Consider the following 133,246-nt stretch of genomic DNA (forward strand, 5'->3'; position numbering starts at 1 on the left):
AACAGAATAGAAGTTCGGGGCGCACAAACTGCTTTCAAAATGGCCAAAACCGATTTAAGATGAACTTGGTTGGATGTAGTATCAGACTCAACTGATTTAGGTCAAACCAATTTATGGAACTTCTGTCCCAGATCCCTTCCCAGTTCAAGTTAACTCAGTTTTCCAGCATCCCAGGATGCTTTGCTCTCATACAGCCTGCCTTTCCCAATTGAAAACTGAAAAACAGTTCAGTTGGTTATCAGTTCAACTTCTGCAGCTTAGAGGAAGCTGCCTAGAATTAACTGATTCTGCCTTGGGCTTTTTGACTGTCTGTACTTAGCCCAAGTGCCTGGGGGGAAAGCTGAAGCAACAGCAGATATGGACTAAGAATGTAGTAGCACTGGATGTACTTTATACTCTAGAGTAAAACTGAGCATTTAAAAAAAAAATTGAAATGGCAAAGGAACAAATAGTTTAAAAGCACAAAGCCCTCACCAAAGTCATCCCTTGTTACACAAGCTTTATGATTTGGAAGGGGTGAATTTCACTCTTTTCAACATTTAGTAAAGATATAGCTTGACTCAACAAATGAGCTCCTGGTTTGCATCAGTTCATATTGGCTTACAGTAGTAACCAGTTTATTTCTTACCCCAGGGATAAGAGCCAGCACAATCCAGATTAAATTGTTATAACTAGAATTAAATGTCACACCAATTCCCATAGCTGTCCTTAGGGGTGTGCAAAGCCTGGAGCATATCAGCCTGTGCAGGGTTGTGGGGGTGGCGAGCGGCCAGAGCAGGGGGTGTTTGAAGAGGGGATGGCAAGCGGCGGGAGCACGGAGCCAGCCATGTGCGGCGGCCGCAGTGGCATCTGTACGGCACTGTCCGCAGGGCCCCCCAAAGCAGTCGCCCCAATTCCCCCCCCTCCCCAGGGACAGCCCTGCCAATTCCAGCCACAAAGAACATTTCTGACATCAGTTACACCCATGTAACCTCACAGGTGAGGATGTACAGGCATAACTGACAGCTGACTTTGAAGCTTGTTTCTTATCTCACTTATACTGATGTACATGGGGAGGTGTTATGAACCCCAGTGAAATAGCCCTGTAATGCAAAGGAACCAAACTGCACCACAGCTTATTAGTTATCTCCTCTAATTTCAGCCAAGTACAAAAGCAAGCCAGAGAGAAACAATTGTAAACATATTTAAAGGGATGCATGTAGATGGAAATCTATTTTTAAAATGTTTTTTGTGAACTGGTGCAACTGTTGTGCCAATAACTCAGAGAACCATCATCCAAAGTCCTGGTAACACACAGGTGAGGATGGCACCCATGAGGAAACAGAGACTGGAGTAGGGCTTTGCTCATACCTGAGCTAGGCAAACCCAGGTGCCAGTCACTCCGCTGTGCAGGCAACCCCTTTCAGAAAACCAGCAGCAGTGGCAGACAGCCCAACGCCCCAGCTTTGCCTCCCCTTGCTATTAAGGGAGAAGAACAAGGCTCACACTTTCCCCCATATAAAACTCTGTAAAGCAGGCCTCTCTCTAGCTACTGAAAAAACATACTGAGATGAAGTATAATGCATACACGCAATTAGTCTTTCCCACATTTTAACTGGAAAATAAAAACCTATTCTACAAGCTTCTCTTTGAGTTACGTGAGCATTTTAACAACAGCAGTTGTGCACAGATATATAATTCTTTTCATACAAAAACATTACTATCTGTATCATGCAAAGATTTTCAAGTGTTAAATAAAGTTATGATTAGGCTCCAGGAAATACCTTGGAAGGCACCTTCCAAAGAAAAGCGACAACTTTGGTTTATAAAATAAATATTCTGATGAATAAAAACCTGTCTATAGTTGCAACTGCAGTCTTATATCATAGGTCTGTCCCAACTTGGATTAAAGCCAACTTCCAGTTAAAAGAATATTAATTCCTTTGTTAGTGGTGGGTCACTCCTTCCCTTAGCAACACCACAAGTGATTTCATTAACATGTGGTAAGGTACCAGTCTGGACAAGGGAGCTACAGTCTTCACATTTAACACTATTGCCCTCAAGTTCATTTAGCTCTGCTAAAATAACTGAATTGTCCGTGTTCACATTTGTCATAAAAAGCTCACGTGCAGATTGAAAAAACAACAAACTGCTAACCTTTTTCTAGTTAAGGTCTAAAACATGAAGGAAAAGAACTTCAAACCCTGCCCATAAGCTGCTGAAAGGCCCACCAGATAACTACACAGATGGACCACTTCTTAGCCTGCTCTAGCGTAATAAGAAGTGGACATAGTCCTGAAAATATTAAGACCGGGGGGGGAGGGGGGTGCAGGGGAGGCAGAAGGAGAGGGAGAGGGAGGGGAGAAATGTTGTTTCTGCCCAAACATCACCTTTTAAAAGGTGGACTGTCATGGGTGAGTCAGTAGAACAGCTGCTCAGTGTCCCTGTCACAAATGGAGACAAATATAGGATAAGCACAATTAAGTTCCAGAAACTTGTGGTCTAGTGTGCACAACTTTCAGGATTTGCAGGAAAGAAGGTACAAACCAAATCCATGGTTAAGAAAGTACTGTTTGTGTTTGGAGGTGGCCTGGGGGAATGATACATACAAATGTACTGGTATTATATGATTGAGTCTTTTGATTAAAAAAATTAAAATAAAAAAGGAACTCTAGTGATAAGCTAATCCTTAAAAATATGTAAGTGGCTTTGTGTTATCAAAGAAACACAGATCAAACATCCACTTATCACAAAACTATGCTTGTATTCTAAGTAGAGAGAGTTAAACGCAGATGGGGAAAACTCTATCAACCAGCAAATAGTTTCAATGAGACCACTCACATAAGAAAAGATTGCAGGATCAAGCCTCTTATGTTTTTAATTATACCAAGACACCAGCCAGGGAAATCGGTAGTAGTCTGAAAATGTATGTTGACACTTTTGCCTCCTGGTTCGTTAGAAATCAGAAACAAGGTAATTAATAAAATCTCACAAATCAGATGTCCTTAAATATAAGAGCACAGTACAAACCTATCCTTTAGTTAGAATGCAATGAATTACTTATATGAACTATTGTTACTATTACTGCTCTAGACAAAGTGACTCCATCTGTAACGTCCATTTGAGATAGTTGATCTGAAGGACAATGCCACAGGATAATCTTTTGATGCAGCATTTGTTTTGTATAACTGAACAGTTATCTGAAAGGAGAAAACCATTATATCTTGTCACATTGTTCCATAAGACGTGATCATGCTTTGATATAACCTGGTAAGTTATTTTTATCCCTCTCTACCTTCTTGCTGGAACACAAGAACTGTTAGCAAGTTAGACCACTGTGGCATGAGAAGGTAAACAGTGTAGCCTTAAAGAACAGAATTTTTAAAATATAGCAGGAGATCAGAAAACTACTGAAACCTATTTACACAATACATTTGTGCAGTATTGCATTTCAAAACTGTTAAACTGGTGTGTTACAAAACTGAAAAAATGTATTGTACTGACAGGAATATGATGGTGCTGCATACACAGTAGTTTTCAAGCAGTAGGTACTTTGCAAAAGGATTGGTAATTGTTGATACCAGATTATTTTAAGTTAAAGAAAGGGAAATAGTCCCATGCTAAAAACAGTAACATTTTATTTCACCAGTGGCCAGAGTTACAAAAAGTCCTGCGTAAGTAGAACTCAAGAAATGGCACATGAATATAAGAAACCAAAATGAAAAGAAACAGGTTCTTCTAACTGACTGCGATGCTAGATAATTTTTGTCTTTGGTAAGTGGCAGCACTATCTTCTTGTGTTTTAGTTAACTTATTCACAAAACAAAGTCCTGCATTCGATGTGCTTCTACAAAACAGCTGACCAATTACTACTATAAAGCAAACTTCAGAGTTGCATGCTCTCAGATGGTCTCCATATTTTAAACATGGACACACCTCACGCACAGGAAAAACTTACATTGTTTTCAAAGGTACACAAAAATGTTAGTGATGTCTCCTTTAAAAGAAACAGTTTAGTGCAATACAATATATTGAAACATCTGAACCCTGCAAAATGGCAGAAATGAAATCTACAAGAGAAATTTCCAGGTGAAAAACCTGCTGTGTACAGAATGTCCTTGTTTAATCATGAAGAGCTTTGCCCATTTAATTCAATGCAATGTTTGACAGCATTTAATTTCAAGCATAAACAATTCACCGTGACTCAGATTAAATAAAAAAAGTGCTGGCAATTAGCAAATTAAGTCTTTTGTCTTGCTAACTAACTTTCATGCTAGTAGTGACAAGTTATGTGTAGACTAAAAGAAAGAAAACAGGGAACAGATTTGGAGGAGACTCCTAAAAGGAGGAAGGTAGACAGAAAACACCTTTGAAATGAATTGCATGGAATGAATCCCTGGCCTGGCTGATGTTGTTCACCAGAATGTGGAGCACATTTAATGTATGAATCTATTTCTTTTGACATCAATTTTGAAAAATTTCCAAGAGAACAAAAATGAACAACCCCCAAAACAAGAGAGACAGACTCTGATTACAGACTCCTCTGACTCAACCAGTTCACAAGTTTAATTTTTGTACTAAGAAAATTTCTCAGACAGAACAAATCATTGGTATCAAATACTTGAAAACTGATTAGCATTTAAGGTTTTGGTTCCACTGACAGAAAGAAATCCAACTACTGAATAACGAGGTGGAATAGCATTAAAAAGGTCTACAAAAATGTATGACTAGAATAATGAGAAGCTGATACTTGTCTGAAAAAATAGGGTCTCATATGTGAACCTTTGTCCTGGAGCTATACATCTTAATTATACTGCCATTGCGACTGTTACTTTCCATTTAAAGACATTTACTGTCAAAGAGTAAGCAGAACATGCTGACAGTTTTTTCTATTTCATGCTACTTAATTAACTACTACTTATCTCTGGTGAACACCCTAAGATGTCAAAGAATAATAAACAGTGAGAAAAGGCAGTATGTGCAGCTTTCTCTTCACAAGAAATTAAAACATTTCTTCAGCTAAAAGAAAGAAACAGTATGACCTCAGACATAGCAATATGTTAGTATTAGTAGTTGGCTTAGTGATTTTGGGAAGGGACTGGGAATCAGGGAAGCTAGGTTTGTACCCTTTCCTCTGCTCCTGGATTAGTAAAGTGACAGCTTCTCTATGCCTTCACTTTAACTTCTGTGAAATGAAGAAAACTTTACATCACTCACCCAGACATGGAGCTTAGAAATGTCAAGAGAAGAAGAGCTAGCTGTTACAGAACTCAGTTCAAATGTCCAACGCAGTCCATGAACTTTGAACTTTCTATCCATAAACTATCCTTACAAGAACAAAAATCACAAAGATGCACAACCAAAAAACTAAGCAATACCATTCAGAAAAAAAATAATTACCTTTAAAGGAAAAAAATGTGGTGACTCTCTAGATGCACAAGAAATAATATGAGCACACAGGAATTAACCTTCCTGAGGTTGATTGTGTCATATTAAATATTAATTAACAGGAGTACTTAATCACATTAGAGTACTTATCCCTGTACAGCCAAATGTCATTCTGAATTACAGCATCTCACAAAAATGTCTATATCTAAATTAAAACGGATTAACAGAGAGAACAGCATTCATACATACAGCCAAAACTGTTTTGCCAATTCAAGCCATGGCATTAACTGACCATCAAAACTCCAAAGTCAATCATTCCTCCTCTGGTACACTGATCTAAAACAAGATGCGACAGAACCAGCAGGCAGATTTGAACAACACTTCATTGTAAGTTCCCATGAAAAGTTTCCAGGGAAAAGAATTAACTAAATTTGAAACTATTTTGTTTGGTACAGGGTCAATCTAGCAGGAACTTGCAGTTTATAGCTCCATAGCTTCAGTGGCACTCTCACTGTTTAAATGTCATGAAGCTAAAGACTTCAAGAGCTCAACATATTTCTCATTAACCTAAAGCACAGATTTAAACTAGCAAGAAAGTTCTATATATCCTGGAAATGGTCTAGAACAGAGTTCAGCAAAGTAGGCCTACGGGTGGGATCTGGCCTGCAGTGATGGGACTTTGGCAACAGTTGCTTTCTCTGGGCTGCCACTGGCAGCAGCTGGGTCTTAGCTGCTCTCCCTGCCTGCCTCTGACCCAAATTGGGTCCACCCAACCCACAGCCTTAAAAGGTTGCGGATTGCTGGGTCTGGAATAACTGTTGGCATTGTACATGCTCAACTAAAAGAAAACATCAACACTGTGACAGGTCAGTCACCAGCAGCATCCAAAATGCAGAATACTATAATTATTTCTTAAAGATTGTGCATCCGTGGGGTTTGTAAAACCTTCACTTACATGAGTCACAAAAGGACCATAGCACCACTATGATACCTATAAATCAAAGGATTCCCTGTAGCACTTGCAGAAAGCCCGTTAAATTAGAAAAACTCCTGAAGTCTGCTTCTAAAGCTTTAAAAGCTTCTTTTTAAATAAATAAATAAAGCAGCCTTGAGCACAACTGACTCTGTATCGAAAGTAGCTGCATTGCTTCTCAAATTCAAAGTGACAGCCTGCCTATCAACATACTACTCATTGGACTTGTAAAAACACCGCAGTTTTCTAGGGAGCCCTGACTCTAAGCAATCCTCAAGTTGCCTTTTGCTTTCATTCAGTCAGAAATTGGCAGACTGACTCCCAGGGAATTCATTCTTTTTTAGCTGCAGGCCAACTGATGTTAGTGGGAAAAGAGCATTTTTAGTGAACTCAAAATATTGTGAGCACGATGCACACTGAGCATGGTTAAAAGGAGGCATTAGAATAGTTTCCTTCCCTTTTCTGTCCAACGATTCATCTCACCTTCATTTGTAGGGCCAGAGACTGAGGAAATTCCCCCAAAAGTGGAGTTGTAGACAAACAAATTTGGTGACTTCAGTGAGCAACTCTGGAATGCCAGTTTACAGGAAGCTTCTGATTTTGATCACACTTTCATGATTAATTTCAAGGGTTTTTGGAGGGCAAAGGCTTTGTCTTCAGATAGCTTTGTACAGAGGTGAACAATTATATTGCACAGAGGTTACATTCAATTAGAACATGTCGGAAGCAGACTCAATTAATCGAATCCGCTGCAAGTCTGATGCAAGTCTAATTAGCATTCTCCAGCAGCCTCTGTGTCACATGTATTCAGTGTCCCCACTTTCCAAATTGCTGGTGGGGGTGCTTTAACTAAAGCTCGTTGAACAAGCTTTAGTTAAAGCACCCTTACCACCATTTTAAAGTGCGGGATGCTGAATATATGTGATGCTGCAGGCGTCCTGCCCTTCCACCCCAGACAATGTGTACAGTCACCCTTAGAGACTAACTCTGCACTGAAGATACTGATGGTATCTTCATAGCTTCCTTGTTAAATCTAGCTAATGTACCAGCTGAACAACATGCTTAACCACCTATTTAACTTCATTAAATCAGGGACATTTAGAAATGTGCTTAAAGTGTTAAGTGTTGTTGAGTCGGGGACTAAATCTGAATAAGGTAAGTGTATCCAATAGGTTAATTCCCTTAATAATTTGACAATGGAGTCTTTTAAAACTTTTTATTTGACAACAATGAAAAGGAACAGGAAGGAGAATATACCAAGTTATACACAAGGTTAGCAGACTAGAAACAGTTCCAACACAAATTACAAGAAATCAAAATTAAAACCCATCTCCATGGAATCTTCTGAGAAGTTAATTTCTCCTCTTCTCCACAGATATAAAATAGTCAAACTGATTTAAACCAGTAATTTGCCAACATTATAAACAATGCAACTTGTTAGGGATTGCCAATATGTTCCTCTAAAATGACAAATGTGATGTAGCCCATCTCAGCAGTGACCCAAACTTAACTATCATATGAATGCAGCTTAGTGACTTATGCTAAACCAGCCAAGGGCTCAGCTTCTATTGGAAGGAATCCAAATGACAGAACCCAACACAACTGGCACAAATGTTGCAATCCGTTAGCAGTTTCAGTAGAAAAGGCAAGTACAGAATGGGCCAGGAGTTCTCATATCCCAGGACAGTCCTAACTGAATAGGGTTGAGGACTGCAATTGCCCATGCTAGAACATGATCTGCACACAGAGGAATAAGATCTCCAGGATCAATCTGGCACCCATCAGAATTCAATTCAAAGAAATTCTTAAATAAATTAAAAGGCATACACTATTAGTTGACATCAAAGTAGCTCATAAAACATATATATTCTCTTAGAATATCACCTAAAAATGTTTTGAAACTCAGAAGAAAGAAGCATGATTATGCCAATCTGTGAAACACTTTAAGGCATCTTTAATATTGCAACTAAAATGTTATTTATGTTCCTTTTTTCCTGGTTATTTTATAAGAGAAAAAAAAATTACGGAATAATGTGGAAATTTTAATGACCATTGATTGCTGAAGTCCCCATACAGAAAATACACTGATGGTAATAAGATTATTTCAATGAACAGTTACTTGTGTAAATGTTTTCAGGATGGAGCCCTGAAGTTGCTACTTCCTTCAAAACTGTGTTGTTTAATTATCTTTTGATCAACTCCCCTTCATACTCAATAATAAATTATCCTCAATGTCAACCAGCTTCAAAGATTGCTAAAACGCACTGGAATACATCAATTCGCAAGTGCACATCCAGAAAAAGCAGATGAAGAGCTGTTAGAAAAACCACAGCATCTGTGCAACAACCAAGAAAACATGCATAATAACTAAATGCTAACAACTGCCAGCTTGGCACAGATAGCAATAGATTAATACACTCAACATTGACACTTAAGGGGGTTTTGAATACAAAAAATGTATTTTGGTCAGCCAAGCCCGCTTTGCACTTTATAGCACCTTAGACACAAGGATCTAAAAGTGCTTCATTAAAAACATTAAGGGTGAAATCAACAGGAGTTTTGCCATCAACTTCAAAGGAGGCAGGATTTTGCCCTACATTTTTATTATACTTTGAGGTAGGTAGGTAGGTAGGTAGGAGAATATACTGAGATCTCATCCCACCCAGATAAATGCTCTCACCTTTATTAGTGGAAGGTGACAGCTGTTTTGCAGTGAACAAAAACTCTGTGCAACATGTGAGGACAAAAAGAAATATATCCAATTAGAGCTGAAGTTATGTACGCTGAAAGTTATAAATGAAAATAAAATAAAATATTAAAGACCAACAAAAACATCCATGCTTTTTTAAAAGATACTAAGGAAGTTGTTAAAAATATTATCCAAGAAACAGCATAAACTACAGCAGCGTAAAGACTCCCTTACACGTTAGGATGGAGCACTGAACCTAACAGAGACAAACAGCATCTTCTACTGAGTTAAAAGAGAACACTTAACCTGAGCATCCAGGGATTCATTGAAAATTTCCTAGCGAGTATTAACCGCAATAGACTCCTCTACCTTGCAAAATCTACCAAAAAAACCCAGTTAGTATAGGATAGTATGGCTTACCCACCCCCCACCTTTTTAAAAGAAATTTAAATAAATTAAATAAATTAGTAACAAGTAGTCACATTAAACTAAGGACTACAATATGCACATTTCAGCATGTGTACACCCTGTCACTTTCCCCCATGCAGAATATATGAGTTAACTGTAAATTCTTAGGAAGATGCTAGAAGCTGGCATGTATAGTTCAGTAGTTACACTGGGTAAGACAAAAAAGGAAGTTATCCATCCTCATTATTCATGGAATAACACTGGGAAACTTCTGTTTCTGTCCATTCTCCCCTCCTCCTCCACCCCCATCCTTATTCTTTTTCTTCAGGCCAGCATCCTGCAAAGGGAGGAGGCATGGATAAGGAAGGCTAAACTTGTGACAAAACTGATTTCTGCACAAGTACAGAAGGAAGCATGAAATCAACCACTCACTAAGTCTGGGGTCTGCCTGAAAGCAAACAAACTGACCTGGGAAGGACAGAGGAATAAAAAGAGCAGTCTATGCAGTCTCCCTTCCTTGAACTTTTAGACTAACTTCAGGGTTTATGAATTAATTTCCAAATGAAGACATTTCTAGGGACTTAAGTTTTTAAGTACTAGGAACAGGACTAAATGGAATGGTCTAATTAGATATTAAACTCCAGATTAATAAGTAGTGGGATAGTCCAGTCACTATAGTTATACTCCTTCCATCATATTTTACTTCTTATTCAATAGCTTCTCCATTTACATGTTCTTAATTAAATTTACTGAACAAAAGTGAATCTCTATTCAGTATCTGCATTTATGGACATTTATATTCTCCTTTTATAAACAACAAGCAAGCAGAACAAGCCACCAGTCAGTACTAGTTACTGTGTAAGAACATGACACTTTCATATTAAAAGTCAGAAAAGCCAGAACATATTCATGGAGTTCGTACACTTGTCCTGTTCTTCAAACTGTGTCATTTACTCAAGAATATGTATTTTTCAAGAAAATATGATTGTCCATAAAAGGCAAAATGCAAGATTCACTTTCTTCAAGATCATGGTCAACTTTTCCTCTCTGGTTTGCAGGCACTGTTCATAAAGCAACTTGGAAAAAACTTAAGAAAAGGATACTCAAAGAAGCTGGGGGACAGATATACCATCTGAAAATAGTGACTACATTTCAGGTCAACTCTGTCCCTTTAAAATGAAGGATTTAGCCATTTAACACATTTTCTATTATGGTTCTGGTTTTTCTGCAAAGGCAAATGGATCACTCAGCTTTATCACAAAAAGCATTCTCTCTCTCCCCAACAGTGTCTGCAACCACTGTGGATTATTGTTCAAAAAGTCACATAGACATTGATTTCATATGAGACATATGATTTCGTAGGTGGCACCCTCCATGAAGAAAGAAGTACTCCTATTGACTTCAAAAATCACATTCAAATATTTGCAGAACTAGGACAGAAAATGGGGTTCTTTAAACTTATTGCTTTATCAAGCACTTTGAAATCCTTGAATGAAGCATGCTATCTACGTGCAAAGTCCTATCAGTACTGTCAGACTCCATTTAAAAAAAAATTAGAAATTTCTCACATTTTTCCAGTTTATCTCACACCAATTCTTACAAAAATAAATATTCAGGAGAACAAAACAGACATTTCCCCCACAGTTTTAGCAAACAAGTTTTTTTGTTGTTGTTAAAATCTGCAATATTTTTCAAAAATATCAAAACACCAAGAGAAACTGAGGGCATGACTTAGGGCCCTGTTAGATACATTATAATTCATTCTAGCTTCATTCTTTTGGTAGTTTTTGGCAGAGACTTGAAAGAGGACAGCTTCTTGCCGTTCATCAGTCCTTCTCAACCAATTTCAGTTGATGCTGTTTATTTAGAATTTTCCTCCTTGGAAGACATCATCAGCATTTTAAATCAGGCATCACCAATCTTTTTTTCTACTATGCTTCCGGTTTCAAAACATTTAGCCCAGTAACGCTTTCCCAAAGCTGGTGTACAACTGTATATATGCTATGCATTCAAATTACCAGACTACGGTCTTACATTTAACATACAAATAGCTCTGTAAATTATTTACAGTTTTATGACTAAATCAGATTCCAGGTAACCAATGTTCTTAAGGCAAATTCATTTATATGACTGGCTGTTTGGTCTCTTTCTCTTTTCCTAAAAACAAAACAAAAATATTTGACTGGCCAAGAATATCACATCTGAAATTTAGTCTCTCCCTTCTATTAATGGGAATCGCTTGTAGGTATGAAGAGAAGCACTAACCCCTTATGACCCTTCCTTAAAACGAGGGGGGAAAAGATTTACAAATGCACAATTAATATGGTTTACCATCTGGCATTCTTGTGCAAGTCAATAAAAGCAATAAGGTGCATACTAAAAACTGAAGGTTGCAGTGCCATTTAAGAAAGTATTTTTTGTATATATGTGAGAAATGGATTTGAGAACTTGGGCAAAGCATCAGTTTAAAGCTGCACAGCCCTTTTAGAACTAGACTTAAATTTGTTGTAAGATCTGAATAGTCCAAAGGTATGTTTTGTAACAAGTGATACTGCTTAATATAAAAATGCAGCAAAGAGTTTATTTTCTATGCACATGTTCAATTATACTAGAACCTTTCCATTGCACCATATTGCTGTGTAAGATGCCACTGACTATTAAAAGGAATTTTACACATCTCACCAATTCTTATCTGTGAATAAAAACTGGCTTTTAAAAAATAATACCTTTTACTATACAATTGTATACCTAAGTGCAATCACAGTGCAATCCCTTCTGTCAACATACAGCCAACCAATCCAAGCATATTTTGATAAAGTAGTTACAACTCATACAGCAGACATGCTTAGTGCCTTTCTTTCACAAGTCCCATACATCACTTTGTTCTTGCTGTTTTCAGTGGTCAGTGTATGGAAGTAGTTAACTATTGGGGTTTGGAGTGTTTGTGAACAAAGCAGACTCTATACTGAATGCAGAGATCATCTTTGGGAGAGATGAAACGTGGGTATTTATCGATTAGCTTTGTATTTAGAAGCATCCCTGGGTTCACTGCTAGGATTGCTCCAGTCATCAGCTTCAGGTGTGGTCTTATAGTGTCGCCATGCTGACTTATTAAAAACTGGAAGTCTTTCAAATGATTCACTTGAAAGAGCCTGAAAAAGAAAAGCAATGGTAAGAGACCATTGTTAAATAATGACAAACAAGTGGTGATGATAAATAACAATTTTAAGAATATTCATTCCTGTATGCAACTAAAAGTATCAATTATATACTTTACATGTTCTCACATATTATTTTAAAAGCTGTTTTGATTATACTGATGGTGCGTAGAGGATCCTTGTTCAAAACAGATTATAATGCATTAAAAATCCAAAGAAAATGTAATCCATTTAGAAACACTGCCTCAGTTCCAAAAAACTACACAAAGAGAACAAAGAGATGAAGTATTTTAATTAAAATGTTTCAGGGAAGCTTTTCTTACCCCGCCCCCACGCCTCTTCTCCCCCTCTGAAATGCACACGTGTTAACTCCCCAAGAAACAGCTGGGGCATTAAGGATTTAGGTGTGGAAAGGTTCCTGTGGGAAGCCATGCATCATGGGAAGGATCCAGACGGGCTGTAAAAGGTAAGCCCTGTCTTCTTCTTTGGCGATCCCTCACAGTCGAGGATGATTGTCTTTCATGATTGTCTTATCTGTGTGTCCAAAGATGGCTGATGAGGCCTATCTGGGATCAACAGACTCTACTGCAGCTCAGACACACATTTCCATGTGGGGTAGCACTGGATTCTTGATTTGGTCTGTGACATTCCATTTCTGTCATTCCCACTTTTCCACCTCCTGTTGTTGTTGCTGTGAGGTTTCAAAGCACTCAGATCCCTGCAGCAGACTCGTCTTCCACTTGGGGTGATCCTGGGCGATAGTCTTCCATGAGTTGACATCGATGTTGCATTTTTTAAGTTGACCTTGAAATGTCCCTGAAGCACTTTCTCTGTCCTCCTCTTGAGCATATGCCTTGGCTGAGCTGGGAGAATAAAACTTATTTGGGAGTCTGGAGTCGGACATCTGGATGACATGGCCAGCCCGACAAAGTTGATGTTGGATGATCATTGCTTCAATACTCATAGTATTTGCTTGCAGAAGGACACTGACATTAGCACATCCTGTCTTCCCGCTGGATTCAGAGGATCTTCTGCAGGCAGCATTGATGGTACTTCTCCAACAACTTTAGATATTCCTGTGCACTGTCCATGTCTCAGCTCCATACAGCAAGATGGAAATCACAACTACTTGATAAACCATGAACTTGGTTTCAGATGTGATATCGCGATCTTCAAACACCTGTTTCTTCAGGTGTCCAAAGGCTGCACTTAGACATTTGAGGTGATATTTGATTTCTTTGTGGATGTCAGCCTTCTGCAAGAGATGGCTTCCAAGGTAGGGGAAATATTCAACGTTTTCCAAAGTCCCAACATGAATCTGGATTACCGGAGCTGGGGACTGTTCACATTAAGAGCTTGTTGGTGGAGGACCTTAAGTCTTCTGAATATTAAGTGTCAGTCCCATTTTCTTGTATGCCTCAGGAAAGACACTGGTGATTGCCTGAAGGTCTGCATCTGAGTGAGCACATGCTACAGCATCATCAATGTACTGGAGCTCAATGATTGAGGTTGGGGTGGTCCTGATTCTGGCTCTGTTGGCTGAGGTTAAACAGCTTACCATCCATTTGGTAGTTTAGCTCCACTCTGACTGGAAATTTGTTGCTGGCCAGATGTAGCATTGCAGCAAGGAACATTGAAATGAGTATTGGAGCGATGACGCAACCTTGCTTAACTTCCATTTTAATATCAAAGTGATCTGTGTCAGATCCAGCACTGGGAACCACCACTCTCATATCGTGTCATGGAGCAGGCAGAGAATGGTGACAAGTTTTGGTGAGCATTTGTACTTCAGAAAGATCCCTACATCTTGGCTGAATTGAAAGCTTTTGTTAGGTCAAAGATGGCCATGTAGAGAGGCTTACATTGTTCCTAGTATTTCTCCTGCAGCTGGTAAGCTGTGAAGACCATGTCAGTTGTGCCTCTTGATGCCCTAAACCCACATTAAGATTCCGGAAGCAGCTCTTCAGCAAGTGGAAGAAGATAGTCCAGAAGGGTTCTCACAATTATCTTTCCTGTGCCGGACAGCAAGGCGATCGCTCTGTAGTTTCCATAGTCAAACCTGTCTTCTTTCTTGAAGATCATCACAATCATGGCATCCCTGAGGTCATCTGCGATTTCCTCATCATTCTAGATCCTTAAGATGAGGGCATGAAGCTATGATGTGAGCTCCTCTCCTCCCTGTTTGAAGATTTCAGTGGGGATTCCATCTGCTCCAGATGCCTTTTTGTTCTTCATATGCTTGATGGCTTTCCTCACCTTGTCAAGGGTTGGAGGGATTCCAAGATCATTTCTGACTGGGTGTTGCGGGATGCAGTTGAGAACACTTTCAGCCTCGATTGAGAAGGACTTCAAAATGTTCCTTCCAACAGGCATTGATGGCTCCCCGTTTCCTTGATCAGGTCTCCTCTATCCTTAGGTCTCAAGGGGGTTGGTCCCCGAGTGCTTGGACCACAGATGGCTTTGGTGGCACTGAAGAAACCATGCACATCAACAAAATGTTAAATATCCTTAGCCTTGTCATCCCACCACTGGCTCTTCACTTCACATGTCCTCCTTTTAACCTCTCCCTTAGCTGCATGGAGATTCAATTTCTTTTGCTTGGACTTGTAGCCCAATAAGCCCTGTACCCCATACTGGAATTGAGGACTACCATGGTTTAGCATTTTGCCTACATTTTCTGTTTACTGAATAACTTGTGTCTGGAAGCAAGGTCAAACAAATGCTGACACTACCCTGCTTCTGGGCAGGTCAGCAAGTTAGTTTACTGGCATATACATCTCCTCTTTGAATCAGATCTTATCACAACACTCCAATGCCTTTCCCAGCTTTTACTGTAAAGCCTTGGGGCAAGCCAGAAGATAGTGCAAATGGAGCTATTCACTGATAATGTCTTAGACCAGTTCTCTGTGACCCGCACTGGCTTCCAGTTAGCTTTTGATGGAATTCCAACAGTCAGTTTAGGTCCATAAACACACCCATCCCAAACAGTGTGGGATCTGGTTGTCTGAGATGTGTGTCTCCCCCTGTAACACACTACTGCACTTGGGTTCAGAGACATTTGAGCTGGACTTCCTCAAAATGAACAAGGCAGCACTATGGTAGTATTGCCTGTGAAGAGTCCTCATTTTTGGAACTCACCTATCTTTCCTTTTTCTACAAGATATTTTGGTCTTCTGGAAATGTGTCAAAGTCCAGCCTTTTTTTTTTTCTCTCTTCTGTTAGGGCTATGGAGAAATGGGTGGACTGAGGAAGATATGTCCTTTGTTAATGATTATGTTGCAATTTCTGGTTTACAGCAGGGGTGTCAAAGATCTAGGTAACAGAGCAGTTTCACCTGGCCTGTCATGCCACTAGAGAGACTATGAATTTAGGCACAGAGCTCCCAATTGTAGAAGCCTGTCAGTAGGGAGAAGGGGGGGGGGCATAAACAACAGCTGTATTAACTACTGTGCTGCTGCCAGGTCCATATGTAGCTTGGAGGCCCAGGCAAGTTTGACACCTATGGTTTATAGGATAAGTTTCCACAACACTGAATGGGAACCACTTTAGACATCTAGATAAATAAAATCAACAGGCAGCCAAGAGAAGTACAACATTTGAGATCTGAACAAAATTTGAGTTTTGAAGTCATTCATTTTAATGCAGCAGTACAGAAAAAGCAGCCAAGAGCTTTCCCAAAGGAGCCAAGAGCTTTCCAAAATCAAACCCAGATATTTTATTCAATATTTTGCAGACAATAACTGTCTAGCCTTCATTGACTAGGAGCAGAAAATGTCCTCAAAAGGGAGGGCCCCAGCTGTGAATGAAATAAAAAATTGGAAATGGACGTGAAGAAAGATAGGAAAAAAGAATCTGGTGCACTTCAATCTAAAGTATGCAGAATAACTACATCCAGTCAAATCCAGCTCTCATTTGTAGTAATGAGCATCAGAAACCAAAAGGACAAAGAAAAGAATTCACAAAAGCAAGAACACACAAGGTAAAAACCTAATCACTTCAATATGGAATAAAAATGTTGAACAGGGTTTAAAAATAACGAAAACTAATGCAATATCAATGCCTATGGTTAAAAATGGCTTCATTTAAAGTCAGGATTCGCATGTAAGATTTCATAGACATTAAGGCTGGAAGAGACCTCAGAAGATCATCGAGTCCAGCCCCCTGCCTGAGGGGCAGGAAGTCAGCAGGGGTCATAGGATCCCAGCAAGATAAACATCCAAATGTCTCCTGAAGTTGTTCAAAGTAGGTGCTTGAACAACCTCCGGCAGTAGACTATTCCAGACCTTGGGGGTTTGGACAGTAAAGAAGTTCTTCCTTATGTCCAGCCTGAAACGGTCACGGAGGAGTTTGTGACCGTTCGATCTTGTCATCCCTTGGGGCGCTCTGGTGATTTAAAATAAAGTATACCAATACATGTGAGAAACAAAACCTTGTATGTCTGGAAACAAAATTTCTTGAAAAAGGACAGTTAAATTAATTCCTTTTTTCCAGCAGAGAACTTTACTGCTAGCATATAAAGATATCACTCGGAGCTTTACTACGTTATAATGGAGTCAAAAATATTACCTTCAAATAAATTACAGCATCAGTACCCACGCCTTCCATTGAGTAGAGTTTGAGGTCACCTTGAAAGTACCTAGCATAAAGACGAGAGATTGGCAAACCATAGCCAAATCCAGCCTAAGAAACATAAAATAGAGGAAAACTGATGTGGTAAGGAAGTTTAAAATCAACACGCTATTACATACAAGTTGTTACTGAACAAAGTTATTAAATTTCCCTCGCTTTTCCCTTCAAACCTGGCTTTGTTCCTCAGCCTACATAATTTGTTGCAGGAAAAATCTGAATGCCCTTTTGCCTATAATAGGATTTACTAACTTAAATATAGAAGAGGTTAAAAAAAAGTCAACAGCAGCAGCACATCTTGGAAACATACAAAAATAGGAAGAAAATCTTGCTACAGTGTCTTTAGTAGGCCATCACGTGCATTGTTAGCCTTTTGAGGATGCTGTTAGACTAAGCAGTCCCCAGCCATTAAAATGGGATGATTCTCTGAATGACTCTCTCAGGATGGCAGGAAGTGGTGCAATATTCCATTCATTGTTCAATGGTACCAAGTATCTGACAGCAGTCTATTACCTGGGATTTTATTCTCAGCAGTTTCTATGCTTAGGAGATTGTGGAAAAAGCAAGGGCTCTGCAACCTTCAGCTAGTCTACACTGCTAAATCAATGACTGCTGATGGCATACTGCAACAGAAAACGGAAGAGAGTTGTAAGGAAAATAACTGCAACTTTCTTCATGCACAAAGTAATACTAGGCAAACAGCCCTTACTATGGCTATCCACCCCTCAAATAACTGTCACTGCAGCACAATGGCTCTTCTGTTGAATGTTCAGGTTTTGTTACAGGCCAAATAACTTGCCAAGGCATAGATGTCTGTCATAATATAATAAAGAACACTTTTCTTGCGATCTCCCAGTTGGTCTCATAAAAGGTATCATTTTGGAACCAGGAGTTCTAGTTTTTTGTCAGTCATAATATGCACTCATTTTCAGTCTATGACCCATATAACCCGAAAGACAAGCCAACGTAGCCTTGCCCCTCTTATGGCCCAAGCCTATGTGAAATTAGGGTTAGCATTGGTTGTGGACACATGTAACAACTGAACTGGTCCCATATGTCATTGATCTGGAACCAGTTCCCATTGTTGCCAGCCAGACATGTCCAATGTACAATACCCTTAATTTCAAGTGGGATAGTTACCATTTGGGCATTAAATTTCTGGGGCTCCAACACCAGGGAGTAGGATTGACCACCCAGCACAGCATGCCTTGCAGTGGGGGCAGAAGGGAGCGCTTGCACCCACATGTTGGGAGTCCCAGGGATGGCTGACCTGTGGCTTGGGGTGTTTTCAATTTTCTGCTTTCCCATCTCTCCTAAACACGAGTTCTATAAAATTCAGTAAAATTGACCAAACTCTCCCGTGTCCTCACCTGAGGGGAAGGAAAGAGTGCTTGGCCCCACGTTTTTAGGTTGGGGGGCGTGATGAGGGGCTGCAGTTAAGTAGGGAATGAGGACAGTGCTAGTTGTTAGAGAGTTGTTATTGAAAACATTACAAGGGACCTCACTGATGGAATGCGTCAGTGACGTGCGGGGACAGGGGAGGGCATCCGATTGCAGCAGTTGGAACAGAGAAAAAGGGGAAGAGGGCGCTGGGACCACTATACACTTTCAAACCATGCCAGGTGGCTTTAAAACAGTTTAATGGACTAGATCATCTGTCTGTTTCAGATTTAAACCAGTCTAAATTCTGTGTGTCCATACACATGAAAGGTATACTTCTCTTTTGCTGTAGAGAGTGGAGCACATTTTACCTACAGATCCTTCAGCCTCCTCAGCATATGCTGAGCTGAGGAAGGAATGTACTTGATTCATTCATTTGAATTTATTTAAGTCATCTGAATTCACTTATTCATTTGTATCCTTCTGCATCAACCAAAGCTATCCACGGACAGGAAAGTAGGTTGCAGCAGACTTAAAGGCATGGCTGTCATGGGTTTGAAAAACAATAAGCATCAAGAAGCTACCAAAGGTGTCTATGACTCAACAGAGCAAGAACAGGGTGTTGTCTGTTTTTATAAAGACCTATAATACTTCTAGCCCTGGTAGCCTGGCACATATCAGACCCTTGTATGAACTGGCATAGCTCCACTGAAGTCAATGGCAATATACTGTATTTATATTCATGGAAGATATGGCCCTAAATTTCAAGCATACAGTGGGATGCTGTGGTGTCATAGGGTTTAGCAGGGTGAATTCATGACTTACATAAGTGAAACACGACTTCAGCATTCATGAATTATGCACCTATTGCAAATTGATTCTGACAAAATCTTTATACCACATATCTCATAATATATTCTCTTACAGCGTGTGTGTGTGTGTGTGTGTGTGTGTGTGTGTGTGTGTGTGTGTATTACCCCTCTCATTTCTTTTTCAGAAGTGTCCACCCACAACACCACAATGTTTTCCAGGGATATTACCTTGGTTTTTTCCTGATGATTAACATTAGAGACCTAAAACAACTCACAGCATTACACCATTTAATGTAAGTAGAAGGAAACTGGGCACAGAGATATGCAAGCTATGTGGTTTTTCTATTCACATTGCCTGTCATATACTTAGTTACCTAAAATTGAGGTTTCCACTGTGAAGACAGTGATTTACTTGTGCTCTCTTAATATTAACACAGCATATGCTAAGCTCAATTCTTAAAGACTCCCATTGGCTCAGGATATAGGTATGTTCCACTTGCACATTATTTGTGAATCTTTAGGGGCAAGTTCTTTCCAAGACAACCAATTAGCTTTTCTTAGAACTACTAAAAAGCCAAATCTTTCCTGGAGAGAGGACAGTAATTACTTTACAGAAATTAAAAAGCATGTTAATGGGAAGGCTAACACAATGGAAACTGTGCACCCCCAGAGATGGATTAAGGCTAGATAGGCTCCATAACAATATCAAGTTGCGCCTCCTCACACACTGTACACTGCAAAGACTTTCCCTCTGGATCTGAGCCTTTGCATGTCTCAGCAACTGACCACTTCGATGACCACTATGATGGACAGAGGGTGACACCATAAGGATCACTGTCAGTGTTATGCTTGATCAACACCAGAAAACAGTCTAGACGGGAATCACGCTGGCATTCCAAACAATAAAGCTTTCTAACACTAATTTTTCATTATACATTAGATTGTGCACTGTAAAAAGGAGAAATGTATTCCATACTAAGTACATGGGGCTAGCAACATCAGTTAGATCCAATTTAAAGTATATTTCCTTTACTAAGGAAATGTTACCTTGTATGTATGCATCAAACAATTTAAATATGTGATTAATTGATTTCTTTAAAGATCTTACTAACTGTAATTTAACATACAGCGTGTGTCAGTGAATTCAACTATTGTTTGCCCATTATACACATGCAGCATGGGTAAACCCAAGACCTTGCCAGGATCAGAATGCTGCCATGGAAACAAGGTTTTTCCACTGACTTAATATTGTTGCAAATATAATTTAAAGAGAAAATGTCCAGCAATATAAACATCAAAATCAAGGAATGTTTCATGCCTTAAGTGCAGCATCAGTAAAAAAAAATAGAGGAAAAAGCCAAAATGTGAAGTGATTCTTATTTTCTAAGTGATTAAATGGCAAGGTCCAAAACACATTGTATTAACTAGAACATGATTATCGCAAAGTCATTAGAACTGCAGACATGCCTTCTAATTCATGGGTTATGGCTGTTTAGAAGTTCTGGTCTCTGGTTTTGATTGAGTAAAACCTTCTTCCTAAGGTAAAAGGCTGAATGATTTTGTAAAAATCTGAACTTCTTCACCGGATTTTTCTGAACCATTTTATAAATAATTAATAAAATAGAATATAAAATACTAACATAGAATGGTTGATCAGCAGTAAGTCCTCAGCACCTAGAGGTGCAAGAAAACCATTTTGCCAATTGAGAGAGAAACAGAAGGATGTATCAATGAGGTATGAAGGGGAAGATGGAATAGTGTGCGAGTTACAGGAGGTTTTCTCCATCCCAAACCCCCAAATCACAGAAAGCATCAGAGAGAAAAGAGCATAAAACTTGATCCAACAAAGCTCCAATCCCACAAACTCTAGCACATGTGACTGACAATAAGAATGCATACCAGTGTTTGCAGGGCTTGGGTAAGGTCTAAGTGAGCAATTAGGGTGTCCAAGTAATGAAATGTCAGACATTAGATGGAACAAACCTACACATAATTAGGAAAGAAGAGGGCAGTTTTGACTGGACTCACAGATTGGCAGGAAGCTACTAAAAGAGGCAAAGAATAATTTGCTCCTAATGCTTGAATCTTCTGAAAAGGAATTTAGAAAAATCATGAAGAGATAAATTGTAATTGTGAAGCAAAGATGATTTAGATATGAACATAAGGGATTTGTTTTTAATCAGGTCTGTTGTAGAGCTGAGCTCTGGCAATTTTCTGTTCGAGTTAAAAGGCAGATGTCTAGGAAAAGGTGATGCAGAAAGAAGACTGATGTCAAGAAGGACTCCAAAATTCCTGGCTTTGGGAACAAGTTTCAGATTGGAATTAAGGAGACAGTTCCATACAACTGCATCTAGGCAAAAAGATGTTGTACAAACGCATGCATTTGAAGCATTCATTACTAAGAAGTTAAGCTGTTGAACAAAGTTCTAAAAGAGTCAAGAGAAGTAGACAACGGTTACAAACAGATCAGAGCGCACATGAACATACACGTAGAGACGGTTTATATTTCGACACAGACAACCAAAGCTGAAGCAAATCAAAACACCCTAAAAGCAACAGCTATATGAACAGAAGACTGAAGTAGAGCCTCTAGCTCCTCCATTCATGTAACTATTTTGGGTAGTTTCTACATATACTGTGTGTCTGAATGATTTTCTGTGTCAGAACTAGAGCATGACAGCTTTTCAGAACAGGTATCATATCTTATTTACAGAAGATGAATACACCTTAACCCTAACAAAACCATCTGAAATTTTATGAAAAGCTAAGAGGATTTTTAACTGAAGAGTCTGAGTGAAAAGTGCCCAAGACACTGACTTTTATTTGACATGCACTGGGATACAGGCTGCGGTAGAAACTGTACAGAAAAAAAAAATGAGAAGATGGACATCCACAATAAGAGGCATTAATCAATTTTTTTTTTGGAATAATACTAGTTAGATCACTTTCACCAAGACAAAACTATGGGAAGGGAATAATCCTGTCAGACAAATAAATCAAGAGTTAACTGGTGATATCACCCATCAATTTTTTTTTTTTTTTTGGTTTTACCATTTCCCAGGGAAGCATCTACACCTGTATGAAAGTCATTTTTAAGAGTTTGATACATTGATGCATTGCTCCAGAAGTGCTATAATATTGATAAATGAAGCTTAACTGATAGGCTAAACTGATAGGCTGACAGTCTCATGCTAACTAAAAATGTTTCCATTAATTTTTTATTTTAATATTGTATACAGAGGGTCCCATTTCCAAGAACACCCATGCATAAGCAATTTGTTACTTAAAGTAAGCTGCCAAAAAAGTACACACGCAAAGTGTTCTTACACAATTTGCCTGCATGGAATTACTAACGATATCCAATTTCCTCAATGGGAAAAAAGATTTCTAGAAAGTTATATTGTAGAGAATGGGATCTCTCTAGAAGCAAGACTGCAGGTATGTGATTGCGCTCATGCTCCACAGAGAAAAGGGATGAACCGGAATCTGTAATGCTTACCAAAGGTACTGCTCGTGTTGGCTCCAAACTAGGCCTTGGCGCTGTTGAGTACATGTAGTTAAATAACCTGTCTATTTTTCTCAAAGGGACACCGCCACCTTGATCACTTATCTGTGGAATAAAGTCAAAGTTTTACTTAAACACTAAGTATTATCTCAAAAATAAAGTTTACAATATCAAAATACATAACAAGAGATATTTAAATGATAGTTAAATGTATGAATATTACTATAAATGGAACAAGTGTCAAAACTTATCAGGAGGATACAATTTAGGTCCTATAAAATTGAAGACAAATATATTGAAAACAATGCTAATGAGCAGTTTTACAAAAAATGATTCAGTATTTAAAGAATCATTAGGAATTTACCTTTATGGATAAATCTTCTTTCCCCAAAGTGACTAACGTTTTAATTGATGGATAGGTTTCTCTTTTACCTTGATGCAACTCCACTGTAGCTCGCATTGAGTTCTAAAGTTCAAAGGAAAAAATATTAAATGTTTCATATTCTGATATACTCTTTACCTCTCAACTTTACCATAATACTTTTTGCACTAATGCTAAAGTCAGATATATTTCCTTTGATTTTTTCTGGAAAATGTTTTTAAGTTGTCTTAAACAGGATATAGAAAAGATGAACTCAAGGTGAACTTTAAAGCAAATTAACTGTCATTTAAATCAATGCATTTCTTCACCACATTTTAGTGTCAATAATGTAATACTTTTATTGGTTATAAAACCAAGTAGAATGAAGAAATTTTGTTCTACCTGAAATAAAAAAATTATATACAACACTAAGACTATCCATTTCCACAGTGCAGAAAATCGGCAATTGTGCTAATCAAACATATGAAATTATTTTGAAAACTATATACATTTGAAAACTACATAAAGTGCAACAGAATCTAGTAAAGCCTTGATTCACAGAGATGCAGGTTCCCTGCCAAAGCCATTACACATTTCATCACTTAAAATGCCCTTAATACTTAATTAAGGAAGTTTATACTCATAGGACATCACATACATTTGCAGGTGCTGCTGTACTTTTCATATTGGTCAACATCTAAATAATCCCCCCCAAATTCTCACCTTTTCTATGCTAGTCAAGACCAAGCATCATAAATAAGAGCCCAAAGGTACATATTATATATATATATTTACAAGAGTTATGAGAAAGTAATTTTAATTATATAGCATGCAATACAACTGCTACCCTAATCAGTAGAGATACCTTGAACAACTCAAACAGCATATGAAACAGATGTGAGGGCACATAGACTACTTGAATAGGCTTGTCTGAAGCTTTAGCTAGAAAGAAAACAAAGCATCAATTAATGGGCAAAATTTTTCAAGAATGTTCCACAATCCACTCCATCTACTGGTGTGATCCAAATTTGTAACAAAGATATGTTATCTCTCTCTGTGTGATACTTGCAAAGATGCTTCAAAATGAAACATATGTCAGCCATACGGAAGTACAATAAGATATGGAGAACCTCTCTATTTTGGAGAACGCTCAGAAAAGCTAAAGTGGCTGTTAACAGTGATATCTGATTCCACACAAAGCAGTTTTCACTCAACATTGATAATGAAACAAATGCTACAATACATAGGAGTTCTTCTGTATACGCTGTTGGAGTTTAAACTCCCGAATTTCTTAACTATTCTTGAAGGGAAGATGATTAGAAAGTGAGTAAAAACAAGACCCCCATCTATATAAAATATTACAATTCTGTAATTCTGCCATAATTTAAATTTTATCTGAAAAACTGAAAGCTAGTTACTTTTTATTAGGACTCATGGTAGAGGAGGTATCTTTTGTTAGGCCAACAAGATTTCTGCCAAAATATATATTTTGCAGAAGTCTAGTTGGTCTAATAAAAAAATATCACCTCTACCATGAGTCCTGATTCCTTTTGCCTCTAAACCAACATGGCTACAACCTGGATACCTTACTTTTTATTAAGCTTATGTAAAAAAAAAAATCCAGCATTTCTTACATCATTTAAAATAAAACAAACTACATTATTACCATTGAATTCTTCAACTTCCAAATCTGGTGCAACCATATAGTATTGCTCACACAACATCTTAGCTGTTTCATAAGCATCTATGAAAGAACAACAACAAAAACGTACTTAACACAGAATTATGCAAAAAGGCCAGAAAAGTTCACCTTACACCTCCTGTAAAAAAAAAAAAGCTGCATGCAGAAAGCTGACTTTCAGGCACTGGTTTAACAAATGTGAAATCAATGTACATTTTAATGTTATCCATATCACAAGCGTATGGTGAACAAAGGAGATTATCAATGGAAAAAGAAACAAAATCACTATCAAAGTTACCTAAGTGAAAGAAGAAAACAGCCAGGGTATTATCTTGGTGAGGGTCAACTACAAACCACCCAACAAACAAGAGAAGGTGGTAAAGCTTTATTTATTTATTTTTAACTGTAATTAAACATCCAAACCAGAGGACCTGGTGCCTCTGATCTGGATGTTTAATTGCATTTAAATATAAAATGCAATTTGGAGAATTTTAATTATTGGAATATTTGTTGTGAAGATAACTCAGAGCAAATACTCCAGCAAGCTCTTAGATTGTGTTGGGACAGATGAGAGAGAAACCAATGGAGGGGCAGCTTCCTTTGTTTCTTCTTATTAATACAGAATACTTGGGTGGAGAATCTGAAGATGTCAGGCAACTTGAATGACAGTGATTATGAAATAAATTATTGAGCCTAAAAAAATGGAAGAAAAAACAGAAAGAGAAAACACTGAACCTCACAAAAGGAGATTTTAACAGAGTACTGGTAGGCAAGTCTAGGAAAAGGAAGTGTGTGTATGTGTCTGTGTGTGTATATATATTTGGGATTGCGGGGGGCGGGAAATGAGAGTTGGCTGTTTCTTAGGCAGATTATATTAAGGTAACACGAGAATGCTATGAGAGAAAGGCTTTCCCCCTGGCACAAATGTAACACCTGTTCATGGACACCAATTTCTACAACTTTCCTGTAAACTAAGAAAAACTGTGCTATTTTATTGCTTTGCATTAATTGCACGTGTATATGCACCTACCGATTTCAAATTAGAAGGAGGTATCAAGTCGGGTTCCCCAAGAGTCTGTCCAGGTCCAGTACTGTTCATTACTTTAATTTGGGACTTCAAGGACGTAACTGAGCATATGCTTACTATATTTTTGGATGACACCACATATGGGTGAGAGATTAAACACTTTTAGAAAGACAATATTAAGATTCAAAAGAGCCTTAATAAATCGGAAAAGTGGTCCGAAGGAAGGAACAAATCAGAAGTACAAATATAAACTAGGGAATGACTGACTAGATTGCAGTACTGCAGAAAGTAATCTGGGGTTACAGTGTGCCATAAACCAACAATGTAAATATATTGTAAAAGAAAATGTTAATAGCACAATAGGGTGCATTAACAGAAGTGCTGTAAGGAAATCACAAAAAGAAACATTTCCACCGTGTTCAGTTAGCCAGTTACTCAACTAGAGTACTGAGTCTATGTTGGTGCCACACACTAGCAAAGATGGAGACAATCTGGAAAGAGTCCAGAAGACAACCCCAAAAATTAGAGGTCTAGATAACATGACATATGAAAAATGTTTCAAAAGATTGTGATTAGCCAACTGAGGGGCTAATCTGGTTAACAGTCTTTCAACAGAAAAAGAAATTGGTATAAAGAGGACAGTGATCAGTTGTCCTCTGCATCCATGGGAGACAAGACAAGAAGTAATGAGCTTAAATATGAGCAAAGTAATGAGCTTGGACAAATAACTAGGGAGGAGTATAAGACTATTGCTCAGGCATGCAGGGATGAAGTCAGGAAGGGCAAAGCGCAACTGGAGTTGCAACTAGCAAGGGATGTGAAGGGTAACAAGAAGAGTTTCTAGAAGTATGTCAGTAGCAAGAAGAGGACCAGGGAAAGTTTGGGTTCCTTACTGAATGTGGGAGGCAACTCTCTGACAGAGGATTCATGGATTCATAGATTGTAAGGCCCGAAGGGACCTTGGAAGATCATTGGGTCTAGCCCTCTGCACCAGGCAGGAAAATAACTTGGGGGTCAGGTGACCCCAGGAAGGTGACTGTCCAGTCTCCTCTTGAAGATTTCCAGGGTAAGTGATTGCACCACCTCTGGAGGGAGCTTATTCCACAGTCTGGACACCCTGAATGCGAAGAACTTTTTTCTAATGTTGAGCCTGAATTGATCTTCTAGGAGTTTGTGGCCATTACTCCTGGTTTTCCCCTCAGGTGCCCTGGTGAACAGTTGCTCACTGAGCCCTCGATGTACTCCCCTAGTGTAGCAGTAAGCTGCTACCAGGTCCCCTCTCAGCTGCCTTTTCCTCAAGCTGAAGAGTCCCAGATCCCTCAGCCTTTCCTTGTATGGCTTGCCTTTTAAGACTCTGATCATACTGATGGCTCTTCTTTGGACTCTCTCAAGCTTGTCCATGTCCCTGTTAAAGTGTGGTGCCCAGAACTGGATGCAGTACTCCAGATGTAGTCTCACCAATGCTGAGTAGAGAGGAAGAATCACCTCCTTGGATTTGCTGGAGATGCATCAATTGATGCATGCCGGAGTATTATTTGCCTACTGGCTACAGCATCGCACTGCTGGTTCATATTCATACTATGGTTTATTATTACCCCCAGGTTCCTTTCATTCGTGGTGTTAGTGAGTTTGGTGCCGCCAAGCCTGTAGGTGCATCGGGGGTTGCTCATCCTGAGGTGCAGCACTTTACATTTCTTGATGTGGAACTTCATGAGGTTCTGATCTGCCCAACTTGCTAGCCTATCTAGGTCCACCTGTAACTGTAGCCTATCTTCAAGTGTGACCACGCTTCCCCATAACTTGGTGTCATGTGCGAACTTGGCCAGTGAGCTCTTTGCCCCCACATCCAAATTGTTAATATAGATGTTGAAAAGTACTGGACAGAGCACCAACCCCTGTGGGACACCGCTAAACACGTCACACCATGGTGACAGATCTGTTCACTACGACTCTCTGGGTCCTATCCTGCAGCCAGTTTTTCACCCACCTGACCGTCTTGGAGTTAACCCCACAATCCTCCAATTTTCTCGCGAGACATCATGGAATATTAGATCAAAGGCCTATTGAAAATCTAGGTATACAATGTCAACCTGCTCTTTCGTGTCCAGATGGCGAGTTACCTGATCATAGAAGGAGATGAGGTTGGTAAGGCGAGACCTGCCCACGATAAAGTCATGCCTGCTGTCATTCAGAATCTTACCTTCTGCAAGCTTATCGCAGATAGATTCCTTGATGGACTTTTCTAGGATTTTCCCTAGGATGGAAGTTAGACTGAATGGCCTATAGTTACCCGGGTCCTCCCTCCTGCCCTTCTTGTGGTTGGGTACAACACTGGCCCTCTTCCACTCCTCAGGGACTTCTCCAGAGCACCACGAGTTGTGGAAGAGTTTCACCAAGGGTTCTGCAAGGACTTCAGCCAGCTCCTTCAGCACTCTCAGATGAAGATTATACAAGTCAGCAGGACCGGATATGTCTATTTTTATTAACTGGTCATATACCAATTCTACGGCAATAGTAGGAAGGCAATTATTCCTACCGTGCTCATCCTCTACTCTACCTGATGTGGTTTTCACCATGGTCTGGTGAAAGACTGAGACAAAGTAGTCATTCAGAAGTTCCTGGGTGCCAGTAACCAGCTCTCCTGAGTTGTTAAGCAATGGCCCCACATTCCCATTTGTTTTCCTCCTGTTCCCTATGCACCTAAAGAAGGACTTATTGTTGTCCTTGATTCCTGTTGCTAATCTAAGTTTGGTCGCTGCTTTAGCCTTTATCTGTTCCCTGCAAATGCAGGATGTTGTGGAATAGTCCTCCTTGGGGCCTGCCCCGAGCTTCCATTGTGTATATAAGCCTCTTTTTCTTCTTTTTTAAGAGGACCATGATTTCCCAGTTTAGCCAAGAGGCCTTCCCACCCTTCTGTTACCTTTTCTCTGCATAGGAACGGGCTTCCTTTGTGCTTCAAAGATTGTGTCCTTAAGGAACAACCACTCTTTGCACACACCTTTTGTCTTCAGTTCCCGGTCCTGTAGCACTTGCCCTACTAGTGGCCTAAGCTTGTTGAAATTTGCATTTTTGAAGTCCAAGACTTCAATCCTGCTATCCAATTTCTCTGCCTTATGTCAGACAGTGAACATGATGGTTCACTATCATGTTCACTATCGCTATCGCCCAGACTTCCCTGTATATTTAAGTTGGTCACCAGGTCATCTCCTTTGGCCAGGACCAAGTCTAGCAGAGCATCACATCTGGTTGGATCATGTACCTCATGAGTCAAGAAAAGCTCCTTGACACAGGTCAGGAAGGATTGTGACCACTGCAGAATGCAGAAAAGGCTGAAGTGCTCAATGCCTTCTTTGTCTCAGTCTTCACAGGCAAGGCCAGCTCTCAGACTACTGCACCGGGCAGCACAGTTTGAGGAGGTGAGCAGCCAAGCGTGGCAAAAAAGCAGGTTAGGGACTATCTAGAAAAGCTGGATGTGTACAAATCCAGGGAACTGGAAGGGATGCACCCAAGGGTGCTGAAGGAGTTGGCTGATGAGATTGCAGAGCCACTGGCCATCATCTTTGAAAACTCACGGTGATCGGGAGACATCCTGGATGATTGGAAAAGGGAAAACATAGTGCCTGTATTTAAGACAGGAAAAAGGAGGATCCAGGGAACTACAGACCAGTCAGCCTCACCTCCGTTCCTAGAAAAATCATGGAGCAGGTCTTCAAGGAATCCATTTCTAAGTACTTGGAGGAGAAGAAGGTCATTAGAAACAGTCAGAATGGATTCACCAGAGGCAAGTCATGCCTGACCAACCTGATTGCCTTCTATGATGAGATGACTGGCTCTTTGGATGCGAGGAGGCCAGTGAATGTGGTATACCTTGATTTTAGCAAGGCTTCTGATACAGTCTCCCGCAACATTCTTGCAGGCAAGCTAAGCAAGTACAGGCTGGATGAACGGACTGTAAGGTGGACAGAAAACTGGCTGGAGCATTGGGCTCAAAGGATAGTAATCAATGGCCCAATGTTTTTATCACTGACCTGGAAGATAGCATGGAGTGCACCGTCAGCAAGTTTACAGATGACACCAAGCTGGGGGGAGCAGTAGATACACTGGAGGGTAGGGCTGGGATTCAGAGTGACCGAGACAAATTGGAGGATTGGGCCAAAAGAAATCCTCATGAGGTTCAACAAGGATGGGTGCAGAGTCCTGCACTTAGGACAGAACAATCCCATGCACCAGTACAGGCTGGGGGCTGACTGGCTGGGCAACAGCTCTGCATAAGAGGACCTGGGAGTATAAAACAGCAGTGTGCCCTTGTTGCAAAGAAGGCTAACAGCATACTGGGCTGCACTGGTAGGTGCCAGCAGGTCAAAGCAAGTGATCATTCATGAGGCCACATTTGGAGTACTGTGTGCAGTTTTGGAGCCCCCACTACAGAAAGGATGTGGACAAATTGGAGAGAGTCCAGCAGAGGGCAACAAAAATGGTGAGAGGGCTGGGGTACATGACTTATAAGGAGAGGCTGAGGGAACTGGGCATATTTAGTCTAGAGAAGAGGAGACAGAGGGGATTTAATAGCAGCCTTCAACTACCTGAAGGGTGGTCCCAAAAAGGATGGAGCTAGACTGTTTTTAGTGGTGGCAAATGACAGAACAAGGAGCAACGATCTCAAGTTACAGCAACGGAAGTTTAGATTAGATACTAGGAAGAATTTTCTCACTAGGAGGGTAGTAAAGCACTGTAACAGATTAGCGAGAGAGGTTGTGGACTCTCCATCCTTGGAGGTTTTTAAGATCTGACTAGACAAAGCTTTGACTGGGATGATCTAGTTAGGGATGGTCCTGCTTTGAGCAGGTGGTTGGACTAGATATCCTCCTGAGGTCCTTTCCAGCCCTAATTTCTATGATTCTATGATTCTAAATTACAATAAGGGATAGTTAGGTTAGATATTAAGAAGAACTCTTGCTATATAGATGGTTAAGCTTTGGAAGAGATTACTTAGGTTGCAGAATGTCCATCATTGTAAGTTTGTCAAGCCTAGGTTAGACAGACATTCGACTGTTTTTTCTGATAACAGGAGTGGCCAACCCGCTGCTGAGCCAGTCTGTGTGTGAGAGACACGTGGGCTGACTGGAGAGGAGAAAGGCAGCAAAGTGGCAGATAGGGCAGGGAGCAGAAAGTGGAGCAGCAGACTGGTCAGGGAACATAGGTCAGGGAGCAGAAAACAGAGCAACAGAGCAAGGGGACTGAAGTGGCACTCAGGGATGATGCAGGGCTAAGTTGTTGCATGTCTACCAAGAAGTTTACCCCCAACTGTTTTAGAAAGTCATGATCCTGCTAAAACTGGGGTTTGGACTAACTCAGGGGATGTCAACCTGGGGTACTTGCACCCCCAGGGGTACTTGAGAAGGCCTAAGGGGTACACACGGGCGGGCAGGGTTGGAGCATTGCCACATGCGATTCCACACTGCCGTGCAGGTGCTGCCCACCCGGCTGGATGTGGGGAACAGGGGAAGCTTCCGCCACTCTACATCTGGCCACACGCCACCCTCTCCCCCCACCCTCCCAGCCGCAGACCGCCACCCCCCTCCTCCCCCACATCCGGCCGCCAGGGGTACACTGCTCCATGTCCAACCACCGGGGGTACACTGACCCAAAAAAGTTGAAAACCCCTGTACTAACTAAACCTCTTGACATTCTGTTCAGCCCTCTTTTTCTATGATTCTACATGGGTTGTTCAAGTATAGCATATCTTTGTTTGAACAAGAAGTGTATTCTTGCCCTGAAGATTTGTAGCAGTCTTGCTAATAAGTATGACCGTGAACAGCAAGGCAGGATAAACTTCTAGGAAAAGAGTCAAAGGCTGGGCTATAATGTCTGGTGCCTCTGGTGTGGTTTGTACAAAAACGAAGTGGGTGAATGTAAGCTAGAAGTACGTAGATAGCGGGCGTAGTGAATATAACTGGGTCTTAGCCATCACAATCTGACAGTTTTTCCTGTTGGCTCCACACTACTTGGTCAACTATAACAGAACTACTCAAGTGAATAATGGTTGTTGGATCCAAAATGGCCAATATTTGATGTTTTACTGAAAAATAGAGTAGCTGACATTTTAGGATTCACTTTAACAATATATCATTAATTTGTATGATTTGGGAAAGGAAAACAAAAGTAGAGACACATCAAGAATCTCTTCCAATTCCATTTTTTTTTTTTTTTTTTTGCTCTGGCAACCTATGCCATTATACCACCTATGGGAAAAAAATCAGCTAACTGGAGTAAACACCTATCTATCTTAAAAGCACACTAGAATGTAATAGTACTTTGTAAAAAGCAGTAATTGTTATTCTGAAAAATGAAGGGTTTTTTGGTTGTTTTTTTTTTTTTTATAATGACTATACATACCAGCAAAATTTATGCTTATGACCTCCTAAATGAAAAACCAAAAAAGTATTTAAGGGATTAGAACAAACATTGCTGGCAATATCAAACTGGCCACATCTTATTTATTTTGAGGTTACTAGAACCATTTGATTTTGCCCAAATATCATACAGTTTTTTTAAATAACCCCCAAACTGACTAACATAATTCTTCATTCGGACAAGGCTAGCTTGGGATTTTCACTTATTCCAAAAGGTAAACTGGGCAATGAAAACATTTAAGCCATTTTTTTTAAATTTTCAAATGCTTCTAACCCACTAGGTAAAATTTACCACATGGTTAAACTGGTAACAACAGGTAAAATAAATGTAGCACATTAGTTGAATACAGTTCCGGGTATAACAATTTCTAGGCAATTAATAATATTCTTTTATATCCTAGAAGGCCCTCCATTAGCTTCTTTTCTATATCTTATACCTCTTCAACAGCATTGTGGTCACACAACTTAAAACCAATTAACTCTGAGTTAAACTGGGAAAAGGAGAGTTTAAAAGAGAACAGCATAAATAAATGTTTCCTCTCAAGGCCATAAAATGCCTTCTGCGTACAAAAATTCCTAGTTCCTGTCAGCCTAAGAGCAAGCAGGAAAAATAGCCATAACACCACAACTTTTAATTCTAATGTACCATCATCCTGGCACAGTTCATTAATTATAGCTTTAGATCAGGGTTCAGTTACAAAAAAATATGTACATATTAACATTGTCTGCATATGAAATGTTTACATGTACATATACAATATGCACGCAAATGCTTCATGAGAACAACAGTATATGACTAGACAAAGTTATAAAAAGACACCATATATTTGTAAGGCCCAAGACAAAGCTGAAAGCATTCAAGGGTAGGTCTACACAACACAGTACAGTGTCACATAGAAATAACTGCTTATGTACAGAGACCAGAATACCCACACCAGGAAAGTGCTCTATTCAGGCTAAATAGCCCTGGCAGAATGCCATGCTGAGGCAGTTACATTACAAAGCTGTCATGGGTAGCTCTTCATAGAACTGCACTATACTATGTAGATGCATCCAAATTATCTGATGATTGTGCCCACATTATAACCTTGTTTTACTGACTTTTTTTAAAATTCAAGTAGGCCTCCAAGGTATTCTTACAAGAACAGTCTCCATACAACCAATTATTTGTTCTAGCAGTGATGTCAAGTACAGAGGATTACTTGAAGAGTACATATTCAAACAAAGTTCTTAAGAATAACAATTACATTTTAACAACTTTGTCAGTTATAAAGGAAAGATGGTAAGGATGACTAGATATACGAGGGAGAGCAACAAATACGCTACTTTGTATAAAGAAGACAGATTCCAGTTATAATTTTGTCTTTCTATTTATATTTAACAGGCTACTAGCTTTAGAATTGTAGATTGGATGGAGACTAGAAATCCTTGATATTTTTGGCCTTACCATATTTTTATGCATACACTAGCCCCCCAAGCACTGTTTCTGAAAGGCAGAATGTTTGTGTGGGGAGGAATCTTTTCTTAAAAATACTGGTAAGCTCCAGGGGAGAAAGCAGGGGGGAAAGGGGGCAGTGGGGTGGTGAGACTGGGAATGTCCACAGCCAGCCAGGAACTAGGAAGCCTCAGGGGTAGCACTACAGTATTACTCTCACTTTCTCCTGAAAGAGGCAGAAACTGCTATAACCATATTTCCTTGCTTATTACATGCACCCAAATTTTCAGCAACTGGATTCTGGGGAAAAGGTGCATGTTGCATTAAAAAATGTACATGGCTGAGGAACTATTTTAAATGCACCCTTAAACTATAAGGAGTAATAAACAGAGATAACCCATCTATTGCCTTTTATCTAAATACTGTACACAGACATGCATATGTGTGTTGGGGTTCTGAAACAAACAGAAATATTACATTAATTTCCTTACCTTGAACTACATCAGCAACATTACAATTAGGATCGATACTACCAATATGTTTGGGATGAGCAGGATTAATGTCTCCACCAAAAAGTAGTGCTAACGGAAAAGAAGTTAGCAGTTAATTGATTAGGTATTATATTTGAGATAGTACAGAAAAAACAAAAACTAAGACATTTGACAGAAAGGAGATGTTACTTGTTGTTAGCACATTTCATATAAGGGTCTTTTTCGCTTATGTACATTTTGTTTATTTTTTAGTCTGTCGTGACTTAAAAATGAATATTCGATTCATCTCACCCCTTCAGCCTTACTATCCATTAACCATAATAGTCATTATTCATATTTTAAAAAATTAAAGTGACTGAACATAAAACTGGTAGTAGCATACCCTGGTAAAACTTCTGTACATGATATGAATCCTTGTTTCCAACATCATGAATGACAAAATATTGGACAGAAATTTAAACTTTAGAACCAACAGTACAAAGATACACTATATAAAACCACAAGATTGACCCTAACTGGATGTGGTTCATAATCAATACTGTTCCAGCTACTGGTTACTTGGATCTGCACAAGTAACTCCTTTTAAACTATCATGAATACTAAAGTAGGATTTTTATAGCAGCAGTACAAACCTATGAAAGATCTATGCAAAGTCAAAATGACTCAAACACTTATTACTTAAAGGAGGAATAAAAATTGAACATTATAAATACATCCTTTCTTTAGAAAACAAGTGAAACTAGTCAAATAACTGCAAGATACATTATAATATGCTGAAAAACACTTAGCTATTAAAATATGTATAGTGAACAAACATTAAGCCAAAACATTATAAAACTGAAGAGGTGGTAAACTGTTTTTTTATGACATTTGCAAAGTATTTTAACAGAGAGGCAAGCATAAAGATGCAGTTACTTTATCAATATCCAAAAATAGCTCATACCACTTTTTAAGTTGTATCTAATGGCACGACAAAAAACCCCACACTATCACACTGACAAAACAGAGCACACAGTTTCATCACAAATCTAAAATTTGGAAGAAAGACCTAATGTTCTGCTTAGTGGATCATATTTCTGTAGTTTTTGGAGGTTTCAAGGTGGTTAGTACAATAGAACTTATACCATCTTAACTTACTCAATAATAATACTCAAAGCAAGTCACTGGAGTGAGAAATACCAAACCAGTGCTGTATCTTTGGGTTTAAAGGCAATAACTAATTCCCCTTCCAAGGTAAAAAAAATAAATAATAAGTACTTACTGTGCTGGTTAATAAGCATGCGGAACGAGATGCGGTTGGTATAGAACCTATCTAGAAAATACTGGATATTACTACTAACAAACGGATCAAAGCCATACTTTTCCTTGTATTCAATCACTCCTTGTGCCATGGTTGGAACCACATCATTGTGCCTGTTTCTGACTTTTACTAAAACCTCTAGAAAACTGAAGAAAACACAAAATTAGAAAGCAGAATGTTAAAGTAAAAAGAATCTCATGCTCCTTCTCTCCCCTCAAATATTCACTCACAATATAAAACTTTTATATGGTAATCCATATCCCTTAAGATTACTAGAGAAAAAAGCCAAAATATATTCCTTATCTACCACTATACATGCTTTTCAAAAGGGAAATAAATTGAGTGTAACTGAATGTTCATGCTAGCGTAACAAACGTACAATGGTCCCTTACTATTTTTTTTAACCTTTTTTTTTTGGTGGTGCATAATGTATTTTCTCCAAATCTCTCATCATCTTTAATCCAAAACAGCAGATGACTTATTTTTCCTTCCATCCCACCTGGAATTTGAATCTCAGATATATTCTATGTGGGATAACATGCTGGTGTGGAACACACAGGAAACAAACAATGTTTCAAAATATCCAAACATTTTGTTTAAACACAAATGAGGCAATACAGCCTTTCTGTAAAACCTACTAGCATTGTGAAAAGTGTGCCCAGAGTCTATTTTCGAAGTAGGTACCAAATGGTAGGTACTTACTCATGATACTTAAAAATACTACATAACAAAATTGTGGATGTGCATAATTAAATCAGTTTCTTTTTATGCCACCAGATGGCGGAACACATATAATGGCACTTTCTCTTTTTTTTTTCTTAAGGAATTGTCCCTTTTAGAGCTCAAGAAATCTTAAGATCCTACTTTCAGTTATTGCCTTTAATTATACTGATATGGGGTCATAGTAGGTGTGGAGTCTAAATGGGAAGAGAATTTTTGGGGGGGTTTTTTGTTGTTAAACTTAACCCAAGCCTATGATCTTCAAAAAGACACATCTCAAAGAAATTACACAAAACAGGAAGGAGTGTTTAAACTACAAAATGCTGACATGCACAATTCTAGTTTTACATAGGAACTAAAACAGCTTTTTACTATCTCTAAACATTAAAAGTTTGTAATTTTTCTCCTACTGATGTTAATGAGAGTCAACACCATAGCAGTGATTTTTCCTCTGGTTTCAAAATCAAACTGAAACAAAATACAACAATTCTAAAAAAACAATAAAGATAGGATATGTTAGCTGGCTGAGTACGTACTGGCAAAACGAAGGGGTCTCTTTACCTGCAAACTGAAATAAACTGTCAGTGAGGTTATAAGAACTTAAAAGTATTTAAAGAAATTTACAAGTATTTGATAAATGGATTGAATAATTGACTAAAAGAACATAAGCACTGCCTCCAGAAGAAACACATAATAATATATTAGATTTTGTGAAGATACAGAATGGTAAACTGAGTAATTAGTCACTAGTATCTGCTACTTCTGCTTTAAAACCTTAGTTTTATTGGAAATATCATCCGTCAAGTTGAAGCTTTATGTACTCCAAAAATGTTTTCATGAACTGTCACTACCATCACTGGATTTCAAAGTTTTAAACAGTCCAGTGAAAAGCCTAAACAATAGTTTGGAACAAGAGCAGTACATCAAAATTGTTTCCTTTATCTCATGCTGCTTCTCAAGTAAAAGGAAATGAGCAGCTTCATTAGTTTCTCAGAACCCCTGTATATTTTCCATCTGATCACGTGCTTCAGGCCTACAATATTCATGGGGAAGTAAAACACACTGCTCCTAATGATATATTATTTTTTCCTTAAAAATGCTTATTTCCTCCTACACTGCTGACTGTGGTGGAATGTTGCTCATGAAATACTGTATTCACCACCTTCTATGTAATATTTAAAATGTCTCACATGTTCTTTCAAAATCATCTCTTACTTTGAAGTATAATCCCTTGTGGCTACTTCCTTTATCTTCAAAGTTGCTTTACTTCATATTTGAAGGTACTCCTTTCTATGAAAAACATTATGTTTTTGGGGTTTTTTTAAACAAGTCAATAAACTGAAAGCAAATAGGTATGTTTGAGACTAAAATCTGTCCTTAATGTTGCCATTTGGAGACATTTTCTGAGTGACTGACTTCTGATCTTTTCATTTTATCCAGGTTGAGGAAGAATATAAACAAATTCAAAATACACTAAAATAAGATCAGAATGAAAAAAGTTATTTATTAGACTTCTTTGAGACACACTGTACTCATGCCCACTTTTCATGTGCATGAACCACAAACACTTGAGCTCGTAGACTTTGCCTTAGCAGTATTTACAGAGCTTACCATTCTTTCCTGCCTAGGCAGGGGGTTGGACTCGATGATCTGTTGAGGTCCCTTCCGACCCCAGCATCTATGAATCTACCATAGCTCCTCCCTTCCTTGTGCTACATGCCAAGTATAACAGGTGGGCTGTGCTTCCTGCTCCTCAGTTCAGTATCAACCAGTGTCATATTGTATCAGACTCCAAGAAGAACAGGAAGAAGGGTAGGATTCATGTGCCTATGGACAGTATAACCTGAACTTCTGTCATAGATAAATAATCCATCTTTTCCTTCAAATGATTACCTGTATGCACCTCTCAACTGTGGCAACTCCAAAGCAGTGCTTACATTCCTCAAGTAGGTCACAAGATCCTAAGTGAGCAACAGCTGAAGGAGCACCTTACTAAATGCAGTATCTGCCTGGAAGATTTCTTCAATGGCACAGTATTTGATAAGTTATGTATTGAGTTCTGGGGGCTGCCCTGTAGATATCATTATGTAGAGATACTACAGCAGTTGCCCAGATCCTGGTGGAATGACTACCCATAGTAGTATCACCCAAGAAGTTTTCCAGTATAAACAAATTCTGATAGCCCAGCAAACAATATTTGGGTTAATATTGATGCATCCCTGGAGCACTTAACTGGGGAAACAGCCATAGTGATTTCCTTTGTAGTTAGGCAGTCTCTTCACACTGAGTTACCAACACATTTGTATGAACAGGGATTAAGGAAAAATACCGGCAAGCTGATTAGCTGACCAAGGTGAAGCCACTTCAGCTAGGAACTTGGGATAGGTTCTTAAGGATACAGTATGAGGAGCCACTATGAGGGCTTGCATCTTACCCTCCTTGCTGAAGTAACTGACATCACAAAAGTGGATATTATGGGAGGGTGAAGAAAGGAGATGCTGCCATGGGTTAATACAGCAAATCCCCTTCAAGGCATGAAAACCAAATAGGCCTCTCTGTGGAATGTCATCTTCCAAAAGCGAAAGACCTTGGTAAGGCCCTTAAGGAATCTCAGGACTACTGGGAGGTGGAAAAGCACATGCTGGCCATCATCCAGGAAGAAGTGAACCAAAATAGTGGCCATGCACACTTTACTGAACTAATTGCAAAGTCCATATTTAAATTTCAATAGGTAGCTAGAGTAGGACTCAACAGGAGAGATTTCTCATCTGGCATCAATTCAAGAGTCCACTTCACCAGATCACTATGTCTAGTCTTATTCTGCTGCAAATAAGGTTGTCTCTTGTCCGCATTGCAACTCTCCCTCTGGTGGTCACCTGGCATTCAGGATGTGAGAAACAGGGAGTGTAGGCTTCAGTGAAGCACTCTTCTGTTCTGGGTGAGCAGATCCAGGGATAGAGGCAGAGCGTTGAGGTGGTCTTGGTACCAGAACTGTCTCAGGTATGTGGGGGCTGGAAAGATCATTTGGGCTACATGCTGCCTTACCTTGCCAAACACTTGGAGAACTAAAGACATGAGCAAGAAGGAATACAGGATTCCTGGCCAAGAAATGAAGAAACCATATGAAAGGGTGCCAGGACAGAGAAATTCCCTGGAGAGGGATTGGTACTTCTTGCTGATCTCCAAGGTGAACAGATCTATTGACCTCCAGAAATTGCAGTCTTCACAGATAAACTGGAGAAGCAAGTCTTTAAACTTCTGCTCAGCATGTAGGGAGAAGAATCTGCTAAGACTGTCCATTTGGTGTTCTGGAAGCCTAGAGGTATATTTCTGCAGGAGTAGTTGATGGCAAATACACCAGTGCCAGGCATGAACTAATTTTCTACTGGTCTCCTTCTGAAGCCCTGGGGGAAACCTCTTTTTCAAGTCAGCCTTTGAACTATAATCCATTGTAAGCCTCTCCTAAATGAAGGAGATAGGCTGTCTCACTGATTAACTGGTGTTGGAGGATAAAGAACATGCAGCATAATCTGAATCACATGATTGGCGGCAAATCCTTTGGACAGAGATGGTGTCCAATCTCATTCTTTTTCCCAACTTGGGTTATAATTTACCTGCATATGCAACATTGTACAGGAATATGGGACTCTTAAATAGTTTAAGCATTTGGAGTGCTTGGTGGATATGGCCATTGCACTATTTGCGGAACAGTCAAATCCCAGATATTGGGAAGAAACCATAGTGAGTAGTCTAGGACTTCTGTGCTCTCAATCACAAAAAGAAAGGGGAGAAAGCCTGGGAAAGAAGCCAGAGGGGTAAAACATTTCTAAGATGGCGGCACCACATGGCACCAGACAAAATAAATTGGGAGGATAAGGGAGAGGAAAGCAGTTAAGCCTGAACAGGAGCCAAAGCCCAAACTTAAAAGTGAAAAGTAAAATAAAATAATGCTGAGAGAAAAGGATTTGTGTAGATATCTTTTAGTGGGTGATCTTTTATTGCATTGTTGGAATAGGCTTAGGAAGCCTGCGTTCAAATGATCATCCAAGTGTATTCCAAGTGTGAAGGTGGTCCAATAAAAGGTATCAACCACAAAAATTCTTGCCTCTTGCGTATTTCCTAGGCCATCATTGTTATAGCATCATTCCAACACTATAAAATAACATGTTTTGTTGGTTGTAGTGAAGGCAATGAAAAAAAAGGAGTAAAAATATAGAAGCTCCTTCAAAAGTTTATTAATTTTATTCTTATTGTGGCGTATAGAGTGCTGCATCTTGAGCTGCAGCTGCCGAGAGGACCTGAGGAATAAAAAGTATACATGGCCCTTTCTTCACTCAGTACAAAATATGAGACAGGACAGAGCCTTGATGTACTCCACACTAGTCACTAATGCAGAAAGTTTCTGAACCTGAGTGCTTGTGGCATACACACAAGCAAAGATGCACATATGAAAAATCATTCAAAGGAGAAAGTAAAAAAATCACCAATATTCTGAATTACTTATTAGTAACTGATTTTTCAAAAGACTGGGTATTAATAAATCATGTACCTAGCTACACAGATCAAGAACATTTAGAAACCTGTTTGGGTCTAATCAGAGAACTTGGTCCTTTAAATCATAACCCCCTCTTCAAAAACAACAGCTAGCAGAAAACAAGCTGAAATGAACGACAAGTATAGGGCTGAGTAGCCAACAGGTTTGGAGAGCTTTAAAAAACTTTAATCTTTGCCAAATAACTTAAAAAAAAAAAATATATATATATATATCCATGATCCTTGAGTCTTTCACTCAAAGAATTAAAATGAGAAGAAAAGACTGGCAGAAAGAAAGTCAAGAGCGACTCACTTAAAATGAAATCTGCACATAAGTTTAGTCAGAAATGCAGAATGATGTTTGAGAACCACTCAAAAACCAAAAACTTAACGCGAAGGTGTGCATCTTGCTCACCTTTTTAGAGGAAGATATTGCTATTAGATATGTCAATTTAAAGTGCAGCTGCAGTCTGCAAAGGAGCAAGGTAAAATGCTACTTTCTTACTTCAATATATTACTTCAAAACCAAAACAGATGAGGAAGAATCAGCAGTGTTTTGTTCCTAAGCGTTCATCTTTGCCAAGCTGTCTACCAAGCAGTGGACTAAAACTCTGGTAAAGATGCTGATTAGGTTTTGTCACATTTATGTTGTTTGAATAGTCCTGGGATGACTGACAGCCAATAACATATTTTGAAGTCTATCTGGGACTTTTAATTGGATGGGCTCTCTCTAACTGCAGCTTAGTAAAGATTTAAACAAACAAAAAACAATGATCTACAGAACTGTTAAAAGTTTAGGCCTCTACCAGAGAGCGAGTTTGTCCTTCTAACTGTGGGCAGAGCATATGATAATAGCAGTAAGAAAATGAAAGTAAGTTTGACTTTCAGTGGAAGTTCATCCCTTTTCACCTGATCTGAATTTGGCCCTTGAAGCCTTTCACCTCAAAGTCACTAAGTTTCACGTCAACTGAAACAGGTAGCAAAGGATATAATTCTAACCACAACCCAATCTGAAGACAAAATTCCCACAGACTTCAATGTGAACAGGATTTTATTCAAATGTTTTTTGCAGCATGATAAAATTGGTTACATTACATTAAATTACTGTTTCAGAATCAAGACTTTATATGATGAACAAACTAAAGCTGAAGTTGTTTATGAGGGAAACCTGTAACAGAACACCAAAGGCTAATCTGACTGTGCCAGCACTTCATTTTCAACACTGTACTCAAAAGCATTGAAAACTTCACTAAAAAAATCTACTAAGACTGAATCAATCAATGCATATTAAATATAAAGAGTTTTAAGCTTCATGATCTGCCTTGAAAAAATCTGGAGTACATGAAGTAGGTATCTTTTTGGTCCAGAGAATCAGAAGTCTCATTGCTAAATTAGTCACAAAGAAGATGCAATAAGATGCTTGACCCCACCTGCAAGCAAGCTGTAATTATGATCATGTTAGAGGGCATTATGGAGGGACAAAAAGATTGTTTTGTCCCCTCAATCATGTTAACTGGGCTTCTTAATTGGGGTGGGCTAAGCTGCAAGCTAGCATGGCTTCAGATGTTAGCTCACAGCAGTGGTCACCAAGCAATGGATCTCAATCCACCGGTAGATCTCAGAGCCTCTTGGAGTCGATCCAAGGCTGGGGTGCATGCTTGAGTGCATCCACGCATTCTCTCCAGCCCAGCAGGTCAGTCCATGGGGGAGGGAAGGGGTGGGAGCTAAATCGAGGACCCCGCAGTGAGGGACAGTGCTGCAGAGGCAGGAGCAGGGGTAAGTTGAGCGGGGCCCCAGCTGGGTGGGACTTACCTGCTGGGGAGGTGCACCCCCAAATAATTTTTCTTCCTCTACCTCAATCTGCTCCCCCCCTTTCCTCTCCGCAGACTTACCTGCTGGGCGTTTTGGGAGGGGGGGGGCAGTGGCACACAGTAGATCTTGGGTTGTTTTTAAATGCTAAAGGTGATCTCCTACTTTAAAAGGTTGGAGACCACTCACTTACAGCAAAACAAGGTGCTTCAATTGTGCTAATCGAAATTGAGCAAGAAAAAACATCTTTTTTTTCAGCTTGCATAAAGCAGAGCATGCATATATATATATGCAGGACCATAAAGTATTTTATGAAAACTTTTACCATATAGTTTAATGCCCTGCCATCTTTTTTATTGGAAATTGCCATAATTAAACTAACTTTCAAAGTTTCAAAATCAATCTGGCAAAGTAGCCAATTAAAAATTAAAATGCATAGGAAAAAAAATAGTTATAAACAGTCATCTAATGAAACACTGCTGTTCCAGAATCGAAGGCAATCAGAAAAATAGAACTATTAGCAAAGGTATTCTCAGATTCTACATTCTTGCCTTCGGCACCCTATGCACACACAGGGCAATGGAGTAGGGACCAACCTTTTTGGCAGGCAGGGCATAAGTTAGCCCCATACACTCTTTAAGTGCCACTCCTATTCCCTTCCTCTGCCCAACTGGCTGCTATGCTCTCTCTTCTCTATCCTGTGCTGCTACAAAATCCACTATTCTGCTTTCCACTCTCTACCCTGTGTTCATTCTCTGCCTGATTTGCTGCTCTGTTTTCTGCTCCCTGTCCTGTGTGCCCGTATGTTGACTGTCCCCACTTGGGGCACATGTGCCATAGGTTGGCCACCCCTGCAGTAAGGGAACTGCTAACATTTAGCTCTGCATCTGTCATTTACACAAACTCTTCTGAGTCCACTTTGTCTGGCATAAACCTCAGAAATTCTGTGATGGCAACTTCACAAATTATTATACTTCTATAAGAAGAAAAACAGTTAAACTTTCTCCTTGAAACAAATAATACTGTTCAAAATTCTATAGTTAAACTTTAGTAATAAATGGAATCTATTTGAACTTTCACTCTGGTATAGCTACTAGTAAGAAAAAAAGTGACTGGCAATTTGTACACTTATTTTTAGTGTCATTTTCAAGTTGTACATATTGTTCAAAATATTAATGCATTCATATTATACATTAAACAGTATAATAGAGTATTGAGCTCAAGAGAAGGAAAAAGCTACTATTTTTTAGTATTAAGCATTTGATATATAAGTATTGATTTTTACATATCCTTTCTCCTTAAATGCCTTTAATGAAGCACTTTATATAGTGTTGAAAATTAGGAGGTTATAATATACAATCTAGATGGTTCAAATACACAGATTTTCTATTGAAATCTCTGTCTGAGTGACAAATTTGATTTTACCTACCCAAATTCCATCTTACAAGTGAGATTACTTCTATGATATTACAGTGCACAAAAATCCTGGCTTGTAACAGATCATTTTCTAATGGGGTTTTTAAAATAAATTACTACTTACTCATCAAGAACATGAGGGTCCTCAGGGCTTTTATTTTCATATTCTAGAAGTTCAAGAAAACTCTGCATGTACCTGAAATATAAAGAAAGAACTAAGGTAACATTTTAAGAAAAAAGTAAGTAATTTAAAAGCCTAAGTCATTCTTGAAAATGTTACCTTAAAGCTGCAATTTTGTTTGTGGGGGGAGAGGATGTTAAGGGGGGGGGGGGGGGGGGGGAGGAAGAGACCGCAAAACATGTGTAGTACACAGAAAGAGCTTCCTGTAAAGACTACAACAACATAAAACATTCCAATCAAAGCAGCAAAAAACATTCGGCAATGGATGCGTTTCCTGTTCTTTCACCAGTGAAACTATTGAACAACTTCCATGTATTGACCCCATTACCCATAGTTGCTAGGGTCTCAGTGTTTGCACAAGGGTTGCAAGCAGATGTTCATTTCTACTGAAAGAAATAGCTTGCAGTAGAAAAACAGGCTGGGAGCTAGACTGGACATATGTTCCTCTATCCCCACAGTTGGAGAGTTTCACAGGCATGCCCTTGAGCCAGGGGCACTAGAGAGCTACTCCCTAGGCCACAGCGGCCCTTATGGAATCACATGAAATGGATAGCCTGTCTGTCCTCTCCCCTGCCTGGGAAGGGGGCTGACTGTCAAGTGAAAGTTGGCAACTGCTGAAAAGCAGCAGCTACCACAGACAGCCCCAAGAGGGTACCGGCCCTTGGAGAATGCCTCCCCCACCAGCATCCCACCAATCAACTGATTGGTAGGAGGGGGAGATTTTCCCATGGTGGGAACCCTTCAGTTCTGCTCCTAGGAGAATAGGAGTGACCCAGAGCGGTGCAAGGGAGAAGTGGGAAGGGCAGCACTCAGCTGCAGGCTGTCTTGCCCCGTGCTGCTCTGGGCTGACCCAGAGTAGTGCAGGGTGAGGTGGAGGCATTTCACTGCAGTGCATGGTGCCTGAGCCTTGTTGCTGCAGCAGAGCTGCCTGCCTTATAATGCACTGCTTTGGGTCAGCTGAACAGCACCTGTGGCAAGGGGAAGCCTGAGGGGCCAGAAGTCAGGAGCCAAGCTGGGGAAAACCTCCTGCATGCCTCACCCCCAGCTCTTCTGACTTCCCTTTGCCCCCCTCTCCCCCAACTCAGCTGAGCAACAGTGGTGTGATTTAAAAGTCAGAGGGGCTAAGAACCAGGCATGCAGAGGCTTTCCCCAACCTAGTTCCCAGCTTCCAGCTCTCCCTTGGCACCCGGCTGAGTGGTAAGGTGGTGATTTAAAAGCCAACAGCTGGAAGTGGGGCTCCAGAGACCCGCTCCCAGCTGCTGACTTTTAAACTACCACTTAGCTGGGCATCATGGGAAGGGCTGGGTCAGAGAGACTTTCCTGGAGTCCCCAACTCCCAGCTGCTGGCTTTAAAATTGCTGTTCTACTGCTCAGCTGGGCAGCAAGGAGAAGTTGGTGGGAGCCAGTAAAGCCACCTGCTTTCCTGAAATTGAAGACTGCTAGGTCTGGGGAACAGGGAGGGAGCAGTTCTTGTCATGGCATGGTCCGGATCCATTTGGTGCGTTTTGGCCCAAATGGACCCAGACTATGCCATGACAAACCTGCCAACATATCTCTACCACCCCCACAATTACTACTACACCCCACAACAGAACCATCACCATTCCCAGATCTTACAGCTGCACCTCCAGAAATGTAATATCTCTCATCAAATGCACCAAATGCGCTGATGGAAAATACGTAGGAGAAACCAAACAACAACTGCGCGCCAGAATGAGCGCACACTGGAAGTCTATTAAAGACAAGAAAACCCAATTACCGGTGGGGGCACATTTCTCAAGAAAACCACTCTCTCTCTCCAATCTCTCAGTTCTAATCCTCAAAGGGAATTTACAAAACACTTTTCACAGACAAACCTATGAACTTCACTTCATCAACCTCTTGGATACAAAAAATCATGGACTAAATATAGACATTGGATTTATGACGCATTATAACCTGCCTGATATCTAATTCCCCAGGTACCTTTCCACTATTTACCTGATACATTCATCCCCCTTCCGCCCCCAAGCCCATCTCTCACCCACTGACTCCTCAATTTACATATTCACTGACTGGCTTTCTTATATGCAGACAAGCCTCTGGCTTCTTTACTATTCATTAGATCCAGGAAGAGCACAGACCAACTGCAGAGGCTTCCTCAGCCTGCCGAAGGGTTTTTAAACCCGAAAGCTTGCTAAGAAATTTTTTTTCCAGCTATTTAGTTGGTCTAATAAAAGATATCAGATTTACCCAAAGAACCTTGTCTGTCTCAGTACTGTTAGGATTCAGCAGTTCTAAGCATGACCAGAAGCAAATACTCAAGTGCCTCCAGTGCTAGGTGGCAGCAGAACAGGGATTTTAAGGATGCACATTTTGGATTCTGTGGCCTTCAGTGACAGACAGCAATGCTTAGATGCACAAATCTTTTTGTGTGTCCAGCCTGAAATATCTCCTACTTACAACTATCTATGTCTTAATGCAAAGAGACATTGCAAATTCTGATGCCTGTGCCTAAGTAGCAAAAAGTAACTGAGGAGTGACTAAGGTTACTCTGCCCTTTCCGCTCACAGTTGGAAGCAAGAGTACACACAATGCACAGGCATGGCCCAGTCAGGAATCTATGCTCAGTACAGTAGGCTAAGGCCCAGCAGGACTGGAACATACTATATTTACTCAAATATAAGATGAGCTTTCCACCCCAATTACATGGGGAAAAAAGTTCCTTATCTTACACTTGCATACAAGGAAACCTTATTAAGTCCACCGTCTATCATTAAACTGCTCCCAAAAGTAATAATGGTATTCAACTATAAAGATGAAAAAATACAGCTAACACTGAGCATGTCTATAAAACACATGGTCCACATTGGGCAAACATATGTATGGAAACCGACTACAAAGATAGGTTAGTATAGTCCATCTGAATAAGATACGATACATGGTAGTGCCCACTGTGTTCAGTACATACCCTTCAGTATCAACTCTTGTTCAAAGTCATGGTGAGCCACTACCCTGAACACATTTTAAGTTCCTCTTCACTCCCACAGCTGAGCCGTGCCTTTCTTTCCCATTTCCAATCATTCACGTTTCTTCACCAGCCTTAAAAGTCTGGCAAACATCACCAAAAAGGGCCCAGTTTACCCAGAATCCTCTCAGCCTGCCACATATGATTAGTGTGGCTCCACCCTCCATGAGGTAGTGCCAGACAAGGTTGTCTTATGCCTCATGTACATATAAATTTTTGGAGGATCCCAAGGTTCATAACAAGAGCACCTAGGTCCAGTCATAAGTAGGGGACTAATTTGCACATCAGTCCTTGGTGGGGTGCTTTCCTGAGTACACACTGAGCAGCGCTGAGCTATGGGATTACTATGGCTTGAATCACTGTTGACTCTGCTGGGTCCCAGCCCAATGAACTATATGATAAATCATCATGAACCTTTTGGCTTTGGATTAATATCATGCATAGTTTGTACTATATATAAGTAGGGACCTACTGAATTCTAGGCAGCTGCCCACCCGTTTTGCAGGCATAATGCAGGGCCCAGAGGGCAGAACGCAGGGCTCAGCAGCCATTTCATGGATGGACTGGGGCAGGGCCCCTCCATGCCTCTGGCCAAGCGACCTCAGTGGACCCATCCCTCACTACTGATTGGCTATGAGGGCTACCTGTCATACAGCCCTGCCCCACACTGCTGATTGACTGCAGGGGCTGTCTCATGTGACCCTGACCCCTTGCCACTCATTGGGGGAGAGGGGCAGGGACACATAACAGGTAGCCCTCACTTCCAATCAGCACTGAGGGGCAGGGGCAACAGCCATATTGCCAACAGCCCTTCCCCCACTTGTACCCCGACTCCATCCCCTGGAGGGCTACCATAGCACCCTGACGACAGCTGGCTCCCTCTGGGGAGCCAGCATTTTATTTTCAGTAACTTTTCTTTATTTTTCTCCCTGCAGATTTTTGGGGCAATGCCAGATTTTGTAAAATCCGCAAAATCATGATTTCAGTAGGTCTCTACATATAAGTAGGTAAAAAAAGTGTTGCTTAAACGTGTGTTTCTGGAATACCTATGCTAAAATTTGCAGCAGTTTTTTTTAAAAAGGTAAACTGCATCCATTTTGGATGAACTAAGACTATGGGTACCCATAGTACAAAGTTGGTGTTTTCTAATTTTTTCCTCACTTCCATGGGTTTAGGAAATAATCTGAGAGCATAATCTAAGAGTAAGTGGAGGGAGGGAAATGGGCTGCAGAGGAAAAAGGGTGGGAGGGCAAAGGATAAGTTCAGCTGCAACTTGTTCATGCCATATTGAGTTTAAATCACTTAAGACAGTCAGTAGTATCTGATCTGAGTACTTCTACATAATTTTGCTTATTAATTATTCTTCAACATGGACAGCATGTAGAATTGTATCTTGTGAAAAACAGGAAAACTAGGACTTAAATACAAATAATAAGACAGTTTTCAGACACTTCTCAAAACTAAATGGTTATGGAACAGATACTAGGACCTGGCATTAGCTCAAATACCTATCAGCTGAAAAGATGAACATATGAAATCAGTTGTGGAAACTGCAGGATTTTTCACGGTTTCCATGGAACCTACCAAATCCAAGCTGTCATTTTAAATCTTTAAAAGCACAAGCTCTAAAAATGGATTATGCTTTGCCAGTTGTCATTTAAAAAAAAAATGATAGCGAGAAAAGTGAGAAAATTACAAGTATTTAAACCTAGTTTAGGGACTTATTCCTTATGGCAAAGTACAGACTTTGGGGACAGTGTGGGGGGGTACATAGATTCAAAATGGCTGCCTGGTATCAGGTGAGTCAGAATGGGGGGGGGGAGGTATATGGGGGATCACGGGTCCCCCAGAAGATGGGGGCGAAGACACAACCCGTAGGTGTCATCGTTGCTCCCAAGGGGTGGGGGGGCATTGTTGCTCCCCACGGGTGGGATTGGGGGAGCAGGCACAACCCATGGGTGGGGTGGGGAGATGAGCATGACCTGTGAAAGGTGAGAGGGCAGGCACGACCTGTTGGTAGGGTTGGGGGGGACAGACATGGCCCGCAAGAGGTGGGGTGGGGTCCCCCCCAGCAAAGCTAAACCTCCATCCCTCCCTCCCCCGACCGGAACTTACTTGCTCAGCTCTGGCAGCAGCAAACGCTGATAAAAGCAGCTGCACCCAGCACAGCTTTTGTGGGATTGGGGTTGAGAGAGGGATGGGAGCAACAGGCCAGGGGGCAAAAAAATAGCCCAGTGCAGAGGAAGTGGGGAGTGAAAAGAGCTGGGTTTTCCCAGCCCCGGGAAGTGGACAGAACTTCCATGCACAGATTTGACCTAAATCAAATTAATATGACACTACATAAATCCGGATTTATCTTAAACTGGGTTCTGCAATGTTTAGACCAGTTTGTGTACATGGAACTTCTGTTCAGTTACAGGTTTAGACTGACTGCCAGTCACTGAGACCGGGCCTGTAAGTGAAAGGTCAGCACTGGGACATGCTAAGTTTAAACTGGGCAGCCATTTTGGAACCAATTTAACCTCTCAAATGTCTGTACTTAGCCTATGAGTCTTTACTGCTATACTTTATTAAGTGTAAAGCTATAAGCCTTTTTTTTTTTTTTATAAAGAGAAAAGACAGGTCCTGTTACAACTATTGATTTAGCATTATAAAAATTTTTCATTATGATTACTTATGAACCTACTTTCTGGGTACCTAATAAACAAAGTGTGTTTATCTATTCAAATTGTATTAGTTTAGTGTCATACAGCAGAAAATAAGGCTGGAAGGCAGGTATAATAGGTCAACTGAAGAAATAATTATGTTATGTTATAAAACACAAAAATTGGTTCAAATTACAACTGAACTATATTTTTTCTCTATATAAATACCTTGTAAATAAAACAGTATTTGAATGGAAAAAACTACAACTGATTTTTAATGCACTTCTTACTTACCAACTCTGAACTAGCCCAACCGAGGGCCTGTTTAGCAAGTTATCAGGTAACAAATTAACTTCTCTCATGGTGTTAGCTAGTCGCACAGGAAGTTCCTTCCGTAGGAACATATATGATGTCTTCTCACAGGCATTATCACGTCCTGTAAAGGGGGTGGAAATACAGAATTTTATTACTGTTGACTTGAATTTAGATTTTCCAGTTCTAGAATGAAATAAAATTTATTTTAGAAATGAAGAAATGTAAGCACCAGTAAGTAGCCCTACCACCTCCCCTTTTCACTTTCAAAATACTCATTTATCTTTGCTTCTACATGTTAAGGCCCTTACCAAAGCCCTTTTTATATTTTCCAGCTTGATTTGCCTCTTAATTCCTGCCTCCCTTTTATTTCCCCAGGTTCTACAGACCTTAGTTCCTTTTCTCTAATTCTCTACCCTTCCTCTTCTCTTAAGATATGACTCCTACATATTTAATGTCTCCAGGCCTGCAAATTCATTCCTCTTAGTCCCCACTGCGAAAGCCGCACATGATGGGGCAGGCAGCCCAGCCCCATCTCTCTTGCTCTCCCACCCCACCCACCACAAGCCCACACCCTCCCAGAGCTCCCACCCAATCGCATACCCCAATACCCCTCCACACCCACACCGCCCGCCACACACACACCACCACTCCCCAACCACATTGGCCGACGTACACCCCCTTACCACCCAACAGGACTGTATTTTGAGCTATTAGGCAATTGCTGCTAGATACACTATGCAAGCACACATAAATCAAGACAAAAATATTTTAAAATAAAATTAAAATAAGTTATAGTAGACGTTTTATTTTTTAGTATATGATTTGGGGAGGGGGTTTCAGTTTCAAGATAGCAGCACCCTCCCTCACAAAAGGAGTATTTTGGGGGCAAGGGCAGGGACTTCTGGTGACAAAGGTCAGAGGTTAGAAGTGGGACTTCTGGTCCCAAGATGGTGACCAGGGGCTGGGACACCCGTCAAGGGGCAGGGCTACCCTTGCGGCCCACTACAGCTCGCCAAAACTTGTTAAGCGCCCATGCACCCAAAATAATTGCCCGCCCCTGGCCTAGCAGCACCTGGTATCATAGTTACTTCTAGAAATTTCACAAGATCAGTACCTATATTTTTAATGTACTTTACCCTTTTTTCTGTTAATCAGATTTCTTTCCCATATTCCTAATTACCACATTAATACAAGAGTACCTCTGCTTCTCTGACATGTAGATCTCAGATGCTTCCACTTATGACCATCTAGGACATGTTACAAGCTATTTTTCTACAATGCTCAGCTACACACTTCTATCAATTATATATTGATATAATTTCAGTTATATCAGCTCATATCAGTTATATGATCCAGACAACAATGATGTTAAACAAGTCTCTCCTGTAAAACAGGAAAACTATCAATTGTAACCGCATTTTATACTTCACATAAATTATAGTAGGGTTGAAGTGTTGTAGTCATGACAGTTCATGCATCATACAAATGATAAGGATTTCTGCAATACCTTTTATTGGACCAACTGTGTAGTTGGAAGAGCTCTCAGACAAGCTTTTAGGCATCAAGTGCCCTTCCTCTCCCCGGTGCCCATAAGTCTGTCCTACAGCTCCCCCAACTATATAGCTGGCTCAATAAAAGATATCTCCAAAATCCTTGCCTCTCATACAATTAAGAAATATTAAGATGTTGACCAAGAAGACGGGAATGTGCAAACAAACTAAAAAAAAGGAGGTAATGAGGTAAAAGTGAATGCGCAGGAACAGGATAAAGACAGGATAACAACTGGCTGATGTTTCATGCCACAGTTTACTAACCCAGCAATTGCTTGGTCCTAATTCAGCAGCAGGGAAAAAGGGGAGAGCCAGAGCAACAGTATTTATATCAGTTCTGGGACCAAATCAGAGCATACTTCAGAGATTAGTTTTCTCAGAACCTCACTCCAGTTTTAAAAGTTTCAACTATGACTCCTATTTTCAAGACAGGGCTTTATCTAACACTATTTTCCCTACCTTTCCAAGACTGTATTAGCAGTTGGGTTTAACATGCAACTCTATCATATTAGTTTGGAAAAAACACTATATGTGCTGCAGCTACTGCCACTTTATCTCATCCATCATGGCAACAATATCTAAGAAACCACTAGTACCATATATACTCAAATATAAGATGACCCCCCAATAACTGGATTCTATATATGGAAAAATTGTAAATTCTAATATTATAAAAGTCATAATCTGTCTGTCTGACCATAATGCTTTATTCGCATTCTGACTGGCTGGCTGAAACAACCAGTGTGACTACTGCACTGGAACAGGAAGTGGTGGTGCAGTGGAGTGCCACCATGATGGCGGGGACCCAGGGGATGGAGGGGGTGGCAGTCATGGAGCAGGATGGTGGGGCCTGCAGGCAACAATGATGGAGCAGAGTGGGGGGACGAGGCCTACAGAGCTGGCCTTGCCCCCCTCCCCTTGCTCCTTGGACGTGGCAGTGGTGGTGCAGGGGGGAGCAGGGTTGGGACACCGCAGGAGCAGGGGTGAGGCCACCAACACTGGCCTCAGCCCACCTCTCCCCCCTTCTGTCATCACCGCTTGCAGGGCCGACGCAGGCCGATGTGGCAGTGGTTGGGGGAGGAGCAAACCCAATGCCGGGGGGGGGGAAAAGGAGTGGGCCCGAGGCGGGTGGGAGAAGCCAGCCCAGACCGGGGGGGGGGGGGATGGGGGGACACAGGGCTCCATCCCCACATGCTCCCCCCGCCCGTATGGGGAGAGCCTGGTGGCCTGCCTGCCAATTTAGGTCTCTGTACTCCTTCTGCAGGTCCTTGTGGAAGATTCACCCCCACACAGCCTGACACTTCATCTCCTTTTAGGAGTACTGTGACCCCCGCTGCCTGGTTGTCACTGGCACCTGAATGGAAAGAGGGGCTGTGTTGCCACCTCTTCTAGGAACAGTAACAACCAACAGGTATCTAGGATGCCCCAACAAGAATCATGCTGTAAGGAGGCAGAAATTGGAACAGAGACAGCCAGGGCAAAGCCTACAGCCTTCTTTATTGTCTGTAGTGCAGTAGCACTAGTAGAGGTCACAACCTGGTATCAGGGTCTGCTGGTACCCAGCAATATGTATCCTATAAAATGCTTTCAGTTTAGCATCTGATGAAGTAAGATGCTGCTCACAAAAGTGAACACATCTCTGATTTAGTTAGTTTAGACAAGGGGTGGGCAAAATGCGGCCTGAGGGCTGGATGTGGCCCACCAGGCCATTCTGTCTGGCCCGCAGGGCCCCTAAAAAATTTAGAAACTTAATATTAATCTGCCCTGGGCTGCCTGTCATGTGGCCCTCAATGGCTTGCCGAAACTCAGTAAGCAGCCCTCTGCCCACCCCTGGTTTAGACAATGCAAATCTACCCTGCCTTCTACTGTATTTTCTTGCCAATGCCCTGGTATCAGCAGAGTTTAAGGGAAGTGTTTAATTTCCATAAATTTATTCTACAGAGGAACTACCATCTCCTTCCTCCCTCACATGCTCCCCACAGAGATGAGCTTTTATAACCCTATTTCCCTCAAAAGGTTAACAGCTTTATTTATCCCTTTTGATCTCTTCAACTCATCTTCATCTTTCTCAGCAGTGTTCTCTCCTTCCCTCCCCTTTGCCCTATCCTTTATATTTTAATGATTTTATTCCTTTCTAATCATTACCCACTATACTCTATGGGCGCAGCTCCATGAACGGGAATGTGCATTTCCCCAAGGACAAATAGCAGCGGCATATATTTGTGTCACTGCTACTTGACCCTGGGCATGCCTCTGCATGAGTGCTCTGGCATGAGGCAAATTGTCCCAGGTGGGGAAGGAGAGGCTGGGGCCAGCACCTGGGCTGGCCCTAGAAGCTTTACCTAGGGTCCTGGGTGCTCCCTGACCTCCAGCAGCAGTGATATGGGCACGTGCAGCCTGGCCAGCAGCTGAAGCATAGCTCTGCCCAGTCAGGCTCCTGTTTTGGGCAGTACATGCTGAAACTACATGTGCCATGCTGCCTTTCCCCCCCCCACAGTGGTTGTTTTTTTGTTTAGATACTGGGATTTCCTGGGATTTAATTTTGCTGCTGTGCTGTAAATATCAAGTGCAACAAACAGATCCACACACGCCACATGTTTCACAGTGCCTCAAAAGACTTTGAGGCACTGTAAACCACACACTCCTGCTCATGTGGACATGGACTGTGTATCCATTCATAGCATCTGATGAAATCTGGTACCTCTCAACAAGCTAGGCTATAAGGTGCTGCCTTGCCTTGACTCCTGCCTAACACCGCTAACTACCTCTCTTTGCAGAGAATCTGAAGTGGCTTGGGAGAGGCCTTAGTTTAGGACAATTATTTTCAATCAGGGTGCCTTGAGATACAAGACAATTCTATCATTCTTAGGGCCCTGCTGCACATTCAAATTAAAGTTGGATAGAAACCAGCTATAGAGCTATTACACTTTCACACACACTAACTTTATAGCTGGTTGGCTCTTTTTATAACAGGATAAGTCATTTTTATTGTGTGATAATTACTTTGCACTTGTGGCTGGTCTAAATCTACTGCATGATTAACTAATGAACTGCATAACAGATGTTACATGACCAAACATGATTCATGAGATAAAGTCCAGATGAGCATGCACATGTGGTTTGTGGCGCTGCAAACCACATGTACTGCATGTACTGCTGGCATTTTCCAAGGAGGTGTCTTAAGTCTATAAAGGTTAAAGACTCTGGCTTAGATGGCAGTGCTCTGGCCAAGGATAAATGAATACAAATTGGCAAAAGGGTCTTCTTTTATTTTACAAGTCTTTCAGTGGAGATTATAAACTCCCACACTATTAAAAATTGCTTCTCGTGTTTATACAAAGCAATAATCTTAGAACTCATATTTTTCTTTTTGTTTGTTTTACTGATGAGGGCTTTTCAGATCAGGATCTATAATCTGTGGACATCTAATTGCATTCAATTTAGTCTTTTTTTTACATACAGACCATTTGTTTTCACAATATGGGCAGGGGAAGGAGAGATTAACAACATGGCTTTTTTCCCCCCTCAAAATCTAGGTTAAGTAGAATCTGCTGCACTTTCATAATTTGAAGTATATATCTAGGGTCTCCTAGAGAAAAAAAATATTATAAGAAATGATTTATAGTCATTTTCTCTAATATTAGGAGCCTTCTCACTAGTACTTCTGTTGTTGAAGCATTCCCTTAACAACTGTCTTTTTCCAATACTCATTCCTATAGTACTAGCACTTCTGTTCTAGAAATGCTGCTATGATTATACAATCAGCATTCTGATACAAGGATTACAACTTAGATTCACTTAAAACCATACATACAAGCTTCTACTGGATAAAAAAACTAATATAAATTCTTCTCAACACTATTTCTACTTCAGCATTAGTTAAAATCCTATTTGGGGGATTAATACAGAGACTCTAGACCGGGGTGGCCAACCCATAGCGCCGGAGTCCAAACTGAGTAATGTGTTCGCCGTGAGCAGTCGCATCACATTACATGACATAACAGCTATGGAAGCTGGTCATTGTGTGCTCGTGCAAAGATTCAAGGAGACTCAAACTTCTGAAGAGCCGCAGGTTGGCCACCCCTGCTCTAGACCATCAAAACTATTATTTGCAACGATACTTTAATACATATTGTCACACCATTTTCCTTTGTTAAGTTTTATTACAATAACCTGGCAGACCTAAATCTAAGTCCATCTTCTAAGTAGGTTAGCTCCTCAGTAATTCTTCCAAAGTAACAGTAACTCTTAAAACCAAGCCTGTTTCTTATTCTCAACTAATATCTTTATTTAGCTGAATATCCTCTCCTACATTTCTTCCAGTATAAAAACATATGTAATCTCCCATGCCTTTTAGCTGGGCATCAAGTATGGGGGTTCCTCTCTGACCTCGCCATTGCTTTTGGGAAGAAACAGTTCTGTTAGTAGGGTCGGTCCACCAGGAGGTCTCACCTGCCATATCTTTGATGAAAAATAATTTTAATTGGGAAGATGTTCGGTCCCATCCCTCCTGGCACCTCCCTTTGGTGATCCTAACTGTTCTTCCTGTTTGGGGCTCCACCTCCCCTATATCTCACCTAACGCCAACCAAAGATGTTGTCACTTGTATTGTCAGAGTTGATATACTGTATGCTTTGGTGCTCCGGCTCTCTGAATTTATGGCCGTAGGATTGGGACGGTGTTTTTAACCCAAGTGCTCCCTACTGCCCCATTAGCCTCGTCTACGCGTCGCTCTGATCTGGTGCCGTTCTGTCCCCCAGCGTGTCACTCTCTCTTCAGGCTTGGCACTTGCCGTGGGTCAGTTGTGTATGGATTCGTGACCTACTTGGTCCTGCTGGGCTCCATAGATTCAGAGATGTTAGGATCGGAAGGGACCTCAATAGATCATCGAGTCCGACCCCCTGCATAAGCAGGAAAGAGTGCTGGGTCTAGATGACCCCAGCTAGATGCTTATCTAACCTCCTCTTGAAGACCCCCAGGGTAGGGGAGAGCACTACCGCCCTTGGGAGCCCGTTCCAGATCTTGGCCACTAACTATGAAGAAGTTCTTCCTAATGTCCAGTCTAAATCTGCTCTCTGCTAGCTTGTGGCCATTATTTCTTGTAACCCCCGGGGGCGCCCAGGTGAATAAAAACTCACCAATTCCCTTCTGTGCCCCCGTGATGAACTTATAGGCAGCCACAAGGTCGCCTCTCAACCTTCTCTTGCGGAGGCTGAAAAGGTCCAGTTTCTCTAGTCTCTCCTCGTAGGGCTTGGTCTGCAGGCCCTTAACCATACGAGTGGCCCTTCTCTGGACCCTCTCCAGGTTATCCGCATCCCTCTTGAAGTGCGGCGCCCAGAATTGCACGCAGTACTCCAACTGAGGTCTGACCAGCGCCCGATAGAGGGGAAGTATCACCTCTTTGGATCTATCCGTCACGCATCTGCTGATGCACGATAAAGTGCCATTGGCTTTTCTGATAGCTTCGTCACACTGCCGACTCATGTTCATCTTAGAGTGCACTAGGACTCCAAGATCCCTTTCCACTTCCGTGCCACCCAGCAGGTCATTCCCTAGGCTGTAGGTGTGCTGGACATTTTTCTTCCCTAGGTGCAGCACTTTGCATTTCTCCGTTGAACTGCATTCTGTTGTTTTCTGCCCACTTGTCCAACCTGTCCAGGTCTGCTTGCAGCTGTTTCCTGCCCTCCGGCATGTCCAGTCCACGCTGTGGTCATCCATTATCCACAGAGACTCTATAGGTAAGTCCTCAGGCTCTCTCTGGCCCTAACTTCTCATAGAAACCCCTTCCTAGGGCAGCCACCAGGTCCCCTCACTGGGACTAGGTTTCTGCTCTGGCCCCTCCACACCGGTTGGAGACCTCACTTAAGGTCTCTCCTGCTGGTCTTCCACCGGGTCTTTTATCCTGGCTCCAGGGGCTTGGAAGACTAATCTGTCCCGGCACGCCACCATAAAGCATGCCCACGCCGACAGGAGAGCCAGTCTCGGCTCCTTCTGGCTTGGCTGTTTTGTTTTTCCTTTTCTTTTTCCTGCGGCAGCTCCTCCTGCTGCAGTTTCACTTTCGCCACGCTCTGCTTCCGGTGCGGCGTCCTGCCGTCTCTGCTCCTCACCCGGCAGAGGTAAATTTTTTTCACACCATAAGAGAAAAATAATCAACCGGGGAATATAATGAAAGAAGTATTTTAAAGAAATAATTAATCAACAATTAAGAAACCCAAACAATCTTTGTTTCTGAACTTTACAATAGTTCTCTCAGGCCTTGGAACAACTGAAATCAATGAGGTAACACAAGAAATAAGTAACAGTGTAAGGTGTTTATGTTCATGTCAGGCACTGGACTTTTATAAACAGCCACTGACTTATCACATAATATCTAAACTGGAAATTTGTGGTTCCCATTATACATGGAAACTGCCATCCATAACCACTGTCCAAATCAATGATCTAGAATAAATATAAATAAACAATCAACAAATCCATGAGGACCAGTTCTGCACTTAGCAGCAAAAGAGAAATTTAATTTAAACTGCAGAAGTAAGGACATAATAGTACTGTATTTAACCAATCCTAATTTTTAAAATGATGGAAAAGTGAGTTTTTAGCAGTCTAATTTAGAAAAACTAAAACACACCTCAATTTGTAATTTCAACTAGAAAATGTAATTGACTAAAATTGACTGAATGTCATTTTGTACTCAATATTCAGACTTTAAAAAAAATCACTTAAAGTTTTAAGTTACAAGTCTGACATTAACCTTTCTTTTCCTATAAATTCAAATGTATTTAGCTTGTACTAGAAAAAGAGGTGGGGAGGAAAGAAAGGGAGGAACAACAAAGACAGATGCACTACAAACACACCTTTATTCTCATCACACACTCTATGAATAAGGGTGAGATGCAGAGATCTACTAGTTCTAATATCCTAGGGATTTAATCTTTTCAGTTCAGAAACTATGGATATTACTTTCTTTGTGACCGACCACACTGTTGCCCCTGTATAAACACATCCTATTCTGTGAATGCAAAGAAAACTATACCAAGACATTTAATGTGATTTTATTTAACCTACAAAAAATTAAAAATTCTAGCACTCTGCTTTCATTTATTGTATTTCACTTTGTATCTAAAATCAACTGGACACAAGTCAGAATTTAAAAATTAACCATCAAGTAAATATGAAATTTCATCATTTTCACCATATTAATGTGTGAATATATTAAGCTTTATAATTATTTATACATATATATTACGTGCCTCATAGTTAGAAAAAAAATGGATACAGCCTTTGAACTAAATTTGATAAGTAGGTGCAATTCAACAGGTTACCATGGAATGAGAATCCAATTAAAAAGAAAAGAACTAAAAAGTATGATTATGAAACCAGATTAAAGTGGATTATTTAAAATCAAGGTTTCTTGTTTGCTTTTTTTAAAAATCAATTATATTTGGTAATCTAAAGCTACTTTACTTTAAAAATAAATACATTTTGCTTTCTGAAATACATACAGAAGGGTGAAAAACAAAAATAATTCACCTCGAAAAGTATTACAGATTATTTTTGCCCATTTGCAGACTTGCTCTTAGAAAGTGAACAGTTTATATTTTTCAAAAACCAATTTAGGGCAAGTACCAGGAAACAAGTTCTGAAATAAAAACCCTGACATTCACACAAAAAAATCAAGGTAATAAAGCTACATGACAAAGGAAAAATTGCAGTGGTTAGTCTGTGACAAAGCTGACTGGTTTATTTCTACAGTTTAAAAACCGTCCGTTGGCCAAAAATGTTCCTTCCCTTTTAGTTTCATTTTTAGAGTGAATGTTGAAACATTTGCCCCTTTACTGTAGAAACAGTTTATGTTCTGTTTTTGAAGCCAAGGTTCAGTTAACATTGTAAAGGCAGTCTTTTATAGCACTCTAATGCAGTGCTAAATGGGAGGTGGGGGGAAAGCCAGGGAAGAAAATGAGTTCCTCACCTGCCAAAAGGTTGACTCCATAGCAACAGGTACACCAAAACCTTGTGCCATAGGTACTAAAGCCTGTATAGAAAACCATTTCTAAGTGGCACCCTTCCAGAGAAGGTTATTTTACCATTCTGCAGGAATCAACTAATTTTCTTATTATACACCACCTACTGAGTGGTCAGAAATAGAGAGAAATAAGTTCCTACTGAGAAATTGGGGCAGTGGGATGCCTACAGGTATAAAGACTGAACTAGTGATCAACATTACCCAAAAGTAACCAGCACTGTTTCTAACTGACAATTGTGGAAATTATTTAGTAGTAGTAGGCAACTGTTGATCCTTCTGGATCATGGTGTATCTGTGAGAGGTCACCCAGACCTTTAATACAGATGCATAGGCAGGAATATGGAGGAGTGGAGGCTGCCCAGACCTTCTATCTCCATCAGACTATTGACCATTGAGACAAAATCCAAAGCCAGCATGAATCCAGACATTTGGTGCCTCAATGGCTGTAGTTATGCACACATCCAGAAATTGAAGCCAGGTAACTGACATGGCAGATAAGGATTCTACCACTGAACCACAACAGCAGGTGGGAAATTATTTAGTAATAAAATAGTATATTAGAGGAGAGTCAGAAAGTTTTATTATAGATATAAAACAGATCATATGGTCGAAGAATTAAAAAGTAGGGCTGTGCGAAATTTCTGCAGCTGTTTCGTTTCAGACCATTTCGGAGACCAAAACATCAAATCTGCAATTAAACGAAACCATCCGAAATGTTTTAGAAATGTTTTGGAGGACCCCCAGGAAGAGTCCAGCACAGCCCTGCAGTCCTCCTTTTAAAGTGCCGGGAGGCTGGGGCTGGGCTGGGGTTGGGGCCAGGCAGGGCAGCCATGGGGGCTCCTCCTGCAGCTTCCCCCAATAGGGCAGAGACAGGCACAGCCAGAGGAGCTTCAGGAGAAGCCCCCATGGCTGCCCTGCCCAGCCCCAATCTCCCAGCACTTTAAAAAAATAAACAAAAAGGCCCCATGCTCACTGGCTGCAGCAGCAGCGATCAGGGCCTCTGAGGGCTGGTGGCAGAGCATCCCCCCCTCCCCAGCACAGAGCAGTGGGGGGCAGCGGGGATCGCCCCCCCCACTTGGCACCCGTGCGGCAGCTGCCCCATGACATGGGTGCAGCACGGCTCAGAAGGGCGCTGCGTGCTGTCTGGGAGCTGGGGCGGCTCCATCTGTCAGCTGGAGCGTGGCACCGCTCAGCCCTAGCAGCCCCAGCTCCCAGACAGTGTGCAGTGTCCTGCCAAGCCATGGTGCACACACGCCATGGGGCAGCCGCTGCGCGGGTGCCAAGCAGGGGGGACAATCCCCACTGCCCCCCACTACATGGGGGGCTCTGCCACGACCCCTCAGAGGTCCTGATCACTGCTATTGCAGCCAGTGAGTTCAGGGCTTTTGGGGATTTTTTTAAGTGCCAGGATGCTGGGGCTGGGTGGGGGATGGGGCGAGACAGGGCAGCCATGGGATGGCTTTTCCCGTGGCTCCCCCTGCCCTGGGAGAGGCAAGCACAGGAAGAGGAGTTGCGTGAGAACCTGCAGCCACCTGGCTGTGCCTGCCTCTCCCCAGCCGATCCGAATCAGGGCCGAAACAGCATCGAAACTCCAAAACAGATTTGGCTGAAATCAAAACGGAACAGTGATATGAAACACCAAAACAAATCACTGTCCTCCGAAACAGCTGAATCCAAAACCGAAACAAAACATAGCCATTTCGGACAGCCCTATTAAAAAGCCTAGTTCGGTTCAATATGTAAGCTGTGCAGCTCAAGCCACATATGAACTTTCATATCCTTAAAGGCATGCCCTTAAATAAGTATTCACTTAAGTCCCAGAAAGTTTTAGTTCTTCAAATGCCAGATAATAATTAATTAATAATCCTCAAAACAAATTACTTTTCTCATTTTTTCATTAAATGATTTCAGTGGTGAATATATTATAAAGAAGTGCAACATATGGAACATCATAAATACTTAGCCTGAATGCCATACTTAACTCTCTATTATGATGTATAGCCTTGATAAAAGGAAATCCATTTAAAGCATTCAGAAATCCAAATACAAAGTTATTTCTATAGAATCAATGCTATTCCTCTCAAAAAGTTTGCCAAATGAAGTCCTTTCCTCCTTCCAACTTCCTAGTTGCAAATATATCCTTTCTGTTTCTAAATGTTTCCTACAAAGGAATCTTTTGGAACAAGAATTATATTCTAAATGAACAGTTTTTTAAAACTACCTTTTATTAGAATCCATTGTTCTTTATTAAATATTTCCCCCCCAAAAAACCCAGTTTTTTTTAGTTCCCACTTTTAACTAAAAATATACTATTCTACTGGATTCACATAGTGTGCATGATTTTAATCAAGTCATTTTTCAGATAAGCAAAAAGCATTCACTTGAGATAACTCCGTAAAAAATTACCCACAGACACTTGAAAGCAATCGAGGTACTACAGACTTTATCCAACAGGATGTATTTTAGTTGAGTCGTTAGGACTGACTCACTGATGAGTCGTCCCCCATCACCATACTTCCCACCCTTCCCTAGGAGTAGAATATTCCACAATAATTGCTAAACAACCCAGTTAACTTCAAGTCTGTGTTTTACTTGTAATGAGCTATCAGTATTTCACTCTAGTCAAGAAAGAGACTGCAAATGTCTTTTGGGACCATGACCAACACAACTGTCTGTAAAATTAAAGAGTGCTACAAGGTATGTTACAAACGCTACAAATCATGTTCAGTCAGCCCAGAAAATGTTAAAAGCATTGCAATGCATATAATAACTAAGATTTGCAATTTGAAAAACCCTCAAGTACACTATAACTAGCACAATCAAGGTCACACTTTTTAAGGCAGTCCATTATAATCAGTTGAACAGCACACTGTTCAAAAGCTTTTCACAGATAATGTACGTTGGCAGGATAGTACCCAATCAGGCTCTAACACAAGAATTTGATGCTTACTTTTTTGCTCATTTAAGGCATGTCAGTCAATGGGTCATTATAGCCTATTTGTATCAGAAATTGTTTTAGGGCCCATCCTGCAAATACTTAAGCATCTTTTTTTATTTTTTTTTACTCATGGGTTTTCTCCACTTCAACTACAAGTGTGCATATTTTGCAAGTTATATTAGTCAAATAATGATATTAAATTGTTGCTTTCTGAAAAATACAGTGAAGATTTAAGACCAAAGGCCTACCTTGTCACATACACGTATTACATTAAAAAATTAATATTTGACTTCTTCACATAGGCATCTAACTGGGTTTTCCATTTGTAACCACCTGAAAGCTACAGCTGAGTTTCTTCCCGATTGTCTTATAAACGGGGACAAAGAAGCCTTATTCCACAATGACACATCAGGCTTGGCCCCAACCCACAGATTGCTGAGCATGACTCTTGGCCATCCACCAAAAGCCATCTCCCCCACAGTAGAAAAACATTACTGGTAATTGAGCTAACATTAATAGCAATTCAAATTAAAATCTGCACACACAGGTGCAAGAAGTATGCTGTCTCACTGGTTGCTCACTGGCTTCTCCCTGCCAGCCCTAGCCCCAGCCCGCTCTCCCTCTCAGCATCCACACACTGTCACTGAGACACGGACCTATTTGTTTCCTCAGAAGAATCGTGGGACAGTGCCCACCAAGTAAACTATTAGTCTCACTTAAGTAGACAGGATACTGAGACGGTAACGACTAATTGCTTGGTATAACTAAAAACATAACAGGGACAGGAGCGAAGGTTAAACATTTGTAGCTAGTGCACCAAGAGGCAACACTGAGCAGAACATGCTCAACACCACCCCTGAATGAGTCCAAGGAGCCAGTGGACACTGCCCACTGAAACTCTCCTCAGAGATAAGATTGAACCAGGGACAGGAAAGCAGCCCTGCAGTCCTTGGGGAATCTCCTGGCCACAGCCTCTTTCCTGGCGAGATATAATGGCTAGCTTGGCCAGGGCCAGACGAAGGTTGACTAGGAGGCCCTGAAACTTGGTGGGGCTGCAGATGGGGAATGCATAAATTAACAGGCGAGGAAAATTGTGCAGCCAGAACCTCAGCAAGAGGTTCTGGAGGAAGCAGTCAAGGGGGAAGCTCCAAAGCCCTCAAGCACTGGTCTTTTGGACTGAAGTTCAGGGGCCTATACCCAGCCTTGAACTCACTACCTTTTGTCTGGTAGTTCAGAACCCAAGGCCCTGGGCCACAGGACAAGTCACTGCATACATGCCTATTTAATGTGCCACATGGTCATGGGCCTTGGCTCATCATGGAAAATTATATGCCTCCCTTAAGGAGAGAGGCCGCTGAAGATGCATCAACTGAATGCTCGGTACAACAAAAAAGAAAACAGGAATGGGAATGAGGTCACAGGTTATTATCAAGGAATTCCAAAGGGGACACTGAGCAGATCACATGGGCCCATTGCCCCCTGAATGAGTTGAGGTAGTCTGGGGACGCTGACCAGTGAAACTCCACCCAGAGACATAAGCTCGCCCAGAGATGTGAGCAGAGAAGTACCAGGAAGACAGCTCCACACTCACCTGGCTTCCCCTTGGCCAGAGCCCCCTTTCTGGTCTTACAGATAGCCAGCTTAGCCACAGCCAGGAGCGCACTGGAAAATGAAGTGCACTGGAACAGTATGTCTGGTTGGGGTGAATCATGTCTGCCTGCATTATCTTCAGGTGCAGCACAATGGCTTTTGCTATGACCTTATACTCCGTACAGAGAAGCAAAACTGGGCGCCAGTTCCTCAGGTTGCAGGGGTCCCCCATTTTGGACAGCTGGGTCAGGACAGCCCTCCTGCATGACAGGGGGAGCTCCTCATCCCCTTCAGACTCAGCCCAGACCCTGGCAAGGTCCAGGCTGAGGACATCCCAGATGTCACGGTAAAACTCCACGGTCAATTTGTCAATGCCTGGTGTTTTGTTGGGGGGCATCAGATGGAGGGTGTCCAAGAGCTCATCCAGGGTGAGAGGACCCTCAAGCCAATCCCAGTCACCTGCACAGTCCCTTCCACAGACCTGGCAGGCACTGGTGTTGGTTGGATACGAGCTCTTCATAGAAAAATCTTCATGCTTTCTTGCAGCTCGTTGGAGTCCATGCCTCTACCAGAAGGCAAGTGATATACTTTTTCGTACCCCTCCTCTTCTCCAGGGTGTAGAAAAAGCAGGAGCCACAGTCTCTCTCCTGCAGGATCCGGACATGCAAGCGGATGAACATGCCATAGGAGCAGTGGTCGTCCAGAGCTCAGAGCTCTTCCCGCCTCTCCCAACACTCTCCGCAGAGTTGTCCGGGGGCATGTGGGGGGGGGGGAGGGGGGGCGCAGCTCCCGCCACTACACTCACCCTGGGAGGGCATGGGGGCATGTGCCCCAGGATCTGCATGGGGCGAGGTGAGCTGCTGCTGTGGGCTGAGGCCAGGGCTATGCTGGGCTCTTCCCAGCAGCGGCTGGACCAAGCTGTGCTCAGGGTGGGCAGTGGTGGCACTGGAAGGGGGGGTTATGGGAAGGGGATGCAGCCATCCCAAAATTCGCTGTAGCCCCTCCAACCCCCAACTCCTAGAGCTGTACACCTTTTCTAGGGAGGAGGTGGGATTCCTGCTGCAGCTCAGGAGGTGGTAGATACAACATCAATGTCAGCACCCCACTGCCCCCTCACTTTTGGACATAACCATTTCTCTGCACACAGACAACAGGGTAGACCGGCACTCCCAAAGCTAAGACATTTTTCAGATTAGGTATTTTAAGAATTCTAACAAGTAAACAGAAACAATTTAAGAGCCAACTTCTAACAGAAACTTAAAATTCTAAAAAAGTCTTCCAACAAGATTTATATTAAAAATTTTCAGAAACATCAGTTTTATACAAAATTTTAAGTGCCATTTCTGAGTTACTCAAATTCAAGATCTGTCATTAAAAGATAGGTTTCGAGACTGAGCATTGGCAATGCAAAATATTAAACATGTCTGTACAAATCCCTGCATGACTGATTAAGGAGCCTGAAGCCAAAAGCAGTGCACTAGGATACATTCTGAGGAATTAACAATTTATTTCCAAAACTAACACAACGACGGAAAGGTACAGGTAGAACATAAAGCTATGTTATGAATTGTGCTTCCATTATTAAAATTCTATCATTCTGGGGACTTAATGTACTCCATTAAGTTTCCTCCTGAGCAATTTTTTTTTAAACAAACAAACAAACAAACAAACATCAGTATTTACCACAAAGAAGAAATTCAAGAGTGAGATTTTGGGGAGGCAGAGATTAGTGCCTGATTTCTCTCTCAACACTCATGTGAACAGACTTCCTTCTGACTGTGGCCCTGAACCTGGGTTTGAGCCAGAGTGAGACCCAAGCAGCCTCCTGCCCCAACTCCACTTGCCTTCTGCAGCTTCTGCCCCCTTCCTCCACTCCTACCCCTCCCCTTACTGTCAGGTACAGCTCAGCTCCAGCTCAGGCTCTGGCTGGATTCCCTCCTGGATGCAGAGCACATGGAAATTGTGTTTCATGCCCAGTCAATCAGAAGTACTGACACTGCTGCATGGGCCAGAAAAGGCTGAGCTTCCATGTATTGTGCTCTGGGAGAGCCTGAGAGAGCAGCATCTGACAGTAACCATGCACTTCAGTCATTACATTTGCCTGTCATAAGACATCACATGGAAAGATCAAGTATTTCTGAGGGGGTGAGTGTAGTTACTTGCAGAAGTGGACAAGAAACAGTTGCCTAATTTGACTAACAGATCAAGATCAGAGCCAAATGAGACAAAAATGTTAGACAAATGCTTGTATTTGATTTTTATCTGTAGTAGGAAGATTTTTTAAAAAGCACAATCAGAATCTCACTTGGTGGCTTCGTTACTTTACATCCCACTAAACTCCATTCAGATGTCATTAAGATTTAGACTTTATTCATATGAGGTTGAAAGTACAATGGATCTTGAATTAATTGACCTTGAAATTTTTAGACAGAAAAAATACAACTATCACAACAAAATTACTGAATGCAATGAACTCCATTAGTTTCTAAAGCCTCTGGAATTCAAAGTGTCCTTTCTTTTCACTAACTTTTTCAGCTGCAGCAGTGACACACACAAATATTGCTGGTACCAAGAAACGACAGTTCAATTCTGTATGTTAAAGTGAATTACGAAACCGACCACTAGTGCAGGGGTGGGCAAAATGCGGCCCATGGGCCAGATGTGGCCCGCCAGACCATTCTATCTGGCCCACAGGGCCCCTAAAAAATTTAGAAAATTAATATTTATCTGCCCCTGGCTGCCTGTCATGCAGCCCTCGATGGCTTGCCAAAACTCGGTAAGTGGCCCTCCACCTGAAATAATTGCCCAATCCTGCACTAGTGGATAAAAACAACGTTTCAGTATTCACAAAACTGGATACAATCTTGGGGGGGGGTCTAAACATTCAGGAAGGTCACCAAGATAGATTTCACCACATTTATTTAGAAACTGTTAAATTATGTTTGCTAGATTTTTAAATGCTTGTACTGTCTGCATATAAAAGATGACAAAACATCTTGTCATATCTAGTAATCAAATAAATATAATTTTAGTTTAGTTTAAAATAATGAATTATGTGCACTCAAGTAAACAGAATAAAACCCTGAAATAATACCAGTTAGGTTTCCTGAAGCAGCAGTTCTTTGTACAGGACTGACTTTGCCACAAATCTACCACAGTTCACTCCATGTATATGCATGCCAGGTAAGTGAAAGATTCACTTTACTGCATAAGCAACCTTACAAATTCCAAATTGTTAGCTATAGCTTACATTGTAATAAACATCATAAACCATTTACAGGCATTGCAGCTCTCATCTCCACTGTTTGTCTAAGGCAGAGCTTTCCAAACTTTTCATGTTGGTGACACACTTTGTAGACATGCATCATTTCGCGACACAGTAATTCAGTTCCGGGGGAGGGACCAAGGGAAGCAGACGTGAGTAAGGGAGCTCCGCGGTGCCCTTCCGCAAAATTTTCTGCATTTCACGCGACACACCTACACACTGCCGCCGACACACTAATGTGTCGCGGCACACAGTTTGGAAAGCTCTGGTCTAAGGGGTGGTCAACCTGTAACATAAGTGCCACAGGCAGCCACAGATCAGGGAGGGGACAGGCAGCAAAGCAGCAGATAGGGCAGAGTGAAGCAGAAGGTCAAGCAGGGAGCACCAGGAAAGAAGCAGAAAGTAGAGGAGCAGATTAAGCAGAGGACAGGGATTTAAGTGGGACTAGGAGAGGTTGGGGATTAGTCTGTGGCATGCCTGCAAAAACTCTTGGCTCGCACTGGTCTATTTAATAACTTGCATTTATCACCGGTAACTCACACTAACTGTAACTATATATATCCTTTGTAAATAATTTTATTTACAACTGAGAATGAACACCTCACTAGATAGCAGCTGTACAACTTGTATAGATGTCAGTTTTTGCTTCAAGATGGAAAGGGAATGGTTACTACATGATGAGGATTGTAAATAACTGGTCTCCTTTGTAAACTCCATTTAAGTATGGCAGAAACAGTGAAAAGCAAGTAGTTGTCAAAACCTTGTTAAAATTATAAGAACACTTGTAAACGGACTGAAGCTCATCAGTTTCATGGCTGTCTTGCATCACTTTCAAGGCTTCTAAGAGCAGCCACAAAACTAAGGCCCTCCTTGTCAAGGCTTCTAATATTTTCAGGGCTGCTACAGCCCTGGGTACAGCCAAAAACTGAATCAGTTCCCCTGTTCTCGAATGTTTTCATAGTTGCTATGAACCTGACTAGCCCCCTTCCTTTTCAAGGCTTATATAAACAGGACCAATGAAGCTATATATTAATAAGCATTCTTTACCCTGAAGTTTGAGTAAGTGCAATCCAGGCAAGTTGCAAAGCCTGATTCCATTCCCAAGTCTATGTACTTAGATGAAATATGTGGTATAGCCATGTCAATCCAGGCAAAAACTAGCAAAATCAGTTTTAACAAAAGCTTAATACATGATAAATCGAGGAAAATATTCATAAAGAATGTGATAACTATAATCAAAACTTTTGTCACTTTGTAGTCATAGTATACTTCCCTTGCTAAGAAGATCCCAATGCAAGATGTCAATCATTGCTCGTTTTTGAGTCTGATCTGCCAAGCAGCTGGGAAAAAAAAAAAGCTGTACATGATTGCAGCAGATATTTCATAGAACTATATGAACTAGTAGAGTTGCTACAAAGAAAACAAAACTATAAAAATTATTATAAATGAGCAAACACAAATATTTAACATTTGTTCTAGTAACAACAGTTTTCAGGAGGTTCTTAAAATGGGTATAAACATTAAATAAACCATGGTAATTGAGTTTCTAGCTCAGGTTCATGCCTCTTATATCTCTAGTCCCCGCTTTTCTCCCAATTATCAATCCTAGTGTCCTTAACCCAGTCAGTTTCTCCTGTTTCATCAACTCTAAATCCCAATCTCTGCCTACCCCACTATGTAGTCCCTATTAACCTCACCCCCACATCAGCCTGAAACTTCAGTCTCCCAGCTCCTTTTTCAGCCTACCTCCATACAGAGAATTGTTGTCCCTTCTGCATTCAAATTAAGGCACTTCCTCCTCCAGCACAGAATAGCAGGGGGAAAAAACCCAGACCAGGCACACACATTGACATGCACAACCCTATCAATTCAGCACAATAAATTCATCATGTTGGGAAACAAGGATCTCTCTACATGGAAAAATTGATCAGCAGGGCTATAGTGGAATAACCAAATTATCCTTGGAAAGAGGCACTTTCTTTCCAAAATCCATCCTCCATGTTGTACAGCTGTACAGTTATTCTACTGCAGCCAAGCTAAGCAGTTTCCCCATGCAGACAAGTCTCAGGTACAGAAGCAGCAGAGACATTCTCTAAAGCAGTGTTTCTCAAGCTGAGGGACGCATCCCACTGGTGAGACATGAAGGTCATCTAGGTGGGACTCAAAGTTTCGAAAGTACAGTAATACCTCAATGAAGCCTCTGGGACCGAAGCTCCTTTATAACAAAGTCTGCCAGCAATGAGATCCCTGCAGGCTGGCAGTTCCAGGTTGGAGGAAGCTGGGAGGAACTGGAAGGAAGGTGGTGAGACAGCAGACACCACATGCATGTACACAACTACAGCACATGCACAGGGAGTAGAACAGAGCCTCAGGTGGCTTGTTCGGGGGGGGGGAGGGGTTGGCTCCTCACTGCCACATAGACTTCCAAGTGGCAGCGGGGACCTGATCTGTAGGCAGGGCAGGGGTGCTGCCCTCACTGCAGCTCCAGGTGAAGAAGTTGTGTTACCAAGGTAGCACAGAGCTCACAGCGGCACGGAGGTCTCCGCGCGGCCCTGTTGTGCTGGGTCATGCCTGCCAGGCTGCAGAGGCTCAGGGGTAGGGAAGCAGGGCAGCAGGGCCGTGCAGAAAACCTGCTCCCAGCTGCTTGCCTTGCGCTGCCCTAGCAATGCACCTCTTATGCATGGGGCCGCAGTGAGGGATGTGATGCAGGGCTGTGCCCCTCAAATAACAGCAAAGCGAACAGCTGCCATTCCCTGGCACTCTGCTTCCCTGACCCGGCTGCCTCTGCAACCTGGTGGGCATGATCTGACGCGGCTGGGAAGATCATGCCCACCGGGCTGTAGAGGCACCCAAGGGAGGGAAGCAGTATATCAGGGAAAGGCGGCGCAGCCTAGCATCACAGCCCTGGGCACAGGAAGCGCTTCACAGGGGCAGTGCGGGGCGTGCGGCAGTGAGAAGATCCCTGCGCAGCTCCTCTACTCCCTGCAGTGCCGGGTCACAGGGGAGGGAAGCTGGGTGTCAGCTGTTCTTTGTAGGGAGTAGAGGCTTTCTCCGAGGTGCTGCAGGAAGCGGAGGAGCCGCATGGGGATTTTCTTGCTGCCCTGGTGAAGCGCCTCCTGCTCACAGGGCTGTAGCAAGGGCAGTGGCACGGGGTTGCACCCTTTAAAGCGGCAGCAGGCACAGGGGGCGCGTCACCAGAGCACCAGGGGCGGAGTAGGGGAGAGCAGCTCACAACAACAAGATCCCCACTGTTCCCAGCCATGCCAGATCATGCCCACCAGGTGGCGGGGGCCCCAGGGCAGGGAAGCAAGAGGTCGTTGACCAGCCACCGGGGGACCCCCGCCGCCCCCGCTCGTTGTTTCTCATGGTGGGACCAGGGTTTTTGGGACCAATGGTTGGTGGGACGTAGGGTGCAAAAGTTTGAGAACCACTGCTCTAAAGTTCTTTACTGTTTCTTCTGTAGCAGCAGAAGTTTACAGTCAAGTCATATAACATGCTCCCTAAAGAGAAAAGCAGACTAAAACCATTATAACATAATAACTGATTCATGCCACCAGTGCCATTGCCAAACAAGAAAGACAAGACCACCATAAAAACCTCTATATTATTCACTAAGCAATGCAATGCTATATGCAAGTTGTTTTGCAGAGTTTCCAGGAAATAATTTTGTAACCTAGAGCATGTAATTTGATTTTTCTTCTCTTCCCTCATTGCAAGTGATCATAAGACTCAGATTCACAGACGTTTAGGGCTGGAAGGGACCTCATGAGATCGCTGGGTCCAGCCCCCCTGCTCTGGGCAGGAAAGACTGCTGGGGTTAAATAACCCCAGCAAGGTGTGGGTCCAGTCCCCTTTTAAAGATCTCCAGGGTAGGTGCCTGCACCACCCCTGCTAGAAGCCTATTCCAGAGTTGGGTCACATGAACCATGAAGAAGTTTTTCCTTATATCCAGTCTGAAACCTTCTTCTAGGAGTTTATGGCCATTGCTCCTGGTTTTCCCCTGGGGCGCTTTGCAGAATAGTTGTTCACCTAGCCCCTGATGCTCTCCCCTGATATATTTGTAAGCTACCACCAAATCCCCCCAAAGACTTTGCTTTTCTAGGCTGAACAGTCCTGTCAGCCTTTCCTCATATTGCTCGCTCCTCAGGCCTCTAATCATACAAGTGGCTCTTCTCTGGCCTCTCTCAAGCTTCTCCACATCCTTCTTGAAGTGTGGTGCCCAAAACTGGATGCAGTACTGCAGCCTCACCAATGCCAAGTAGAGCGGGAGAATAACTTCCTTAGTTTTGCTTGAGATACATTGGTTGATATATGCCAGCATATTGTTTGCTCTGCTAACTGTAGCATCACACTGGTGGCTCATATGTATTTTATGGTCAATTATGATCCCCCCTCAAGTCCCTTTTGGACATGGTGCTAGCTAGCATAGCACCACTGAGCCTGTAAGGTTGTTGTGGATTTTTCCTCCCCAGATGGAGCACTTTACACTTATCAGTCTTGAACAGCCTCTGTGTGACAGGTCATCACTCTGGGCCACCCTCAATGTGGCCCGCACACCTGTTCCTGGGGCAACTGCCCGCCTACTCACCTGCCATGCCTTGTTCTTGATTAATTAATTAGTATTAATTAGCAGGAGGCTGCCCTTATACTGCCCCGCCGCTAGGGGCCGCTGTCTGCAGCTCCGTTTCCTCCCCTACACCGCACTCCACACCTCACCGATGGAATCGTCGTTGTCTCACTTCTCTCACTATTTTGGCCCCTTCCTGTTCTCCCTGGGCCTTCCTTCTCCATGCCCACCCTTGGACTTCCTAATAATGCTGCCCCCCTATCTGGGGCTCGCTGTGTCCAACCTGGGCTTCCCAATTATGCTGCCCACTATCTGGGGCTCACCATGCCCACACTTGGGCTTCCTAATTGTGCTGCCCCCCTATCTGGGCTCGCCATGCCCAACTTGGGCTTCCTAATAATGTTGCCCCCCTGTCTGGGGCTCGCCGTGCCCACACTTGGGCTTCCTCGTAATGCCACCCCCTATCTGGGGCTCGCCGTGCCCACACTTGGGCTTCCTCGTAATGCCACCCCCTATCTGGGGCTCGCCGTGCCCAACTTGGGCTTCCTCGTAATGCTACCCCCTGTCTGGGGCTCACTGTGCCCACACTTGGGCTTCCTAATTCTGCTGCCCCCCTACCTGGGGCTCGCCATGCCCAACTTGGGCTTCCTAATTCTGCTGCCCCCCGTATCTGCGGCTCGCCGTGCCCAACTTGGGCTTCCTAATTATGCTGCCCCCCTATCTGCAGCTCGCCATGCCCACACTTGGGCTTCCTCGTAATGCTGCCCCCCTATCTGGGGCTCACCGTGCCCACACTTGGGCTTCCTCGTAATGCTGCCCCCTATCTGGGGCTCACAGTGCCCAACTTGGGCTTCTCAATAGCGCTCCCCTCTCCGGGGCTCGACACACCCGCACTGGGGCTTCTCAATAGCGCTCCCCCCTCCGGGGCTCGACACGCCCACACTGGGGCTTCTCAATAGCGCTCCCCCCTCCGGGGCTCGACACGCCCACACTGGGGCTTCTCAATAGCGCTCCCCCCTCCGGGGCTCAACACGCCCACACTGGGGCTTCTCAATAGCGCTCCCCCCTCCGGGGCTCGACACGCCCACACTGGGGCTTCTCAATAGCGCTCCCCCCTCCGGGGCTCGACACGCCCACACTGGGGCTTCTCAATAGCGCTCCCCCCTCCGGGGCTCGACACGCCCACACTGGGGCTGGGGTCCATGCACCCCGTATGCTGCGCCCTCACTGGCGCTGGGGTCCTCAGACTCTGCTGTGAATCCCCTATGAGGCCTCCTCCAACCCCTAATAGCCTCACCCAAACCACCGGTGATAACAACAACAAAGCAAAACACAAGCCCCTAGGCTATAACATAACTTAGAGCCGCTCGGCTAAAACAACATTGCTCAACTCAGGTCAAGCTACACCTGCAGTTTGGCTTCTCCTCGCATCCTGCCTTAGGGAGCTCCTGCCTCTCTGGCTGCTGGCAGTGAACTGTCCCTGCTCTCAGCTCCTTGGGTTTATAAAGGGAGCCAGGCCTGGCCCCTTCTGGTCAGCTGACCTTCTTTGGTTGCCCTGGCAACCCCCAGCTGGGCTCCTTATTCCTTGCTAGGGCTCTTTCCCCAGCAGTTTCTCCTCTTTAGGAACAGGGCACCCCAGTGCCCTGTGACACTCTGGTTCTGGTCCGCCCATCTAACTAATCTGTCTAGGTCTGCCTGGATCATCAGCCTACCCTGATGCATGGCCGGTCTTCCCCACAGCTTAGCGTCATTGGTGAATTTCGCCAGTGTGCTTATCACCTCCACGTCCAGATCACTGATAAAGATATTGAAAAGCACTGATCCCGGGATTGCCACCTCACCAATCTTAAAAAGGCTTTCACCCAGCAAGGACACTCCCCCAGAGAGGTAGATCGCACATTTGAAAGAGCCACCTGGATACCACATGAAGAACGGCTGCAGTACAGAAGAAAAACACCCACAAATCGCACACCGCTGGTTATGACCTATCACCCATCCCTTGAACCTGTACGGAAAATCCTCAAAAAATCGCAACCCATATTAGAAAAAGACCCTATTCTTAAAAAGATCTTCCCAGAGCCACCCATCCTAGCCTTTAAACAAGCACCAAACCTCGCCAACCTCATCACCAGAAGCAAACTTCCTCAAGCCCAGAACATGCCAAAAGGATCCAGTCCATGCCATGACAAGAAATGCAAAACCTGCCAACACATCTCCACCACCCCCACTATTACTACACCCCACAATAGAGCCATCAGCATTCCTGGATCTTACAGCTGCACCTCCAGAAATGTAATATACCTCATCCAGTGCACCAAATGCCCTGATGGAAGATATGTAGGAGAGACCAAACAACAACTGCACACCAGAATGAATGCACACCGGAAATCCATCAAAGACAGAAATACCCAATTACCGATGGGGGCACATTTCTCACAGGAGGGCCACTCTCTCTCCAATCTCTCAGTCCTGATCCTCAAGGGAAACTTACACAACACTTTCCAGAGACGAGCCTATGAGCTCCATTTCATCAACCTCCTGGATACTAGAGATCATGGACTAAACATAGACATTGGATTTTTCATATATTATGCCTGGCAACTGACTCCCCAGCCCAGCCCCTGGCTTCTTTGCTTTTCACTCCATCCAGGAAGAGCACACACCAACTGCTGAAGCTTCCTTAGCCTGACAAAGGGTTTTTGAACCCGAAAGCTTGCTTAATAACTTTTCTCCAACTATTTGGGTTGGTCTAATAAAAGATATCAAATTCACCCAAGGAACCTTGTCTGCCCTGATCCAAGTACCGAACCCCGGGTGATCCCACTGGCTACCTTCCACCAGGTCGACACTGATTCGTCTATTAGTACTTTCTGGGTCTGACTCAGTATTACATTAATGAAACTTACTTTTGCTTCCTTGACAAGCATACTATTTAAGTCATCTTGCTTTCTATATCCAGCTTTGCTATTAATAAAAATAATAACCTGCCCTACTATCAGCAGCCCCTTGATACAAGGATGATATCCTTCTGGTAAATAGGGAAATCATCAGCGAGTCTAGGGAAACCGATCTTAGATCTGCATGTTCTCAATTCCAGCCCCCACCCCTCTCCCCTAGTTTCCCGATCTCCTCTCAATTCCTACTGCCGCTTTTCCTGTGATTTTCTGCTGTCTTTCTCTGCTTTCCTGCTGCCCCTGCCACCTTTCAGTCTCTCCTGCTGCTTTTTCTGTGATTTTCTGCTGTCCGTCTCTCTGGTTTCAGGCTTCCCCCTCCCCTGCAGCTTCCCAGACTTCTCTAGCTGCCCCGGAGCCACCCTCTGGCTCCCCCACACCCAGAGCCCCTCTTTAACACCCACACTTTCCCTTAGTCCCACTTTCCCTCTCCAGCACCTACCTTTTCAGCTCCCCGGTAGCTCTGGCTCCAGTCCCAGACTCTGTGCCAGCATGGTTCCCTGTTCTGCAGGTTTTGGGCGTTGTCTTTTAATCAATTAAGATCAATTAACCTAAAGTTACCCCCAAGCCTCAGTTCTTCAGCCCAGGCCCCTGCAGTCTACTGGTTCTAATCCCAGTCTTGGTAACTTTAAATCCTTACACTTTTACTTTCTTACCTTAACTTTTCCCCAGGTATCCCAAGTACACCAAGCATATACATACATACACAATCACAACACCTAACTTAGGAACTCACCTGTGTGTATGTGTAGGTGGGTGGTATGTGTGTGAATTAGTGAATACACATATATACACATATATAGATATCATTGTGTGTGGGGGGGGAGGTATATGAATTAGTAATCTACGTATGTGTATTGGATGTGCAGGTGTTGGTAACTGGTAATTGATTCTGTCTAAATTTGGTGTGTGTGTAGCATGTATAGGCTTAAACTGGTGATAGGTGTGCATGAACCTAGACTAAATATTTTGAACATGTGTGTATCTGTACTGCTAGTGTGAGTGTGTATTTACCTAGTGAGTGTATGTGTGCTTAATTGATTTTTATGTGTGCATGTGCAATTATACACCACGCCCTCCTGTCTAACAGCACAATATTGAGATCCTGAGCGTTGGCCTGACCCCTCAGGGCAACAGGATCACAACTGTTTTACTTTGACTCCCTCATCTACCTACCTCCATAATTAGGCAAGTTTTTCCAAAATGATCAATGTCTTTTCATATATCATGATGCCATTGGAGACTACTCTGCACTCGATTCTGTCTAGTGTTGATCTTAGGGTTATATTTCTTCAGATTAGCCTTCAAGGTGTTCTTGAATCTCATCTTCTGTCCACATTTAGTGATGATCATCAGGGAGTTGGCAGTACAGGACCTGTTTTGCAAGCCAGGTGGCAGGCAACTTTATGACATGTCCTATCCAATGAAGCTGATGCCATACAAGTATGGCTGCACTGCTGGTGTTGTTTGCTTGAGTCAGAGGGCTGGTGTTCATTCCTCTGTCCTTCCAGTACATACAGAGGATTTTTCAAAGATATCACTGATAATAATGTTCCAAAGCTTTCAGGTGTTTCTGATATGTTGTCCAAGCTTCACACTCATACAACCTGCACATGGTAGACAACAAGTTTGGTTTGGGTCTTGATGTCATGATCATTGAAGAAATGATTTCAGACATCCAAAGGCAGCACTTGCAGATTTTATCTGGTAGTGAATATCGTCATTTATGTTTATTTCTTGGGAAAAATGTCTAACTCACTCATCATTCTCCAGGGACCCTCTAATTGTAATGTGTTGAGGACCAGCTGGGTGGTTTGGGGTGACTTCATAAAGTATTTTGGTTTTTGTGAAGTTGACTGTGAGTCCAGAGAAACTATCTAGAGTGACCTGGAGCTTTTCAGTTGAGTGGGCCCATTCAACAAAATCATCAACATAGGAAAGATCAGTAACAGGAGTTGCTTATCTTGGATATAGAATGTAACCAGTACAATGTACACAAGGAGTGCAGAGAAAGCTTTTTTTAACAATATGCTAGGGCCCAAGAGATACTAGACATTTTGCTGGGGTTTTTTGTTTTGTTTTTTAATTAGGGAGTCTAATTTTCTGGACATTGCATAAATATAGCCAGTTAATGACAATTTAGTAAGTGAAAAATGAAATCAAAGCAGTAATCAAGAAAAGCTTGAACACAATGTAAAACCACCAACAACATGATGGGGAAACACTAAGGGATTCTGCTCCTTTACGTGCCACAATAACAAAATGAGCAGCTGAATTTAAGCAATGGAGAACTGACACTGGTCAGGATGCCCAAGAGACCACCACACCAAAACAAATCGATGAAGTCCGTAAGATAGCCATAAGTGTCAGGTACACAGGGACAGTAGGCATCATCACTAAAGTCAGTGCATGCCATCCTCAATGAGGACTTGGTAAGAAAGAGCTCAGCAGGGTAGATGGTCAAAATGTTGACTGCTGATTGGGACAGAGTACAACGTGCCATTCCCAAGGATCTTCAGGAATCAGAAATTGATGGAAAATGAATAAGATTGCCCCTCAGGATGAAGCATGGATTCATCACACTGATCTTGAGATTAAACAGCAGAGTATGCTATGGAAGCACTCTTTGCCTCCCACGAAGTTCAAGAGGGTGGCATCAATCAGTAAAGCCAACACCATATTTTCTGGGATGATCATGACCAGGTAGCTCTCCAAAAGGCAAGGCTAACCCACACATCCCAGGATTCAATGACCAAAGGAACTAAAATGTGGCTCTGAACTGCTTCCCAGCCAGCCTATTCATCAGCTTTGGCTTCCTCGGACTTTTTCCTGTGCACCAAGTTTAAAGAAGACCTTCCGCTGAAGAGTAATAATAATGATAATTAATTTATTATTATTATATGAAGATTGCAGTTTCTGAACATGCAGGAAAAAAGTTCTAACAAGATGAAGAAATCCAAGCTAAAGATAGACCAAGCATATGGATGTCAAGGGAGACTACACCAAGAAAAACAAACTAAAACTGGACCTCCTTTGTCAGGCTAGAAACTTTCTGAACATGCTTTCTATAGTTAAATTTAAAAAAATGCAAATCGCCAAGACACAAGACTAATCTGTATTCCTTTCGTATCTTAGGGTCCAGACAAATAGCAATACCCCCAGTTTCCCTAATATCTTAAGCACCCATGGTTACTCTGGTTTAATTGGTCTTCAGGGACGTAATGATTTAAAACACATAATACAGATTTTGTAAAGGCACTTGTGAACCATAGTAATTTATAAAAGCATGGCAGTCACAAAACTAAGCAAAAATCAAAGACAAGCAGACAAGACACTACCCCAATTTTCTTAGTCCTCCCAAGAACCATCTGAGTCTTAGCGTTCTGCAAGGAATTCAGGGTCCTTCTGCAACCCGAACTTTCTGCTCACTCTTCTCTCTCTGATAATGTTTTTTTTTCTAAAACCTTTTCTCTCCCTGTTCCTTCCCTGTGCTCCCTACCAACCCTCTGTAGGTTGCTGGCTTAGAGACATGAACAATTTATGAACAGCACCTCCACTGCAGTAAGTTAATTCAATTTTTATACTTCTTTTCAGGGAAATATATTGTCTGCTTTTTGGCATAAAATGGAAGATTTGGTTCATGCTGAGATTCTAATCAGAGCTAGAGTTCATGGTCTGTCAATTGTGACAGTTTGGAAACCTGCTTGAAAACTTCCCAGCTAAAAAATGAAGAATGCAACTGCTCAGTTACTAAAAATAACTACAAAAAGGAAAAATATATTACACAATCTTCTGCTTTGGCTTCAAAATTGCTTTCAAAATTAGTGTGTGGAAACCAACACCCAGAGTCCACCAACAGTGTCTACGTAAGGACTAGAAATTGATGGAAAGAATGTACATCTGCTTACAAGCCAGGGAGCTTCAGTGGATTTCCAGATCCAGGGGGTTTTGCACGTACCCATGCTGGGGTTGGATACCACCACCGGTTTTCCTCGTTGCCCTGGCTGCTGTGTAGGCACAGCTTCCAGCCACCCAGCCCCACGCTGGAATGCCGCCAAAGTCACCAGCCTAAGTTGGACTGGAGCCAGACTGTGGCTCACAACAGTGGCTGCCTGTTGCTCCACAATGCAAAGGGCTGCCCAGGCTGTTAGTTCCTGATAGTATACTATGGAGAAATCTCTTAATGCAGATCAAGCTTATGAACAAAACTTCCTACAATTAACTGCATCTATTTAGAAATAATGCAGATGCCCATATTGCACATTTCCCTTCACTCCTATCCATATCACATGTACCAATATGTCAATTATTTTATCATAAAAAAGCTTTTTATAATTAACAACACTTTACACATACATATGGCTATTTTAGCTGCATAACATGTATAGGTATTTGTTAAGTATGACACCCAGAAGGCAAAATTAAATGCACATACAAAAAATAGGGAATATCTGGCTAGGCAGCAACATAGCAGACAAGAATCCTTAGGCTGACAGAAGCTTCCAGTAGCCCAATGTCTCAATTACTAACGTGTAAAAGGAAAACATGGGTGGTGGGGGGAAGGGACTGCCTCAGGCAATTCTGATTTATAAGAAGGCTGTAGAAAGCTGGCTATATCCCATGTTGACAGGTAAAATAAATATCTGGTAATGTTACCAGAACCAGTACTTACAACTAAGTTGCACAAATTTATACTGTGTGCAGTGAGACACAAATAGCAGTTTCTCAAAAAAGGATTTAAGGGCAACAGCAATTCAATATGAACTTGTAGTACAGGGGTCGGCAAAGGCAGACAGTAGGGCAGCCGAGAGGGGCCCAATCTTCCTTACTGGCAGTGGGTGCATCTGTGCCTCCAGAGTGGACAGCAGGGGAAGGCTTGGGGGTGCACTTACACTGCCTTGTCCTTTCCTTGCCATGTGCCCTAAGGCACACATGCATCCGCTGCTGCCACACAGCTGGGGCTCCAGACCCCAGTGCACCTGTTTGCAGCCTGCCCACTGCCTGGTGCAGCTGCCCAGAGCCCAAACCAGCTGTGGCAACCAGCCAGGAGACTGCAAACAGCTGCACCAGGCTCTGGCTGGACTCTGTGGCCGCAGAGGCTGCACACACATATCAGAGCACACAGCCAGGAGGGGGCCTGGGGCAGTGCAACCCTGGCCTCTCCCCCACCATCTGCCCCGAGGTGCGAATGCAGCCACCATCACCGCACAGCCCGGCTGGAGCCCAGAGCAGCTGTTTGCAGTCTCCCAGCTGCCTGCCACACCTGGTCCAGGCACTGGACAGCTGCAGCAGGCAGCCAGGAGGCTGCGAACAGCTGCACCAGGGTCCAGAGCTTCAGCACTAGCTCTGTGCCAGCAGCGGTTGCATGCATGCGTCAGGGTGCTTGTTGGGGGAGGGGCCAGGATTGCACTGCTCCTGTCCCCTTCCTGGCTGTGCACCCCAAGGTACACATGTAGCCACCATTGCCACAAAGCCCAGCGCAGCTATCTGGAACCTCCTGGTTGCCTGCCACAGCTGGCTGGGGCTCTGGGCAGCTGCTGCCCACCAAAGAGCCTGGGATGCTTGCAGCAAGGCTGGCAGCCTTCCAACCACCTGCTGCAAGCAGCCCAAACTCTGTGGCCAGAGGCAGCTGCCCAAGCTGAGCCAACTATGGCATGCCAAGCAAGATGGCCTTGCATGTCATGCTCTAGCATGTGTGCCAGAAGTTGCCAACACCTGTATTAGTGGAACACTAGAGCAAAATGGGTTAATATAATCTTATAAACAGGACTGTAAAAAAGTGATTTTACCTCTGTATTTGATGACATCAGGGAGACCAACAGCAAAATACTGCATACAAGTCTGCTGTCCACATTTTACAAAGGATGTTGAAAAGTTGGAGAAGTACAGAAGAATGCACCAAAATGATGCAAGGGCTGGCAAAAACACTTAAAATGAGATTTGAAGAGTTTAATCTCATTAGTTTATCGAATAATAACTTCTGAAGTAACATGATTAAAGTGTTTAAGTACCTTCACAATGAAAAATACTCAGTAACAAAGGGCTCTAATTTAACAGGGAAAGGCATAACAAGAAACTATTGCTTGAAAACAGAAGCAAGACAGTCAAATTAAAAATTAAGCATTTTTTTGAAACAATGAAGTTCATTAAACACTCAAACTAACAAGGCAAGTAGTAGTCCATTTCCTGATGTCTTCAAGTTCAGACTAAATGTTTTTCCAGAAGACATTTTTTTTTAATTAAGCAAATGTTATTAGGCTCAATACAGGGATAACTCTGTAAAAATGTAAGGCTGATCGTAAATGAGAGGTCCAACCACATAACGGCCACTTCTGGCCTTAAATTTTCTGAAAGGCTTCCACGTAGAACATATAATCTCCATATAGACATATAATCTCCATATTAAAGATGTATACAGGAAGATAACCAAAACCTACGCGCCCAGAAAAACATGCAGCTTGCTTGGAGCTGATGCTACCATTTGTTCTGCCATCTGTAGACCCAGTGCTCTACATTTTCCAACTGCTAAAAAGTTAGTCTACATAAGTATATAAGGAATGTTCAGTTCTAATCCAGTTACATTGGTGCTACCAGAAGGGGACCCATAGACACAGACATGTAGAGATGTTTCTACAACAGGGGTACTGTTGGCAGGCCAAATGGGGTCCATTTAGACTTGGAAACCAGCCCACAGGGCTTCCCACAGGTTGGGAAATTTAGCAGCAGGGGAGCAGTGGCAGTACTGCCACCACTCCCCACTGCCAAAATCTCAAGCCCCATGGGACAAATTGGAGCTGGACCACAACCCTCCCCCACATGGCCAGACCACAGCTGGACCATACCCCATTCCCATCTGGGCAGCTGGACTGGAGCTGGGCTGTACTCACCTTCTCCTTGTGGGGCCAGGACATGCCCCCTTCCCCTCCACAGCTGGTTTGAGGCCAGGCCATGACTCCTCCCCATGCCCCCTACCCACAGGGGCCAGGCCATGCTCCCTTCCCTCCACCCAGCCAAGCTGAGGCTGGGTCATACCCACTTCTTCAAGCAGGGCCAGGACCCATCCACTCCCGCCGCAGGGCTGGACTGGGCCTGAGTCATGGCCCCTCCCCACAGGGCCAGCCCAAGGCCCCTTCCATGTTCCACTGCATGGCTGAATCAGGATCAGGCAGCTCCCCTCCCCTCTCAGCACAACCAGATGGGGCACTGGTGAATCCAGCCCACAGAGGGATTGGGCACTGCCCATCTGGCCCACCAGCCAAAAAAGGTTGAGCACCACTGTTCTACAATAACATGCGACCACATGCAGATACCCCACCAGTATAAATACCTGCAGCTGGTTTATCAGCTCCAAAAGAACCTTATAGATGACTTGGCTATTTTTTGGCTTGCCATGCTTCTGATATGGGCACCCAGTATTCACCTCCCCCAACATACTGTAAGGCAGCAGATCCAAAACTGCAGTTCATAGAAAGCTGCAGGGTACACTGTGATGATTCTCCTAGGACTCACCTGCTCCAATTCAGAAAGATTACTAAAATACTAGGTATGTTTCTCAATATTATTACAGTTGTTTTTATGGAAAAGTAATTGTTACAGAGACATCCAGCCATGAATGGGAAGGGGAAACTGGTTGACAAGATAATCTCATGCAAATGTCACCTCTAAGGAAGTTTGAAAAAGTCTGAGAATCTACAAACCAGGGCCTTATAGCATACATAGCAGGTCCTCTCAAATACTATCTGTCTCTGTTTTTATTACTTGCATTACAGAGATATGTCCTAATTCATTAATATCATGTTCCTATAACCTTACTGCTACACACACTAGTAAAACAAAGATCAAGTTCTGCAGTTAAGGACAGTAACTATTTGAATTATTTTTTGTTCAAGCAGGCCCTGTAGCAAAATGAGGGAGAAGACTCAACGCTACTTTTTAAGTAAAAAGTTAAGGCCTTTCAGTTAACCAGGATCCCTGATCATGATTTTCTCCAATTTAAAAAAATCCCCAATTTTCAGTTAAAAAAAAGTAACCCCAAATCCACATTTTTCTGTGATTTAAATGAAACACCCCAAATATAGGGATATATCCCTAGCCCGATCCCTGGTCATGATATCCAGTATACAGAGCCATCTAGCTGGATTTAAATTTCATGTTATGCTTACAGAGGCCATCGCATATATTGTATAAACACTGAATTAAATTCAGATGCTATATATACTAATGAATACTTTGGTTAACTGGCCAAGGCAATTCTTTGCTAACCTAATAGCTGCAAAGCATGTAATGCAGGTTTTTGATTTTTTGCTTACAAAAAATCTCAAATGTATTTTATTGGCTGAGCTGTACAATAGCTGAGATAAATAGTATTGTTTTTGTTGTTGTTTTTTTAAACTGATTGCAACAGACATTTATATATGAACAATGAGCACCCTATTTGGCCTCTGACCTCTCTCTCTTATTCCAGCCAAGTTTCATTTTAGCTTCAACTAAGCCTCCACCCTCAAAGCTGCAACACATAGTTGTCAACACAATTCTTCAACCACAATTTAGGCTACAAACACCTTGTGTACATTAAAAGAAAAACTTCACTATTAGAACAGTGACACAGTAAAACTGACTACCTATGGAAGTTGCAGACTCTTCATCCTTGGAGGTGTTCAAGACTAGACTGGACATGCATTGGTCAGGGATGATCTAGGAGTACCTATGCCTACATTCTATTATGGGCATTTCCCATGCTTCTTGGCTTTGCTGGTTGCCACGTGGGGCCAGGATGAAATTTTTTCCGACCTGTAGCTACATGTGTCAGGGTTTTTTTTAAGCCATCCTCAGAAGTATTGGGTGTTGGCTGCAACCAAGGCTGGATAGCTTGACTCTGGTGCGCCAATGCTAGGACTTAGACCCGGAAGTTCCTGCTTCTCTGCTTAGGGTCTGACTGACGACCATATTTGGGATCAGGAAGGAATTCATCCCCATGATCAGATTGGCATAGACTGTGGGGATTTTGCTTTCCTCTGTAGCAGAATGGTGTAGCCCTCTTCCGTGGATATCTCAAGTATATTTTAACAAAATTTGTAGAGGCATAACATTAGCCACCAGAGTCCCCCTACTTTATCTGTTGCAAGCTAGGGTTGTGAGGGTTGACTGCATCATTATGCTAATAGATTAGACAATGAATTTGTATAGGATGATTTGAAAAGGGATGATCCTGTCTCAGGCAGGGAGTTGGACTAGATGACCTCTGGAGGTGTCTCCAATGCTGATGTAGTTCCACCCATGTAAGCCCCTCATTTAGGCAGACTGCGTCAGAACAAGCTGAGCTTACACTAGAGTAATTTATAGTGGACTATTTTACCAAACTAGATTTACAACTTTGAAAACCCTGTCTGAAAACTAGTGCAGCATATCTAAACTAGAATGCTGTACGCATGAACAAGTTTTAGTCAACCTTTTAGATATCCATGTCCCCTACTGTGGGAACAATCACTGATGCCTGAACGCGTAATGGTATGTTCACACTTGGAGGCATATTTCAGACTAGCTATTTTCCAAACATAGACAAATCACCTTATTTCTAAGTGTATAAATGCACCCACAATTATTTCAATCTATACAAACTAGAAGCCCAGATAACGCTGAAGTAAAAATGTACGTATTAATATAGTTAAAGCCAGATATACCAGCCTCATTTGGCAATAAGAAAATTACCTGATGTCTGAGCTGGGCAATTAATATTTCTAGTCTACCTCAACCACAGCTGTGCTATTAGCATCCCTGAAGCTTACTAAGTCCTGGCATTTTCAAGACTAGCAGCAGATGAAGGAAAGGATCTATGAGCAACAACTTAGGAACTTTATTAAAGTAAAAAACAGCTGAGCACAGGTACTGTAGCAGAAAGCCCCCTTTTCCTCTTGCCTGCATTTGCTCTCCCCTCTTTGGATATGTTTCTCTTTTTCTACCTTTTCTTCCTTCCTCTCTCTTTCACTTTAAGATAAGGAATTGTGTTTTAAAATGTATGTGTGCGCATTTTGTATCTCCCCTTGTAGTTTGGTATTTTTATCTATTTGTGTGCCATGGCATTTGTAGCTTATATTTTATACTCCTCACCTTTCAACTAATGTGTTTAGTTTCATAAGTAAGTTATACATTGTAACAATGTTAACAATGGCAGGAATCAAACTGCCCTTCCCTGTATCAGGCTGGCCCCTGAAAGAGCAAATGAATCAGTGATTGAATGTGTAATGTGACTGAATGTGTAACATAGTAGCAGACAGCAATTATCACCTGGAAGCTGCAGATCAACCAAGGGAAGAACTCAATAGAAGACAATGTAACAACCGGGAAATCTCTAAACTTCACTGATCAAGGGCTAGAAGCCCTGGCCTGAGTTAATCAACACCGGGGACCAACTTTTGGGCTGAGTATCTCCAGATCAACCGCTCCCAGAGCCCTATTCAAAATTCATCAACGGACTCCCAAACCTGCACATACTTGTGGACAACCCCTGGGGCTGACAGATGCCGTCCAGTAGCCACCGAGGGGGGGAAGTCCCACGAGGGTCAATGACCCCTGGATTGGGCAAACCTGAAAACTGGGGAGTCACCAAAGTCTGCCAGGGACAGATAAAAGGCAGTGAAAAGTGACCCTCAGTGGCGCCCTCTTGATCTCCAACTCGACCAGACCTGTCCAGCCAGAAGGACCAGCCGGCGACCCCCTTCTGGAAGATAACACCATGCTGAAAGAAGCCTCAACAACAGACTCCAGCGCTTGTAGGATAGGTATACCTGACTCTGTAGCCTGTTACTGTGTGTGTGTGTGTATGTGTGTGCACGTGTGTGTGGGGACCAGCCCCAAGGTTTATGATTACAGTGTTTCAATCCGCCTAATAAACTATAATTTTAAAGATCCCGAGTTGGACATTTGTAGCCAACAGTACAATAGAGCCAGCATCCATAAGGCAAGAAGAGCTTAAAAGAAACTATTCCTGCAAGAGGTAACAGGAACATTCACACTGGCTAAAGCAATATTTTTAATAAGAAACGAATAGGATTTTGGCAAATGTCCAGTGTTATTTGCGTAATGTAAATGATGCTCTGCCTTATGCATGGGTATCTTAAGTCATATGTACCATGCTTTAAAACATTACATAGATTCTTTATTTATTAGAAGTCAGTGAAGCCCTTCCCAGCAGAGGCTTCCACTATGACGAAAGACATCAGGTTATCTGTTTTTATGGTTTAAAAGACTGTAAGTAATAAACAACTCTCCAAACTGCCCCAGAACATAACCCTTCCTGCTAAAAGCCTGCCCTGTTATTAGGCATGCAGATTTATCCTTATGCAAGTTCATCTTCAGAAGAAGTGACAGGCTGATCAGAAACTCCAAAAAGCTAACTGCAACAGTACAGAATTAGAGAACGAGATATATTACTCAGGATTACAGGAACAGGTGGAAGATAAACCAAAATAAAAACCTTGTTGGCAATGTGTGGTTTCAAGGGTAACTTCCAGCTTTTCTTTCCTATCATTCTAGGATTCTACCTTACACACTGTCTATATTCATTGTTTCAAAGGTTTTTTAGAAACATGATTAAACAGAGTAAAACTTCAGGTGGACGCTTACCGAAATTAAGTTAAAGTGACATAAAATAAGTTTAATATTCTAATAAGTCAAGAATGTCTCTATAACAATGATTCCAAGTTAGTGGGATAACCTGAACAAGGAGAAAGTGTCAGTATTTAAGACCACATGTACACTGACTGCATGGGGAACAGAACATCTAACAAAGAGGAAATGTTTCTTATTTTTGGCTGAAGTGCATTTTTGTCACCTATGGTTGTATATGAAGTTTAGAAAGTTACTGTGACAGTTTAAGGATTTCTGCATCAATTTACAGATGTAATTTAGTTGTGTCACTGCCATTTCTTACTGTAACATTTTGGGTATGAGCGCATCAATTCGGTAGCAGAAACTTAACACCTAAAAGGACAGACGATGTTTGAGAAGCCGTAACAGAGCAATCGAGGGCAATCACCTTTAAATGAAACTTTCCTGTTTCACCTCAGTCATGGACTTTAAACAATTCTCTATTCCAGTAAAGAATATCCCTGTGGACTCAAGGCACCTCTCCTTGGACTTGAGGCATCCTTCTATAATTTCTGTGAATTGAGTGGCACCCAATGTCAAAAGCTAATTTATATATTACAATGCTTACTTCCTTGCAGAGGGCCTGGGCAGTAGGGGTGGGCCAGCCAGAAAGGGACAGGCATAAGACAGTCTTATCTGCTTGTCTCCTCATACCTCCCATCACCCTTCAAAGGAGGACATCCTAATTAAGAATCACTGCTCTATCCAAATGGAGAAGAGGGGCCACATTAGTGATTCTCAACCAGGGTGATTTGGCTATGTTAGCACTGTTAGGTGTCAAGACATAACTGACAAGATAAACCTAGAGATTTCAAATAGGTATCCATACTGATAAAAACATTCTGACCTGTTGTGGTCTGAGTTCTCTGCAACAGAACAGTTGTTCCAGTATTTTCTGTAGCCAATAAAGAATGAAAATTAAGAGCTGGCATTTTCCAAGGGATTCTTTTGAGTCTAAGAAGGTTGAGAGTCACTGGGCTAGACTCTGGGATTCTCCCTGCTTTGCAGGACATGCAGAAATTGAGATGTCAAAAGGAGAGAAAGAAAGAGACTGGCCAGTTTCAGAGCAAAACAACCAAGTCAGGCCAGTCAACATTTCTCACCTGTTTAATATCTCAAACCAAACCCACATTTTACAGAAATGATAAAACAGATTTTAAAAGGGACTGGATTCAGGATTTTGTTTTGTTTTGTTTAACATGCATATCCATAATTTTATGCTTGACTAAGTAATGAATAAGAGAATCATTTACTAACCCAGTGGTCATTGTTTCCCTGCTACACGGCTTTAAATGTGGGATGAAAAACACCCAGCTCCTAAATTCATATGGGATTACATGTCTAGACTTGGACTGCAGCACCAGCTCCATACTCTAGGCATCCAGAGGAGCCGTACTCTGCTTAAGAAAGATGTCAAGACAAGGAGCCAGACTGCACCATGGTGCTCTTCATTCAGTCACTGTAACTGGCACAAATCAGGGTCATTTGTCATAATTAAGAGTTTTTCCTCCTGAAGGTTTACAAAAATACCTTTTAAGATACAGAGAAATGCAAATACCCACAGGATGAAATACAGCACTAGTATAATAAGTATAACAACAATAGGTCAGAAAGGAAATGAAACTGCAGGGATAATGTAGATGAGTATTCTGGTAAAATTTCAATTCTGCCTATGTCACTAAAATATCAATTTAAATGTTTGTTTGCATGCCCCCCAGTTGCAGCATGAGAGTCTCACAATTAACAGGGGTGTTAGTCGTGTTGGTCTAAGGACATAGGCAGAAAAGCTTCTTTGGGTAAATCTGGTACCTTTTATTAGACGAACTCAAATAGTTGGAAAAATTCTTAGAAAGCTTTCAGGTTTAAATACCCTTCCTCAGCCAGGCAAAGGGTATAGGCAAGATACAGGACATTGGCCACCGTAGCTATATGAGTGGCAGCTTAGGATGCTTGCTATGCCTTGCAGTTGTGTCAGGCTCAACCAGACTACCAGGCACCAAGGGAGGGGGAAGTGGGGCTATGAGATCCTTTGAAGGGTGGCACAGGAAATATGAGGAGATAAGGCTATAACTGGCACAAGTCAGGGTCATTTGTCATTTGGCACACTATGACTGAGGTGTGCCAATGCAGCTGCTAGGACCAAACCCAGAAGTTCCTGGCTAGAGGATCGTGTCCCTCCACGCAGGGTCAAACTGATCGCCGTATCTGGGGTCCAGAAGGAATTTTTCCCTATGGGCAGACTAGTGGGGGACTGTAGAGGGTTTTGCCTTCCTCTGTAGCAGAGGCTGTGGCCCTCTACCCAGGGTCTCCTTGGCATATATTGACACAGAAGCTGGTCCCTTCCAAGGCCTTCCTCTCTATGACTGATCCTATAATCACACAAGGTCAAGTTCAGACTCCCCCTGCCTGGCTGCAACCTTAGCCCCATTACCCAACCCCTCTGCAAACCCCAATACAACGGTTCCCAAACTCTAACAAACTGCATGCCACCAATTTAAAACGATACAACCTGAAATACCACCAGCAAATTTTTGTCATAAAAAGCAATGATAATAAATCTGTTAACATATACCAGAGACAGGTTGCCTGTATACCAGTGGTGGTAGTGTACCAAAGATTGGGCACCGTTGCCCTAATACATAAATTAGTTATTCTGCAGTGGGCAGATACAGACCCGCCGTATCCCCACTACCCGATCCCTCTGCAAAGAGGTAAGCCTCACAGATTCACAGAAGTTTAGGGCTGGAAGGGACCTCGTGAGATCGTTGGGTCCAGCCCCCCTGCTCTGGGCAGGAAAGACTGCTGGGGTTAAATAAGCCCAGCAAGTTGTGTGTCCAGTCTCCTTTTGAAGATCTCCATGGCAGGTGCCTGCACCACCCCCACTGGAAGTCTATCCCAGAAACAACCCAACAAGCATTTGCAACAGGGTTCAAGCTCAGGTCCCAGAAGAGGTCTGAACCACACCTTGAGTCAAACAGAGAACCACTGGGTCAGGGACAGGCGTGCCACAGCTATGCCAGTGTGCCACGACGCAGCAAGACCACCAAGAACAGGGCCCACGGACTGGCCCTGGGGTACAGACGGGTAAGGGAAGTGTGCGGCCAGCCCTCACCTGGGGAACAAAGCCTGTTTTGGAGTGCAAAAGTCTGGCATGGGAAGGGTGGATCTGAACATGGGGAGCGTGCAGTCAGGGACCACCAGCCTCAGGCCAGGGAACAGCTGCCCCATGGCACCCTGCTGCCCAGCGCCCCCTCCCCCACGGGTGGCTGGGGGGGAGGGGGGGGCGCTTTTCCAGCCCCACCCCAATGGATCTTGGCTGCCCCTGGGTGACATCACTGGGGGGGGGGGTAACATCGCGCGGGGGCCGCTGGGAACCTGCTGTGACGTCACACATGGGAGGGAATCGAACGGGGGGGGGGGCGCGAGGCTGGATAAACGGCACATATGAGGCGCCACTCCCCACCTCCGCCGCCACTCACCGAAGTCGAGGAACTGCTTGATGGAGAGGGGGGAGGGCGAGAAGCGCGAGTAGTACTCCAGCTGCTGCGGAATAGCACCCCTCAGCAGCGCCCCGCACAGCCGCATGCTGCCACAAGGACGGGGTCACCAGGCCGGGTCGGGTCGGGTCGGGCCGCTGAGCGGGGAGGGCGGCAACGGCCACGCTCGTGCCGGGCAGCGGCGAGCCCCGCGCCGGCCTCGCTGTCACCGCCTCCTCCCCCCCACACGGGGCAGAGCCGGAGCTGTGACCAAGGCGCATGCGCACCGCAGCCCAGCGGCCGCCGCCGCACGTCCTCAAGTCAGACCGCTCGGGTGGGCGTCTCCCGCCGTCGGCGCGGCAGTGGCTGCTTGCGCGTGCGCCTGGGGCTCTTTGCTTCCTCCTCCCCGTGCTTTAGTGTTTGGTTTGGGGGCTTGAGGGATCCCCTGTAACCTGCCCTCGCCACACACCCAGTAACTTGCTCAGCCACACACACACATCCCAATAACCTGTCCCGCACCCTGCCCACATATGCAGCCCAGTGACCTGCCCAGTTCCCCCAGCACACCCCAGTAATCTGCTCCTCCCACACACCCCCACCTCAATAACCTGCCCAGCCCCCCCATGCACAAGTGCCTGTTTGCACCACTGTCCACCAGATAGTGCTTAGGGATTGTTGAAACACAATAAATCCTTAAAGATGAACACAGATAACTCAGTGTCCTAAAATCAAAGTCCAACTTTATTAATACAACTAATGTTAGCAATCTCTATATACAGAGAGAGAAAAACACTTAGTACAATGATCTCACCCAATCCCAGATATTATTTTGCTCAACAGAAAAAGGCAGCCTCTCAGTTCCAGAAAGCAAAGGATGTGTTGTTGGCTGGGATGGTCCAAACAGATACTGAAGGCTGGATTTATGACTATCACGACAACACTTAATCTTTCTTGCTGTGCCCTTTTATGCTTTTCTTCAGCTTTACTCCTTTGATGGCTCTTTGCTTTCGGACTGGTCTTTCTGCGGTCAGCATACTGTCCATATTTTATCCTGTCAGCATAAAATAGACCCGTCATGAGCACACATCTTAATTTGGCCTTTTTCCAGTGTCTTCGGGCTTTGTCCACTGGTCTCCCTCATCACCTTTCATTAACATATCCAGCCATTTCATCCCTCTGATTCAGCCAGTAAGTGCCAAGTTCAGTTAATTTGAGCTGGTAACAACAATATTACTATGTTGTGTTAGAAAAACTTCTCACAGTGATAGAAAAGGAAAGAAACATCACGTGAGCAAACTCAAGGCCATAAACTACTTGCAAGAGGCAAGGCCGGCTGATATTGTAGACACTAGCAAAATGAAAGGTTCAGATAATAATGAGGCTACACAAAACTTAAGCAATGATTAAATAAGGCTGAATATAAAAGAAAACTTTTAAAAATACTGTAATTCACCACTCCGTAAACAGTGCAATGTTAAAGCATAAAAATATGACAAGCTTCCCTAACACGCGCCCCCCCCGTGCAGCCACACACGTGCACACCTGTGCAGTTACACATACGCACACATCCTCCTCTCCAGCAACCTGCCCATACAAACACACACACATTCCTTGCCCAGCCACCATCATCATCCCTCACACAAGGGGACACGTTGATACACCCCAGAAACCTCCTCTGCCCGGTGCCACACAGGAACACAGATAGGCCCCTGCAGTTTCCCTAGGGACACAGACCAACAGAAAGGAGGAGGCTGTTATATGGGGCTAAGGCAAGAGGGCTGCAGACTGAAATGTTAGGGGGTGAACTCCCTTGGAAACCAAGCAATGACAGGTTTTCCTGTCAACCAGAGTAGCCCATGTCATCCCTCTACCCCCACCTGGTGTTTACCTCCTCAGGGCAGAGGTAAAGAACACCTCCCCTCCCTCATCTCCATTAGGATTATTCCACCTGCTTCAAGTTGTCTCTCTCAAAAACCTACCTTTTGCAATGCAAAATAAAGCCAGAGGAATTATCATGGTTAAGGAAAGAAAAAGGAGCACCCGTAGCCTCCTATTATTAAAATCCTCCTGTAAGTAAGGCTTTAGACTTACCCGAAGAAATTCTCTCTTGATTAATTTGTGGTTTAAAAATTACAAATCACTTGATATCCAGTAGGATTCAAGTTGATTCGAAATATTTTTCTTCCTGGTGGAAAACTCACCCAGCAACATTTCATAGATTTCATAGACATTAAGGCTGGAAGGGACCTCAAAGATCATCAAGTCCAGCCCCCTGCCCCAGGGGCAGGAAGTCAGCTAGGGTCATTGCTCATGTCCATAGGGGTGGAGACAGTTACACACAGCAAAATTTACCTGGCAAAGTATAACACAAAGCAGACAGCTCTATCTGCTGTGCTATTTCTGAGAGAGGATGAGGAACGCATACAGCCTAAATCTGACCGCAACAAGTCAATTTCCACAAATAAATGAGAGGTTGAGGTGATCAGGTATGTAAAGGTAGAAAATATAACTGGCCTATGTAGGTTCAAACTATATGACTGTTCCCTCACTAGGACTTGAATAACTTAGCTATGGATATTCAACTAAAGGCTTTTGTATAGCAGGCTTAAGTGGGCTGGGATTCAGTTAAATTTGGCCATTATTTTGTTCAGCTTTCTGAAATAGCTCCACATCTGTTCATTTCAATATCTTTGTGCTTTTTATGGCCTAGAAATGTAAGTTTTGATTTGATGATTGAAATTAAACTTTGCAGAAAGCAATGATGTCGCTACAGAAAAGCTGATACAGCATACAAGTGCAGACTGGCTTAGTCATACTAATGCTTCTCATCTAAATTTCAGAGACCCAAGGGAGTAGCAAAAATATACAAATCAGTCCTTGGTCATAAGTAAAAAGGAAGAGGGCTTAAAGAGTGGTGATGACTGTTTCAATTTTTTATTTAAGCATCATTTTTTGCTAGTCAGTGATTTGAGTATAGTTCTTAAGTCAAAAGGATCTCCTGCAGTGTCTGTCTTAGGTATTTTGCTTCCTCGGTTGTCAAAATGGGTCAAAAACAGTTATTTTCCAGAAATCACAAAAATGGGCAGTCAGAGTAGAGAACCACAATTTTACAAATGACTTTACTGTTCCAAAGAAAGGCTCCATAAACGTATCTTCACATACAGCCCTATGGACTTTAATTACATTCCAGACTTTCTTGTGACTTCTACTAATTCTATTGCTAAATTTCCATACCTTTTTTTCTCCTCTGCACTCAGGGATAGTGGTTTTTTACAAAAGAAACCCAATTATCTGGTCATTAAGCCTTCACTGAGTTGGGACCTATGCTCATTCCAGGAGCTCTGGCAAACTCTATCAGATTTAAAGCCAACTGATAGGTATTCACATGGCAGAGCTTGATATGTTCCATTTCTAACAACCTGCAGCATTCTAATTTGGGGTGAACATTTTATTTTTCCTCAGTCAGTAGAGCAAAAAGACTTTTCAGATCTGTCAGGAGTTCTGATAAGTGATAATAAATAAGAATAGCCACCTGGATAAAAGGTGACCTGATGAATTAAGTTTTATATAACTAGTGAACACAGGAAAGACAGTGCTGTTTTGCAGAGGTAGAAAGCTATTAATATTCATTGCTATATTGGTCTGCTCAGGATAATGATAGAGGTTAAATTTATCATTAATATTATCAAAAAACTGCATGGTAAGAAGAAAGGGATTAGAAAGCTCAAAACAATGTTAAGTGAAAGAAGAGGAAGACACTGATGCAGCAAAGCAATGTGGAAATTGGATCAATATAGAAAGAACGCAGTGGAAACACCAAATTAGTCACCTATGAAATTAAATAGTACAGCCTGTTCCTACTCAGACAATATTCTGATGATAGACAATATTCCTACTTAGTGAAGGATAATTTATTGATGTATTGGGAGACATATGTACTATTGCTAATTTGGATGCACCTATATAGAAAGGAACTATTCTCCCTCTCTCTCCCCTCTGTCTGAGCTTCCTTTTTCGCTACCTGCACACTTCTTTTCCCTGAGAGGAGACTTCACTCTTCAGCAGCCCCTAATGGGCCTAGCAGGTTCTCCCTTCCCCCCAAACCAGCCTAGCTCCCCTTATATCACTTTGCATGTCATCACCCTGGCCTTGTCCAGCTAGGGAGCAGCACACTCCTGGTCCTCTCCCAACCTATCTGCCTGAAGAATCCTCTGCTTCCCTTGGCTAATGAGGCCAGAGGGTTTTACATATTTCCCCCAGGTACAAGCCCCAGCTTGCCATGTACTGAGCACGTGGCAAAAACACAGGGACCCTCTTGCCCACTTAAAAAAACACCCCGTAAAAAATATACAACTCAAGTGTGGGTGTGGGTGTTACACGTACATTGGAAAATGTCACTCTTGTGGGCTGGCCCATATATAGGGTTTCCAACCCTCCTGTATTCACCAGGAGTCTCCTGAAATCAGAATCAATCTCCTGGTGACTCCTGAAAGCAATCCAGGAGACTGTGCTGTGTCTTTGGGGATGGAAGTGGGGGTGGGGGCAATGCCAGGGGTGGACCTGGAGCCCTGGGGTATAAATCAAAAGTATGAGCATTCGCTCTCAAACATAAGGCTTGCCAAACACCAGCTTCACAGTCAGGATTAATTCTCACTCCAGGGTAGCACAAATGCAGAAGATTCAAAGTGCTTATCTTGTGTTGCTTGCAGCATGTGGTTTCTTCTGCCCTGCTGTGGCGCAGTCCTTTCCTCCAGACAGTCTGGACTGGCTCCCCGCTGGACCTCTGCCTCGAGTGGTTCCTACAGCCAGACTGCCTCATCTGGGCTAAGCCCTGAGCTTCTCCCTGGGTGACCTGACCCTCTACTTCCATCCCAGTCCTGTCAACCACTGCCTACACCTGCGGTGAACAGCCATCTTATTTAGGTCCCTTTTTACTAGAGGTGCACTGATACATCGGTCTGATATTGAATTGACACCAATATAAAGAAATCGACCATATCAGAAATCAGCTTTTTTGCCAGAAGCGGCTGATAATTTGATCAATAAATGCCCTGTGCATGCACGCAGCCACAGCACAGCATGTAGGGCAAGGATTACTGCCCGGCAGCATGAAGAGCTGTATGCAGCTGGTAAGTCTGTTGTGGTGGAAGTGGAGAGGGGAAGGGAAAGAATGGGGGGGCAGTTCAAGGCCCTCACAGTGAGGGAGGGGCTGGGGCTGGCGCTGCCCAGCCAAGGCGGGGTGAGGCACAGGATGGAGTAGCAGCTCATCTTGGAAGCACAGGGAGGGGGGCTGGGGAATGCCTCCCGCTGCTGGGTGCACCCCAGGAAGGCACGGGGGATGTATGCCCCCGGATGTGCATGGGGCGGGGCGGGGTGAGCCAGGGCAGGCTGCAGCTCTGGGCTGGGGCCAGGGCTGTGCTGGGTTCTTCCCAACAGGGGCTGGGCTGGGCTGGGCTGTCCTCAGGGCGGGCAGTGACAGCGCTGGGAGGGGGGCTACAAAGTGGGCTGCAGCCACTCCACAATTCACCATAACCCCCCCAGCACCCCCTCCCAGTGCCGCTGTTTGCCCTGCCCTGAGTGAAGCCCAGCCCAGCCCACACCAGGAAGAGCCCAGCACAGCCCCAGACTGCAGCTGCAGCCTGCCCTGCACCACGTAGATCTGGGGACACACACCCGCTATGCCCTCCTGGGGTGCGCACAGCAGCAGGAGCCACCCGCCCTCCCCCCCGGATGACCTGTGGCTCAATCCCATGTCCTGCCCCGGCTGGGGAGTGCCTGCCCCAGCCCGACTCCCTCCTTCACCACAAGGGCCTCGATCTGCACCCCCACGTCCCTTGAATTCCCCCTCCCCTTCCACCACAACAGACTTACCAGCTAGACACTGGTTCTGCGTATTGGAAATCAGATTGATATTGGCCAATGTACCTCCTTAAAAATCAGCTATCAGTATTGGCCCCAAAAATATTATCAATGAACCCTTACTTTTTACCATTATGCCTCCTGGGCTGGCCAGCAGGCCCTGGGCTTTCTCCTTTTTCTCAGTAATGGGACAGGGGCCCCATTATAGTCAGTTAAAACATTCTAGATAGAACATTTTAGAATATCGCCAGTTAGGAGATAACAAATACAGAGGTACAGATTTTCTTTAAAAGACCTAAACTAGATTTTTTTTCATATTTCCCATTTTTGCTATCACTAATACAGCTCTATTGATGCAACAATGGAAAGACTGCTAGTGTGCCAGGGGCTGCTGAATTTAGTCAACCAATTTCTTGTTTAGATTTATCCTTGTCAGTTAAATGACAAAACTCTCATCTGAGAGCTGTCTAAATGGTAACATGTATCCCCTGAGGGATTAACTTGTGGCCCCCAGACTCCCAGTCCAGGCATCATTCCCTTCATCACTCTCCTGCAGCTGCTACCAGAGTTTCTGGTTTCTCCCTCCCTCTTCAAATTCTGCTTCCTACCACCATTCCTGGATGAGACGCACCACGCACCAGGCCAGGGGAGTCCACAGCCAGGAGCTTGGGGAGACCCAGGATCACCCACTGCATGGCGCAGCAAGGACAGGGGGAACTGTGCAGTGGTGCAGTGCAGTGGGGGGCAGGGGCTCAATGCAACACAGGGACATCAGCATGGTGCAGTTGGGGAGGACATGGTGCAGTTGGGGAGGCCACATAGAATGTGGCCTATGAGGAGTGTGGCCAGAGAGAGGAGGGGAGGGCATGTGGCCACTCAGAAGTTAGTTGGCTCTGATCTATCACCTTGTACAGAAAGGAACAAATTTTGCTGGTTTTACTCAGCAATATAGTCCTAGTGAGTTTAACATTTAGCATTGCACGATACTTTAAGGAGATACTGTGGTAATTAAGTTTATATGAAGGTAAATATTATAATCCTATTTTACAAAGAGAAAAATGTGGCACAGAGTTATCAAGGTTTCAGATCTGATTATAAATAATTAAGCATATTTAAACACCTAACCAGAAGTTGCCTTATCTTCAGAGTTGCTTGTAACTGTAAGCAGAGAGTGCTTGTAATTCTCAGACAGGCCACTGGGAACTTTGATTTGTCAGTAACTTCAAATTCAGGTGTCTAATTGTAGACACGCATTTAAAAACTGTTTTCCTATGCAACCTGACAAGCATCACAGAAGCTATTGGTTTAAGAACATGGTTTAGTCTGCTACCTCCTTTAGATTGTAATGTCTTCTAAACTGTTGAGGTGCATCTTGGGTGGGGGGGTTCCGTAAGTCATGCTAGCTATACAGCAGGAGACCTAGCTGGGTCAAAAGCACCTATCTGGTAATGAATTGCAAGTATCCCAAGGTAATTTACAGTAGTCCAAGCAGACAGGAATATGAATTGTTAAGCATCATTGCAAAAATCTAAAAAAACTATTTCAATACATTTTCCAGTCCCGAATGCTCATTCCAGGTGAGCACAAGGGAGCTGAATCCTATGTGACCTAACCAAAAAAAAAAATCATCAGGCTTGTAAACTGTCATGATATGTGGAATATGATTTTGTACACATTTGGAATCCTGGATAAAGTTATAAAATGCTGTATCATGTGAGATCAGTGTATGTTGGATCCACCATTTACCATTAGGGCAATGTCACATATCTACCAGACCAGAGTCATTAAACCTCCCATTCTAACATAAGTATCTTGGCACAGAAGAATGGGCACAAGACTATGGACACCATTCCAACCAAATTTGAATTTGTCTGAGGAGTCTGAGGCTTGGAAAGCAAGAAATCTCCAACCATGAGAACCCAGATACCAGGGCATTTTTGTGTAAAATACCAATGTAGAATAAATTAGTGTAAAAGTGCCACCTGTCCAGACCCTTGAAGTTTCTTAGAAAGGTTTCTATTAAAAAAAAATTTTAGAAAGGAAAAAAGAGGTTTTAGCATTTGCTTATTATAATCAGAGAGTCAAATCTGGTTCCCAGGAAAGCTGATGACAAAACGCCTATGGAGATTTGCCCAAAGATGATATACTTTTATAATCTTTTATTCCAATTTTCTATGTTCTGTTTTTTCTCAGGGCTTTGCAGTGTACACATTTCAGCTTCCATTCTTCAGTTTCCAGAGAACAAAGTTTTAACAGCAATTTTTTCATCCAACCAGGATTTATTAATTCTATTCTTAATGACCATTTAGATCATTAAAATGCTGGAGCCTTAATCTCCTTAACAGAGCTTGTTTTTCTTCACAGCATAATATTTGGTTATTGTGTAAGCCTCTGCAAAATATTTTATCTGGTTGTCAGAGAGGGGGGAAATGGCATACTAAGCCACAAAATAGGAATAACATGTTCATTATTTTATTCTAGATCCATCTGACATTGTAGAACTTTTTTTGTGTGCATGTGTGTGTGTGTGCATATATCTGGTGGGCAGATACACACACACACATACGCACACACACTGAGAAAACCCATTCTGAAGTTATTACAAACCCTATATCTTAAAGTTCAGAAATACTAGTATTGAGAATGGGTATAGTACAATTGAAAAGATAACAATAACAGCAACCAATAGCAGTTATTTTGGGGAATTATAGTCCCACGTTTTACAAAATGACAGAAAAAGCAGCAACAGTATGAAGAAACTGGTACCAGTATAGTTCTTCACAGATGATTGGTCTTGTATGAATTATACCTGCTCAGAGTTTGAATTTTTTCTGAACAACAGTACTGTCTTTCCCCCCTGCTTTTACACTCAATCAAGGTAAGTTAAGACAGTGGATGGTGAAATGACATGTTGGGAACATCTTTTCAACAGTTGAGAATGGGGTCTTAAATGAAATTCTCCAACACTGAAAGATTGGGAGTTGGTTCTTACTTTTAATCATTTTCCTCATTTATAGAGTTCGTGCACTCATACTGGATAAATTTGCCTGGGCTATTGTCCATAATAGTTAAAAGCTTGACAGCTGGCAGGGATGGGTGTTTCACATGAAATAAGTTAAAATAACTACAATAGTTGCATTTGGGGGTGCATCAGCAATATTACCAAAGGTTGCACTTGTATTAGAATCTATCATATTCTTCATACTTTTTGTCTGGCAGTTTTGTAAAGAAGCTGAGTTTTCCTATTCTAATCCTTTTACAGGAAATCATTATAATCAATCACTCTCCATCCCAGGTAACACATTGCAAAAATGTAGTACAGTTTGTATCAGTGGTAAGTAGACCAAGAATTATATTCAATCATCAGCTTGAGAATTGGGAAGTTAAGAGAGTTTATTCCCTGTTGTAGAAAGAATGTTCATCTGGTCAAAAGATTTATAATTAGCTGACTTGGAAGTATTATAGTTTTTTCAGAGCACAAACATTTTTCCTCCATTAATTGCTTTGGCACTCTGAGTTAGATTGTTTATGCTTTAGGAGCAGAGAGTAAGGCCACAGACAGGCGTTATGTTTGTATTGTGAAAATTGCTGTTCTCCTGGTAGAAATTGCCAGCTTAAAGGCATTCATTCAATTTCACCCAGAGGAAACTTGTTCTACCTGCAAGAAAGATCTTCTAGGTTGATATCTGGAAGGTCTTCCCTGAGAGAGAGCTTCTTTCACTTGAATGATTGTGTGTATGCTCGACTCCTCTGTGATCTGGAGGCACTGAACAGCAGCTTCACTTTGCTTGCCCCACACCAGTGGGACTCCAGTCTGGGGAAAGTGAGGGAGGAGTGGCACATTTTACCACAGTTTGACGACTCCTGATCAGGGCAGAATTTGAGCTGTTGCTGCACTCCCCAGTCTCTTCCCCATTTCCCCACAGCTGGGCTCCTCCCATACTTGAGATGAGTCCAGGTGCCATTGCTACCGCAGCTGACCAAGATGACCTCAGTCTAGGAAAGGCATAAGGAGCAAGGGAGAGGAAACATCTGCAGGTAGGTACACTCCCTCTCTCAGGAAGATTTCTACCATAGCAAATTTCATAGAAATTTGCAGTGGTAGAAATGAATACCTGTCCATGGCCTAAGCATCTCCGTCTTAAAACTACACAAAGCAACTTTTAGATAAAGCCTCTCCCAACATTTCCATGTCCTTTACCCTTCATTGTTTTTGTTGTTACTCTCCCCTCTCTTCTACCAGTTCAGGTAGGTGGCTTTATGACTCTCTCCTCCCCAGAGGGTTTCATTCCAGTCTCTTTAAAAGCACTTTTTAGAGGAGGTAAGGTAAGTATGCCTAGTGAACCCTGGCCTTTGCACTTGTCTACTGTCCTATGTATTCTACAAAGACAACCATAAAAAAACAGAACTGCAACTCAGCTATTATACAATCATGGTATAACTTTTCCATGTAGAAAAAAATAAAAACAGAAACCAAAACATTTCAATTAACCTAAGGATCCAAGTTTTAACCACAATCACTACCAAAAAGGCAAGAAAAAGCAAATTTGTAACTGTTACGGAAACATAGTTTAACCCTGGGATTTACCCTCCAAGTTGACACCACTGTGATCATATGTAAAACACAGATAAACTTGAACTCTACCAGCATCCCATAGATTTGTGCTCAAAGAATGAGCTTTAGCTCATCCAGGGTCACACTTGGATGGGACAGCTTTACACTAGAAACAGACACTGACTTTGTGCCGCCAAAAAATGTTTATGGCAGCACAAAGCTCAAATAAGCAGACATCCAAACTCCTTGTTACACCACAAATGCAAAAAAACATGGCCACAACAACAGGCAGTATGACTTTATAAATTTTCTGTGGTGGATATCTATTTGCTTTATGGTGGGAAAGCATTGGTAGCCTGGAGGGATCCTGCGGGAAATTCCTGGGGTACATCAGATTGGGCCCCTGAAACCCCAAGAGCACCTGCCTTGGTTCTTCTGCTTGCAGAGGCATGCCCTATGAATCCCATGGTGGGGGATTCCCTAGGCACACATGTCATGCTGCCACGCCCTGACTTTGGGCATGTGTCTGCAAATGGGGCAACACCAGGGGAATCCTATTGGCAACGGCAGGAACTCCTGAGTCTTCAAGGCCCAGATTCTGTGCATTTCAGGAATCCCCCTCCAGGATTACACATCACACCTATCACACTGGGTGCACATATGATATTGCCATGCCCCAATTTAGGGTGTGGTCTGCAAGTGTAGTGCAGGGAATGCCATGGGCGTTCTCCACCCTCTGCCTGATGACATGTACCCCAAGAATCCCTCTGCAGAGTAACACATTCTGTGCTTTAGGGGGATTCCCAGGGCATACATTTCATGCTGCCATGCCCTGAAGCAATGTCCCCATGGTGGGTTTCCCCCTGTCATTGCAGATGCATGTTCCAGATCTGGATGCAGCAACTTCTGCACACAAATCCTGCGATTCCCAGGGTATGGTGACCAGGGCAGTTGTTTCACAGGATTGGGCCCCTGAAGCCCCAAGTGGGGCAGGCACCCAACCCAGTGGACAATAGCAATGTCTGTTTCTGCTGATCAATCGGACATGTGGGGAGATCCTGGCACAGCTGATGCTGTGACAAAAATTAATCTGTTTTTAGTCCCAGTTCCAGAAGCAGCAGCTAGACCTATATTCATCTTTAGTCTGTGCACTGGAGTCTACAGATCCACTAAAAGGGGTACTCCAGTTCCATTGATCTACTAAAAGGGGTACTTCAGCCTACATCAGCACTAAGCCTGTCACTGTCAGCCAAGAAATGTTCCTCTTCTACCCCCAAACTTTTCTTCCAGATTTTTTTGGCCCCACATCAATTTAGCCTGCCTTTTGTGCCAAGGAGCTTTTCTGCAGAAAATTCCAAACTTGAAGTTTTTAGGCAAACAGTTTGACTGAATATGTCAGATTCCCAGCTATATCTTTGGAGTGTGTCTACTCTTTAGACAGACTGTCCCCTCAACAATGTCCCCCTTTTGATCTATTTTCAAAGGCAGTGCCTTCATGAGGCTTCAGGGATAGAGTAGGCAATTAGAACCAGAAGGTAGGGATAGAGCCTGTCTCCTGCAACCCTTTTACTGAGCGGCGTGTTAGGGAGCTAACAGCTCTGAGAGTAGATAGCAGTTTTCCTTATAGCCCAGGCCTTAACTTGGCCCCTTCACTTGAGCAGAGAGCAAGCATGCAGGGTTGGAGGGGGCAGTTTTGCTGGCAAATTGTAGTCCCAGTTGAAAGTAGGACTGGAAAAGAACTGGCTGGAGAGCAGTCATCCCTCTTTCCCTAGGAGTCGACTGGAGCCAGAAGGGCAGCGTGCTCCATAGAAGATGGCCTTTGAGACCCAACATCCTATACCAGCCACCATATCTCTCTATTGACTGCTGAGTTCAAATACTTCCTCACTCTCTTTCCTTTTTGTGTCACAGATGGAGGGCCCAGATGCAGCAGAGATGTTGCCAGTATCACCAAATGTAATAAGGGACATGCAGCTTTCTCCCCCTGCTTCTAACTCTGTAGGCAGTCCTTGTCCTCTGACATTCCACAGGTGTTGACACCCCCCTCTCCTTTTGAATGGTCTTGATGTTTCACTAATCAAACTCTCCTTTCTTTGGTAATTCTGCTGTTAGTTGCTCCTGGTAACATAGCTCTGACTTAACAGTGTTGCAGGCTGTTTTTAACTCTAGCTAAATACATTACCTCAGGTGACCATTAACTCAGGTGTGTCAATAACTTTCAGAAAAGTATTGGATACACTGCCATAATGCTCAAGAAAGTTACAGTTTGTTTTATTAATCTAAAAAAGAGATGTACATTGAATTCTAATGACTCCAGGGCTAATGAAACAGCATCTTTTGATGATTTTTGCCTAATTTATTGTGTGTTTATACATAACAGCAAATTAAAGCATATCCCAATCAAGTGGTATTTGGTTTTGCTTCAATTTTAAATGGAATAATATTGCCCTAAGCCCATATCATATTAGGAAAGCATCTAATTTCTTTTTAACTCAGGGAAATGTGCACCATGTGCACTCCCCTTTTCAAAATCTTAGATCTTCCCATGTTTGTGTAGGACAACTTTCTTCCCAGAAAATAGAGGATATAATAGGTGGGTCATCAATCCTGGATCTTATTCTAACCACTAAAGAATGTGAAGTTTGTGAATGTGAAGGGGATAGGAAACTTGGGAGGAAGTGATGAAGATATGATAGAATTTGTGATTCTGAGGAATTGAAGTCATGAGAATACCAGAGAAAGCATAGAGTTTCAGTGCACCTCCTGCCTCTCCCCCACCACTACCCTGACTCAACCTATTACTGTTATAGGAAGGTTTTGGCATTTCCATTTTTAAAAAAAAGCACTGTGGAATTTCAGTTTCTTGCAAACATTTTGACAGATCTGGAATTCCTTTTCTTGGATAGCTCTGACAGGTCTGGTTCTGCCTGAAGCTGCAAGCAATGGATTTGTGAATCTTATCACTCAAAGGGTGCATCTACATGTGCAATTAATGTGAAGGGATAAACCCTGGAGTTGTTTGAGCCAAAGCACACTACTCCCAGACACAGCATCTACATGTGTGCCTGGGACAGCAGCAATATGAGTCAGACCAGAGCAGCCCCAGGCTGGCAGCAGGCTCCAGGGGTCAGCTCTAGGTTCTGGGTCACAGTGTCAAGTGGCACCAGGGCTGACTGGAGCATGAGGGTGCAGAAAGTGTGGAGCTGCATAGCTAGGTAGCAGGCAGGAGTTTGGCCCCTGCTGCCTGGGCTGACAGCACAATTTACACCCATGGTCACCATCCACACCTGCATTTCACTGCAGTTAATTACTTCGCTGTAAGATAGTACTATCCCTGACAGTACTATCTTATGACAGAGTTAATTAATTTACTGAGCCCTAATACCAGAATACATAAAGACAGTGATGCTTTACTGGCCACATCTCCATGAGATGCTGACTGCGCAGTAGCCTGAGACTACTGCTCAGTAGGATCACATGGCAGAAACCGTGATGCAATGCTACTGTGCAGTAGTCTTGGGCTACTGCTCAGTCAGCATTACAAAAAAGCCATATGTCAGCATTACCACTGATGACTATGAAACTTAAGCTGAGTTGGGCCTACTCACAAAAGTTAAAATACTGATGACAATTGCATAGCGCAAAAGGATGTAAGTTTGTGGCTGGACCTCCTGAAAAGAAATAATAAGGCATCACTTCCAGCTTATCTTACTATATTTACAATGATTTTAAGCAGGCTCCTATTTTTCTGGTATAACTGTGTGAAATGTCTATCCTTGATTAATTAGTATAGTAAATATTTCTTTGCAATTAACTCATATTTATGTGTAGGAAGAGATATTCTCCATGTGGGCTTTGATAGGTGTCTCCTCCTAATTTACTTTTGTTTTGCCTCAGTGGTTCCCTTGATCTTGAAGATGCTGAGCTAAAGGGTATAAAAGAGGAATGAAACAACTAACAGGGCTCACTTCAGGAATGACACATCACTCTGAGAAGAACTGCTACTGTGTCAGCTGATCTGGTGAACAGATCTACACCTTGAAAAGCTGACAGGATTGAGACCACCTCTTTTGCCTATATTGGTGAGTGTCGAGATGTTATGCTGTGGGGTCTGGGGGCCTTGTCTCCCAGATGTTCTACTTGAGTGCGCCATATGGGAAATGATCAGGGATTGTCACTATCCTCTATCTCAGATGTTCTGCCCTCTGCTACCACATCTTGATGATACTTCCAATCTAGTTTGAAATTGGAGTTAGAGAAGCTGACAATTGCTCTGAGCCCTTCCCAGGAACTTCTTTGTGGGGTGCCTCCTTCCCTTACACCCCACCCTTGGTAAGTGTCTTTGACCTTGGTCTTCCACCGAATGGCTGCAATTCCCACCACTCTTAGCTAGCCCTAGCTCCTGATCGCTGCCTCGCCCAGCCCCAACATCCCTGCACTCACTGGCTGTAGCACTGGCTGTCGGGGCCACTGGGGCCTCATGGCACAGCCTGCCCCCTCCCCCCCACATGGTGTGGGGCAGTGGGGATCAGCCCCAGTTGCCTGGCATCTGCGCTGCCACAGCTGAATCACACAGGTGCAGCTCAGCTTGGCAGGGCACACGCAGCACCTCACATTCTCTGGCAGCTCAGGCCTGCTGCCATTGTCACCCAGAGCCCTGCACCACTCAGCCTGAGTGACCCCAAGCTGCCAGACAGCCCTTGTCACTGCACGGCACCCTGCTGAGCCGGGCTGTACCCACACAATGTGGCAACGGCAGCACAGGTGACAGGGGGCCAGGGCCAATCCCTGGTGTCCCCCACTGCCCTGCTCTGCATGGGGGGGCTGTGCCAAGAGGCCCCAGTGGCCTTGACAGCTGCTGCTACAGCCAGTAAGTGCAGGGATGCTGGGGCTGGGAGGGGGAGCGATCAGGGGCTGGGACCAGGCATGGGAATGATTGGTGGGGGGCTAGGGTAGTGAGCGGGGGCTGAGGCTGGGTGGTGGGCATGTTGGCCCTGCAAGGTGGGGGGCAGTAGCCCCGCTGGGGGGAGCATGTGGCCCCTGTCAGGGACTTTGGCCCCTGCTGAGAGGCTGTAGCCCCTGTTGGGGGGCTGTAGCCCCTTTTGAGGGGCTGTGGCCCTGTGGGGAGGCAGTCTATGAGCTGTGCAGGGGGGCTGCACCCTGCAGGGGGCAGGGGACCCAACCCTCCTGAGCAGCCCCCCATGTACCCCCCCCACACCCATAGTCCCCCCACAATCCACCCACAAATCCCATACCCCCAAGCCACCCCCACAAACCCCTCACCCACATTCCTGGCCTTGTGGGTCAGGAGTGAGGGGCAGGCTGTGGGTTGAGAGTGAGGGGCAAGGGCAGGGGCAGGGCATTGACATATCAGTGCTGCTCAGCACTGCACATCCTGGTGAGTGAAGGGAGTAGAGGCAGCTCTTATTTTTCTATGACAAAGAAGCCAAAAGTCAATGCCAAACTGTAGATATTTAGAATGTCTTTTATTATGATAATAGAGGCACTGGTAGGCTTCCAAATTGCTTTAAAATTGTAAAGATATCAATAAAATATTGTCCAACTGATTTGATCTCTCTCTCTCTCTCTCTCTTTCTCTCTATATATATTATATGCCTAGTGGTGTTTTGTTTTACTTGTGGAAGAACATGGATTTTGGGGTATTTGAAAGAGTGACTTTGGGATTTTTTTAGCAGGGTTTTGCAGTTTTTAAATAGGCAACACCAGAATTCATAGATTCTAGGGTCAAAAGGGACCTCAGTGGTCCATCTAGTCCAACCCCCTGCCCCTGGCAGGCAAGAAAAGGATCACCAAACCCGGGATCATGTGATCCCAGCCAGGTGCCTGTCCAGTCTCCTCTTGAAGACCCCCAAGGATGGGGCAAACACTACTTCCCTTGGAAGCCTATTCCAGATCCTGGCAACCCTGACCGTGAAGAACTTTTTTCTAATGTCCAGTCTAAACCTACTCTCCAAATAGCTTATGACCATTGTTCTTTGTTGTTCCAGGGGGTTCCCTGGTAAACAGATCATTGCCTACTTTTTATTGCTCTCCCCTTATGAATTTGTACGCCACCACAGGGTCCCCTCTCAGCCTTCTCTTGGAGAGGCTGAAGAGGTTCAGGTCCCTTAGCCTTTCCTCATAGGGCCTTCCCTGCAGGCCTCCAATCAGATGGGTTCTTTAGACCCTCTCCAGGTTGTCCACATCCCACTTGAACTGCAGCATCCAGAACTGGACACAGTACTCCAGCTGCAGCCTGACAAGTGCCGTGTAGAGAGGAAGAATGACTTCCCTGGACCTGTTTGTGAAGCACCTACAGATTCACAACAAGGTGCGATTAGCTCTGCTGACTACTTCATCACATTGACAACTCATGTTCATCCTGGAGTCAACAGTGACTCCAAGATCTTTTTCAGCCTCAGTGGTGCTGAGAAGGTCGCCACACAGCCTATAGAGATGATGGCAGTTTTTTCTCCCTAGATGCAGCACCTTGCACTTGTCCTTATTGAATTGCATCCTGTTGCTCTCTGCCCACTTCTCCAACCTGTCGAGGTCAGCCTGGATCTGGGTCCTCCTCTCCAGGGTGTTAGCTTCACCCCCTATTTTTGTGTCATCCGTGAATTTGGACAAAGTGCTTCCCACTTCCTTGTCCAGATCACTGATGAAGATGTTGAATAGCACCAGCCCCAGAACTGAGCCCTCGGGACTCCACTGCACACATCTTTCCAAGTTGACACTGACCCATCCACTACCATATTCCTGCTATCGAGGCAAGTGGCAGGACCTAGGCAGAGAAGCCTGCTCAGAGCTGGCACCTGGGACCCAGCTGGAGATGGCTGACCTCCTGGCCACTTGGGGCCAGGAGGATGTGCTTTGATGGTTCAAAGCAGGCCACCACACTGAGAACATCTTCTGGGCAATAGCTGCCCAGATGGCCAGGCAGTGGCACAAATGGCAGTAGTGCTGTGCAAAGGCCAACTGTGTAGCCACTGCCCACTGGCAGCTGGCCCAGAGGTGTAGATGCCTCTAATGGCCATGCAGTCTCCATCTGGGTCTGGCAGGTGCACAGCCTTGGGACCACATGCTGTTGCAGGTGGCAGCAGGTCACAGCCAGGTAGCAGCCCCCACTGCCAGACTGCTGCAGTGGGTAGAGGGTACAGGGAACTCTCAGGGCTGCTTCAGTAGTTCAGCTGGCACAAGGGGTAGTGTCCCCAGGTACCAATTGGCCAGGCTCCAGAAGCTCCTGAGAGTGAGTAGCCCTGAACTACTTGCCAGGACATCTTTTTATATTGCTGGGGCCAGCACAAGTGCTGGCCCCAGCCTCTAGCTCCCCCTGGCTGCAGGTCCTGGAGGAGCCAGGCCGGGTTATTTTGCCCCAAGTGGCAAAATTTACCCCACACCAAAGTACATGTCTGGGCACGTGCGCTGAGGCAAAAAGCCCCAGCTCAAATTTGCACCACTTCTATTTGAGCTGCTGCAAGCACACATGCCTGCATGTGTGGACACGTGCAAAGAGTATTTTTTCCAGGGAAGTATAGATACATTTAATGATTACGTCTTTTCCCAGAGCTGGGACCTTAGGCAAGTGGGACCATATAGTCAGAATCTCATTCTAACAGCATCAGCCTCTCCAACTTCAGGCTGAAATGATAATAACTCTTTGTTTCTTATAATTGGGCAGTCATCTTTTCACCTATTATTGTATTTTTTATCTCATCCTTCCAACTTCAAAAGGTTCTATAATTCCACATTGTATCTAATGCTTTACTGCAATCAATATGCATTACATCCACTGTACTGACTTTGTATAATACACATGTAATTATAGTCTTTTCAGATATCATTTTTGGCTGACCTGGCCCATTTTATTAATCTGGATCACTTACTGTTCATTGGGTTCTTTCCTTCCAAGTGTTTAAACATACATTGTTTAGTTATTCATCCAAGGTACTTCGTGAGGCTAAAGTTAAACTAACTGGATCATAATCTCCCCTCATCTCCCTTTATAAAAATAATTTAAATAAATAAAAAATCCTGTGCTAATTTGACCAGCTAATCATTAATTACTGTTAAAGTGTGCCTTTCAGGATTTTCTTCCTGATATTATGACCTGCAAATATACTTTTGTACCATTTATAGATATTCTGACAGAGAAATAATGTTTTCTGCAGGATACTGAAGATCCTGCATATATCTCTATGCTGGAAAATGCAGCAAGCAGAGTAAAACAGCTTTCATGTGATTCTCCACAAGATTTTGCTAGAAATATATGTGTCTATTATTTAGAACAAATTTTACAAGTGTGTCTTGCAGACCAGTCTAGTTATACCCCAGGGAATTATCCACAGAAAAATTCAAAATTATGCACAGAAAAAAAATCAAAATTAGACTAAATTAATTCCTTCTATTTTGTTACCAGTTAAACTAAATATAACACTATCATTCTTCTTTAGAAATATATGCAGGTACCTCATATGATTGTGTGGGGGGGTGTTGGATGTATGGGGGGTATTTGTGAAGGTGTGGGGAGGTGTGGTTGTGTGTGGGGGATATGTGGATGGGTGTAGGGGAGAGTGGGGTTTGTGGGGAGTTGTGGGTATGGGAATATGTGGGGGTTTGAGGGTGGGTGTGGGATTTGTGGTGGGGTTGTGAAGGGGTGTGAGTGTGTGTGTGTAGGGTTTGTGGGGTGTGTGGGGGGGTTGTGAAGGGGTGTGGGTGTGTGTACGTGTGAGGTTTGTAGGTGGGTGTGGGCCCCACAACTACACATCCCCACCAGGCAGCAGGCAGCAGAACCTTGGACTGCACATGTCCGTGGCATGCAGAGCCCCCAGAGACATGCACCTCTGGCTGAGTCCCAGGGCCTACACGTGCTCATACAGAGTTGGCCCAGCCCATTGGCATGTGCCTTCAGACCAGACTGGGCTGTCTCCGTGCCAGCACATGTGGATCAGTGGAAGCCACATGCTATTAGCACAGGTGGGCTCTGTGTCTCCATGTGCGACTTCCCACTGGAGTGCTGGAAGCCCCACGTAGAGGCCTGGAGCCAGCTGGCCTGGCCCAATGGTGCATGGACTCGGGGACCACACACCATCAGGCCAGGTGGGCTCCATGCCTCCATGTGGGGGTGGAAGCCAGGCCAGCAGGAATCCCTGGTCCCAGGCAGGGAAATGCCTCTTAGCTCTGACCAGCAACACATGGGTTTGCCAACAAAGCTGCCATGCTGCAGGGGGGCAGTGAACACCATCCCTGATTGGCTGGAGCACCTGGTGGGAAGATACAAGAAAACACCAGAACTAAAGGAAGGGATTGCCGGACGGTGAGCAATGAGTTGAGCACCAGAAATGGGTGAGAGGCAGCCAAGCTGCCCACCCTTTTTGATCTTTGTATAAGATGGACTGTCAGGAATTCCTGTCATGAGATCTGAGGCCCCCATAATCCTAGCGATTATGTGTGAGGCAATGTGTAATGACCTGACACCCAGCCAACAGTACAGCCCCAATAGGATTTTGGACTCGGACAGATACAAAGTCTTGAGGCAGGAGTGTAGGGGCAGAGGAGTTCCCAATACAGACCCCCTAAGAGTCAAGCCAGCAAGCCTTTTTCTTTAGATGGCTAGTAGAAGGTAGTTGAAAAACTGCCCCCAATGGAACAATTCTCCTATCTTACCATCAAAGGTGTGGAGGTGAGAGAATAGATGGGAGCAGATTTTACTTAGGGAAAAGACATACAGTAGCGCCCACACCCTGCATGGGTTGGTGCTGGGACCTACTTACCGAAGCATCCCCACCATTCATGAGTTGATGCTGTGACACTGGGAAAGAAAACCTTTATTTCAGTGACAAAATATGACAGCAGAATATTTAAATCCTTTTGCTGTGACTCCAAGGGTAACAGCTTGAACCCAGCTGTGGTCTTGTTAACACCACTGTCCACCAGACAGCACTAAGGGATTATTTAAAGCACAATTAACCATTAAATGAATGTAAAATACAAAAACACACATCAGTTCAACTAAAATCTGACTTTATTGATATAAAAAATGTTACCTTAGTAGTTTTTATATACAGAGAGAAAAAGAAACATTTAGTACAATGATTACACCCAATCCCAGATGTTACTCTGCACAACAAAAAAGGTGGCTAATCATTTCCTGGAAGCAGAGGGTGCATCAGTGCCTGGGCCAGTCCAGACAGGTGTTGAAAGCTGGTTTTTATGGCAGGGGTGAGCAAGATACAGCCCGCAGGCCAGATGCGACCTACCACGCCATTCTATCCAGCCCGTAGGACCCCTAAAAAATTTAGAAAATGTATATTTATCTGCTCCTGACTGCCTGTCAAAGATGACAGGAACCAAGGGCAGTAGGACCCAGTGGGAGCTGGAGCCAGCAACAAGGCCAGCCCAGCCCCACCCCACCCCCAGCTCTCTCCACCCCACTCCCCTGCAACTGGAAGTCTCTGCCTGCCACAGCTTTCATGCTGCTCCAGCACCACGTGCCTGAATCACTGACTAAGGGAGCATGGGGCTGCACTGGTACCCCAGGGCCGGGAGTGAGAGGGGGTATGTGTGTGTGGGGGTGTGTGTGGGTGTGTCTGTCTGTGCACTGAGGGAGGGGGAAAGAGAGGCAGAAGCAATGCAGGAGGGAGACACTGTGTGTGTGTGTGTGTGTGTGTGTGTGTGTGTGTGTGTGTGTGTGTGTGTGTGTGTGTGTGTGAGAGAGAGATAGAGAGGTGTGTGTATGTGGTAGAGACTCTGCGTGTGTGTGTGAGAGACTGTGAGTGAGACTGTGTGTGTTTGTGTGGGATTGTGTGTGCAGTGAGGGAGGGAGGGAGAGAGAGTGTGTGTTCATAGGGAGAGTCCCACATGCACACCCCACCATACACATGCACCCACACCTCCACTCGGACTGCCATATACGCAGACCCTCACACACCCTCACATATTCCAGCCACCCTCCTCCTACACACCTCACCATACACACATGTCCCCCACAAACCTCATACCCACCCACACCCCATATATCCACACATTAACTCATGTGCTTCCTCATCCCACATACCCACACACTAACATCCTCCCACAAACCTATCCTCATGCCCCTGCCCCCCTACAATATACAAGCGTAAGACATCATTTTAAGCTATTGTGAAATCACTTCTATGTACACTACACAAACACATGTAAATCAGAGCAAAAAAATTATTTGAAATCAAATTAATGAATGTTGTAGATGTTTGATTTTTAGAATATAATTCGGTATTTTTCTGGTTATGAGATGGCAACATTTCTTGCTGAAAGGAGTATTTCCAGGGGCAAGGGGAGGGACGTCTGGTAGCAAAAGTCGGGGTTAGGGGGCCAGACTTTTGGTCACAGGATGGTGACCAGGGAACACAGGCACCTGTCAAGGGGTGGGGCTACTAATGCGGCCCTCAATGGTTTGCCAAAACTCAGTATGTGGCCTCTGCCCAAAATAGTTGCCCACCCCTGATTTATGATGCCCATGGATCTGGGTTTTTCATTTCCCATGGAAAAACAGAGAAAGCCATGGATTCCCTGTTTTTAGTGAAGAAAATGCGGATTTCCCTTTTTAGCAGTGAAATCCATGGATTCTCCGCTTTTGCAAAGATCTCTTGCAGGCTGGCACAGCGCACATGCTGCCCAGCCACCTGCCCAGGGGAGGGGGAGAGGGAGGTTGGCATGCAGCCAGAGCAAAGCTCTGTGGCTGATTCTGCAGCCACAGAGAGGGATGGGGCATTGGGGGGGTGATCAGGGGCTCGTACGCAGCGGCCACTGCCACTTACCTGGAGGGCCGTGATGGTGGTGATGGCTGCTGCCTACAAAACCTCCCACTGCCACCACAGAGCCATGCCCAGAGCTGTGCGCCTGGCCACCGGGCAGCAGCAGCAGTGGCAGCGTGGTAGTAGCTGGGCGGCACGCAGTCATCCTCACCACCACCCCATGCCTTGCTGTGCTGCTGCCGCCGGCTGCACAGCTCTGAGCACAGCTCCGCGGTGGCAGCAGGAGGTTTTGTAGGCAGCAGCAGTCACTGCTGGCAGGGGTGACTGCTGCTGCTTACCTGTGGGGCCACCCACGCCAGCGATGACTGTTGCTGTGTACAAAACCTCCTGCTACCACCGTGGAGCCGTGCTCAGAGCTGTGAAGCTGGCGGCAGCGGTGCGGGGTGGTGGTGGCCAGGCAGCATGCAGCCATTCTCATCCCCACCACTACCCTGCACTGCACCACTGCCACAGGCTGCACAGCTCTGGGCACAGTTCCACGGTGGCAGTGGGAGTTTTTGTACACAGCAGCAGTCACCACTGGCACAGGCAGCACCACAGGTAAGCGGCAGTGTGCAAGCCCCCCCTGCCTCGTGCCCTCACCCCTCACCACAGCTGCAGGGTCAGCCACAGAGCTGTGCTCCAGCTACAAGCCAGCCTCCCTCTCCCCCTCCCCTGGGCAGGCAGCCGGGTGGCATGCGTGTGGCCCACACATGGCGGGCACCACCACACTGCACCCTGCATCGCTTGCCCACAAAGCCCCCCACACAGGGGCACCCCTACCCTCACCCCCTGGCCCTGCTTACAGCTGTGTAGTGCTGCCTGGGGCTGGCAGCGCCCCCAGCTCCCTCAGCCCCCAACCATCTTCCCCAGCTCTGCCCCACAGCCCCCAAGCCCCACTTACCTCTGGATCCAGGGGTGAAGGGCATGGCTTCACAGTGGCAGCACTTACCCGCAAAGCCCCCCAAGCCTGCATGCAGCCACCACCACCCCACACCACTGTGGAGCCATGCAGCCAGTTGCAGGGCATGCCACTGCATGCAAGCCCCCTGTTCCACCCATTGCCCAGGCAGCATGTTTGTGGCCCACACATAGTGGTTGCCACTGCACTGCTGCTACTGCACCCTGTGCCACTTGCCCACAAAGCCGTGCAGGTGGCTGTGGGATGGTAGCACAGGGTGCAGTGGCGGAGTTGTGGTGGCAGCCTCCGTGTGTGAACCTCCTGTCAGGCCAACCGGCATGTGTGTGGCCCACAGAGCGGCACCCCTGTCCTCACCCCCTGGCCTTGCTCCTAGGAGTGGGCACAGGGGCACACTCCCCTGCTTCTTGATCTACCCTCCCAGCACCTTCCCTTTCCCCTGCCCTGCTCTGCCCCTTCCCCCCACACACACTTACATGCTGGGGTGGGTGTCAGTGTCTGTGTCTGCATGTCTGTGCTTGTGTATCTGTGTCTGTGGGTCTGGGGGGCTGTTGCGAGGGGCATCAGGAGGGCTGTTGAGACTGTGGGGGGGAGTGCAGGGCACCAGCAGCTCTGGGGGGGTGCTGGAGAAAGCCTTTAATTTTTATCACAGATTTTGGGTTTTAATCAGAGAATTTGCAATTTTTAATAAAAAAAAACCAGGATCCCTGATGATGACACACACTTTTAATTTTCTTGCTACCCCCTTTTATGTTTTTCTTCAACTTCACTCCTCTGATGACTCTTTGCTTCCAGAGATCATTGATTGGTTTCCCTGCAGTCAGCAGACTGTTCACATTTTATCCTGTCAGCATATTCCTTTGTTCAACAGGCCCATTAAAAGCATACCTCCTAATTTGGTCCTTTACTGATGTCTTAATCTTGGCATTGTCCATTGGTTTCCTCTTATCACGTTTCATTAACATACCCAATCACTTCATCCCTCTGATTGCCAAGTTCAGTTAATCTGAGCTGGTAACAAGGCTACTGCTATGTTATATTAGAAAAACTTTTTTACAGTGATAAAAAAGAAAAGACCCAATATACAAGTAAGCTCAAGGCCATAAGCTGCCTGCCAAATGAGCTCAAGGCCAGCTGATATTGCAGATGATATTGTAAAATGAAAAGTTCAAATAATAATGAGGCTATACAGAAACGTAAAATAAGACTAAATATGAAAGTTTAAATAATGCTGTAATTCATCACTCAGGCAAGTGCAACCTTAAGCATAAATGTGACAAGTTACCCAAACAGCTTCATGCTGACAGTTGTTTCTAGTCAACCTGATTTTATGGGTACCTGGTCATTCTGTCTGGACAGTCACAGGCAACAGGACATGATCCCTTCATAGTGGGTACACAAAGACATTTGGGGAGGTTGGGGGAGGTTAGATCATGTTAAAAATGGCCACCCAATCTTATTTGCCCAGGTGCAGACCTTATACTTAGATTGACCTAACTAAGGATCTAAGTGCAAACTGTACAGAAGTTGAGGAAGGTTAGATCAGGCTAAAAATGGCTAGCCTGATCTAAGTTAATTGTACTTCCAAGATAGTCTAACTTAAATTGGGTCTGGCGAGGCTGATCTAACTGAACTCCTATACAGTTCCCAGTGCAGCCCCAGAGCTGGGAAAGCCTAGCCATTGGTCCAGTCCCAGAGCTTTGCTTTTCCTACCCACCCTCCTGGCACTGAGCTATATTTAGCCCCGCTACCTCCTTGTCCCACCCCCAGACAGGCAACCTCTCCCCACAGACCAGACCAGTTCCCACAAGCATACCAAACATCCCATACCACAAGCCTCTCTCGTTGCCAGTTTTATTGGCATTTATCAGTGCCGAGAGCTAAGGAAGTAAGTTGGGGGGGCGAGGGGTGGGCAGGATGGGGTGGGGTTGTTTGCTGGGGTGGGTCATTCTTCTGTGTGTGGGGGATGTCAGGGGGCTAAAAATAGTCCCAGGGGGAGAAGAGAGCCCCCACATGTCCCCCAAGGCCCCTGAGGACCGCACTAGTCCCCCTGATCCTGCCAAACCCTTCCAGTCCCACCAACCCCCCCATACACCCCGCTTGTCCCCCTGATTCCTCATGTCTCCCCAGTGAACCGCACTAGCCCTCCCATCCCCCCATATGGATATGGTTGGCCCCATCTCCACACAGACCTTGCTTGCCCTCTAATATCCCGGATTCCCCCCTGCAGGCTCCTCTTGCCCCTGATCTCCCAGATCCCCCCATAGACCCTGCTTGCCCCCCCCCATCCCCACAAGCCCCCCAACTAGTCCCCCAATCTCAACTTACCTATGATTGGGTGGCCATTTTTAACTTGATCTAACCCCCCTCTAACCTCCCCAAATGTCTATATGTACCCAGTGCACCATTGCTTATAGAAACTGGCATATCTTAACTACACTAGCCTGATGGGCCATTTGGCTAAGGTGGACATTTGTTTTGACATAGGTTTAAAGCTCTGCTCATCTCCTGAGGCTGTGAATGGTATATTTTTTATGATAAAAACTCCACTGGAAACTGGACTGAGACTTAAGCTATTGATGCATGGAATACTACTTATTATTAAGGTTTCCTAATCTTTTCCATTATAAAACAGTTCTCAGTTGTATATAATTTTGCTGAACTTTATTTTCCATGGCACAATTTGCCTTGGTTTGAACGTCTTGGACAATTTCAACCAAAAATCAGCTGTTTCTGAAAGGACCTATAGTGCTCCCATTCTCTAGACCAGTGAATTGAAATTTGGCAGGGTGTTCAGCTTTTCATGGGTACGGGGTTTTGGTCACCCACAAAAATCCTCTCAAATAAAACTTAAAACAGAAGTCTTCGACATGCTTGCACATGCTCTGTGACCACTTTTTTTACTGTAGCAGCCAAAATCTCTAACATCCCATTGTGTCTGTTTGAGCATCTCACCATACAGAGCTGCTCTGCATGCACATGAACGATCCCCATAGATCAACTAAGTATGTGCCCTCCAAATAAACTGTCAAGAGGTGAAGCCAAACTTCCTTGATAATGAGCTGCTATAGGCTAGGGTGACACTGGAGCTAAGAGCAGAAATCCGGTCTCTTCTGCTTTTTTTACTGTCTTTCTCCAGCGCTCACATCTATCTGAAATCCAAAAGGAATAAAAGCAGGGCCAAAGTGGAAGGAAAATAATAGTTTATGACAAGGAGTATCAGACTGGAAATACAGCGGGGTGGGTCAAGGGAAAGAATTATCTGGGCACTGTAAGATTTAGAGCTGGGTAGGAGAGAGGTTGGGAGAAGCTGCGCAATAATACTGTAAATGCTGGCAGCAGATATCTGTAAAACCCATAAAATGTCCCAGACCCCTGGAATGCTGGTCCACACAACCTTCTGCTAATATCAGTTCCTATGTTAACTCAAGTGATGGAATTGTAGTGGCACTAAAAAGTTTCCTCCACACCTATATGGGAAAAATTGTATGACCCTACTAAGCCCAGAATCCTAACTTAATTCCTTACTATTGAGTGCTTGATTTTGGAATCTTAATTATCAACTGGCAGTACTTTTTGGTTATTTAACCTGAATTCAGATTGATAGATTCAAAGATGTTAAGGTCGGAAGGGACCTCAATAGATTATCGAGTCCGACCCCCTGCATAGGCAGGAAAGAGTGCTAGGTCTAGATGACCCCAGCTAGATGCTTATCTAACCTCCTCTTGAAGACCCCCAGGGTAGGGGAGAGTACCACCTCCCTTGGGAGCCCGTTCCAGACCTTGGCCACTAACTGTGAAGAAGTTCTTCCTAATGTCCAGTCTAAATCTGCTCTCTGCTAGCTTGTGGCCATTATTTCTTGTAACCCCCGGGGGCGCCCAGGTGAATAAAAACTCACCAATTCCCTTCTGTGCCCCCGTGATGAACTTATAGGCAGCCACAAGGTCGCCTCTCAACCTTCTCTTGTGGAGGCTGAAAAGGTCCAGTTTTCTCTAGTCTCTCCTCGTAGGGCTTGGTCTGCAGGCCCTTAACCATACGAGTGGCCCTTCTCTGGACCCTCTCCAGGTTATCCGCATCCCTCTTGAATTGCAGCGCCCAGAATTGCACGCAGTACTCCAACTGCAGTCTGACCAGTGCCCGATAGAGGGGAAGTATCACCTCCTTGGATCTATTCGTCATGCATCTGCTGATGCACGATAAAGTGCCATTGGCTTTTCTGATGGCTTCGTCACACTGCCGACTCATGTTCATCTTGGAGTCCACTAGGACTCCAAGATCCCTTTCCACTTCCATGCCACCCAGCAGGTCATTCCCTAGGCTGTAGGTGTGCTGGACATTTTTCCTCCCTAGGTGCAGCACTTTGCATTTCTCCTTGTTGAACTGCATTCTCTTGTTTTCTGCCCACTTGTCCAACCTGTCCAGGTCTACTTGCAGCTGTTCCCTGCCCTCTGGCGTGTCCACTTCTCCCCATAGCTTTGTGTCATCTGCAAACTTGGACAGAGTACATTTCACTCCCTCGTCCAAGTCGCTGATGAAGACATTAAAGAGTATCGGTCCAAGGACCGAGCCCTGCGGGACCCCACTGCCCACACCCTTCCAGGTCGAAACCGACCCATCCACCATGACTCTTTGGGTGCGACCCTCTAGCCAATTCGCCACCCACCAGACTGTGTAGTCGTCCAAGTCACAGCCTCTTAACTTGTTCACCAGTATGGGGTGGGATACCATATCGAAAGCCTTCCTGAAGTCTAAGTGTACGACACCCACCCCTCCTCCTGTGTCCAGGCATTTTGTAACCTGGTCATAAAAAGAGACTAGATTAGTCAGGCATGATCTGCCTGCTACGAAGCCGTGCTGGTTTCCCCTCAGCATAATTTGTCCTGCCGGGCTTTCGCAAATGTGAGCCTTGATAATTTTTTCAAAGATTTTGCCAAGGATGGAGGTGAGACTGACTGGCCTATACTTGCCCAGGTCCTCCTTCCTTCCCTTCTTGAAAATGGGGACCACATTGGCCCTTTTCCAGTCCTCCGGGACTTGGCCCGTGCGCCACGAGCATTCAAATATTCCTGCCAGTGGCTGTGCAATGACGTCGGCCAGTGCCTTCAGCACCCTCGGATGGAGCTCATCCGGGCCTGCCGACTTAAAGGCATCCAGTTCTTCCAAGTGACTCTGCACCATCTCAGGGTCTACGCATGGTAGTCTGGCGCCTTGCTGCTGCCTCTCTACAACCCCAGTGAGAGACTTGTCGTGCCCCTCGCTTAGGAACACTAATAGCTATTATAGCTATTGATCTACTAGTGAACAAATCCACATCCCATTAATATTTGTTTCTTTTTCTCTTCTCCTATAGTTCTGAGGTGATGTCCCAGGATATTAAAATGACGCTAGCAGAGTGCTCCACAAGGTAAAGTGCCAGAACTAGGTTACATCACAGTTTAAACTGAAGAATGATACTATTCTAAACAAACATTCTTTTATTATTAAAAATATTTTTCTTCTAAAAATGTATTGGAATAAGCCCTGTTAAAAAGAAAAATCAAGATTTTTTTTTTAAATATTTTAATTTTGACAGTTTCCATCAACTGTGCTGGCAAGGACTTCTGACCAGCTCCACTGACCATACAGAAATGTGTTTCATTCGTTATTAGTACCAGTTATAGATAGTTATACTGAACAGTTAAAATTGATTGAAGATATATTTAGCACAGGCCCTGAAGAAGAGAGCTATGAAGTATAGCTACATACTATGAGCAAGGACATGGCAGAGAACCTTGTTTTTAAAAAAAAGATTATGGATACCTCCTTTAATCTGTAAATTCAACTCCTGCTTAATTATAGGGAGTTAAATCATCAGGGCAGGCAGGAAAAAAAACAAAGACCTGAGATACGATACCTCTGATAAACAGCTTCAAGGTCTTTAGAGAACAATGGCTTTGCTTTCAATTAGGAAGATACTATTTCAGGCACCAGCTGACTATACTATTAGTTTGACAAAGCTGAGGGCCTAAAATGGAAAAGGCATTAAACAGTTAACAATTCTTTGTTGATGGGCTGGGGTGGGAATTCAGTTGTCATCAGGTTGCATGCAGAGGGACTATGGTGAAGGCTCTGCAGGTAGGACTGTGAAGATCTACCCGGGATGGATTAATATTGGGCCTCCTCTCCACATTACATTTATGACAAAAATAACATGTTAACTGTGACACAAAAAGACGCTACTTATGCAGCCAATTTAAGGCACCATAAAATGGCAAACAAGCTATCAAAATGTTCCACATATAATATAGAAAAGGAGTGTCACACACACCTCCTGCTTCAGGCTGGATCCAGATCATGGGGCCTCTTGTAAGCCACATCCACCCCAGGACACAGGGCCATTCCAGTAGCAGCAGCTCCTGCCTGGTTGCATGTGGTGGCAGTGGTGGCTCCAGCTCCCGCCACTTGCCCTATAACATATTTTGTGCTGAGACAGCAGCTCCAGATCTAGAAGAAAGACCACAGCAGTGGCAGCTACCAGCCAAGTAAGGGGCACAGGGCATGGGGCAATGGTAGCAGCAGGACCAGCAGCTGAGGAGCTGGGGCTATGGCAGTGGCTACAGGCGAAGTGGCCAGAGGATCAGTCTTCACTCACTCTCCCACCATTTATTGCCATGGCCACTGAGGCCCAAGGGCCCCAGATTCTGTGAGAATCTCCCTGCCAGCCAAGCCCTCCAATTTCTGGTGACCTGATGGTAGTCTGGTGGGCCGGATTTAATATCCTCCTGTGGGCTGTATGTTTGACACCCCCTGATGTGGAATATTTTTATGGCAGCTTAAATTTAACATGTGGCTAGGGCCCACAATCAGCTGACTGTCTATCCTACAGCCAGGATCAACTAAAGTCTGGGACTATCCCCATGTGGTCTTGGCCCCAGGATTGACAATCAACATTCCCCAACGTGACGTTTTCCTTCTCATAGTTTGCCCCTAAAATCAAGGATCTTGAATTTACACTCCTCATAGGTTTCAGAGGCCTGCAATACTTCAAGGTTTTCAGCACATATTTATCCATAACACCCCCTCACAAATGCCAATCCCATTCCTCTCATCCATCCCTAGTACCAAAAATGTAGCACACCCCCTCACTTTAAATCACCATTGAAATCAGTCCTTTGTTATTTCTTACAAATTTGCTGGGGGAGGGGGGGGGAGCAAGGAGGGTTACCACCCCTACCCCTATAATAATAATGCAAAGCGTGTCCCCACTACAGTCTGAACATTTTATTAGAATATTGGAATACTTTGGAAGCAGCAATAGAACAAGTATTGAAATTCACAGCATTTGACTCCAGAATAGATGAATGATATTATGCACTTTCAAAGCCAGTGAGAATTTGGATCAAAGTACAATAGCAAATGTGATTAACTTTATATTGATTTCCTTGTAGCACATTTGATTAACCATCAAATCAAAGAGCTTATTTCCAGCTGTAATATTAAGATCATATTCTTAGGTCTCTCCATGTGTGGTTTCTGATGTCAGGGGTTTTTCAGTTGTCAAGTAGCTAAGAATGTACTACAAAGCTATTATGCTGACTAAGACACAGACCTCTCTCCACCCCACCTGCCTGCCAAGCAACCTGAACACTGAAATATATCTTTTAAAAAGTCTTGTTTCTACTCTATAACCATCCCCCCCCCCCCAAGAAAGTCAATTATTTAGGCCTTTTACAGCCCAATTTACAAAAAGCTTGTTCTTGAAAGTCTACATGTTGCATTAGTCCTGCCTAACCTACAGAATCCACCAGTGGAGCACATCATGGGGAGATTGTGTTGGATATTCTACTAGAACAAATGAAGACTTAGGAAACTTTACATTGTCCATACGGTACAATCTCTTACCCCGTGATAGGTAAAGAGGTAATTTACATTGTGACATAGCCCAAGGTTTGTTTATCACTTCCACCCAATTTTGAAGATATGGGATAAATTGAATCAATCTGTGATAATGGTAGGGTTTATTTTTTAACAGCATCTTTCCAACACACATTCATATTATTAGGGAAAGACTTGGTAGCCAGCTCAGAAGTGTTAAATGTATGCGATAGATGCATCTTCTAGTCAACCATTAGAACTTGTTCCATGGTGCTAGATTCTACATTTCTTTTGTATAGTAATTGGAAATAAGTTTGATGCTAGGAGCATACACAGGCTATGATTATAGCAAAAGATACTACCCGTATTCAGGGGTGGATCCAGGGGTGTGCAGTGGTGCAGTATCACCTCCCCACCTTTGATTCCTGCTCCACCCAAAATTTAAAACCAACTGCCTGGGAGACAATGGTGAGAAAGTCAATTGACTTCATGGCTCTTTATCATCCCCCTGATTCCTGCTAATTTCTTGGCTCCACAGGTGTTAACAACCCTTTGGAATGATCTTGATGTTTCACTATTCAAATTATCCTTTCTTCTGCAATCTTGATGTCTGTTGGTGATTCCTGGTAATGTGTCTTCTATTTCACAGCTCCTCAGACTAGCTTTCGCTCTTGCTAAAACACTTAGCTCAGGTATGGAATTATTAACTAAGGTGTAGAAATGAATTCCAGCGAAGTATTAGAGGTCCTGTAAAGACTCCTAGAGAGGATAAATTTTATTTTATGAATAACAGACATACATTTAACTATAATGACACCAGGGCTAATGACACACTATCTTTTGGCTATTTTGACTATTTTTTGCCTAGCTTCTTATGTTTTTTAATTTTATATATAATTTAGCACGAGGTGGGCAAAGTCCAGCCCATGGGCTGGATTGAGCCCATGATGGGCTCCATTTCCCAGCAGCCCCTGCCTGTGTCGCTGGGGCCAGTTTCCGTGGAGATCTCAGCAGTGGTGGCACCATGACAGCACAGGGCCAGGGTTTCCCAGGAGAACTGGCCCCAGCAGCACTGACAGGGCATGCAGCTCAGCAGGGAGCTGCTCCAGGGCTGGGATCTTGCTGTGGTGACAGTGTGGTCTGGAACCAGGGCAGAGCCATGATCCACTTCCCATACACCCTGGGCAGGGGCGTGCAGGCAGTGGATTGTGGCTCTGTCCCAGCTCCAGACCACACTGTCACTACTGCAAGATCCCAGCCCCAGCCCTGGAGCAGCTCCCCATCCAACCACATGCCCTGACAGCGTTTATGGAGCCAATTTCAATGGAAACCCTGGCCCCATGCTGTCATGGCACTGCTGGGGTCTCCATTGAAATGCGCCGCAGAGACACAGGCAAGGGCTGCTGGGAAATGGAGTCTGGCCACTGCCCACCCCCAATCTAGCAAATTAATACACATTCCAATAGTTATATTTGTTTTTGCTTTGATCTTAAACTGAATAATATAGTGCTAGCCCCTTCTATATTAGTAAAAAAATTAGTTTCTCTTTAGCTGGTGAAAAATGTGTTGTGTTTTATACGTGATGATGTGCCACACCATCTGCACCCCATTTTCAAGCTTCTAGAACTACCTATGTCATCATCTGTAGCAATGATCAGTCATGACTCCTCCTTCAGTTCTTTGGAGTTTGGCAATGTAATTAGGTTTTTCATCTTTGATTTTACTCAACTGGAAGGAAAAAAATTGAAAAGGAATAGTTTTTACTGACCAAAATAACATCAGCATCCAAGGGAGAATGTTTATGCTCTCCCAGCTCATTATTTCCCCTAAACAAAGTCATAAGTAATTCCTATCTTGCAGCTGTGTGGCGGTAGCATTAGTGATGAGCCTATTATGTGTCAGTTTTTGCAGACATTTCTCAAGGCAGCTGCTGCCATCTGTCCTTCAATATTACCATCAACAAGAATAATTTAAAGATATCCACAAGCATAAAATCTGAGCTTCTGTATACTGATAAGCTGTAAATTTACCAATTAAAGCAGAAAAAAATGAAGACAAATGAAAATGCCACAGCAAGTCTCAGAAAAGGTTATGCATTTATCAAGAACCTCTTGATCCTTTCAGTAGTAATGTTTTACAGGTATTCATCTGGAATCAATTGAAAAAAGGTAAGAAATCAAGTATGGTGAACTGTTTAAGGGTGCCACCTTGTGTTGTTCATTTGTATTACAAGGAAGTTCACAAATACATAAGGTTATTGAATCATTAAATATGTGTTTATGATTTGTCACTAATTATACCATACAGAGAGATTATTTAAATACAGGGTTTAGAATCTCTAAATATCCTATAATATAGCAGAAGTCAAACTGGACCTGCCAAAACTGATGAACCTATATAATCTAGAAGGAATTACAATCCAGTAATTAGTGACACTTAGAGGAAAAAAAGTCACTCTTCTTAAAAGCTATTCATTCTTATTAAAATCTCTGGTGCATTCAACTAGAGATGTAGTTCTGTCATAAATGAAAAAATATTATATTTTTGCAAAAATAACTAAACAAGATAGAGACTTATGGATTCCTAGTACATCAGTCAACATATTTTTAAAATAAGTTAAGATGTTTAACTCCATTTTGGACTATGAAGAACAGCAACAACTAGAAAACTTCTATTAAATTGCACTGCATTACAGCATTTAAAAATAGATGAGCCAGTTAATCAATTTGGTGGGGAAAATTAATTCAGTCAGGGACTGAAATAGCTACAAAATGGTTGAAACTCACTCCCAAGTCCACACTAGACTTTCCCTATCACTTAAACCATTAGTATTTACATGGGGAAAGTATACAGAATGGGGCAAAAATCTACCTTCATCCTGGCAAATATTTATAGTTAATTCCTCTGATACTCCATCAATGGTTTTACCATTCAGCGTTGGATTACAGGCAACTGTTGAACACCAGCTACTTGCTACATGGCCGTTGCTTTCCTCAGGCTATAGGTCTCATGTGAGCATGCCACATGGGAAACTCTTTCCCTTTACAATGCACTTGTACATAGGCAAGGCACCAAAAACACAATTGTGTGGTGCTACTCTTTAAGCATTGTGTTTTTGAGTATAGTAAGAAATTCTTACAATTCAGGAGAGGCACGAGCCTGTTTATACCCAAGTATAAGTGGGCAAAATCAGGCATCAATTTAAGGCTGCATGAAAAGGGGCAGGAATAAGATTTAGGATAAATATGGGAAAATATAAACAATAAAATCATGCAGTTTATTTAGTTAGTTTTGACCATGCCTTCCTGGTTATTTTAAAGTATCTAGGACTAGTAAGGTGTGTAGGCCCTGACGAAGTGCATTTAAAAAAAAGACTGGGTAGAGAAGCAGGTTAGGAAGAGAGTTTCTGGTAGACGGATAATGAACAGACAAGAAAGGAAGAAGGATACCAACTCCCCACTCCATTTAACTTTGCATCCCAAATTTTATCTGATCTGAAAAAATAGTTAGGACTCAGTATACCAGGCTACCTAACAAGGGATTCAGTTTTGCCCTCATTTGTACACTCATTGTCATTAGCTTCCCATGGAAATAGCACTGATGAAAAGAGAAAATTCAGCCCTAAGTTGCCAGCTGTGATTTTTCTAGTATAGATACCTGCTCAAGAGGATCCAGACCAAGGAAGGAAGAAATTGTGATTATATAACAGCAGCTCACTTTGGAGTTGGGACCAGATCTTGCCCTCTGAAAAGAAGGAAAATATCCAGGTTTAGAAGTAGCAATAGAAATTTTCCAAACAGAAGTCTGAACTACATCAGATTGTACCCTCAAGTCTACATTGGTTTGCAATGTGAACAGTAGCTGGTAGGTGCATATTCAGTGAAGATGGATGTTCCATAAAAGAGATAGGATGTACCTAAATGCTGCAAAAGATGCCCTCGTTTATGGCTCCTAGGTTTCCAACATACAGCAAACTGCCTGTAACCAAAGCAACCAAATCAGATGTGAAAGATTTCTATTGTACATAGCACACAGGTAGTGGCAGCTGATGGCACTGACAAAAGCAGGCAGACACACTGTAATAGTGCAATAGACAAATGGATAATGGAACTGCAGTTCAGAATTCAAGGAGAGACAACAATCCATAACCAATGAGGCACAGTAATATTAAAGTGCATGAGAAAAGAAGTCAAGGCTGATTCACATGAGAACACATAGCTACCACAGCTGTGTATTCAGCTGAATAGCACTGCCCACACAGCTTTAATGCTACTTCACAGGCACACACAGATCTGATTGGCCATAGCTTTGGAAATATAGACTCTTTACAGTAATTCAGAAACACAGTAATGAGTGCAGGGCCCAAGACAACAGCAGCTATGCAACCTGTTCAGAAGACATGCTTGAAATTAAACATAGGAATCCAATAGCAATATGCCTCCATGCTCACTTACAAACATTTAAATGATACACAGAAAGAGTTTCCAGCGCATGCACAGTCAATGGAATAATAATATCATCACTTTATAATGAGCAGGTCTTGTATTGCTCTGTCACTAGTTCATCCACTGCCACAAACACTAAGACTAGTTAGTTCTGGGGGGGGGCAGGAAGTGTGCACGCGCATGTGCCTGTATGTAAATAGTATCTTCTGGGGATCCTACATATACAAAACAAACTTGATACACATTGAAGATGCCTTAAGCAGTTCTCAGATTTTGGAGGGACAATTTAATACTGATTTTCCAAGGAGAACATTGTGAATGAAAAATCTGATGCTGGCCATATGCTGCCTTTTGTTACAGGGAGCAGACTATGTACTCCACATTCTGGACTCCCTGGCTTATAGCAAGAACATATCCAGGCCTCTCAAAAATAGTGTAATTGGGGTCCATGAAGAGTGGGCAATTCAAATGGTATTGGCTCTCTTCCTAGTTTCCAGCTGCTAAAATGATCTTTTTCTTAAAAACATGAACTGTACTAGACAGTAAAGCAGAGTCTTTCAACTGAAATAGATTCAGCTAGGTTGAGATTGAGTTATATTTTATAACTAATTCCCTTGACAATTTCATTTTTCATTGAGGGCCAATTAATACTACATCAACATCCTATTTTGAGATGCAATGGTAGATTTCAATGTTCCTACTTCAAAAAGATTATAAAGCAACAAAACATAGTCTCCATGAGAATTGTCCTCTTATAGTTCAGAGACTCCAGTCCAAAGCCCAACGGAGAGGGCCACTCACATAAACCTAATTATAAGACTGAGGCTAGTAATTTTGGAAAATCCCAGATAGGCAAGGTGAAAAGAAACAGAAATAACTTCCTTGAAAATGAGAAGACTGCAGTAAACATCATCCTAAATCAAACTAATATTGCTTTCCAAACTACCGCTAAAAGGTACAGGTATAAACTCAAACTCAGCAAACTACAAGACACAAGGTGAGCTAAACCACTGTGAAAGTCTGACAAAAGATAGCGCTCCAAAGGAATGTGCAGCACATCCTCTCTTCCGTTCCAAGGAAATTAATCTTTCTCCCATTAGCCTTCACATAGGTTTAGATGTTATACCATGTGTTAATTATTTCCAGATCACAAGTGCAAACACTCACCCTGATTGGAAAATTAGCAGATTTCAAACTCAGGTAATTTGCCCCTAATGAGGAACTTGTTGAACTGAATTTAACAATTAGCTCACACCCTTTCCTGGCTGTGTGTGGCAGGGCTACAAAAAGACCTAGAAAATTCATTTTCAATAATAAATTAAAGAGAACTCATGCATCATTCTACACCTTCACCTCCCTTAGAGCGCTGTGATCTCTGAAGAGCTAACTTGGTCACATGATCTTTCTGTCCTCTTCATTTCTATCTACTCAGTTTCATTAAAATTAGTTGCAATGTCATTACTCCCTTGATGATACTTCTTTCATAAGCAGCTGCTGGATTTGCCATATGGGTTTTGTGGAGTCAGGTATAAGAGAAGCAATTGTCTACATTCAGTTGTGAATGGGAGGGCACGACCATAGACATGACAGGGCATCTGGGCACCTGGGGCAGTGGTGATGCCTGGGAGAACTGGTAACTTCCCAGTTTCTAGTGCCAGCAGCACAGTTGTGCGATTGCAGTGACAGCTGTTACTCTTCTGCCTCCTGCTGCTGCTCCAGTCACCTCACCTTAGTTACACTACTGAGCATGACTACAAATGAAATGGATTTGTCCACAAGACATTCTCTCTTCCATTAAGATATGGGCCATAATAGAGTTGATGGTGACATTTTTTAAATTTCATAGACATTTTTCTTCTCGGAAACCTGTGAACATTTTTTTGTAAAAGGTTTAGATTTTTTTTGGTTTGTTTTGGTTTTTTCAGTGTTTTTCAACCAGCTTTTCAAGATGGTCAACATTTTTCAAAAAATGGAAATACTGATGAAAACATGTCAGCTAGCAACAGGAAAATCTTTGAAAACCCTTGTCCTGGAATATCCATTCCTTGTATATCAAGGGAGCCCTGTTTATTATAGTAACTATACTAACTGGCATTTCAGGCATCTGGGATGGTTTAGACAGGGATGAGCCTGCTTTGAGGAGCAGAATAGACTATGTGCCCTCTTCAGGTCTCTTCTTGCCTTATCTGTTATGATCAATATTTGCCTAGTGAGTACTTTAGAGTTGTTGTGTTGTTTTTTTAAAACCACGCCCAGCTGAAAAAAGGCAAAGAGAATCTTTTGCAAAAAAAGAGAGAACACTTGTGAGATGCATCTATAATTTCTGCTTCTTTAGTTGCCTTTATGTTGAAGCAATAGATATTTTAATAGAGAAGTAAAGAATGTTCATCTCATGGAAGAAAACAATAAGTGCACCTATGAGGTTATACTTTAACTTCTCCAAAGCTATATTTAGATGTGACTTACAGAACACAATATAGGAGTATCCCTTTTATGAATCAGCTGTGCAAAGGTACTTCCTCGCACTAATCCTACAGGCCACAAAACCAAACCAGATCAGCAACTTCTGCAGGCTGGAGCCCTGGACCACAATTCATTTTGTTCTTCAGGTGATAATAAAGGTGTTAAGAGACTGAAGCTAGGGGGAGCTATGTGCAAATTGGGACAAAAAGTTAGGGGTAGGAGTATTAACAGGGGGTGATGACTGTGAAGCTTAAGCTGAGCTGGGCCTGCTCACAAAGGTTAAAATACAAAATATTGATGACAATTGCATAGTGCAAGAGCATGTAAGTTTGCAGTTGGACCTTCTGAAAAGAAATAATAAGGCATCATTTCCAGCTTATCTTACTATACTTATGATGATTTTAAGCAGGCTCCTATGTGTCTGGTATAACTGTATGAAATGTCTATGCTTGATTAATTAGCATAGTAAATATTTTTTTTGCAATTAACTCATGTTTATGTGCAGTAAGAGACATTCTCCATATGGGTTTTGATAGATGACTCCTCCCAATTTACTTTTGTTATGCCTCAGTGGTCCCTTGATCTTCCAAGGACAACTCCTCAAAAATTGTGTTTTTCCCAGTTGTTAATTCTTGATATGAATTTCTTGATATGTTCCAACTCAGTAAAAATGTATAACCTCCTGTTACTGAGGAAGGTAATTCAATCAGACTTTCTGATAACCAGTAATGAACAATTTGACTAACAGGATTTTCCTGTTAATTACTGCTTGGGTTACTCTTCTGATTTCGTCAACTACAAGAATGCTTTGAGGATGCTAAGTTAATGGGTATAAAAGAAGAAAGAAGCAGTTAACGCAAGGTTCAAGAATGAAAAATCATTCTGACAAGAACTACTACTGCGCCCAGCTGATCTTCTGATGAACTGATCCACGCCTTAAGAAGCTGACTAGACTGAGACTGCCTCTTTGCCTGTATTGGTGAGATACTATCACTTTTACAGCTAAATATACTGAACTTTGCTTTGCTTTAGGCTCATTTAACTGTGAAAACCTGTAGTAAATAAAGCTTTCTGTCATTCATCAAATGAGTTGTCATGTCAATTCTTTCTACACTAGTCCTAAATCCCATTTCATAACTTAACAGGAGCCAAAGGCCCTTGTTACTTTAAGGGGAGCCACAGATCAAGCTTGCTGAGTGGGGGCTGGTAGCTGGGTGGCTAGGAAGCAGGCTAAGTGCCAGGGAGCTCACAGAAAAACCAGTAACAACAGGATAGGAGATACCACTTTGGAAGACCAAATGGTAGCTTCTACAGCAAACAACTTGCACAGCAAGCAATTAAGGGGCAGACATTTAGGGCACTGACAGAAGTAGTGTTTTGTCATGCAATCGACCTCCTGAAGAACTCTACAGCCATGCCCTAACAGAAGAGCATGGCTGCAGAGAGCTTTAAAAGTGCCCAATCATGCAACAATCTGAACCCTTATTAAATGAGGGTTCAGATGAAAGTGCTCCAAAGCCGCATGCCTTCATTAACTTCTGTCAGCGTGCCAGGAGCCAGGCTGCACTGATGCCCCCCCCAGTGCTGTCTTCAGAATGGGAGGGGGAGAAGGGAGGGGAGGGAGTTCCATCCCAGCTTTGCTCAGCCTGTGCTGGAGGGTGGAGTGGGTGGATTGGAGCCCTCCCAAGGTAGATTGGAGCTTCCCCCTGAAGTGCGGGTCTCCAATCCACCTGCCCCACCCTCCAAAGTAGGCTGGGCAATTCCCAGGCCAAGCTTGCTAACCTCCCTTCCCCATCTCCCATTCTGAAAACAGCACTGGAGCTAAAAGGGGGAGCGGGGCAGGACAGGGCTAGGGGAGAGTGGCTGCAGACATGCAGCTGCTCCAGACTGGAGCTCAATTCCCCCAACCCCCCATACCCAACAGTGAACATCTATTAGGTTGGGGGGGATGCTGTAACTCATGGCACTTCCTGCAATGTACCATGAGTTTCAGTGGGGAGCTGCCCAACTGTCAGCACCTTTAGGCAGCCCAGAAATGGAAGCTGCAGCTAAGTTAAGCTGCAGCTGGCAAAGGCAGGCTGGTCATCAGGCCCAAAACAGACATCCCTGTAGAAGGCTAGAGAGCCACCTGACAGGAAGGGGTGGGGCTTTGGGAGCCACATCAGACCAGTTCCTGAGACCAGGCAATCTGTCTAACCCTGCAACCTGAAAGGCACCTAAACCACCCAAGAGAGCCTAGATGAGAGGGCTCCAAGGGAGGCATGGTGTGTGGGGACATTGACCTAGAGTGAGGAAAACTTTTAGTTCCAAGGCAGCTTTCTTAGGTTTATATTGTGCTTATGTTCAGTTTAAGAACTCGGGGATCAGTTTGTGGCTACAGATGAAGTCTAGAGGCCACAGGGCATGCATGGTGGGACACTCACTGTTAGGCAGCCTAGCTAGGGGTCAATGACCCAGAGAGCTGTGGGATGGTGCAGACCAAGGCTGGGAGATCCAAGGCCAGCCGACGCAGCCTAGCCTGGGGTTAGGGACCAAAGGGGCTAAGGCTGGTGCAGGCTAAGACTGGGAGAGCAAAGGCTGGTGGGAGCAGCTTGGCCTAGGGATCACAGACCCATTGGGCTGAGAGTTGGGACAGAGGCACAGTAGCTGTATAAGGGCCAGGGACCCAGAGAGTGGTAGGCCAAGGCCAAAACCAGAGCAGGCTTAAGACAAGGGGGGTTAAAGCCTAGAAGTGGGATGGAGGGAAGCCAGACTAGGGCCAGGGGCCTAGGGAGAAAAGAGCCTTGCTGGAGCTGGGAGATCAGACTGCCAGAAGGATGAGATAGTTGACAGATGAGCCACCAGGCCCAGTGGACCATTTAAAGTACCATATACAAGGCATGGGCATGGCTGTAGAGGCAGAAGGAGGCCACAAATAGCCTGTAAGGCAACCTGTGCTCAGAGGCACTGACAAGGCCAGGGGGGCCCCACTTAAAGTGTGATGGGCAGGACTGGGGTCATCTGACTATGAAAGGGACCTGCTGGCCAAAAATAAGCTAGGAATCATTCTGGGACTCTGTAGCCTCCTTTTTTGCAAAAAATAACTCCATTGAGGTGTGGCAGACAAAAGGAAAGGGAGAGTACCATGAGGGCCTGGAATAGGGAAAGAGCTGCATGGCCACCAGGGGGAATTACAGCTGCCCCTAGAGCCCGGTCCTGTCACAAAGAGGCATCTCATGCCCCTAGCACTTGTTCATTTAATGGCATGATAAGATCTGATCCCCAATCCCAAAAATTGTGTCTCTTGCCATGCCACATAGCCATGGCAGGATGTATGACTTTGGGACCATGGACGAAGTCCCAGAAATGCCATTACTATTTGTCAGTGGAGCAGGATCCCAGGATCCCAGGCTACCCCATACTGGCAAGTTGAAAACCAGGTGCCTGCAGCCTGACCGAACCTAAGCTGTCCTGGGGTGGGGACCAACCATCAGGTGATTGTAAGTCCTAGTCCTGGGACTGCACAGGAGACTTAAACCAGCTCCAGTGTGGTTCTAGGGCTTGGATAAACAATCAGCTAATTGTCAGTTTCAGCCTCGGGACTACACCAGAGTATTGAGCCAACCCCAGGGCAATGCCAAGGCTGGAACCAATCAGCTGAGTAATTAACATAGGTCCTACAATTATTGGTCCCAGTCCCTGGACTGCAGAGGATTCTTGAATGGCCCCAGTGCAGACACAGCGGGGGTCAACCAATGATCATTGCACTTCCCTAGGGCTGGTTCAAGACTCCGGTATAGTCCCTGGGCTGAGACTGACAATCAGCTGATTGCTGGCCCCAGCCCTGGGATTGCATCAGAGCTAGTTCAAGAAACCCTTGCAGTTTTGATCTGGGATTGACAATCAGCTGATTGTAAGTTCCAGTCCTGGACACCAGAGCCAGTTTGAGATTCCCATGTAGTCCCGAGCATGGGATTGACAATCAGCTGATTGCCAGTCTGTAATGGTTTCCAAGGACTGCACTGGAGTCTTAAGCCAGACCTGGTTAGCCTACCACATTCAGTTTAAGAGGTGATGGAAACCAGCCACAAAAATGTTATACAACTTTTGTGGAATACTATATTTACTCAAATATTAGTTTCTTCTCCCAATCAGCACAGAGAATGGAATCCCCTCATCTTAGATTTGCATACAAAGCAGGGGGGTGGCAAGTGTCTGATGCAACTCTGACTCTGGCCCTAAGCTTGGCTTGGGACTAGTCAGACTTATAGCAGCCTCATTCCCCTCCCTCCAACTTGTCCTCTGCAGCTTCTGCCCCTGACCCCTCCTTACTGTCAGGTGCAGCTTGGCTCCAACTTGGGATGGATTCTCTCCCAAGCATGGAGTACATGGAAACTTTGTCCCCTGGCTGACCAATCACTAGTGCCACCACTGCTGCATGGCTAAACATGTGCTGTGCTGCAGGGAGGGACTAGAGCAGTTCCCTGCAGAATCAAGCAGTAAGGGGGAGCGGGGGAAGAGGCAGAGACTGGAGAGTCAGAGACTGTGGAAGAAGAAGAGGAAAACACTGTGGGCAGTGGAGGGGAAGAAGCAGAGACTGGGGAGTTGGGAGGGGAAGAGGAAGAGACCTGGGATTAAAGAGGGAGAGGCTGAGAATGTGGGGAGTGGGGGGAAAAGGGGTAGAGACTGTGGGGAGGTACGGATGGGGGTGCAGGAGACTGTGGGAGGGAGAAGTGGGGAGTAGGGGGCAAGGAGCTGCCTGATCCCCCCAGCCACTGCTTTTCCTGTTGTAGCAGTTAGGGGAGGATGAATTCAACACAACTTCCAATAATTAAATTCTATACCTGGAAAATTATAACAAATTTATAAATTTCCATATATAGAATCTAATTATTGTGGGGGTCATCTTAAATTCTGGAACATCTTAGATTTGAGTAGATATGGTATTTTTGTGGCTGGTTTCCTGTTGTGTTATTAATTCTTTGAATATGTGGCAGGGCTACTGTTTATAGCTTGATTTAACAAGTTAATTGCCTCTTCATTGTAACATCCAGCAAGGGATTTAGTCTCAGTCAAGTTCCCTTTGTTAGACACTTATCAAGTTGGGTCTCATGCATTCAACACATGTGCATTAAACTTC

The 133,246-nt window shown here is 43.5% G+C and overlaps 1 protein-coding gene and 1 long non-coding RNA gene across 2 annotated transcripts; both read right to left on the reverse strand.

The window, feature by feature from the left end:
- Positions 1 to 7,542: 7,542 nt before the first annotated feature.
- Positions 7,543 to 90,512, reverse strand: PDK3 (pyruvate dehydrogenase kinase 3). Its single transcript, XM_006259797.4, has 11 exons — positions 90,262 to 90,512; positions 50,232 to 50,373; positions 44,229 to 44,300; positions 35,588 to 35,772; positions 34,327 to 34,416; positions 24,946 to 25,023; positions 24,145 to 24,221; positions 23,283 to 23,384; positions 22,913 to 23,023; positions 17,162 to 17,275; positions 7,543 to 12,589 (listed from the first exon to the last, which is right to left on the reverse strand). Exons 1-11 carry the CDS (start codon positions 90,365 to 90,367, stop codon positions 12,446 to 12,448), a joined length of 1,221 nt encoding a protein of 406 aa, XP_006259859.1. The 5' UTR covers positions 90,368 to 90,512; the 3' UTR covers positions 7,543 to 12,445.
- Positions 90,513 to 90,981: 469 nt separating this feature from the next.
- Positions 90,982 to 91,529, reverse strand: LOC109284997 (uncharacterized). Its single transcript, XR_002092662.2, has 2 exons — positions 91,403 to 91,529; positions 90,982 to 91,309 (listed from the first exon to the last, which is right to left on the reverse strand). It is a non-coding gene; the product is annotated as an uncharacterized LOC109284997 (long non-coding RNA).
- Between the last annotated feature and the right edge of the window lie 41,717 nt (positions 91,530 to 133,246).

The sequence above is a fragment of the Alligator mississippiensis genome, chromosome 1 (assembly GCF_030867095.1).
Source record: "Alligator mississippiensis isolate rAllMis1 chromosome 1, rAllMis1, whole genome shotgun sequence".
Taxonomy (NCBI): domain Eukaryota; kingdom Metazoa; phylum Chordata; order Crocodylia; family Alligatoridae; genus Alligator; species Alligator mississippiensis.

Bases quoted from the DNA above. Each gene is read 5' to 3' on its own strand.
- PDK3 (XM_006259797.4), bottom strand. From the start codon at position 90,367: ATGCGGCTGTGCGGGGCGCTGCTGAGGGGTGCTATTCCGCAGCAGCTG. The intron at 50,374-90,261 runs GTGAGTGGCGGC...CCCCCTTTACAG, and splicing joins CAAGCAGTTCCTCGACTTCG to GACGTGATAATGCCTGTGAG. The intron at 12,590-17,161 runs GTAATATTTTTG...TTTCTTTTTCAG, and splicing joins ATGCTGTAATTTATTTGAAG to GCTCTTTCAAGTGAATCATT.